The 144,179-nt window shown below is 42.6% G+C and overlaps 1 protein-coding gene across 1 annotated transcript; it reads left to right on the top strand.

Annotated features, from left to right (window-relative positions):
* Window positions 1-43,941: 43,941 nt before the first annotated feature.
* On the top strand, window positions 43,942-120,595 carry SERTM2 (serine rich and transmembrane domain containing 2). The gene is made up of 3 exons (XM_040323871.1): window positions 43,942-44,338; window positions 101,918-102,077; window positions 118,239-120,595. The coding sequence occupies exon 3, from the start codon at window positions 118,656-118,658 to the stop codon at window positions 118,935-118,937; it is 282 nt and encodes a 93-aa protein (XP_040179805.1). The 5' UTR covers window positions 43,942-44,338; window positions 101,918-102,077; window positions 118,239-118,655; the 3' UTR covers window positions 118,938-120,595.
* The last annotated feature ends 23,584 nt before the right edge of the window (window positions 120,596-144,179 follow it).

Genomic DNA, 144,179 nt, shown 5'->3' with positions numbered 1-144,179 from the left:
ATTGTTTACGTAGTACGTGAATAGGGCTGGGCGTAGGTTACGTTCACGTCGTAGGCAGTGATCCGTCGCATCTTAGGGAGTATTTCCGACGTGATTCTGCGCATGCGCACTGGGATGCGTCCACGGGATGGCGCATGCGCCGATCGTTTTAAGTACTTCTATGACGCTTGGCCCATCATTTGCATGGGGTCACGCCCACTTCCACCCACGCTGGCTTACGCCGAGTAAACCCAGCGTATCTTTAACAGTGAGTGGGAGCGAGTGCTTTGTGAATCCAGTGCTTGCCTCTGTGCGCTGCGCCGGCATAGTGTAAAAGAGATACGCTACGGCGGCATAAATATGCACCGATGTATGTGAATCCGGGCCTCTGTGTGTAGCTAAGCCTTGCCTGACAGAAGACAGCTGTGTGCTGACTGAAACTGACAGTCCATTATTGCTGCACAAATGATGTGTAGTAACTTGGATTTTAGTCTGTATACCCTTTCTATTATGGAAGTTTTACAACTGGCTCTACATACAGTATATAGAGTGCCTTGAAAAAGTATTCATACCCCTTTGCCATTTTCAAAAAAATTTCATGTTACAATCAAAAATGTAAATGTATTTTATTGGGGTTTCATGTGATAGACCAACACAAAGTGGCACATAATTGTGAAGTGGAAGGAAAATGATAAATGCTTTTTATTTATTTTTTACAAATAAATATGTGAAAAGTGTGGTGTGCATTTATATTCAGCCTCTCTTCCGCAATTTTTTGTAGAACCACCTTTCACTGCAATTACAGCTGCAAGTCTTTTTGGGTATATCTCTACCAGCTTTGCAAATCTAGAGAGTGACAGTTTTGCCCATTTTTTTCTTGTCAGATTGGAAGGAGAGCGTCTGTTAACAGCAATTTTCAAGTCTTGCCTCAGATTCTCAATTAGATTTAGGTCTGGACTTTGACTGGGCCATTCTAACACATGAATATGGTTAGATCTAAACCAGTGGTTTTCAACCTGGGGGTCAGATGACAATTTTCCAGGGGTCACTGAATCCTGGGCTGTTCCTGAAGCCCGCACCACCTTCCCAGCCTTTTTGCGGTCGCCCTGCTGGGCTGTTCCTGGAGCCCATGGGGGCAGAGACTAGAGGTCAGCTGACTCTTAAGGAATGTGAAGTGGGAGGGGCTGGAGGAGACCATATCTCCTGATTTTGGCATAGGTGTCACTGCTGACACAGTGAATAACACTACCTGTGATTACAGTTGCCATTAAAAGTCCCCACTACAGGTTTCAGATCAGCAGATGATCTTCATCAAGAGCACCTAAGCTGACTGATCAGAACTCCCCAAAGCATTGCTACTCACCCCACCAGCACTGCCACTCACCCCACCAGCACTGCCACTTATCCCAACTCCCCGCCAGCACTGCCACTCATCCCATTAACCCCCCACCAAGGAGTAAGAGAAGGAATAAAAATAAAGAATACATGGAAGGGAGAGAAAAACAGGGGGAGGAACAAAGAAAAAGGGCGAGAAAGAATAAAAGAGAGAACAAGAAAGACGGCTAGAGAGAGAAGGGGAAAATAAACAAAAAATTTGCATGGAGATAGATAAAAGGGGAAGAAAGGAGAAAAAGGAGAAAGAGGTACATCCTCAACTGTACCATAAGGGGTTTTAATACTGTACGAGTGGAAGGGACTCAGGGAGCGCTAAGTGTCCGTGGGTTAGGGGCGCAAATTACTTGCCTTGCCTTGGGTGCTGACAACCCACGCTACAAAAATAATCTTACTGTGAGGGGTCCCCACAACTTGGGAAATTTTATCAAGGGGTCACGGCACCAGAGAGGTTGAGAACCACTGATCTAAACCATTGCATTGCAGCTCTGGCTGTATGTTTAGGGTCGTTGTCCTGCGGGAAGGTGAACCTCTGCCCCAGTCTCAAGGCTTTTGCAAACTCTAATGCTCCGTATACATGATCGGAAATTCCGACAGCAAAAGTCCGGTGTGAGCTTTTGAACGGAAATTCCGACCGTGTGTATGCTTCATTGGACTTTTGCTGTGGGAATTTCTGCCAACAAAAGATTGAGAGCTGGTTCTCACATTTTCAGACGGAAAAAATTCCTATCGGAAAATCCGATCGTCTGTAGCAATTCCCGATACGCAAAATTCCAACACATGCTCGGAAACAATTTGACGCATGCTCAGAAGCATTGAACTTAATTTTCTCAGCTCGTCATGGTGTTGTATGTCACCGCGTTCTTGATGGACGAAAGTTCAGATAACTTTTGTGTGACCGTGTGTATGCAAGCCAAGCTTGAGCTGAATTCCATCGGAAAAAACATCCAAGGTTTTTCTGACGAAAAATATGATGTGTTCGGCATAACAATTTTTCCCTGTATTTGGCTCCATCCATCTTCCCATTAACTCTGACCAGCTTCCCTGTCCCTGATGAAGAAAAGCATCCCCACAAAATGATGCTGCCACCACCATGTTTCATGTTTGGTTTGGTGTGTGTAGTATTTGTTTTCTGCCACACATAGCGTTTTGCTTTTAGGCCATAAAGTAACATTTTGGCCTCAGCTAATCAGAGCACCTTCTTCCACATGTTTGCTGTGTCCCCCCACATGGCTTCTTGCAAACTTCAAATAGGACTTCTATGGCTTTCTTTCAAAAATGGCTTTCTTCTTGCCACTCTTCCATAAAGGACAGATTTGTGGAGTACAAAACTAATAGCTTTCCTGTGGACAGATGCTCCAATCTGAGATGTGGATCTCTGCAGCTCCTCCAGAGTTACCATGAGCCTCTTTGCCCGGCCAGTCAGTTTAGGTGGACAGTCATGTCTTGGTGGGTTTACAGTTGTGTCTTACTCTTTCCATTTTCGGATGATGGATTGAACAGTGCGCCGTGAGATTTTCAAAGCTTAGGATTTTTATTTGTAAACTGGCCCTGCTTTAAACTTTTCCACAACTTTATCCCTGACATGTCTGGTGTGTTCCTTGGCCTTCATGATACTGTTTGTTCACTAATGTTCTCGAACAAACCTCTGAGGGCTTCACAGAACAGCTGTATGTATACTAAGATTAAGGCCCCTTTCACACTGGGCAGTGGAGGTGCAATGGCGGTATAGCGCTGCTAAAAATAGCGGCGCTATTCCGTCGGAATTGCCACGGGATTCGGCCGATAGCAGTGCGATATTAACCCCCCCCGCTAAAAAGGGTTAATACCGCCTGCAATGCAGAGGCGCATTGCGGGCGGTATTAACACGATTTTCCATTGTTTTAAATGGGAAGGAGCGGTGAAGGAGCGGTATACACACTGCTCCTCTCACCGCTCCAAAGATGCTGCTTGCAAGAGATTTTTTTCTCTCCTGCCAGCACATCGCCTCAGTGTGAAAGCCCTCTGGCTTTCACATTGAGAATGCTGAGGAGGAGTTTTTCAGGCGGTATTTAGGCGCTATTGTTAGCGATATACCGCCTGAAAAACTCCTCATTGTTAAAGGGGCCTAAATTACACACAGGTGGACTCTTTTTTCTAATTAGTTGACTGCTGAACGCAATTGGTTCCACTAGATTTTTGATAGTGGTATCAGAGTACAGGGGACTGAATACAAACGCACATCACACTTTTCACATTACTATTTGTAAAGAAACTAGAAAAACATTTATAATTTTCCTTCCACTTCACAATTATGTGCCACTTTGTGTTGGTCTATCACATAAAATCCCAATAAAATACATTTACGTTTTTGGTTGTAACATGACAAAATGTGATATGAATACTTTTTTTAAGACACTGTATGTAAGAACCAGTAAATATCAAATTTGTCACAAAGTTTTTCCATATTTGTGTCATTCCTTGTGCCCATTGTACAATGTTGTCTATGTAATTACCTTCTGTTGTTCTGCTGAGTTCAGTACAAGAGATTCCCAAGGCCTGTCTTAGAAAACATGGTTACCCCGTAACCTGGATACAGAAGCGATGTGTTAAGTGCGAGGCTATCACACAATAGGGGAAAATAATCCTGTAGGGAATATAGGTTTGGCAATAACTTTTTTGCTACAATGGGAAACAGCGGGTGGGAAGTGAAAACCTGTATTTAGCATTTCTCTTAATGCATTTATTTCTAGAACAAGAGAGGTTTGAAAAGAGATGTTCAAATTGAATAACCCAAACTTGTAAGGGTAGGGTGGTGGTTGTTTGTCACAACATGTTTCGCAGTAACTCATTGGGCGCTAAGCGTGGGTCACATAGGAGGCTTACCCTGGGTTGGGTTTTTTCTGGGCTATGTTAGGCACTTTGTTGCAGGGTCACTTTACCACACACATGGGGTACCTTTGTGCTGTGTTGTCTTCATCAATACCCTAGGACAAGATTGAGGCTGCCATGAGGCATGTGCGAGTTGCGCTGCCCCTCCTGAATGGTCCAGCAGTCTTCTGGAACCTGCAACATGTCCCAGAAGACTGCAGGGAGGGAGAGGGAGAGGAGAAGAACTTCCACTCAGATCGCCTAGACTGGGAGTGGGTATTTGTTAGAACTAGGTACCCCCCCAAAAAAAATAACATGTCAAATGTGGCAGGGTAACCTCCACTGACAGGGATGATGGTATATCACAGGGTGTCCAAGGTCCTAGCAACTCATCTGCCAGCAGCACACCACCAGCTGTAGACTGTAGCTGGCAAATTTATCTGCCCCATTTTCTGCAGCGGAAAAAAAATACAGTCCCTGCCACCCACATGCCCAGCGCCTGAATGCAAGCTTGTCAAAGCTGTTAGCTCTCCAACTTCTGCCTTTCAGCCTGGTGGATTCTGCCCCCTTCCGTTAATTCTCACAATGTGCTGTACAACAATGGCAGGTTCCCAGTCGCTACTACTTTCCACATAAGGCCATTCCATCTCTCTACCATCACGTTAAAGGGAATGTTCTGGCATCATTGGCAAGGCAGCCAGCCGTAAAATCCACCTTACTGCCGACACGTGGTCCAGCAAGCATGGGCAGGGACAATATATTTAGTTCACAGCACACTGGATAATGCTGCTTCCAACTCCAAAGGATGCAGGACAGGGCTCAGTGCTGCAGCTTGTTGTGCCCCCACGTCTCCATACAGCTGGTGGTGCTCTACCCCTCATCCTCCTCCTCTGCCACTCCTCTGCAGAGTTGTCCTATGAACTGGCACTTTCATAGGCTTTAAAGAAGTGGAAGACGTGCGTCAATCTGTAAGTGATGGCTTTCCAACCCCAGGACCCTTGGGAGTAGTACGTGGTTGGGAGGAGGAGGAGGAAGTTCCAGATGCTGTCATCCTGAGTGACCCCGAAGAGTCTGCTTCTCAAGCCTCTGCAAATTTGAGGCGCATGGGCAACTTAATGCCTCAAAGCCTGTGAAAGGACCCAAGAATACGTGGCATAAAGGAAAAGGATGATTACCGGTTGGCAACCCTCCTTGACCACCGTTATAAGGGGAAGGTCTCTGAACTCATCCTGTCCCCACAGAGAGTGCAGAGGATAAAATCTCTTGAGGACACATTAAAGGGGATTTTATTGAATGTTTTTCCTGACTAGTGGGTTACAGTGTGGTGGAAAACATAATTTTGCGTCTTCCGTTGGTGAAGAAAGGAGCGTTGGAGAAGGCATCCACCTAAGTGAGGCATTTCGGAATTTTTTTAGTCCTCGCCGCCCAGGGCTGTCAGCTTCCACATCCTATCAGCAGTGTCTGCATTACATGGTGGACATTTCTAGCTGACGATCCACTGGCTTACTTGGTTATGAGAATAGACCACTGGCCAGAACTTGCCCAGTATGCTATTGGGCTGCCCTGCAACCAGGGTGCTTTCAGAACTGGCATTCAGTGCTGCAGGAGGTTTCGTTACTGTCATGTCTGTCCACAGACTCCGTGGACCGCTAGACTTTTATAAAAATGAATCAGTCTTGGATTACCAGCTATGAAGCGCCCGATGCCAATGTCACTGATTAAGTATTTTTGGGATGTGGAATCTCTGCAGGACTTCGAGGCTGCCTTGCTTTGAGGGTGTTCAATCGTTTCTTCTGGAAGAATGTTTTTGGTATAGGTTTCATGGGCACAATTAACCACTTCCATACCAGGTACTTACGCAGCTTCCCGCCCAAGCCAATTTTCAGCTTTCAGCACTGTCGCACTTTGAATGGCAATTGCGCGGTCATGCTACACTGTACCCAAACAAAATTGGCGTCCTTTTTTCCCCACAAATAGAGCTTTCTTTTGGTGGTATTCGATCACCTCTGCGATTTTTTTTTTTTGCGCAACAACTAAAAAAAGGCTGAAAATTTGGAAAAAAAATTACGTTTTTATTTTTTTCTGTTAATTTTTTTGTAAATAAGTTTTCTCTTTCAATTACGGGCACTGATATGGCGGCACTAATGGGCACCGATGAGATGGCACTGATGGACATCGATGAGGTAGTACTGACGGGCACAGATGAGGTGGCACTGATTGGCGGCGCTGGTATGCGACACTGATGGGCACACATAGGCGGCACTGATGGGCACACATAGGCGGCACTGATGGGCACACATAGGCGGCACTGATGGGCACACATAGGCGGCACTGATGGGCACACATAGGCGGCACTGATGGGCACTCATGGGCGGCACTGGGCACTCATAGGCGGCACAGATGGGCACTCATGGGCGGCACTGATGGATACTTATGGGTGGCACAGATGGGCACTGATAGGTGGGCACTGGGCATGGATGGGCACTGTGGGGTGGCACTGATGGACACTGGGGTGGCACTGATGGACACTGGGGTGGCGCTGATGGACACTGGGGTGGCAGCACTGATTTTTGCCAGGTTGCCAGTCAGTGCCCATTTGTGGGCACTGACTGGCATCTTTTTTTTTTTGTTTTTTTTTTTTTTTTTTTTTTTTTTTTTTTTTTTTTTTTTCTGGCTTTTTTTTTTTGCCCACCCTGGTGCTCCAGGGTGGGCATCCCTGGTGGTCCAGTGTGGCGATCCGAGGGGGGGCTGCGCTGATAAACAATCAGCGCTAACCCCCCCTGTCAGGAGAGCCGCCGATCGGCTATCCTCTACTCGCGTCTGTCAGACGCGAGTGAGGAAGAGCCATCGACGGCTCTTCCTGTTTACATCGTGATCAGCCGTGGTTGGACACGGCTGATTACGTGGTAAAGAGTCTCCGCCGGAGGCTCTTTACCGAGATCGGAGATGCAGGGTGTCAGACTGACACCCCGCATCACCGATCGCCGCGATGCGCGCCCCCACGGGCGCGCGCGGCATGAAATCCTGCAGGACGTTCTAGAACGTCCTGTCAGGATTTCATAACCACTTCCCGGACGTAAATCGGCCATAGGCCGGGCGGGAAGTGGTTAACACCCAAAGACCAATTTTTCAGCACCTGTTTGACAGCTGCATATCATTGCAATTTTTTAGAGCAAGGCAAATTCTTGCTTACATCAAGAGTACTTCTATAGGGTTACGGTGGGAAGACACCACCGACACCCAAAGACCAATTTTTCAGCACCTGTTTGACAGGTGCATATCATTGCAATTTTTTAGAGCAAGGCAAATTATTACTTTCATCAAGAGTACCTCTATAGGGTTACAGTGGGAAGCCACCACCCACACCCAAAGACCAATTGGGTGTCGGTCGGTTGGGAGGTATGTGCAATATAGGTTAGGTTGAAAAATCAGCATTAGACAGGTTGTGTTCCTTTAGGGCAGCTGATAATGCACCAGAACCCAAACATCAAGTGCCCTGACCACAAAACAGGATCATTTAAAAGAAAAACATTCACAAGAGTGCATGGCTCAACAACAACACAGTATACTACAAATAGGTAACGCTGTATTGATAGCTTATTTAGCCTTTAAGCGTATCTATGGTAAAACATTTAAATCATACATTCATTTGCACATTGCATTTCATTTATTTCTAGCCTACTTCTATTAATATAAGTGATCCTGAAGTTGGTAAACATTCTGTGACTTGTATTCACAATGCCCTGTGAGTAGGCAATGCTCACAGGGCATTGTGTCACAGGAATCACTGCTTGCAGGCAGCACAGTACCATGCAGGGCTGGACTGGGACAAAAATTTGGCCCTGGACTTTATCCAGACTGGCCCACTTTGACAGGTCTCTCCCATGGCGGCCGGACGACCCCCGCCCCCCGGCCACCCAAGCCCCCTCTTCCCCTTCACTAGCTGCTCTACTTTATTAGAGTAGAACGGCTGGTACTGGTACTCTTATAGGCAGTACCAGTGGGGAAGCTAGATATTATTTCACCCAGGGCAAAGAATCAGTTCGGTGCCCCCCCCCCCCCCATGGGACAAGATTAGGTAGAAGTGAGAAACTCCCAGGCCATAGTTGTTGAGTCAGCTGTCTGTTCCCTCCCCCATGCTCCTTCTGGTCCCCCCCCATGCCCCTCTGGTCCTCCCCCTGCTTCTCTGTCCTCCCCCCCAGGTGAGCGCTGCGGGGAGGGAGAGACAGAGGAGCGGAGGGGGGCGGTCCGCTGTCACTGAAGCCGGCCCACTGAGCCATCGGCCCACCGGGAAACTCCCTGTAGTCCCAATGGCCAGTCCATCCCTGGTACCATGAGGTATATAGTCCTTAGAAATTTAAAGTTAACAGGAGACCAGAAGCTCCAAAGCATTCAGGGAATCCGGAAAGTTGTGAAAGAGTTGGCCAGCAGACAGGCAACAATCACAGCATGAGAGAAGATTTTACAAGTAAGCTTACTGTATATTGAATTTCAGAACAAACTATTGTTTGTATTGTTTTACAACACTGATGTTATAAAATGAAAGTGTATCCCGTGACCATAGATTCATAGATGAATAAAACATTTGTCATTGTCAGCTGTTTACATCTTATGTGTTCACATTCAAAATGAAAAGTATCCAATGGAATTTATGTCATTATCCACTCAGCAAAATATAAAAATCAATATAAAATAATATACATAATAAAAGAAAAGGGTATAAAAACACATCATATATAATCACTTTAGGTTAATGCATAATAAAGACCCTAGTGAGCTAACTTTTTATGGAATGAATTAAGTATATAAACATACGAGGGAATTGAATATAAAAATAGATATTTTGAGGAATGAGACCTGATGGATATACAGTATGAACCGAACACTTTGAATCCATCTGGTCTCCACATAACTCCTCCTACTGCACAGTGGATATTGGGCTCTGTAGTATAGCTTTATAGTATAGCCATTATATGATGTGCCGTCTCAGAATTCTGCATAGAGGTCTCCACATAACTCCTCCCAGCATGTTCAGAATTCTGCATAGAGGTCTCCACATAACTCCTCCTACTGCACAGTGGATATTGGGCTCTGTAGTATAGCTTTATAGTATAGCCATTATATGATGTGCCGTCTCAGAATTCTGCATAGAGGTCTCCACATAACTCCTCCCAGCATGTTCAGAATTCTGCATAGAGGTCTCCACATAACTCCTCCTACTGCACAGTGGATATTGGGCTCTGTAGTATAGCTTTATAGTATAGCCATTATATGATGTGCCGTCTCAGAATTCTGCATAGAGGTCTCCACATAACTCCTCCTACTGCACAGTGGATATTGGGCTCTGTAGTATAGCTTTATAGTATAGCCATTATATGATGTGTCGTCTCAAACTACAACTCCCAGCATGTTCAGAATTCTGCATAGAAGTCTATGGGCTTGTTTGCATAGTTACATAGTTAGTCTGATTGAAAAAATAAATTGAAATAAATGGGCTGCCTACACACAGAATGCAGACGCACACTTAATAAACTTTTCTCAAAAATGATAATTGCCAGTAACATGTTACAAAGTAGTTGTGACCAATGTTCCTAGTTTAGTCATCACAGTATTTCATTTTAGAGTCATCATATTATTCTCATACTGACCAAATCATTGGCCCATTTATGACAACATAGTCAAGAATAGAAGATAAATATTATATTTTAGTCATACTGATACAACATATAAACAATTTTATTCTCAACTATCTTGATACATATTAAATTCAAATAAAAAGACAAGATAAAACAACATTGCAACTTTGGCATTTGGTGGAGTGTCAGATCTTCTCCTCTTTGCGGGGGAAGAATTCAGAAGAAACATAACAGAAGTGCTTGTCTTGAAGGGACAGAAAGGAACACAGCTTGAGTCTGTCACAAAGTGTAGAGATCCCAAGAGCTCCAGATTGTCAAACAACTGAGACAGGGAGGAGAAAGAGAAGATAAGGTGTTAGAAGTGTAACAGCGGACAAGTGGAAAGGGGAGCACATGCAGGCAAAAGTCAAGTAGGATTGCTCCTAAAGCTGTTATGCCGCATACACACCATCACTTTATGTGATGAAAAAAAACGACATTTTCTGTGAAGTAAAAAACAACGTTTTTGAAACTTCAATTTTCAAAGACGAAGTTGCCTACACACCATCATTTTTCTCACAATGTTCTAGCAAAGCGAGGTTACGTTCACCACGTTTTTCCATTGAAGCTCGCTTCATAACTAGCTTCTGGGCATGCGCGGGTGTAAAAACTTTGTTTTAAACGACGTTTTTTTGCTACACACGGTCAATTTCTGTGAAGTAAAAAACAACGTTTTGAAAAACGACACATAAAATTGAAGCATGCTTCAATTTTTTTTTTGTTGTTTTTCAGAAGACATAAAACAACGTTTTCCCCCACACACGGTCATTTAAAATCTTAGTTCCTTATCTATAAATTGCTCTCACGCCCACAAGATCTACTTGTCATACACAATTTATACATCAAAACGTAGGTATTTTTGTCTAGTTTCAGTTATGTGATATGCCTTTTACTTTTGGCTAGTTGAGCTTCCAAATGACAAGAGTTCTACACTTTCTACACATACGGAAATCAAAAAAACAAATAACAAAAACATTTGAAAAAAAAATCCTTAAAAGAAAAAATGATGATCGTTTAAAAAAAATAAAAAAAAATTGGAAAAATAATAATAATCATTTTTGAAAAAATATTCTTTTGGGGGAAAACATTCTATTTTTTTGGACAAAATAAATAAAATCATTTTTGAAAAAAAAAAAATTGAAAAAAAAAAATCTGTTTAGTGTCAGCTTTTCAGAGAATCTTTAAATTCATGTTTATTTTAAAACCATTCTTACTTTTCCAACTATTCCAACTCACTTCTTCAACCTTTTCTTACAGATTTAAGCGATTCATCCAGTTAGCTTTAGCAATTCAGCTATTCAGCACTCCCACACGTTTTCTGCAGGAAATGCATTTTCTAGTTTAATTTCTTTCTCCACTCAATCCCATTTTGATGTTCGTTACACAAAATAAAGGTTCTTTACTGAAGCAGTTTTTTTTAATTGTACGAACAGGATTTTTTTTCTGTTTTGAAAGGGCCATTTCCACTGCATGGAGGGCCATTTCTTTGTCAAGTTCATAAAGGAAGAACACTTATGAACCTTGGCACATAGATTTCAAGACCATACTCCCTTAGGCTGGGGGAACCCAAACCCACTCTACATAGCAACTTTTTATTTACAATAACTTTCAAGTGGTCATAGAGACAGCCTCTCCCTCCTCCAGTCAATTCTACCGTACTCAGAGTGCCATGCATAGGCGTGCACACGGAGTGTGCCTGGGCACACCCTAATCCTCCCCTGTGCCAGCCAGGGCTTTATTCTGTTTAAATTGCTAGGTTCACTAATTGCAGCTCACTGGCCATGACAGTGCTGCTGCTGCCAGTGAGACAAGTTTGATTGATCCTATACTCCTAGAGACTGACCTATGAGAACTGCAGCTGTTGCGGAGTAAGCTGACAGCTGGCCGCATTTCCAGTTAGGAACAGCGTCTGGCAGATCCGTTGGGCCTGCTACACTGATTCCCCTGTGTGATCCTGGAGATACCAGCCAGGTGAGTGAACAGTCCCCCATCTCCTTCCATCTGCCCCCCCCCCCCTCCAAGAGCTGCCAAGTTGATTTCTTGTCCAGCTAGGATTCTGATGTCAGGGGGCACTATGCCAGTCTCTGATGTCAGGGGGCACTGTGGCAGGATTCTGATGTCAGGGGGCACTGTGCCAGTCTCTGATGTCAGGGGGCACTGTGGCAGGATTCTGATGTAAAGGGGGCACTGTGCCATTCTTTGATGTCAGGGGGCACTGTGCCAGGCTCTGATGTCAGGGGGCACTGTCACAGTCTCTGATGTAAGGGGCGCTGTGGCAGGATTCTGATGTCAGTGGGCGCTGTGGCAGGATTCTGATGTCAGGGGGCGCTGTGGCAGGATTCTGATGTCAGGGGGCACTGTGGCAGGATTCTGATGTCAGGGGGCGCTGTGGCAGGATTCTGATGTCAGTGGGCGCTGTGGCAGGATTCTAATGTAAAGGGGCACTGTGGCAGGATTCTGATGTAAAGGGGCACTGTGGAAGGATTCTGATGTCAGGGGGCGCTGTGGCAGGATTCTGATGTCAGTGGGCGCTGTGGCAGGATTCTGATGTCAGGGGGCACTGTGGCAGGATTCTGATGTCAGGGGGCACTGTGGCAGGATTCTGATGTCAGGGGGCACTGTGGCAGGATTCTGATGTCAGGGGGCACTGTGGCAGGATTCTGATGTCAGGGGGCACTGTGGCAGGATTCTGATGTCAGTGGGCGCTGTAGCAGGATTCTGATGTCAGGGGGCGCTGTGGCAGGATTCTGATGTCAGTGGGCGCTGTGGCAGGATTCTGATGTCAAGGGGCACTGTGGCAGGATTCTGATGTAAAGAGGGCACTGTGGCAGGATTCTGATGTGCAGGATTCTGATGTAAAGGGGCACTGTGGCAGGATTTCGATGTAAAGGGGGCACTGTGGCAGGATTCCGATGTAAAGGTGGCACTGTGGCAGGATTCTGATGTAAAGGGGGCACTGTGGCAGGATTCTGATGTAAAGGGGGCACTGTGGCAGGATTCTGATGTAAAGGGGCACTCTGCTCCTCTGTGAGCAATCTTGTACTACCTGACACTGGCTGGCAGGGTCACAAACTGACATTGATGTCGCAGGGTCACTACTACTAATACAGTGATCAGTAATAATACTGTACACTGTACTAATGACACTGGCTGGGAAAGGGTTAACATCAAGGGGCAATCAAGGGGTTAACTGTGTGTCTAACAATGTGTAAAGTGTGCAGCTTTTACTAACTAATCTGGTTGTTTTTTCTCCATGCTTTTCAGGGAGAAGAAAGGGCCAGATCACTATTCCTATGTACAAAAGACAAATCCACTTTGCTACAAGTGCAAATTGCACTTAAAATTGCACTGAAAGTGCACTTGGACGTGCAGTCGCTGAGGGGTAGAGCTGAGGGGTAGATCTGAAATGAGGGGAAGTTCTGCTGATTTTATCATCCAATCATGTGCAAGCTAAAATGCTGTGTTTTTTCCCTTGCATGTCCCCCTCAGATCTCCAACGACTGCACTTCCAAGTGCACTTTGCACTTGTAGTTTGCACTTGTAGTGCAAAGTGGATTTGCCTTTCGTAAATAACCCCCAGAGTTCTGTGTGTTTGTGTGGAATTTATACAATATATAGGAATGCGTGTTTGAGCTTCTGTTTGGGGTGCACAACCTAATGCAATAGGCTGCGCACGCCTATGGTGCCATGCATGGTAGCTTGTTCTTGTTTGACTCGGAAAATCGATTTCTTAGAGACAATAATTACATCCTCCTAAAGACCACCACAGGAAGTTAGAAGTATTTCTATATCGTAAATCATCTTAGAAACATTGAAAGTGGAGGTTCACCCGAAAACTTAATTTTTAACATTAGATTGAGGCTCGTTTTGTCAAGGGGAATCGGTATTTTTTTTAAAATCGATGCAGTACTTACCGTTTTAGAGAGCGATCTTCTCCGCCGCTTCCGGGTATGGGCTGCGGGACTGGGCGTTCCTATTTGATTGACAGGCTTCCGACAGGCTTCCGACGGTCGCATACATCGCGTCACGATTTTCCGAAAGTAACCGAACGTCGGTGCGCAGGCGCCATATAGAGCCGCACCGACGTTCGGCTACTTTCGGCTACTCGTGACGCGATGTATGCGACCGTCGGAAGCCTGTCAATCAAATAGGAACGCCAAGTCCCGAAGACCATACCCGGAAGCGGCGGAGAAGATGGCTCTCTAAAACGGTAAGTACTGCTTCGATTTTAAAAAAACGAACCAATTCCCCTTGACAAAATGAGCATCAATCTAATGTTAAAAAAAAAAATTTCGGGTGAATTTGCAGATCCTACTCCTGCGACTGTCGTAATCATTTTGACTGACAATTGTGAATCCACCACCATATAAATTGCACACTTACCAGCTGCACAAGCTTTGATGCTCGTGGCTAATACCCAACCAGGTCCCTTTTCAAAGCTTATGTAGCTGGTAAGCAGGTACCCGATGCGCGTGGCCAACAGGCTTGATCGCCACCGGCCATTCGCGATCGCGGGCACGGGAGCCAGAATGGGGATTTATGTGTTTTATTTTCATACCAAAAGCGGTAACCCCGAGCCAGACTCGGGATCGCCTCGCTGCAGCAGCAGACAAAGTTACTTACCTTGTCCCTGGATCCAGCGATGCCACCGCGCTGTGTGAGCGAGCGGGTGCTCGCTCGATTCACACAGTGTCCTCCTGTGCCGCCGCTCTCCGTTCCCTGCGACGTTACTACGCACAGGAGTGGAGATTGGCGCCAAATTCAAAAACGTAAACAAACACAATACATACAGTATACTGTAATCTTATAGATTACAGTACTGTATGTAAAAAATACACCCCCCCCTTGTCCCTAGTGGTCTGCCCAGTGCCCTATATGTTCTTTTATATAATAAAAACGGTTCTTTCTCCCTGCAAACTGTATATTGTCCATAGCAACCAAAAGTGTCCCTTTATGTCAAAAATGGTTTTAGATCAGCTAGAAAACAGCGATAATAAATTATAATCACTTGCAGAATTGTGCGATAGCAATTTGTGGGGAAATTCGTCATAAAAAAAATAATAATAATGACAGCGACAATTCTGCAACTGAGCAAATTTCAGTGATTTTGAGTTGATTACATTATTGAATAATTGTTATTAGAATTATATTATTATTTGGTATAATTATTTATAATTATTTATTATATTATAATTTATAATTTTGTTTTTAAAAAAATGTCATACCCGGGATGCCTATTAGACTCTGGTTTGGTCAGATTTAAGTGAGTTATTCCTAAGAATTACAGGCCTACAGTATAAAACGCCAAATTTCCTTGCAAATAATGGTACCGCTTTTAGCATCTTTTTTCTGAAAGAATCATACCGCCAGGGAGGTTAAACACTAAAATCCATGCTTTGACAATTGAGAAGAGACACATCTGCTGTTTGTAGTAATTATGTCTCCTCCCCCAGTCAGTCCCATCCACACCCCTGAAGTAAGAAACACTCACGAGGGAACACATTTAACCCCTTGATCGCCCCCTAGTGTTAACCCCTTCCCTATCAGTGACATTTCCCTATCAGTGACATTTATACAGTAATCAGTGCATTTTTTATAGCTCTGATCGCTGTATAAATGTCAATGGTCCCAAAAATGTGTCAAAAGTGTCCGATCTGTCCGCCGCAATGTTGCAATACCGCTAAAAATCGCAGATCACCATCATTACTAGTACTTTTTACCAAAAATATGTAGAAGAATACATATTGGCCTAAACTGATGAAGAAATTTGTTTTTTAAAAACATTTTTTGGGGATATTTATTATCGCAAAAAGTAAAAAATATAGTTTTTTTTCAAAATTGGCACTTTTTTATAGCGCAAGAAATTAAAATCACAAAGGTAATCAAATAGCACCAAAAGACAGCTCTATTTGTGGGGGAAAAAGGACACAAATGTTGTTTAGGTACAGCATTGCATGACTGCGCAACTACCAGTTAAATCGACGCAGTTCCAAATTGTAAAAATTCATCTGGTCAGGAAGGGGGTAAAACCTTCCGGGGCTGAAGTGGTTATTGAATTCTGTGACTGCAGTCGTTTTAAATGGATTTTAGTAAAAAAAAAAAAAGAATTTACTAAGGTTGAATCTTGCAAGCTTAGTTTAAATTACTGAAACTTAGAAAATAATATCTGTATCACTATCTAGAACTCTGGGGCCAAACTTTACAGACACAATCAAACTTTGCCTGGTCTCATTACACCAGAGGAGTTAAACTTCGATCAGTGGCATCTGTCTGCAATAATTTAGTATGCTGGATTTATTACATACAGGCTCCAATGGGCATTGGGGCTTCTCTGGATTTATCGGCAGCCAGCTCAGCTTGTGTTCTCTTCTCGACCTTTATGGCCTTGAGGGATTCAGTTTACAGATGCATCCTGATTTTGCTATAGCCAATTTTAAAACAAAAATAAAAAAATAGGAACAAAAGAAAACTTTACACAAATATGGCTGACTAGCTGCAGCCATAAATAACATAAAGTTGCTGAAATACATATTTTTACCAAATTTTACTGACAAAAAAACATATTTTTTACAAAAAATAACAATTTCAAGACACTAGATTATTGGTGATAAACTTATTTGATACGGGGGCCTCATTTGCTGTCACTGACATCACCAAATGGCTGTACATAATGCTCTGTGTATGGAATGATACAGGAAACAGTCAGAGATTAGACATGGTGCAGTAGATGATCAGAGACCATGGGCATGCTACGGAAGATGGCCAAAGTCTGCACACATGCTACAGGAGCCTTGGAACATATTAGAGACTTATAGAGCTCACTGCCTTGGTCAATGGCATCACAGGGATTTCTTTCTTAATTTTTGTGTGGGGTGGTATGTAATGGTAATATGTACTGGGCCCCTTACAAAGCTGTGTGAGAGGACAAGGACGCCATGTTGTGCAAAATTCAGCCATGACAGTTTGTAACACAAGGAGACCCAATAGCAGCAGTGGTCCCCTTTTGCATGCCACCAAAAATTCTGGTACAATACACAAACTGTTAAAGTGGTTGTAAACTTAACCACACAACTTGCACCTACAGGTAAGCCTAGATTAAGGCTTACCTGTAGGTGCAAGAAATATCTCCGAAACCTGCACGGTTTAAGAGATATTTACATTAATTACAGGCGCCATAGACAACGGCGCAGGCACACTGAAAGTGCAGTGTTTCACAATGGCATAGCCTGGGTTAATGCCGTGTTTTCCCGCAAGCGCAGGGATCTGCCGGTCCCGTGTGCATGCGTGGGAGTGACGTCATCCCAGCTCCAGCCAATCACAGCGCCGGAGCGGCAAAACAAGGAAGTATCTGCAAGGAAACATGGCGGCAGCAGCGGCGAAGGAGGAGGACTACAGGTAAGTGGCACATAATGAGCTAGTATGCTATGCATACTAGCTCATTTTTCCTTTCTATTGCAGGATTAGGTTTTTCCCCGTTTTTCACAGGGCAGTTTACTTCCTCTTTATGGGTTTGAATACAAGAAAGGGCTGGGACAGCCGCACTCCAAAAAAACGTCTCCTTTTATTAAAAATGGATCACAAAATACATGCCACGGCCAAAAACAGAACAGAAAAGCTGACACGTTTCGCACTGTATCTCAGTGCTTATTCATAGCTAGTATGCAAACAGTAAAATGACAGAATAAATGCCTTACAGCACAATGGGTGGGAGGGGGCTCTGAGAACAATTAAGTTGATCAGAGTCTCCTGTGGGTTTGGGTGTGTCTCAACAGGCAATCAAAAAGTGTCTCATGCAAACCCATCATGGGTAGACAATTATAAAATGATGGTTTGTGTATGTTGACCCAAAAAGCAAAAGACAAGAAAAAGAAATAAATAAATGAAAAAAAAAAAAAAGGGTAAAAAGTGAAAAATGAGAGCATATGTGGGTGGGAAAGTGGAGGTGCAAAAAAGAAAATATGTTTTGTGTGAGGAAATGTAATGTGAAAAGCAAAAAAGGAGGAGAAAAAGGAAAAATAAAATAAAATAAGAAGGAAAAGAAGAAAGATAAATGTGTGGAAAAAAAGGGGATGAATAAAAAATGAAAAAATATGTAAGCAAAAAATAAATAAGAATGGAAATTAATAAAATAAAAATGAAAATGGAAATGGAAATAAGAATGAAAAATACATGAAAGAATATAAATGGATAAGTGCAGGAAAGATAGTAAATGATGAATGAGATGTGTGTGTGTAGGTGAAGGTGAAACCACTAAAATGAGAAAAGAAAAGAGGGAGAAAAAAGAAGAAATAAAAGAATAAAAATAAAAAAGGAAATCGTGAAGAGGGAGGGGAACGGGAAAGAAGGGGACGGGAGGTGAATGTACGCAGGGAAGGGGAGGGGGGGAAGGAAAGTGCTGGATGGTAGTTTCACGAAAATTTTCGCGGGGGGGGGGGGGGAGGGGAGGGAAAAGGTGAAAGAATGACTGAGTGCATATAAGTGATGCACTCAGTCATTCTTTCACCTTTTCCCTCTCCCCCCCCCCCCCCCCCCCGCGAAAATCAAAGGAAAAGGTTAGTGAACCAACAATGCACTAGCTTAAAGGAACATATTTAGAAAATAAAAAACAAACCTTTACAACCTCTTTAAGCCTTTAGAACTATATTGACAGCATTTGCTTGGCATGCCACCATCTCATTCACCCTGTTCATAATATGATGAATGTGCACCAGGCGAAAGTAACAGTCAGTGAACAGCTATCTAATGTCACAAATAGGGTGAGTTGTCAAAACATTGCTTATTGCTGTATGGAAAAATGAGGCAACAAAATAGCACCTTCTTCAATGCAGTTACTGGACAGTAACTATGACACCCCACAATAACAACTTTATTTTAAATGTATTTTCTTGATAACCTACAACTTTGTCATTTATCAATGAATACTTTTAAGGAAACCTGTCAACCTATCAAGACAAACACCAAAAAGTATTTTCAAAGTTTTGAATGGAATGGGAGTTAGGCCCCTTTCACACGGGGCGGATCAGTAATGATCCGCCCCGTGAACCTCCGCTTGCTCAGCGGGGATCGCTCCGTTGATCCCCGCTGAGCCGGCGGATGACAGGGCGCGCCCAGTCTTTTCTCCACTCTCCCCTATGGGGGGATCGGATGAACACGGACCGTCTGTAGGTTTTTCCTCCGTCACACTTTGGCGGATTGGAGCGGGTCGGATGCCAGCAGGCATGTCACCGCTGACATCCGCAGCTCCATAGAGGAACACGGAGTGCCCGTTCAGGTCCGCCTAAAAAACTGGCAAGAGGACCTGAACGTGCCGTCCGTGTGAAAGAGCCCTTAGGGTAAGGTGACCAGATTTTTAAAATTAAATCCAGGGACAATTTTTTTTTTTACTAGTAATGGCGGCAATCAGCGACTCTCTGCCCATCGCCGCAGCCGCCTGCCTCACATCCCGTCAAGTCTTATGCCGCGTACACACGATCGGTCCATCCGATGAGAACGGTCTGATGGACCGTTTTCATCGGTTAACCGATGAAGCTGACTAATGATCAGTCGCGCCTACACACCATCAGTTAAAAAAACGATCGTGTCAGAACGCGGTGACGTAAAACACAACGACGTGCTGAAAAAAACAAAGTTCAATGCTTCCAAGCATGCGTCGACTTGATTCGGAGCATGCGTGGATTTTTAACCGATGGTCGTGCCTACTAACGATCGTTTTTTTTTTCTATCGGTTAGGTATCCATCGGTTAAATTTAAAACAAGATTGCTTTTTTTTAACCTATGGATAAATAACCGATGGGGCCTACACACGATCGGTTTTGACCAATGAAAACGGTCCATCAGACCGGTCTCAACGGTTTGACCGATCGTGTGTACGCGGCATTACTCTCCAGGCCCCCGCCTGCTACTGGGTGGGGAGCGGAAGAAGATCACCCTGACAGGGAAGACAAGGAGATAAGCAGGCAGCAGGCTGGGACTTGAGCCAAGGCAGAAGAACATGCGAGCGGAGTTGAATGGGCATGCACCCGAAGCTGAAGAAATATTCCCTCCGCTCCGACCAGCACATGATCATCAGAAAGGGGCACATGTAATGGAAAAAATACACCCCCCTCCCAAGCTAGTTGGAGTGGCAGAGCGGGGGGGTGTAATTCTGATTTTTTTTTTTTTAATTCCGCACTGACTGTCTTTGAAATCGCCCCTGTTCAAATACAATCTGGGGACAAAACTGGGGACAGACTTGGTATGGGGACAGTGTCCTCAATCCGGGGACTGTCCCCTGAAACCGGGGATGTCTGGTCACCCTACCTTAGGGTGGAGTTTGGCTTTAACATGTCATACATCCCAAATCTATTTTGATGTTATATTGACACTGATGTCAGTTTTCTTAATTGTTGGTGAATTTGTTGTAAAGGTTTCTGCCTCTAAATTAACACCAAAGTTGCCAGTCTGCCAAGCATGCTGCTTCAGTGGAAATTTGGCTTCCTATGGGGTCAGCAGAGGACATGCACAGATCTGATGGACAGGTAGAGACGCCAGGTAGAGATGTGCATACTGCAACACTGCTAAATGAGAGACACTGACTTAGTGTTGTCAGCATGAAACAGGAAGTGCTGTTACTGGCAGGATCTCATGGTAAGAAACTCTGCTACAGATTGAACAAAATATTTGTTTAAGAAAACTGTATACAATAGATAATGGCACGAAACATAATGGAAAATAGATTTGGAGTTTACATGCACATTAAACAAATGTATTAAATAAATGTTTCATCCAAGTCATTGACCTAGAATACATATGCAGCTGTGAAGTTAGAATTGCTGACTTGAATATGTGTTCACTGATGTAAAGTGGTGAAGCCAGAGAATCAAGATGACAGCCAGGAAGATATCAGAATATTTTTAGAATCTCTTTTCCATTAGTCAGCTTTAATTTTATATTTAGTGGCCTTTGAAAGAAAGAAAATTACATTCCCAGTAGGCAGTAAAAGCTCAGAAAATAATATCTGTGCAAAACTGCCAGTTAAAAAAAACAAAACAACAAACAGGGCAAATGGAATGCACCAATGCATAACAAGAGACCAGGCCATTTTTTGCGATACCGCACTGCACCCCTTTAACTGAAAATTGCGTGGTCGTGCGACGCTGTACCCAAACAAAATTTAAGTCCCTTTCTTCCCACAAATAGAGCTTTCTTTTGGTGGTATTTGATCACCTCTGCAGTTTTAATTTTGTTGTTCTATAAACAAAAAATTACCGATATTTAACCACTTCCTTACCGGGCCATAGTAATATGACGCCGGCAGGAACCCTCCCTCCCTCCGGGAGGACATCATATGATGTCCTTTCCTTCCGGCCGTCTAGAAGCCGCAATATCGCTCGTGACCCGGTGCGCATTCCCGGCGGCCGCGATGTCCGCCGGTCACCCGTGATCACAGCAGGAGTGTGGATCTGTGTGTGTGTAAACACACAGATCCACCTCCTGTCAGAGGTGAGGAGACCGATGTGTGTTCCCAGTACAGAGGAACACCGATAGGTCTCCTCCCCTTGTGAGTCCCTGCCCCTACAGTTATAATCACTCAATAGCGAACATATTAACCCCTTCAGCGCCCCGTAGCGCCTTCCCTGCCAGTGACATTTACACAGTAATCAGTGCAGTTTTATAGCACAAATCGCTGTATAAATGTGAATGGTCCCAAAAACATGACAAAAGTGTCCGATGTGTCCGTCGCAATGTCACGGTCACAATAAAAATCGCAGATCGCCGCCATTACTAGTAAAAAAAATAACAAAATAAAAATGCCATAAATCTATCCCCTATTTTGTAGACGCTATGGCCCAGATTCACGTAGGAGATACAAAGGTGTATCTCCAGATACGCCGTCGTATCTCTGAGTGTGAGGCGTAGTACCTTGGCGCCTGATTCAAAGAATCAGATCCGCCAGAATTTGTATAAGATACGACCAGCGTAAGTCTCCTACGCCGTCGTATCTTGACTGCATATTTACGCTGGCCGCTAGGGGTGTGTACGCTGATTTACGCCTAGAATATGTAAATCAGCTAGATACGCCTATTCACGAGCGTACGCCCGGCCGTCGCAGTACAGATACGCCGTTTACGTAAGGCTTTTTCCGGCATAAAGTTACCCCTGCTCTATGAGGCGTAGATGAGGCGTACCAATGTTAAGTATGGACGTCGGCGTATCTCCAGATACGCTGTCGTATCTCTGAGTGTGAGGCGTCGTATCTTGGCGCCTGATTCAAAGAATCAGATACGCCAGAATTTGTATAAGATACGACCAGCGTAAGTCTCCTACGCCGTCGTATCTTGACTGCATATTTACGCTGGCCGCTAGGGGTGTGTACGCTGATTTACGCCTAGAATATGTAAATCAGCTAGATACGCCTATTCACGAACGTACGCCCGGCCGTCGCAGTACAGATACGCCATTTACATAAGGCTTTTTCCGGCATAAAGTTACCCCTGCTCTATGAGGCGTAGATGAGGCGTACCAATGTAAAGTATGGACGTCGGGTTGGTTGTTTTACTGGATGTTGCGATTGCTTGTTGGTAAACAAAAAAAAAAATATTATTATTTTTCACCATTCTTTCATCCAAGATTGCCCGGGCCCCCCTGCTGACCGGGCCCGGTACAACAGGGCCAGTTGTACTGGCTTATCAGCGGCCCTGGATGCAGGTACATGGGGAGCAGTGGAAATGCCATCACCACTGGATGATCTCTCTGCAAGTGAGAGAGGTGGAGCCAACTACAGTATGCAGGGAGGTATTAGAGCTGGCTGGGTGCTTCAGCTTAATACAGCAACAAAAATTAGACATGTGGAAGATGGTGGAGCTTTTAAGGAGATCGGGAGGAGATGGGGGCAGTAGAGGGGGGTTGCATGCAGAGGTCAGAGCTGAAGAGGGGTAAACGTGAGATGTAGATGGGGGATGCAGAGGTAAGCAGCTGTGGAAGAAGGCTGACTTCTGCCCACTGTGTGTAGCGCACCTCTAAACTCTGCACTCTGTATGCAGCACACCTCTGAACGCTGCACTATTTACATAGCACACCCTAAACTCTGCAGTCTGTGTGTAACCCCCTCCCTGAACTCTGCACTCTGTGCATAATGCACTTCTGGTAATTAATAACTCTGTTAAGACCCTCCCACTGTTAGTGAAATTTGACCACACCCACTATTTGATACGGTTTTGGAGGGTGTTTGTAAGAGACGGGAGGGGTAGTGATTGAGTTCCTGTATCTATTTTCCGATAAAAAAAAGCCCTGTGTAGAAGTAAACACAGAAAAACCTAACGTATGCCTCTGATATTTGTGAGTCTTCTTTGAAATGTCACTTAGAGTATCTGTAAAAGAGAAATGCAAATGAGGTTATTCTGACTGACATCTCCTTATTCTTGAAATAATAATAAAATACTGTACTTAGCAGACACTCATCCAATTATCATCTGCTCTGAAGAACCCAAGACTCAAAATCATTTGATAAGAGCACATGGTGGCAGCTTAACAGTGCCTTTGTTCTCTGTATCATAAGCGATAGAAATCAGTTTTTCCAATTTCTGAGGAAAAATAGACAATACCTTGATATGTTACTCACCATTAAGTATTCATTTAATAAGAAAACATACTTGAAAGGATAATGATGATTACTGTATATTTCTGAAATGTACACAGAATCATTTATACATAGGAAGTTACATTGAAACACGTGGAATAAAGTCAACAAGGCTAATTTACTAAAAGGTGTTGAGAATGTTCACTCAATAAATAAGTGAATACTTTCTTCAATTATCCAATCATATGAAAATAAATTACTGATCACTTTGAATATCCAATCATGTGTAAAAATACGTAAACCATATTTTTTTCTCTCTAGATAAATATTCACACAATTTATTGTTCTTCTTTAATAAATCAGTCACATGGTGTTTAGTACATATGTTAGACATTCTGCATATCTTATACTGCTTACACTGACAATTGTTTGCATCAGGTTACAAGCACGTATGTGCATTTATATCAGTATAGCCAATCTTGTTATATCCAGACATTTTTTCTTTATTTGAAACCACTCTGTGGCACAATTAAACACACAAGCACACCTGTAAATAAAGTGTATATGATTACCTTTCTAGAGGCCTGTGAGTTGAAATGCCATTGCTTTGCTGCTACCTGACCATTTTATACTAGTGTAGAATATCTTTTAACCCACTGCATGTTGTGGGTATTCCCACTTGCTCATAATGTACTATACCTTGCAGTGTGGGAAGCAGGTATTCAAACCACCCAAAGCTTTGAAAGCTTGAAGCAGTTGAAAAGCAGCAAAGAGGCACCGTTTCAATACACGAGCCAATGGGAGGGTAAGTATTTACTTACCTTTCTTTTACAGACATTGGTGGTGCGTCTATAGAGGGCGCCCTCTCGTTCTCGCACCGCCACTGATTACAATACATAGATTCATGCATTGCATGAATCTATGTATTGTTGCCTCTGCCGACGACTATTCAGATGGCCGGATGGTGAGCGCCGGCCATCTGAATAACGGCAGCTGGTTGGCTGTGTGGAAGTGCGTATCAGAGCCTTTCCAAGTACAGCCCTCAGGCTGTAGTCGGCTTCTGAATACTTATCTAAGGGACGTACGGGGGGTGCGTTCCTTAGATAAGACTGACAGGTGTCTCAGCCAATCAGGTTCACCGGTTCTGGTTACCGGTAACCTGATTGGCTGAAGCGTCATCGAGGGCGGGAGAAGACATCGAGGGACGTGGAAGGAGGATGGCTGACCCCCAGAAAGGTAAGTGCCGGGCAGGGGAAGGGGCATTTTACAGAGCACAGCGGCAACAATTGGCACAGTGGCAGTGGCAACAATGGGCACAGTGGCGACAATGGGCATAGTGGCAGTGGTATCAATGGAAAAAGTGACGACAATAGGCACAGTGGCAACAATTAAAGGGCACAGTGGCATCAATTGGCACAGTGGCGGCAATTAAAGGGCACAGTGGCGACAATTAAAGGGCACAGTGGCGACAATTGGCACAGTGGCGACAATTGATGGCACAGTGGCTGGGTTTGATGGCATGGCACAGTGACTGCGTTTGATGGCATGGCACAGTGGAAACAATTGATGGCACAGTGGCTGCGTTTGATGGCATGGCACAGTGGTGACAATTAATGGCACAGTGGCTGCATTTAATGGCATGGCACAGTGACTGTGTTTGATGGCATGGCACAGTGGTGACAATTGATGGCACAGTGGCTGCATTTGATGGGCCCAGTGGCTGCATTTGATGGGCACAGTGAGGCTGCAATTGTTTTTTGTTTTTTTCGTTTGCGCCCCCCCCCCCAAAAAATTATGAGCACCAGCCGCCACTGTTTACAGATGTGTTTTTGGATACAAGTGACTCAATGGGCACAGTGGCGACAATTGGCACAGTGGAAACAATTGAAGGGCACAGTGGCATCAATTGGCACAGTGGTGACAATTAAAGGGAACAGTGGCGACAATTAAAGGGCACAGTGGCGACAATTGGCACAGTGGCGACAATTGATGGGCACAGTGGCTGCGTTTGATGGCATGGCACAGTGGTGACAATTGATGGCACAGTGGCTGCATTTGATGGCATGGCACAGTGGTGACAATTGATGGCACAGTGGCTGCATTTGATGGCATGGCACAGTGGTGACAATTGATGGCACAGTGGCTGGGTTTGATGGCATGGCACAGTGACTGTGTTTGATGGCATGGCACAGTGGAGACAATTGATGGCATAGTGGCTGCGTTTGATGGCATGGCACAGTAGTGACAATTGATGGCACAGTGGCTGCATTTAATGGCATGGCACAGTGACTGCGTTTGATGGCATGGCACAGTGGTGACAATTGATGGCACATTGGATGCGTTTGATGGCATGGCACAGTGGCTGCATTTGATGGGCCCAGTGGCTGCATTTGATGGGCACAGTGAGGCTGCAATTGTTTTTTTTTTCCGTTTGCGCCCCCCCCCCCCCAAAAAAAAAAATTATGAGCACCAGCCGCCACTGTTTACAGATGTGTTTTTGGATACAAGTGACTCAATGGTAGCATGGTCACATTAAACTTTGTGTAAGAACCTTGGACAGTGAATGAGCACAATTAGTCCATAGAGCAGGGAAATGATGTAGAAAGCAGTAAGGGTTAATACAAGTGGTATATATGCATTTTCTGCACACAACAGTTCTTGCTGGCAGAGCTAGAAGAAGATGCTGTGTAAAATACTCACATATGCATACTCCTGTAAAACTGCAGAGATGTGTGGCCCCAGACACATTTGTGTCCTGCTTTTTTGTACGTTGCTTAACGCATTGCACATATTTGCAGCTGTGGGTATTGCCCAATTGATTCCTATAATTCTGCACTTAGATGCCTACAAAACTACAAACTGTGTGCATCTAAATGCAACATTTTAGATACCCATGTGAGTGAGCCCCAAAGCAGTAGAATGATCATACTAACTAGCAAAACTAATAATGCAAGTTAATGCTTTGAATGTAGAAGCACAAAAGGAGCACTGAAGTCACATCTATTTCATTAAGAAATATTAACAAACCCATTAATCACTGACACAAAACAATGTATTAGTATTGTTGAAATATTTTTTCTTTCTTCGAAAATGTGTGCATATCCTTTGTCCATTCCTGTAGCTGCAGTTGCTGTTTTTTTGGTTTATCATAGCAGCCAGCAAAGGAAGTGATACATCTGCTACCTACTGATTACAAAAGAACACATTCATGGGCTTCAGTTATGTATGTTACCCAGTGGGAGCTGCATGGTGTAGAGAGAGTTTAACTACTTAGTCTGCCCATCAGTTGCTTGACTACATTCCCAGACCTGCTTCTGAAAGAGTAATCAAGCAGCTTATCAACACAGTCAGGGATGAAAATAGGGGAGGGGGGGCAGGGGGAGCGCATGCCCCGGGTGATGCATCTAGGGAGAGTGATGCCAGGGGTTCTGTCACTCCCACCCGCCCTGTGAAGCGCTGCTCTAAGGGTGTTACTGCTGTCTGATCAAGTGTAATGGACAGGCAATGCCCTCTGTATAGTTTGCCAAATACCAGAGAACCAAATAGGAGGAAGACAGTGCACTAGCACTGATTCACTCTCCTCCCCCTGCCCACCAGCACTATAGAAAGGCATTCCAGAGTGACGCTTCAGCATGGGAGAGCCTTCGTGGAACTGGAAGGCATTTATTAGGTCAAGGAGAGGGATTGGTGTGCAGAAGGCCCTGGACTAGGCAGTTGGTGTTGTTATGGCAAAGAATTGGGGGGCCTGGGGGTTGCAGAGAAGGCCCTAGACTGGGGGAGTGAGCAGAGGAGACCCCGGACTGAGGTGGGGTGCAAAGGAGTCCCTGGGCTGGGGGAGTCCAGTGGAAGCCGTAGGCTGGGGGCGCAGTGGAGGCCCTGAGCGGAGGTGCGGAGGAGGTCCTGGACTAGGGAGGCTCAGAGGAGGCCCTGGACTATGGGGGTGCAGAGGGGCATTGGGCTGATGGGGGTGTGGAGGAGACACTGGGCTGGGGGGGTGCAGAAGAGGCGATGGACTGGGGGGGGTACAGCGGAGGCCCTGGACTGGGGGGTGCAGAGAAGGCGCTGGAGTGGAGGGGTGCAGAGGAGGCCCTGGACTAAAAAAGAGTTGGTGTATAAAAGACCCTGGATTATGAGAAGATGCCCTGGACTAGGAGGGGAATACACAGGAGGCCCTGGACTGGGAGGTGCAATGGAGGCCCTGGACTAGCAGGGGAGTGCAGAGGAGGCTATGAACTAGGGGTTGCAGAGGAGGCCCTGCACTAGAAGGGGAGTACACAGAAGGCCCTGGACTTGGGTTGGGGAAGGGGAGTACACCGGAGGCCCTGGACTGGTGGTGTAGAGGAGGCCCTGGATTACTACCAACACCAAGTGGTGGTGTGGCAAAGGACCTGGATTCGGAGAGCAGGGTGCAAAGGAGGCTCTGAACTTGGCTGTAGAGGAGGCCTTGGATTATGAGGGGAATGCAGAGGAAGCCCTAGTCTGGAGGGGGGGGGGGGGGGGTGCAAAAGAGGCCCTTGTATAGGAAATGGTGGTAGGTGTGGCAAATGCCCCTGGGTGGGGGATTCACAACATAAATAGGATCATTTATCAATTGTTGCAAATAGGGAAATTTATCAATTAATGTAAGTAATGTCAAACAGGAGCAGAGAGTCATGTCCTGTGATAGGTTTATTGCTTGTTTGGCTGTACTTATCCTGTGGATCACAGCAGTGCAGATTTTGACCCCCTGTGATCCTATTTTCATCTGACAGCGGGCTGTCGGCTGACGTCACAGAGCTGGTTCAGGCATGTGAGCGATTCCTGACCATATGATTGCGATCTTTCTCCAGCCTGTACTGTCCCTGTGAGGTCAACCGACAGCCCGCTGAGCTGGCTGCTCCCATCCCCTTCACAGCCCAATGTTTCGGTGATCATGGGGGGCAGAGAGCCAGAGTATGACAGCTACCAGCTCTCTGTTCAGGGAGCACTGAGAACTGAGTGATCAGTTTTATTGTTTGGTTCTCAGCCTGAGAGCAGGCAGGGTGACAGATGCAGCATCCACCTACGCAAGTATGATTACAATTTTTTTTTTACATACCCGACATCACCTCTTTCCTGCTATCACACATGACAATTAGGCCTCATTCACATGGAGCATATGTGTCTATTCCCAGTGTGATAGTTGTGTACTGCGCAGGTGAGCAGATGGGGGAAGGGGGATGTCCAGAAGTAACAGAAATGATGACAGTTTGGAGTGTTAGTTCTCTATTTTCAGTGTACATACAATCATAAGTAATGGCAGTCTTTCATTTCAATTTTTTTTTTTGCTGAGGTTTGTATATGTCCCTGAGACTCTGGCTTTCAGGACAGACATTTCAATATATTTTATGAGTACAGGAAGGCTTTTGTTTTGTTTAACTATGCCTCTTTAAGCCCCTCCCACTCGTAACCCTTTGTGGACCCACCCACAGTTTGCCATGACATGCAACAAGAGCCACATTACTACTCTATTTGTAGGTTGTAAACCTCCCTTTACACTTTGTACCTATAGGTAAGCCTAGAATAAGGATTACCTATAGGTACTGTAAATATCTCCTAAACGTGTCGTAAACTGTGCCAAGGATGTCATCGGAGCATGCGCTCTGAAGAAACGGGCACCGTGCCGTTTCTTCAGTAGCGAGTGACGTGACTGGCGGCTCCCGGGCACATGAGCTGGAGAGACGTCACAAGGCTCCGACCAGTCATAGAGCCGGAGTCCGTGACTCCGGAAAAGGAAGAGGAGCAAAGATGGATGCGGCATGCAGCGGGGACTGTGCAGGCTTCGTTTGCAGGTGTCACATAATGTACTGGGGAGGGGAGGGAGAAGAAAATGTCTTGATCAAGGGTTTACTTCTTCTTTAAGCTACCCAGAGGCACCCTCTCTCTCCCCCATCTTTTATCCTCCTCTCTCTCACCCCCTCTCTTTCAGCCCCCCTCTCTCCTACACGCCCTTACCCCATCTCTATTTAATTTAATTTCTTTTCATAATTTATTTATTTTAACAACAAAAAAATTGTGTTTTCATTTCATGTATTCTTAAAAAATGCCCACCAAAATCCTCAGCACCAGGCCCATTATGCTCTTAATCTGGCTCTGCCCATTGGAAGATTTTCCCTCTATTACTTTTCTGGGGATTTTCTTTTACTTTCACTTTCAATAATAATGAAAACAGCACAAATAGAGAGGATGAACCTCTTTAACAGGGGCACAGACAGCAATAAATACTGACAAGCACTTCAGGAACGAGTCTGCATGAGTACTTCACAGAAAGTAGCCTGCTGGGGGGGGGGGGTACTTGGAAAGGCAGGAGGAACCAGGAGTGCCAGAAGGGGGATCTCAGAAGAGGAGGATTTGGCTGCTCTGTGAAAGACAATTGCAGGTAAAGCTTATTACATACAGGCTGAATGTCAGGCGACATTAGTCGATTCAATAAAAAACAGCCGACATTCAGACTGTGTGTATGGCAGCCAGTCTGACAGAAGATGGATGAGCTTGCTGGAAAACAAACAGCCAACTGACTCCCGATCTGTGCTCTTAGCCAATGGCTGAGCACGCTGACCGGAGTGTTCTGGCGGAGGACCGCCGCCCTGTCAGAACACAATAGCTTAGCGGGGGGGATCGCTGCACTAATGTTAGTTAGTACAGTGGCTCTGACAAGAACTATGAGTTTTTTCGTTCAACTCAGCGAGTGGTGTGTACCAAGCTTAAAGAGTTTTTTTTTTTCCACATCAGAGAACTCTATCAGGAGGCTTAATCAATTTTGCGTTCATTCGCAGTCTCCGTCGTAGTTCACATCATAGTAGGAAATTGCTAATATAGCTTTGATTATTACGTGCATGTGTAGAAATATAAAAAGCCTATTCCGGCCCCGGAATAGGAATACAAAAATACAAAAAGTGCTTAAAGGGGTCTTCCACCCATTTTTTAAGTTTATTAAAAGTCAGCAGCTACAAAAAGTGTAGCTGCTGGCTTTTAATAAACTGACACTTACCTGCTCCAGCGTTCCAGTGACGCGCCGGCCGGGGGTCCGCTCCTCTCCCCCCCTCCCCGGCCGACGTCTTCATTGTCACTGTGGGCACCCGGCCGTGACAGCTTTCGGCTTCACGGCCGGGCACCCACTGCGCATGCGCGAGCGGCACTGAGCATGTGCGCACGGCCCGGCGCTGCGCTGTTTGATTGGACAGGCGATCGCCTAGGACCTGACGTGTCCTAGGCGATCGCCTACAGGGAGGGGCTGCCAAAAGGCGATTAAGCTTAATCGCCTTTGCAGCCCCTCGGCGGAAGGAGGAAGTGGGACAGGAAGTCCCCTTCTCCTGAAGCCCCCACTCCCCCCCAAAAAAAATTACATGCCAAATGTGGCATGTAAGGGGGAGAGGAGTGGGTTAAGAGGAAGTTCCATTTTTGGGTGGAACTCCTCTTTAAGTTGCCAGCTTATTAAAAGAGTTTCTCCGCCCGAACCCGCCCCCGAAACCTCACCCCCCCCAACCCCCCCTCCTCTCTCCGAACAACCATCTCATGTCGTGTCTCCATTCTTATTGCCCTTCCTGATCTATACCATCCTATCTACATATCTCTGTGACAGCTTGAATTTAACCCAATCCTTCCATTTCAGTATAAATCCCTCTTCTCCTTCCTCCCCCATAAACCTAAGCTGTTCAGTATAATAGATATCATTTATTTTACAAAGCCAATTCCTCACTGTTGGGCTCTCAGGATCCCTCCACTGTCTGGGGATCAAACACTTCGCTGCATTTAGGAGATGAGGAAGCAAGGTTCTCATGTACTGTTTAATAGGCATTTTTGCCCAATGAAACAAGCACACCCACGGATCGGCAGGTATTTTAATTCCTGTGATTTCCTCGATTACTGATATAACATTGTGCCAGTATATTTAAATTTTTGGACACGTCCACCAAAGGTGTGACATAGTTTCGGATTCCACACAGCCCCTCCAGCAAAATATGGAGGTCTCCCTTTGATAGTGGTGTGCAATATCCGGGGGTTATGTACCATCGTGATAGACATTTAAAATTCATTTCCATCAGCCCGCAATTGGTAGATGTAATATGCGCCATCTTTAATATTTTCCCAATGTCTTTCTCAGTTTCACCTGTTAACAGCTCCTCATCCCATTTTTTAATATACGGGGGTGGCCCTCAATTTTTTAGTCCCAACAATATTTTATAGATCGAGGAGATCCCACCCCTTCCGTTCCGCGCTGAACAAAGCTGCTCTAGTGGGAGCAAATTTCCCTCTGACCTGATCGGATGAGGGAGGGATTCCACAAAATCTTTCAGCTGTGAATATCGCCACCTATTCAGCTCAAGCATTTCCTTTTTTTTCTAGTTCCTGATAAGTAAGTGGTGTGTACTGCCCGTGTCCTCTTCAGTTTGCACCTAAAGCTACGTGGTGTGTACTGCCTGTGTCCTCTGCAGTTTGCACCTAAAGCTACGTGGTGTGTACTGCCCATGTCCTCTGCAGTTTGCACCTAAAGCTACGTGGTATGTACTGCCCGTGTCCTCTTCAGTTTGCACCTAAAGCTACGTGGTGTGTACTGCCTTTGTCCTCTGCAGTTTGCACCTAAAGCTACGTGGTGTGTACTGCCTGTGTCCTCTGCAGTTTTCACCTAAAGCTATGTGGTGTGTACTGCCCTTATCCTCTGCAGTTGGCACCTAAAGCTACGTGGTGTGTACTGCCCGTGTCCTCTGCAGTTTGCACCTAAAGCTACGTGGTGTGCACTGCCCGTGTCCTCTGCAGTTTGCACCTAAAGCTACGTGGTGTATACTGCCCGTGTCCTCTGCAGTTTGCACCTAAAGCTACGTGGTGTGTACTGCCCGTGTCCTCTGCAGTTTGCACCTAAAGCTACGTGGTGTGTACTGCCCATATCCTCTGCAGTGTGCACCTAAAGCTAGGTGGTGTGTGTACTGCCTGTGTCTGTGCTATTTTTCTCAATGATTTTCATCCATATTGCAGGGACCAGACATTATATTAAAGCTGCAAGCAGTTTTAAATTACTTTTTTTCTTATAGTAATCTCATTTTGTGCAGGGACAGTTCTAAACACGTGCCACTACTATAGACACCCAGCAGGTACGATATTTAAAGGAATTTTTCATTTTTTTTCACTTTAAGCATCATTAAAATCACTGCTTCAGAAAAAACGACTTTTTTTAAAACTTTTTTTTCCATTGATACATGTTCCCTGGGGCAAGACCCGGGTTCTCAAACCCGTTTTACGACAATAACTTGCATATTAGGCTTTAAAATTAGCAGTTTTGAATTCGAACGTTCGAGTCCCATTGACATCATTGGGGTTCTAAATGTTCGCACGAACGGTCGGTCCGTTTGAAAGTTCTGGTGCGAACCGAACGGGGGGGGGGGGGGTGTTCGGCTCATCCCTAGTTACTATGTGTGAACCACACAGAGAATCAACCTGTAGGCGGAATCAGCAAATAAACATTACTACTTATGTTGCTACTACAGGATCTTGGTAGTTATTTGCTAGTTCCCAAGACAGCTTTGCTATTTTATATATATATATATATATATATATATATATATATATATATATATATAAATAAATAAATAGACACAAATGGATACATTACATCTGCTGATAAATAAAGGACATCTGTTTTCTAAATATTCCTCACACTCATATTATCATGACTGTGCCTACAATGAAAAGTGGTGAAGACTTTCTCTCAGATGACTTCCTCTTATGCCGTTTTTCATGACCATAAAAATGCAATTTTTTTAATTGATCGTGAAAAACGGTCGTGTGTAGGCTCCAGAGCATTTTTCTCGACGAGAAAAATGGCCGATTTTTTTTAAAACCTGCTATATTTTTTCTCGTCGGTTTTCACGTCGTGAAAAACGGTTGTGTGTACACTTTAAAAAGGGGGGGGGGGGGACCCGCATGCTCAGAAGCAAGTTATGAGACAGGGAAATTAGCAAAAGCGGCGCAAAGGGTGGCGCCATTCGAATGGAACTTCCCCTTTATAGTGCCGTCATACGTGTTGTACGTCACCGCGCTTTGCTCAAGCATTTTTTTTTCACAAACGTGTGTATGCAAGGCAGGCTTAAGAGAAAGCCACAACTGCATCATGGTCGGCAAAAGTGCCTTCATGATATAGTAAGTACCTGCAAATATTAATCCCACAGAAACCACATCATGTCCATTCCAGGACACCTCTCCATGACCGTGTAAGGAGAGGCTCCCTCCCAGTTCCCGAGCTCCTCGGCCAGATCCACACCCACCGCCAGATGGGGATGTTTCTCCTGCACACAGTCTAGCACTCCATCCTTCAGTTCACCCAGCTGACTCCTCCCCCAACAGGCTGACTGTGAGTATATGTAGGAGGCCTGCCCTCTGCCTATTCTAGTTAGGGATTGGTCATTGCTCCTCACATGTACTCCATGCCACTCCAACTCTCAGCTTTGCCCCTCTTCCAGAACATTCTCACTTAAAGCAGGGGAGGCACCCAAAAGCTGAAGTACATTCCAGTCACACCCACTGCTACACTAACCACTCCCTGCCCCCATAAAAAAAACAGGCCTAGCTCGCAGCATAGGCCTGCTTAAATTTACCTGCACTGACAGAACCTACAAAATAAACATCTAGTACCTATAGTAGAGGGTGCTACACAAGCATTTTAAACTCTTTAATATACTGTATGTATTTAAATTTAAAAGAATGTTATGAAGTATGTTTTTATTGAATTGCACTTGTGTCCATTTTAATGGTTAAGGAATCCAAATGCCCCTCTATCTGCTCACCATGACAGTGTTTAGTAATTTATAAGCTACACATTAAGTGCCACTGTCTTGGGGTACATGTAGTATGGAAATGCAAAGAGCATTCGTTTTCTGCCTCCTGTAAACACTCTTAGGCCCCTTTCACACGGGCGGACCTAAATGGTCCGCCTGTCAGTTTATGCGGCGGACCTGAACGGGCGCTCCATGCTTGTCTATGGAGCATCGGATGTCAGCGGTGACCATGTCCGCTGACATCCGATCCGCTAAAATCAGACGGATGGCCATACGTCGCCATCCGTCCTGGTGGATCAGATCGGGTGAGATCTAACGAAAATGGACACGCTGTCCGTTTTCGTCCAATCTCTCCATAGACAAGCAGCGGCGCTCGACAAGCCCCTCCCAGCTCAGTGAGCAGAGAGGGACCTGTCATATCCGCCGGCTCATAGGAGATCAACGGAGCTGGTGGACCGCTGCAACGGATCCGTCCCCGTGTGGAAGGGGCCTTATATGATATCGAGGGATGTTTTTATTAACATAACAGAGGATCAGCATACTTGTGCCCCTCTAGTATGGAGATATCAGCTCATCTACCTGGTGTACTATTGCTGACATAACTGTTAACAGTGGCAAGGTTTTTATCTTTTATTTATAAAAAAATAAAAAAGTATGGTGGGTAACAAGAAAAAGATTAGTTGATATTCATGAATAGCCTCCAATTGCAAAATATCCTAAACAAAATTAGAATACAAACCTGGTGAATCAGTTAGCTTATCTCTATGAAAACACAAATGAACAGTGAAATACTCAGAAATAACTGAAGCACTGTGCTCACCACATGCTGTCACAGCGCTTTTTATTTTTATTTTGAGGTTGCAGGGAACCTGTTTCATTTTTCCCTGGAATACTGTGATCTCCATTAAGTATTCAGAAGGAGTAATCCCAAGTAAGATTGTCAGCTACTGGCAGCCAAACACCTGCAGCACTGTACAGACTACGATAATATCTATCGCTTTATAGGCTGGATGAAGTGGAAATTGCAAGGTATTGTGCTGCAGTATGTCAGTTTTATCACTGAAATGGTTAAAGTCATAATCAACTATTTGGAAACAGATGGCTGAGAAATGATAAATAAGTTGCCAACGTCAACAGACAACATAAAAAACAAGACTGAATTACCCAATTATTTGTATTCATACATTGCGCCGCTATCTGCAGGAAATCATTTCTATGGGCTTGGGATTGCAGGTGGAATGCACAAAGATCTGAGACCGAGGGATAAGCAGGTAGTCGAGGGACGACTCACAATATATTATCACTGGCCTGGGATGGCATTTAGAAAGCTCAGATTTCTCATCTGTATTGTTGCTGCTGCAGATGTGATTGATCCACTTAAACTGCACCTGCTACAAGCCATAGAGGAGAGGAGACACAATGCCCGAGAAAGGCTCGCAGACATCCAGACACACCATAGGAGGGAGGGCTATTGTTTGACTGCCACCAAACAACTGCTTTGATAGAGAACTGCGGTCTATTGTTGGGATCTCTTCATTTTTTTCACAGCTGTCCCTGCAAATATCAACACATTTTACTTATAATTCAGAAATCTACAAGCTGTAGGTTTGTCAAGACAAGACATTTTTTTTTCAGATATACAGGGTTGTTAAAGCAGTATTAAATCCAAAAGCAAACATTTATTATACTACAGCTTACCAATATTTAATGTAGATGTGGCTGCATTTTGGCTGTTTTTTTAGGCTTTCTTTATTTAAAGTGGATGTAAACCCCAATTTTTTTTTTATGTCACAATGTAGAGTATAAGATTTCCTATCATCTGTGCCCAGTCTTGCCACACAGAGTTAATCCAGCTCTGAGCAATCCTCTTTTATTGTTCAGTGAAAATTAACAGACTTCCAGATAAAACCCTGTCTAAATACACTGGCCCAGATTCAAGAAGCACTTGCGCCCGCGCAACCATAGTTGCGCGGCGCAAGTGCTTACTTGCTCCGGTGTAACGAGTGCTCCTGATTCAGGAACCTCGTTACACCGAATGCAGCCTAGGATGTGACAAACATAAGCCTCCTTATGCCTTCACATCCCAGGCTGCATTCTTGCGTTGGCCGCTAGGGGGCGCGGCCTTTGTGATCGGCGTATAGTATGCAAATTGCATACTACCACCGATTCACAAAAGTTGCGCGGGCCCTGCCTACGCAAGGTACGGAGTTTCCGTACGGCGCCTTTAGCATAAGGTTGCTTCTGCTAATAGCAGGCGCAGCCAATGCTAAAGTATAGCTGCGCCTCCCGCTCGCGACATTCAAATTTAACGTCGTTTACGTAAGTGAACCGTGAATGGCGCTGGACGCCATTCACGTTCACTTACAAGCAAATGACGTCCTTGCGACGTCACTTGCCGCAATGCACGTCGGGAAAGTTTCCCGACGGAGCATGCGCTGTTCGCTCGGCGCGGGAGCGCGCCTAATTTAAATGATTCCCGCCCCCCGGCGGGATCATTTACATTAGGCAGCCTTGCGCCCGGCTATTTAGCATATTGCCCGCGCAATTTACGGAGCAACTGCTCCGTGAATCGCCGGCAAAGCGCAATATTTGCGTGGGCGCAGAGAAAAAAATTTGCTCTTTGCCCACGCAAATATTGCGCGATTCTACTTGAATCTGGGCCACAGTCTTTTCCTCTCTCCTTGCTTTGAGTGACAGGTTATTTACATATCTAGCTTGGACATGTTTATCATATGTTATGTTATGTTTATCATATGAGGTGATCCACAGTATAAAAAGTGAGAAATCCACCCCTCCCCCACATAACACATCCTGGTAATATACAATGACCTGTGGATATTTATATATATTTTTACACAAAGTTAAATGATATATTGCTCAAACATGCCATGGGTATATGTGCACATGCACCATAAAATACATTCTGCCTTTTTGGAAAGTAGACACTCCAAAGAATTTTCTAAGAGGCACAGTGAGTATTTTTTCATATTTCATTTCTTGGCACAATTTTTAGGAAAAAGAAGAAAGGAAAATGTTACTTTTTATTTTCTTTTTTCAATTTTCAAAACTTTGTGACGAGCAGCAAGATCTGCAAAATATTCAACATGCCTCTCAGCAAATAGCTTGGGGTTGCTTGAAACTGTGATAGAAAGCCCTTAGAAAGCTTGAAGGCGGTGATTGGTTTTCAGGGTCCTGTACGTGGTTAGCCTGACAAAAAATCCTCTCACATGTGCTATGTCCATACTCAGGAGAAGCAGCAGATTGTATTTTGGGGTGTAATTCCGCATATACCCATGGCATGTGTGAGCAATATATAATTTAGGTGACAAAAAGTGTAAAACAAAAATATTACATTTTCCAGTTACTTGTGGCAAAACATAAAATATTTCTTGGACTCAACATGTCTCTCAGCAAATAGCTTGGGATGTCTACTTTCCAAAAAGGGGTCATGGGGGGGGGGTTGCGCTATCTTGGCATTTAAGGGCCTCCGAAACTGTGATAGGTATTGAGGAAGTGAAATGAGCAATTTATGCCCTTTGAAATCCTGAAGGTGGCGATTGGTTTTCGACACCCGTACATGACTAGGCTCCCAAAAAGTCTCTCACATGTTTTATCCCCGTACTCAGGAGAAGCAGCAGAATGTATTTTGGGCTGTAATTCCATATATACCCATGGCATGTGTGAGCAATATATAATTTAACAATATATGATTGATATAGGATACTAACGCCCTGGGTAACCTCTATCACCACTGCGCCAAAAAAAATAAGTGAAATGAACTACAGCTGCTACTTAGTGAATGAATAATTAAAATGAAAAAAAAAAATAACATAAATAGGTGTAAGAAAATTGCAGCGATAATTAATATAATAATAAATAAACAATAACATATAAACTCAATAACACCACATGACAAGTGATATAAAGTACATAAAAAATTGATGAACAAATTTGATGAGAAAATTCCTTATTCTGTGAACCTTCCACCTTACTACCGTGCTGTGATAACTCACCTCTGAAAAACGGGATTGAATCCCATGACTAAGCATTTACTGCGAAACATGTCGGGAACGTGGCTACAGTTTTACTAGCTTCACTGACTAGAGACGCCGCTGCTGTTTAGACAACTTGCCGTTACTGGGAGCCGGGAATCTGGAGTGTGGTGAGCCTATACCAACTGAGCACACACCTCAGGTCCGTCGTGACCGCCTAGCACTACAGAGCCAACTAAAAACTGAAGCTGACTTTTAATTTTTTACATGTGAGTTTAATGAATGAAGTGTTGCTGTGATTTTGAATTAAACTGGTGGTACAATTTTACACTATTGGAGCACTTCTTTTGTTTTCATGTACATTATTGAGGGATTATCACGGTGGTCCAGCTGAGATTCGTTTATCCATTTGTGGGATCATACACAAGTGATTTAGCCTAACACGAAAGTGAAAGGCAAATCCGTCTGGTGAGTGCGTTTTTCAGAGGGGAGTTATCAAAGCACGGTGGTAAGGTGGAAGGTTCACAGAATAAGGAATTTTCTCATCGAATTTGTTCATCAATATATAATTTAGGTGACAAAAGTGTAAAAAAAAATTGTGGCAAAACATAAAATATTTTATGAAATTAAGGTGCCCCTCAGCAAACAGTTTGGGGTGTCTACTTTCCAAAAATAGGTCATGGGGGGGTTGTGCTATCTTGGCATTCAAGGGCCTTTGAGGGGGTTTCTTTAGCCCCTTGGCCTGCTGGGAGAGCTTATTTATTTGGGTGAAGTCAGGTGATCAGGGTTCTGTGCAACCTGGATGCTGTCTAGGTGGATGTGTGTTATGCTGCCCCGTGCTGCTAGAATAGAAGCCTGAGGCCTATCCCAGGGACATTTGGCTGCTAGGCTCTCTGAGGGCCTATGCAGAAGCAGGAGAAGCAGCGCAGGGTTGGGACTGCAGGATTGGAGTACAATCGAGAATAGCGGTTCAGCTGGAAGGGAAACCAGTTGTGGTCAGAGGTAGAGGGGAAGCTGTCACCACTAAGGGACTATCCATCTTGTTACCAGAGACCACTGTGAGTAAGCTGGACCCAGTACCAGAGCAGTCTTTTCACCAGCCAGGGATGGCGAAAAAGTGGGAAAACTTCAGCAAGTGCCAAGCCAGGGACCCAGCGGGATAGCAGAGGTGACACTTGAGGAGCATCAGTGAGTGCCAAGCCAGGGACCTAGCGGGTCAGCAGGGGTGTTCCTTTAGGAGTATCTGTGTCTGCCAAGCCATGGACCCAGCAGGGAGGTGGAGGTGACACTTGAGGAAGATACCGAGTTATGGAAGTGGAAGAGTTCAATGGATCCGGTGGCAATTGGGTCTGAGAGCCTAGTGAGAGACTGGGAGCTCGGAGAGTGAAGATCTACAGTGAGAGACTGTAGAGTGCGAGGAGAACTATTTGCGTTACCAATAGTTAAATCCAACTACTGTTAGTCACTGTTACAATATTTGTTTCCATAGAAGACAGCGGTCCTACCTATACAGAAGTGGTGTCCGGCTGGAGGCCTTCCACTGTATAGCTGTCTACCTATAGAAGTCTTGGAGTCTGCCAATTATCATTGCATCTACATAAGGGTGTCCTTACCCTAACCCTCTCTCCCACAGTTCTTGTTCAAAAGACAATAAGGCCCAGATTCTCAAAGGAGATACGACGGCGTATCTCCAGATACGCCGTCGTATCTCTGAGTCTGAGCCGGCGTAGCTATGCGCCTGATTCTTAGAATCAGTTACGCATAGATTTCTATTAGATCTGACCGGCGTAAGAGACGGATCTTAACTGCATATTTACGCTGGCCTCTAGGGGCGTGTACGCTTATTTACGCCTAGAAATATGTAAATAAGCTAGATGCACAAATTCACGAACGTACGCCCGGCCGACGCAGTGCAGATACGCCGTTTACGTTAGGCTTTTCCCGGCGTAAAGTTACCCCTGCTATATGGTGGCGTACATGCGGCGTACCAATGTTAAGTATGGATGTCGTTCCCGCGTTGAATTTTGAATATTTTACGTAGTTTGGGTAAGTCGTCCGTGAATGGGGCTGGACGTCATTTACATTCACGTCGAAACCAATACGTCCTTGCGGCGTACTTTGGAGCAATGCACACTGGGATATTCCCCGGACGGCGCATGCGCCGTTCGTGAAAAACGTCAATCACGTCGGGTCACAAGTTATTTACATAAAACACGCCCCCCTGTTCCAAATTTGAATTAGGCGGGCTTACGCCGGCCTATTTACGCTACGCCGCCGCAACTTACGGAGCAAGTGATTTGAGAATACAGCACCTGCCCGTCTAAGTTGCGGAGGCGTAACGTAAATAGGATACGTTACGCCCGCACAAAAATACGCCGATCTACGAGAATCTGGCCCTAAAACTCTTTGCATTCAAAACGTGTCTGGCGCCCATCACTTCAGCTTATATTACACCCACCATGCCTTGTAACCCACTCTACAAAGAAGGATGTCAGCTTTCCATGACTCTAGGAGTTTACAATTAGGCCTCTAGAGGTCTGGGACAAGGGGAGGGAAAGAAGTGGTCTAATGTTTCACATCACAACACTGCTTTACCCCAAGAGGGGGTGCCTCCGGAGAACCTACATCAGGGTCTCCAGAGGCACACCCTTTACATTGGGGTCCCCTTAGCCCTCATCCTTACATCAGGATACCCAGAGACACCCCCTTCACATCAGGATCCCCAGAGCCCCCCTCCTTACATCAGGGTGCCCAGAGGCACCACCTTTATATCGGTGTCCTCAGAGCCCTCTTCCTTACATCGGGGTCCTCAGAGCCCTCTTCCTTACATCAGGATTCCCAGAGTCACCCCCAATTTACATCTGGGTCCCCTAGAGCCCCCTTCCTTACATCAGGGTCCCCAGAGCCCCCTCCTTTCATTAGGGGCCCCAGAGCCCCCTTCCTAAATAAGGGTCCCCAGAGTTACTTCCCCAATATTAAATCAAGGTCTCCATAAACTCCCTACCCCCTTGCAATAGAGTCCATTCTGTTTGGTTCTCAGTGCAGCCCACAGTTGAAAGAGACAGCTGGGAGGTGGGGCACCGGGAGCAGGTCTTTAGGAGAAAGTTCATTATTTTCTCCTCTGTAGCTAGAGGTGGAGCAAGCACTTGGTTGTTTGCTAGGACACTGTGCGGTCCTATCAATCAACTACAAGATATAATAACGGTGGGTGGGAGGTGGCATTGCAGCAGCGGCCGTGAGTTTGATGAAATGTAATGTATCCTATGAGATGGAACTGCTATAAAACTTTAAGAGAGAGCTATAAAATACCCATGCACCTCTCTGGTGCTGTCCCTGTGGGCTGTTGACAAGCGGTGCAGTGGCACTTGACTCTTGGACTGGATTTTCTAGGGAGTTTGAACCCCCTTGACCCCCCCTGTGAAGGTGTCACCTATGTGACCAAAAGAAACCAAACATACTTAAGCCCAAACAATAATTCTAAAACTTGCTCCACCCATGACCATTAGAGAAGTGCCCAAAGACATGCACATGATAGGTGAGGAGAGCTTGAAAACGATATGCTTGCCATCAAGTCCAATTACTGCAGACTTCCACAAGCAAAGGTGGGGAGGCGGGCTTCCATTTTGAAAATGGGTACAGTGATCATAGACAAAAGAGTGATTACTGGAGTATCTGGGACATCCCAAATACACATAGATTTATATACAGTAAAGACCTTCCACCTAAACTGCATAAGGAAACAGCAATATGTGAACATCCTCTGAACATTGTCAACAAATGTTTGAGAAAGTAGAGAGAAAGATGTGATGTAACACTTCTAAGGTCCCGCACCCCAGAGACAGTGGCTTAAAATGTATAAGGAAGGCAGAAAGTTTATGATTGAAAAGGAAACACTTCTTCCAATTGTCCTCTGAAAATGAATGTGTTAAATAGGTCTCCCATTTGGAGACAAATGGAGAATCTATAGTGGAAGTCCCCTCTCTCAACATGTCATAAAGTGTGGAGACTGTGTGACATGTGACAGTATCCTAAGAGAGAAGTGCCTCAAGAGGTGTACTTGTAGAGGAGGCATGAGGGTCGGACCGGCATTTGTTTAAAAAGGTTGTCAATTGTGCTCTTATAGGAGGTTAACTGGAGATGCAATGAATCTTGGTGTGTAATGTAATAGGGAGGAATGCTACATACTTGGTGCCAGTCTACTTGGGATAAGCCTTTGACCATGGATGTCTGGAGTCCCGTAGCGAAAAGGGGGTTATCAAAGATGGGAGTTAATCATCCCAGTCTATGAGACTGGCCTCGGGGGACTATCATTCTGTCCCATAGGGTGAGGGGAGGTAATGCTCAAAAGGGGAGGGAGGAAGAAGGACAATGAGAGGGCCCCTATGTCCAGTGGGGACCAGTCTTGTTCAAGTTGTACCACTCGTTTTTCTGTTCTATGGTGGAACCAGTCACCCCGTTCTATTAAGTAGAGATGCTTTGTTCAAAATTGGGGACGCCCCCTGCTGATTTCAGTTTGGAAAAAAACGCTAACTTTAAACTACGGCAGTGAGAGCTCCATATGAAATGTAGTATCCGTGACCGCAGCTGTTGATAAAAAAAATTGTGGAAGAGTGATCGGAATTGTGTTGAATGTATACAATACGCATGGAAGTATGTCCATTTATAATGTATTAACCTCCCCAAACTAGTATATCTTTTGGGCTTTCCATTGTGGCAGGTCTTTTGATATGTCATCTAGGATTCTGAGGTAATTTAATTGATACAAATCCAAGAGTTTAGAGGGAATACGGGTCCCTAGGTAGGTGATAAAGTCTGATTTTAGTGTAAATGGGAAGACTCGTTGAAGTTGAGCTTGTAACATCGAAGAAAGAGTAATGTTTAGGACTTCAGACATGGATGTATTTATTTTAAAGTGATTAAGATTACCAAAATGTTCAATGATGTCCTTTTTTGATCAGGAAACAAAAGTTTAACTAGATTGACTGTGCATTTATCCACAAACATTTTATGGTCTTTACACACAACATACACAAGCGTGAGAACCCATGAAGTTAGACAGTATAATTCATTTGTGCTCATGTATGAAAACTTTAAATTCCAACTCCAGACAAGTAAAAGAGTATATCTTGCAGTAGGGCGGCACCTGCAGTTTAAGTGTTAATTGCTAATTAAGGTCTAGTTGAACAAAAATATAAGTTTTTCTTTTTTTTCCCATCCGATTGTATATCTCACTGCTGCTGATCTCCTCTAGCCTCAGTCAGCCCGTTCCTATCTACAAGCACTTGCTCCAGCACATCATTGATCAGTACCAGATTCCTATTACTGATAACAGTGGGGCATATCAATATTTCCATTAGGGGTGCATGTAACAGGGTGACAATGCAGAAACACAACTGGGGGACAGTTGACACCCAATAACCGTAAGTGTCTTCACGGCAGGATCACCAGAGGCTATTTTCTGAAAGCTGCACATTTAAAAGGATTGAAAACAACTCTTGAAATTGCATTGACATGTTAAAGCTTACAAGAGATTCTTGTAATTCAGTTTACATCTTCTTTAAGAATATTGTTCAAACTGAAAAAAATAAAAAGTGACAGAGATATTTGATGGAAGAAGATCTAACTATCTGCATCTGTTCTGTGCAAGATCATTTTTATCCTACTCCTCCCCCATTGCCGCCTCCTCCTCCTTGTCAGTGTTCTCTCAATACTCTCAGCATCCCTTTCTCCTGACGAGGTGGAGCCTGGGCTGGCAGTTTTCATAGCTATGAGCACAGAACAAGTGAACTTATTCAAAGCATTTCCCACTTCAGCGATCAGTGGTGCAGACAGGAGTCTGGGGCTTCACTGCTCTCCTCCAGCACATCTGGAAAACTACAGGCAATCTGTGAACAAGGAGGGAACCAGGACGTGTTGGTAGCTGGCTTATCTAAGGGAAGACAAAAGGACCCCTTTATCATCTTACCATATAAAAACAGCTTTGTGCTCACATAAAAAAAAGGAAAAGTTCTCAACAGTCATGACATTGGACATAATTACTGGCCAGCTGGGAGCCTGCAGTCATGTAATCCAGCTCCTTCAAGACACAGGATGCTATCGTAAAAGGTAAATGCACAGAGAACCACCTTCACTAATCACTACCCATACACCCTTGGCTTTGTAGTAGTTACAATGCTCACATTTAACTAGACTTAACAATTGATTGAATATGCAATTGTAAAGACGTGAAAAAGGGATAATCTTGTTAAGAAATAGAATAGCATGTCTTTACCAAAGATAGAATAGATAGATAGATAGATAGATAGATAGATAGATAGATAGATAGATAGATAGATAGATAGATAGATAGATAGATAGATAGATAGATAATGTATAGATTTAAGGAGCAGTGATGATGTACATTTACTTATACTCTAGTAAAAAGGTGAATTCACCTTGATTTCTGTAGGTCGTTTAGTGCTCATTGCCCTTCACCTTTTTAAACAAGTTGCAATTTTTTTAAATACAGTAAAAACCTATTCTGGTTAAGTTACATATCTAGAATTATGTTGTGCAATGTTTTGATTAAATTGATAAAAATGTAATGAGCTAATTGCAAAAGATAGTATGGAAATGAATTTGCACATATATTACTATTAACAGTGGCATTATTATTAGTATTATTAGTATTATTATATTATTAATAATATTCACTTTTAGAAAGAAATGCAGTATGAAAAATGTATTATTAATTGCATTGTTTACATGTAATACTGGCAAATGTAGGGGTTAAATATAACGAATAACATGACAGCATATGGTAAGGGAGAGATACCCTCCAAAGGCAATTATGCTTTATGATCCAATCTCGCTGTTAGGAGTCAGAAGCAATGCTCCAACATGTACAGCAGTGTTGTGATGTGAAACATTTCTAATGTCGAGTACACACGATCGGTTTGTCTGATGAAAACAGTCTGATGGACCGTTTTCATCAGACTAAACCGATCGTGAGTGGGCCCCATAGGTTATTTATCCATCGGTTAAAAAATAATGAACTTGTTTTAAAATTATCTGATGGATAAAAAACCTATAGAAAAAAACGATCGTCTGTAGGCACGTCCATCGGTTAAAAATCCACACATGCTCAGAATCAAGTCGACGCATGCTTGGAAGCATTGAACGTCGTTGTGTTTTACGTCACCGCGTTCTGACACGATCGTTTTTTTTAACTGATGGTATGTAGGCACGACTGATCATCAGTCAGCTTCATCGGATAACTGATGGAAAAATCCATCAGACCGTTTTCATCGGATGGACAGATCGTGTGTACAGGGCATAAGTTGCAGCTTGTGTCACCTATAGTAAATCACTGAGGGTTATACACACTATAGAAACAACAGAGCTTAATGTATGGCAAATTGCCATTGAAGCCATTCATATGGTCAACAATAGTGGCAAAATCAATACAAATCTGAACATGTTTGGTGTAGTCCATATTCCTGATGAATACAATCATGAGCATAAGGTAACCATAAAAAGATGCTGTTCAAATGTTTACTAAAACCACACTGTGGAGAAACGTCTAAAATGCTACATACAAATATTCAGCAAAAGATACATCATTTTTTTTTTCTGAGATTGTTATTCAAAGCTCCCACACAGTCCACGGATTAGTGTCTGTTCATTGTAATGCCTTGGAAACAGCCAATCTAATTCACCCTCTGGTTTCAAGCAAACCATTCAGGAGCAAATGGCATGTGAGGATACCTTTAATTACTCCTTATTAAGAATACATGCAAATTTGTGAATTCTTTTATTTCCTCTGCATTGTAACCATGATGACTGTTGAATGTCATTGGCACAAGTGAAATTATCCAATGTGGCTCCCTCACATGTAAACTCAATTAACTGTGCATGACTAGGGGAGAATCAAGTGCATCATTTTATTTATAACAAAATCAAACCATAACACTTACTAGAACTTACTTAGTTAATTGAAGATGAACATTAATAATGTCAACCATATGCAATTAAAATAAACAATGCATTGTAATGCAATGGTGTCAGAATAAACGTTGTCAAATCCTATAACTCCATAAACAGTTCAAGCTGTTCCATTTTCGGTGCTTCTTGAGCCTAATGCCCTGTACACACGATCGGAATTTCCGATGGGATAAAATCTGATGGAATTTTTAATCGGAATTCCGTTCAAGCTGTCTTGCATACACACTGTCAGACCAAATTCCGACCGTCCAAAATGCGGTGACGTAAAAGACTACGACGAGCCGAGAAAAATGAATTTCAATGCTCCCGAGCATGCGTCGACTTGATTCTGAGCATGCATAGTTTTTTCTCTGTCGGAGTTCCACACAGACGATCGGAATTTCCGACAGGATTTTTTTCCATGGGAAAAAAATAAAACATGTTCTATTTCTAAACTCCGCTGAAAAAAGTCTGATGGGGCCCACACACGGTCGGAATATCCGATGAAAAAATTCCGACTTTTTTCATCGGAAATTACGATCGTGTGTACAAGGCATTACTCTACTACTGAGGCAACTGATGCATGTTTTTGGATCATAGCATCAACCTGAATAAACTACATGGAGATCAAAGTAGTTAACACCCAGACTGTTACTGTCAAAACCGATGAAAACGGACTGAAGGACCTTTTCATCGGTCCAAACCGATCTTGTGTGGACCCCATCGGTCAGTTGACCTTCGGTCAAAAAATTTAGAACTTGCTTTAAAATTCCACGCATTCTCAGAATCAAGTCGACGCATGCTTGGAAGCATTGAACTTCGTTTTTTCAGCACGTCATTGTGTTTTACGTCACCGCATTCTGACACAATCGGTTTTTAACCTTCGGACCATTCTCATCAGGTCAAGCCTAATAGTAGGCTAATACATTGAATAGTATAATTCATTCACATTATTTTTGTATTAAATATTGCGCTGATTATATATTTTTTCACATAAAAATGTAAGGGCTCTTTCACACGGAGCGGATCCGTATTGATCTGCTCCGTTAGCCTGTTTGGCTCAGCGGGGATTCCTCCGTTAATCCCCGCTGAGCTGTCGGCGGACAGGGCGGTCCCCGCACACAGTGCAGAGACCACCCTGTCTCTCCTCCGCTCTCCCCTATGGGGAATCGGATGAATACGGACCCCCCGATCCGTCAGACGGAAGAAAAATAGGGTTTTCTTCCGTCTGAAAAACCGGATCCTGACGGAGGCGGGTGATTACGGACGTTAGCGGATGCTCCATCCGCTAACGGCCGTGATCCCATAGGGAACCATTGTAAGTCCGTAAATGGACTTATGAAAAGCGGACCGTTCGTCCGCTGGTGTGAAAGGGCCCTTATGCATATTTTCATTTAATATTTTATAAATATTTTATTATAGCTAAAACAGATTACAGAAATTAAATTGCCTAATCAATATTGCTGCCACCCCCCCCCCCCCCCCGCAAAAAAACAAGCAAATAACAGGGTAGAGTCTGTATCTAGCAGGGTGAAGACTTTCCAACATGGCGAACAGATGCATGCAAATATGCACAAGAAAATTTATAATATTTCAGGATAGTTTGTGACCTGTTTTTTTTTTTTTTTTAGCATAGACTAGATTTACTGTAGGTGGCCCTCCACCGTGCCACATTCAATATATATACACACACAGAAAGAATAGGAACCCTATTTATCAAACAAGGCAGACTTTATCAGTACAACTTGAGGCAGCTTATGTTATAAATTGTAATATTTTACTTCTGCAGCAATTAAAAACGTAAAGGGGAATTCCAAGCAAAAAAGGAACGCCTATGAAAACAGAAGCACTCACCACCCACCTCATTTTTTGATTTTAGTTTTTTCCTACCTTTTTTGTATATTTCTTTGGGACTTCCGTCTCACGGCACTGTGCCCTCCTTCTTCCCCCCGTTGCCTTCTGGGACCTCTGTGTGTCCCAGAAGACGACGGGACCATTCAAAAAGCGCCAAACAACCTGCTCATGCGCAGTAGGAAACAGGCAGTGAGCAGTGAAGCTGCAAAGCTTTACTGCCGGTTTCCCTTTGTAAGGATGCTGGCACCTGCACCCCCAGCCGATGGTAAGTGTCCCAATATTATGTCAGTAGCTACAGTATTTGTAGCTGTTGACTTCATTTTTTATACCCAGGCTGGAACTCCGCTTTAAATATAAAACAATTGCAACATCCTCTGTACACATAGCAACCAATACCAAACAGATACCCAACCCAGAAATAGAGATACTCAGTGAACATGAAATTTCATGTCGACTGTGTACCTCCATTTCTGGGTTGAGTATCTGTTTGGTATTGGTTACTATGTGTACAGAAGCTATTGCAATTGTTTTATATTTAGGTTTTTAATTGTTGGAGACATAAAATATACATTTAACACAAGCTGTCTCATGTTTGCCATTAAAGTCTGCCTTGTTTGATAAATAGGGTTCCTATTTTTTCTGTATTTAGCATAGACTACTCAGGTGATTAATTTGTGATTATCCCCTGCTTTGACTGGGTCCTTCCAAGAGGTCATCCTTTGGGTCTCTGGTCCCCCCTTCCTGCCATTTTATCTTCCAGCCTGTGCTAGGCTTGGCCTTGTAACAGATTTTTTAAATGACAATTATACTTGTGCTAGTAGTAAATGTGTTCTTAAAAAATGTAATTCAGCAAAAAAGTTATGATTTATGTAGGTTAACCTCCAGGTGTGAAATCCTCAGTACAAGTTGCCCTAATATCCTATATGGCAGCTGCAGGTTTAACTTTGTATTATTTAATAGCGTTGTAATACAGTATGCACTAGAGAGATCCAGGGTACTCAATCATCAGCAAAATCTGACAGTAAAAAAATCTTCAGGGCATGGAGAACAGAGGCATTTATAGCACAGAAGTAGATTGAACAAGCTAACTTAATTTCCAGATGATGACATAATAGGGCACACAGATACTTCCTCTGAGTGTGTTCTCTTCTTAGAATGCTAAACAGACATGTTTGCATGAAGCGATGTCAGGGTAATATAAACTGAACCCTGGGTATATGCAATACTTTTTTCACAGGTAATGCAATAAAAAAATGTAATCATCTGTTAAAATGAATCTGCCATGACAATTTTTGGGCTTTTAAAATGTCTGTTTTCCTGGCTGCCAGACCAATCCTTTGGCTTTACCAATTAGCAAGTCACTGCATCTGACATATGTATCTTGGAAATTCACTGATTACATAACACCTAAAGCAACTGTTAAACGATGTTACCAATAGACCAGACATTCCCAGTTTCCGGGGACAGTCCCCGGATTGAGGACACTGTCCCCGAAGCCAGTCTGTCCCCGGATTTGTCCCTGGATTGCAGTGGCTTGGGGAGGGCATCTGGTGCACTCGCCCCGGGTGCAATATTTAGGGGGGGGGGCGCAAAATCATTTCTGTGCCCCCCCCAAGTGTGCTGCGTTGCCCCCTCGCCCAGGAAGTCCTGTAGTCCAGCCTGTCCCCCATGATCCCTCTGGTGCGGGTGGCCTGTGTGTGTGAGAATGGCGGAGGGGAGGGGTGGTGCAGAGCGTACAGAGGCTATTGGAGAAGCTCTTGGCAGGGGATAATGAGGAGCAGCGCTGGGTGTCGGGAACAATACCTGGTGCTGGGGAGAGCCCTGCTCTGATGGATTATCATGGAGGCAATGGAGAGGTGAGCAAAATCAACCGATCTACACTGTTCGTGTGTGTGGGGGGGGGGGGGTATGAGTAGTGCATGAATCAGGTAGGTCAGTGTAGTGGTCAGTATAGGAATCAGGTAGGTCAGTGTAGGAATCAGGTAGTTTAGTGTAGTGGTCAGTGTAGGTGTCAGTATATAAATCAGGTAGGTCAGCATAGGAATCAGGTAGGTCAGTGTGGTGGTCAGTATAGGAATCAGGTAGGTCAGTGTAGTGGTCAGTATAGGAATCAGGTAGGCTAGTGTAGTGATCAGTATAGGAATCAGGTAGATCAGTGTAGTGATCAGGATAGGAATCAGGTAGGTCAGTGTAGTGGTCAGTGTAGGAATCAGGTAGGTTAGTGCAGTGGTCAGGTAGGTCAGTGTAGGAATCAAGTTGGTCAGTACTACTGTACTAGTGGAAGGGACTCAGTGAGTGCTAAATGTCTGGTGGGGGTGCAAATTTCTTGCCTTGTCCCGGGCGCTGACAGCCTACGCTACACCACTGACTGCATGTGTACACCACTAACTGCATACAGGCTGAAGGTCCATATTTTGTGCTTCCTACACTGCTGTCTGTATGCATTAAGTATAAATCATTATGTAGCCACCCACTTATGAGGTCTTAATATTATCTTCTGAGGTCAGAATAGATACAGTTGCAATCCTACACAGCTCCAAAGATCTGCGGCTTCCAGGGACAGTCCTAGACTCTCATGACTTGTCCTTGGAATGATCTGTCTGTTTTCAAAAATGGCAATCTGTACAATTGCTGACCATCCTGGTTTGTTTTCTATTTTTATTTTTATTCTGAAAACCAGCTTTTAATATGCCAGAAAGAGCAGGATTATTTTTTCTTGTTTTGTAGACACTCAGATCTTAGGTGTTTCTGCATTTACAAACCTGCATGCTGATTGGGTTATTTAATTGGCTTGGCAGCAATAGCTCCAATTTATAATCATAATTATAATCATATGCTAGAACACTTCTTAACCTTTTCAGGATATGTGCATTGCTCAGAAAAAAACATTATAGATTTTTTCCAATATATTCTAAAACGACCATAAAATGCAGCTCTTATTTTACTGACTGAAAAATGATTAAGTCTCTGTCCAGAATAGCTTTAGCTCACATCTTCCTACCCAGAGCTAGTAAGTAAAATTGAAGTAATGAAAGTGGGCTTTCAAATCAATTGCTTAGAAGGTGTTGTGAGGGAGTACCGATTTAATAATTTTGTGCTCTGCAAAACAAATGAAGAGGAATTGAAATACTTCATATAAAAGGTCTCTAGGTGAGAAGTTATTAAAACCTTCTAGAAGAAAGGTAACAATACTTGCAAACAAAAGCAGTCATCTTCATCATTTGTACCACAAGAACAATGGATTATTTAAAGAGTTACAAGCCTCATCTATCAGAAAAAAAACATTGGGGCTGATTTCCGGAAAACAGCTGTTGACTTGCGCCGGATTTCCGGAATTAGATTGCACAGTGTATGGGGAAATGAATTGCTCAGACAGATGAGTGGAATTAAACGTTATCCAATCAGATTGCACAGTGTATGGGGAAATGAATTGCTCAGATAGACAAGTGGATTTGAATGTTATCCAATCCGATTGCATAGTGTATGTTGAAATGAATTGTCCAGAATGCACAATACACAGACATGTATTGAGTAGATGTTTTCATGGAAGTTTCGGCTTCACCAATGATTATAGACTATCACCATAAAATGCACACAATTACATTTGGATAATTATGACATTTCACATCCAAGTCCGGGAAACATCCGCACAGTTGTTGACAGGAGGAAGATCTCTAGAATGAATATTGACTTGTTTAAAAAGAAGTGAATGAATGGAATGAAACTGGAAGCAATATTCTCCATGTGCTAAGGAAAAGCTCATTAAGATGATCAGCATTACAATGAGCAGGTGCCCGATGTATAAGCAGTCGTGCACGCTGGAGGACGCAAATGCGCCTGTGCACAACACACATATTTAACAAGATAAATCGCCTTCACCCTGTCAGGCGAGGATAAAGTGTTGTGGTTTGTCAATGTGCACGTGCAGTTGAGTAAGCTGGAAGAAGGTGTAAAAAGGCTTGATAAGTTGTAACAGATCTACATGTTCTGGAAATAATTTCTGCATTTAAACAATATTATATACATACATTCTAGCCTGGTAATAGAATATGGTAAACTGTAGTAAAGTTATCCCCAGTATTTAGACAAACGTGTAGAAGATTACATTGGCTGCGCTTGCTAATGGTAGGCGCAACAGTGTGTGCAAGAGCGCAATAGCTCTTCCTTTGTAAATATGGTTTGGTGCATACATCATTTTTGCTAAATGTCTTGAGTCCAGTTTGTTCTGTCTTAAGGACATTCAGCTAAACCTCCTTATCCCATAAACTTCAGATACCATATTTTTTTGATCTCAGTTTATTAGAACAAGCTAGGTGAAACTACAAAATAACAGAAATAGACCTCAATAAGTACACTATTGCATACAATACAACATACATAGCAGAAACAACGATATACAATACAAGATGTGATAGTAAAAACGTACTTTTTAAGTTCTCTAAGGGGTGATGGCAATAGATTGAGCAAGACATGTCCTGCTCCCTTCAGTGTCTTCTCAGAGCATGGTGACTGTACAGTTCCTGTGAAGATTCTACCCAGAATTCCCTGCTTACTAACAACTTCCTTAAAGGGTCACTAAAGGAAAACATTTTTTTAGCTGAAATGAATGTTTACAGGGTATAGAGACATAATAGTTAACTGATTCATTTTAAAAATGATTAAAAATAGATAAAAAACAATCATATAATGTGCCTGCAGTGTAGTTTTGTTTTTGCTGTTGTTTGCTGGTTCTCTGATGTACAGAGAGCCACTAGAGGGCAGTCAGCCAATAGAGGGCAGTGATACTTTGTCTAAAACTCCTCAGCACCAATCCAGTTTCGTTTTACACACAGTAATCACACCTCCTTGATTAGTGACCACCGTGAGAAATCTCCCAGTACTGTGGTTATCAGGAAACAGGCAACCAGGAAGTGTCCAAAACAGAGAGGATTTACAGCAACATCAAAGCAAAAACAAACAATGAGGACATGAAACCAGGACTGCAGTAAGGTAAAGGAAGCTATTTAGCTAAAAAAAACAATCCTTTAGTGACCCTTTAACTACACACACAGTAATTAAGTAAACAAAACTGAAGCAATACCAAAAAAGAACACTAGATGGAGACTGCACTCCACATATGATTGTCTTATGTAAATTACAAACTTTACATGTTCTTTTCACAACACAGATACCGATAATCAGAATATAAGTCTGGTGGACAGAACACTGTTTTTTGTGCAATTACTCCAATTTCTCCACTGCACCACAGGAGCAGGTCTTTAGTAAATCACCCCCATTATGTTTGTGACCCAGATGTTTGAAATGCCTTGTCAGCATCTTAAATTCTTGTGATCATAATTTTTCCAATTACAAAAAGGGGGTCTATAATCCAGATTACTAATAGCAGTTTTTAGATTAGAGATGTTTCCATGATTTCTGACAGTATGGGGCTTATTTAGTAATATGATCCAAAGAGTAACCATGATATGCAATGTGCAGTAACCCACAGGAACCACACAGATTTAATTAAAGATATAATGGCCAGGACAGACATATTGTGAATAGGCTATAGGACTATAATACAAGTACCTTGTGGTGTCTATACATACCTCTGAACTTTATCTTAGATTCCCAAAACCCCAGGAATTATGAATTTTGGGCATCCTAATATACAAATAGCAACACTTCTAGGTACTGTTGGTAGAAGGTCCACCCTTTACATTTATTACACCTCCCTGTTTTCCAGCAAGCTGTCCGTTATAAGCAAAAAGAAAAGTGCAGGCCTGCTATGGACACATTGATAAAGTACTGCCATTTCCAATTCCACATTAGGTTCCCACAGAGATTATTGGCTCCCAGAACTCTTGACAATTTTTTTTAAATGTATGTGCAGACAGTGTCTGCATTTTAGTCTTTACAACATTTCTAAATGTGTATTCTAAAGCCCAACTCGGGCCTTGCAGTGCCCCCACTGTAATGGTTATATGCTCCTTATGTCTAGCAAATTGTAGAACAGCCTCTATCACTGACCCAATTCCTCGCTCTATCTAGTTGCAGCGCTCTCCTCCAACCAACACTCTGGTCTGTGGGTGGAGCTTCAGCATAATCACATACAATACAGGGACATTAAGCCTGTATGGTGCATTAAGGAGGCTGAAGTGCAACCTGACTCGGGTTTATAGCTTACAGAGCAGCTGCAGAGGAACAGTCATGGTGCTGGTGGGAGTCTGCTGGAACTAGGAAAGCTTGTCGTTTGTGGGGGCCCCACTGCAAGGGAATTTTTTTTATTTTTTTGGAACTGGGTATTAGGTGAAGTTAATCAGAGAGAAATTTGCACATTTCTTGGGAAATTTCAAGGCCCTTTTTTTGCTGCACTGAATGACTAAGACTGTCTAAACTTTATCAAGTTACATTTAGAAATTCTTCTTATTTACACATGATCGTAAATTCCATCAAGAAAAGTCCGATGTGAGCTTTTGGACAGAAATTCCGACCATGTGTATGCTCCATCGGACTTTTGCTGTCGGAATTTCCTCCAACAAAAGATTAAGTGCAGGTTCTCTATTTTTCCGACAGAAAATCCGCTAGTCTGTATGCAATTCCAAAGCGCAAGAAAAAACCTGCATGCTCAGAATCAAGCAGAAAAGCCGAACTGCCTATTGAACTTCATTGATCTTGTACGTCTTGTACGTCACCGTGTTCTTGGCAGTCAGAATTTCCGACAGCATTTGTGTGACCGTGTGTATGCAACACACGTTTGAGCCAATATTCTATTGAAAAAGAAAACACGGTTTTCTTGTCGGAATTTCCGATCGCGTGTACGCGGCATTACACATTTTAACCTTATATTAATAAAAATTCAGGCTATATATAACTCTTTATTTCATAAAAGTAAATGCACTGGTTTGCAGTAAAAAAAATACAATAATTGGTTGTATTATCATCTTAACTTTTTGAATAACATGCATCTCTAAGAGATCCCACAGTACAGCCTTCATGTTACTTTAGTTATTTCAATTTCCAAAAGAGTTTTCTCTCTTTGTGCAGATGTCCAGTAAAGGTTAAGACTTGCACAGAACTGTGAACCCAAGGACACTTATGGCCCTTTCACACCAGCGGACTGTATGTCTGTTTTTTCATCCATGCTTTTACGGATGAAAAAGGGACATACATGTATCCCTATAGGATAGCGGGTGTCAGCGGATGAACATGTACTGACACCCAATTTCATCGGTCACCGCTATGCTCCGTTTCTGCAGACGGAGGAAAATCCTATTTTTCTATCCGTCTGCAGAGCGGAGCGGATGAACACGGGCAGACGGTCCGTGTTCATCCGATCCCCCCATAGAGGAGAGCGGAGATCTGACAGGGCGGTCCCTAAACAGTGTGCAGGGACCGCCCTGTCATCTGCTGTCTCAGCAGGGATCAATGAAGCGATTCCCACTAAGCAAGCAGATATATAAGGTGTTAAGACCTGCAGTGGTTATGGTACTGCGGCCTTCTTTCCATCCCTCAATCGCCAAGCTTAAGTGATTATCGCTACCATAGGAGGTAGAGGGATAGAGGAGATGAATGCAGTTTCCAGGATGATTCTTCTCAATGGTTAGAATATTCCCCCAAACATGAGCCAAGACTTCATGAAGGGTGTACCAGGCATAGAACCTCTTTATTGAGAAGGAAGGCTCTTATATACACCAAAAAGAATACTTGCAGTAATCAGATGGACAATGACACACTCCACCCACAACAGCATACAATGGGTACTCACGAGCCTCCAATACACATTTATCATCAATAGAAATTCACACAATACAGTGTCTTGAGAGCCAGACTAAGGTTATTTACATGACAGTAGCAGACGACATTAAACCACAGCAAGCTTTGATAGTACACCCGCCCTCTCTCTGCCTGGGAGATATTGAGATCAGCTAAGGAATAAACCAATTATCTCCAGGCAGAGAGCACACAATTTTCCCAAAAGTTTGAACACCCCTTTCCACACAAGGTTTCCCTACAATTACATATCCCTTGATAGCGTCGATCTGGGGGACCAACATATCCAAATTTTACCCAGATCGGTCCAGGGGTTCTTAAAAGAAAGCCGAACATATGAGAAAATACAGAATAAAGTCTATTTTCTTCACATAAGGAATGGGTCATCACGGGATCCGCCTGTGTGAAAGGGCCCTAAGGGGTAGATTTACTAAAACTGGTGCACCCAGAATATGGTGCAGCTATGCATAGTAACCACACAACTTCCATTTTTTTTTTGTCAAAACAAGCTGAAGTTAGAAGCTAATTGGTTACTATACACAGCTTGCACCAGATTCTGTGTGCACCAGTTTAGTAATTCTCCCACTAAGGCACTGTTGATATTTACTACCATAGTCTGGGACTTTGTTAGCTCTCAGTTTTCCCATGATAATTTTTCCTGCTTTTTCCATTTAAGGTAATAACATTACAATCAGCATTGTAATTTCTTAGAATGCAGAGACTAATGGACAAGTGTAAAGCATTAGAGGTAGCTTTGTATCACTTGTATCAAAAATGAGAGTAGCAATATAAATAGACTTTTAAAGGACAGCCTCAGGCAAAAACCGAATGGTTATTTATCTACTTTATGTTGCTGGATTCACAGTTTGGAAGGAAAAAAATAATGTCCTAAAACGATTTTAGCAGGGAATGAAATCTGTCTCAAATAAAGTCCTGCTTCTGACAACTTAGTAGTCATTAGTCAAAATGCACTTTGGTCCAGCACTGAATAAACACTTCTATTACTTTTCTTTGGTAACTGGAAGTTCCTCTCAACTACTGTTAAATTATTTGCAGATATTGCTTTCTCAATATTAAATACACATAAACTGATATTATATAAAGTCACTAAGAATGTTTATCCCAATTGAAGTTAAAATTTTGGGAACTTAAGTTAAATTATTAAAATTAGTATTTATAGTATATTTGTACCTTAAAAAATCTTAAAGCACAACTTTAGAATTTTTTTTTTCATTTTCAATAGAGTGGGGAAGAGTTAAATGGTGTGCAAGGTATTTCTTTGCTGAGACTTCACGATGGAGATTTTTCCTAACTACGTGTCACTGTGACACAAGAAATGCTGTGTACAGGCATCACTTACTGTACTTCAAGAGTGTTTTTCATCTTTTTCCGTGTTCCTGCTTTGAGAGCATGATTTTCTGTCCAATAAGGAACAAATGGCAATAACAAAAATCCTGCTGTAGCCAGAAATAATTAAAATGTTTTAACTGGAGTTGGGCTATAGGGTCATGTCCACGTGTGGTACAGAAATTATTTCACAAACTCTGGATGATTTTTGTCATTCTTTTGAGTGATGAGGCAATAAGTAGAACCATTAAAAGTTATTGTTTTTGCAGAATTAGATCTATTCATGCACTACAACCACCATTCATCTGGGGACATTTGTGTGGCAAGCTTTGCATACCTGTATAGTAACATGTTGAAGCTAGGAGTGATGCCATAATTTTTGCATTTCCTAACTCCAGTTTGAGATTAGCACAGCTATGTTATGGATACAATCTCCCCACTGAGGTTCCATTATCTGTATAAGCAGCATAGGATCAAACTTCATCTTAGGTCAGGGGTGCCCAACCTTTTGAAGAGCGAGGGCCACGTAAGCGACTTGGAAACCAGTCGCTGGCAACAATGAGTGGAGGGGACACAAGTCTGTTTACATCTACTGCTCCATAGAGGTGAATGGAGGGTCCCATTAAGTCAGAAAAATTGTGTGAAAGGGGCCTAAGGCTGCTTTCGCACTGATGCACTGCAGTTTACCCACACCGCGGATGCAGCGCTATGCGCCTGTGGCTTTTCTGGGTTTGCTGCACTTTGCCATAGACTTCTATTATATCCTGCAGGTGTGGTGCACTTTCTGAAAGTGCACCAAAACTGCAGGTAATAACAGAAGTCTATGGCCTCGTACACACGACAGAGGAACTCGACGGGCAAAACACATCGTTTTCCTCGTCGAGTTCCTTGTTAGGCTGTCGAGGAACTGGACAAGGCAAGTTTCTCCATTCCCGTCGAGGAAATAGAGAACATGCTCTCTTTTTGGCTCGTCGAGTTTCTCGACAGTTTCCTCAACGAAAATGTACACACGACCGGTTTCCTCGGCAAAAAAATATCTCCCAGCAAGTTTCTTGCTGGTTTTTGCCGAGAAACTCGGTCGTGTGTACGAGGCCTATGGCTCAGTCCAGGTAACCCGCAGGTAAACTCAGTAAACATCAGTTTGAAAGCAGCCCAATAACCACTGCAGAACAGATGTGCCCAAATATACATTGTGATTTTAGTAATAAACTTACCTTTAACTGCTTGCCGACCAAGCAGCGGCTGTTTAGCAGGGACTGGCTGAATTTTGATCCTTGTATGAGCAATCGACTATTAATAATTATATTGTAGCTCTAAGGACTACACATTCATGCTCCTCTGTTTTATGGACATTAGGATTAAAACCAGGGTTCCATGGTTCTATCTTGTTTCTGTTGTCCTGATACATAACAATAAAGGAGCGTTGTCATTATCATCCTGTGATTGAAAATGTGTTACTGGAAGGTGAAAATAAAGGACAATCTCCCTAATTGGGCACTGATAGCAAAAAACAAACCCAAAAAAACAACAACAATAAAATATAAAGAAGAATTTCAGGTATAGATATTTTATACATAATTACATTGGCTTAGCTAATAACAGGAGGTCAGCCACTCGGCACAAGCATTATTTAGAAAATGCTTTCCAAATGATCTCTGTGTGTTCTCTGACTGGATGAGGTGGAGAGGCAGAGCAGTGGCATCACGCTCTCTACCTTTAATAGCGGTGTCCAAGATGGACCAACATAGCTATGTATATGATATCCATACATGAAATTCCTCTTTAATAAGCTTCAAGCATTCCACTCTTTCCAAATCTTCAAAAAATTACTTTAGATATACAGTTAATTGGCCTTGCTGTGCTGTCTCTTTATAATAAAGATGGCAAGTAATAATGCTGTTATAGATGCATTCTATTTTAAAGTGTAAAACTTTTTTTTTTTCATTTTGAATAGAGTAATGCCACGTACACACGGTCGTTTTTTGTCTTGTAAAAAAACGTCGTTTTTTCTCATGGAAAAAAAAACGACGTTTTTCAAACTTCATTTTAAATAACGACGTTGCCTACACCCCATCGTTTTTTCAAAATGCTCTAGCAAAGCGCGGTTACGTTCAGCACGTACGGCGGCACTCTTTTCCATTTAAGCTTGCGTCATAACTTGCTTCTGAGCATGCGCAGGTTTAAAAATGTTGTTTTAAACATCGTTTTAGCCCACACACGATCATTTTTTATGACACAAAAAATGCCGTTTTGAAAAACGACATAAAAATTTGAAGCATGTTCGAAATTTTTTTTTGTCGTATTTCAGAAGACATAAAACAACCTTTTCCCCACACACAGTCATTTTAAATGATGTTTTTAAAAATGTCGTTTTTTTTCATCACAAAAAATTATGGTGTGTACACGGCATAAGGGAGGGTTATTTCCCTTCACTTCTTGTCCCATGTAGCCAAAACAAGCAGTGAGAGGAAATTCCCCCAACGTGAACAAATCCCAGTGTGTCACCAGGGTCACCACAATTGGTGTCCCTATTGGAAGATTTCCCCTCCATTGCTGTTCTGGTGTCAGCCCAAAAATTTTAATTTCCTTATATTTTCACTGTAAATGATACTGGAAACAGGACAAAAAGAGAAGGTGCATCTCCCTAATGGGGCATAGACAGCTATAAAAACTGACAGATGTTCTAATCCCTCTCCACCCTATCCAAAATGAAAAAAGTTTTGCCTTTAGTTACATTTGTAAAATACAGAAGGTATATAACTAGTACAAAAATCAGTTTAAAATGGTATAACATATATATATATATATATATATATATATATATATATATATATATATATATATATATATATATATATATATGTGTGTGTGTGTGAGTGTGTGTATATATGTATATATATATATATATATATATATAATATATATATATATTGTACAGGACGCCATGGCTGGGTCCTGGAAGGACGTTATATTTCCCCTCTGTTTGGACTGTGGTGCCTTTAAGGGAATGGAAAGGGTTAACGCACCTGTGTAAGGAAGTAGTTTAAAGCAGACAGGAAGTGCAGGTGAGAGTGAAGGAGTGTAGGAGAGTCCAATGCATGGTGAATGGTGGACAAGGAAAGCTGTGGAAGCTATGAAAAGCTATGAAAAGCTGTGAAAGGACTTGGCAGTGTCCTGCCTAAAAACCTGCTACTGAAGGACTTACCTGGAAGGACTGTTTAACTGCGATAGCAGTTCTGAGCTGTACAAGTCGGTGAGACTGTTATTTCTTTTGTTTTTGCTGCTGCTAAGCCATTTAAGTTTAATAAACCTCAGTTTTGATTTAAGAAGCCTGTGTCCTGCGATCAAGCTGGTCCCCCAAACATTACACTGGTGCTCGAATGCGGGCAGGACTGAATAACAGGCATAAGAAGAGAAAAAAAAAAAAAAAAAAAGTTTTTTCCTTTTTGCATTGGACTTTATGTTGAACTGACGTTTAAAGGGACAGTACATTGGATTTATGTCCTGGGTTAAAGCTGCACAAACGTTGAAAGCTGAAGCAATGGAGGAGCTAATTAAACAGCTGACCTTGGCTAACATGCAAGCGCAGACTCGCCATGAGGAAGCTAATCAACACCACAAAGAGGCGCTGGCTCTGCAGCAAGAAAGTACTCGCCTGTTGGTGGCCCAGTTAGCAGCCCAGCAAGCAGCCCAGCAAGGGGTTATGCAGGCTCAGGTTACTGCCTTAAAGGAAGCGGTGCAGCGGCTGTCTCAGGTTCAGGAGCCAGCGGCTGTTGTCCCTGGCAACCAGGTGACTGTGAGGGCAAGCCATTTTCTACAGAAGTTGTCCCTGAGCGATGATGTAGAGGCATTTCTTGCTACGTTTGAGAGGACAGCGGAGAGAGAAGGATGGTCTCAGGACCAATGGGCCGGCCTCATTGCTCCTTTTCTCACTGGAGATCCTCAAAAAGCCTACTTTGACCTGCCACCAGATGATGCTAAAGACTATCAAAAGCTAAAGGCAGAAATTCTGGCTCGTCTGGGGGTGACTACGGCCGTTCGGGCCCAACGTGTACACCAATGGAAATATCGTCCAGATCGGCCACCCCGGTCTCAAATGCATGACCTGGTGCAACTAGTAAAAAAATGGCTGCAGCCTGAGGTGTTGTCTGGCCCCCAAATTGTGGAGCGGGTCATGCTGGACCGATACCTGAGGTCCCTGCCAGATGACCTCCAACGGTGGGTCAGCCATGGAGACCCCAAAACAGCAAACCTCCTTGTTGAGATGGTGGAACGATATACAGTGGTGGAGGACCTGCTCGGACCTACCAAGCGCATAGGGCCTAGTCTGCCACGGCCTGTTCGGCCAACTGCTGCCCTTCGAAAGGATGTTCCAAGGAGCCCTGGGACAAACACCCCGGAAGGCCAAGAGACACTCCCGGTACCTTCGCAGCGTTCTGTTCCTGTTCGGAGAGGAGGGGATGTACAATGTTGGCGATGTCATTCCTGGGGTCATACCCGGGCACACTGCCCACTGCAAGAGGAGCTCATGGAATGCGGGGTTCTTCGGAGGGGGTCTTTTTGTGCCCATAAAGTGTGCACCACACACCTCGACCTGGATGAGGAAAAGTTTGAGTGTGAAGTCCAAGTGAACCACCTCCCTGCCCGGGCTTTGTTGGACTGGAAGCATGGTAACCCTGGTTCATCCTAGAGTGATTGGGAAGATCGGTCCGGTAAGAAAAACTTTACGGGTGGTATGCATTCACGGGGACACTAGAGAGTACCCGCTCATCACGTTGTCTATCTCCTCAGCATGTGGCACTGTTACTCAAGAGGTGGGGGTGATAAAGAACTTGGTGCATGATGTTATAATAGGACGAGACTGTCCATTGTTTACAAAACTGTGGGAACAAGGAGAACAGTTCAGAGACTGGGGAGAAACTAGCCCCCCTGTTCCTGCTGCTGAGAGGGATAACCCTGAACTGCCAAACGTTAATGTGGACCCAGATGGGGAAAATGCTAATGATTGGGTTAATGGTGATGAAAGTAGTGTTGATACTATTGAGGATGTCAAGATATGTGGTCCACAGACCTACCAAAACACTAAGGGGGAGGAGCCTTTCCCACTTCAGGTAATGCTGGGGGAAGAGGATGAGGAAGTGGCCTCTACCCCTGCGCTGCCGGATTTGGGTGTTCCCCATGGGGCATTTGGGACTGCTCAGATGCAGGACCCCACTTTGGCCCATGCACGGGAACAAGTGGTAGTAGTAAATGGGGTTCCCCAAGAGCCAGGTGCGAATGAGAGGTGGCCACACTTTGCAATATATAATGAGTTGCTGTATCGGGTTACCAAGGAGAGAGAAAATGTGGTAGAGCAATTGTTGGTACCCCAACAATATAGACGAAAGGTTCTGGACCTGGCCCATAACGATGTGTTAGGGGGACACCTGGGAGTTGAAAAAACGGAGGCACGGATCACCGACCGGTTTTACTGGCCAGGTCTGAAAGCAGAGGTAAAGAGATACTGTACCTCTTGTCCGACCTGTCAGTTGACCGCTCCGGTGACTCATTTTCAGAGCCCTTTGGTCCCTCTGCCCATAATTGAGGTCCCATTCGAGAGGATAGCCATGGATATAGTGGGTCCCTTGGTAAAGTCAGCTCGAGGTCACTCCTACATATTGGTGATTCTTGACTATGCCACCCGATATCCTGAGGCGCTACCCCTGCGGAATACCTCCTCAAAGGCCATTGCCCGGGAACTATTCCAGATGTTTACACGGACTGGTTTCCCCAAGGAAATACTCACAGACCAGGGTACCCCGTTTATGTCAAGGGTTATGGCCGATGTGTGTAAGCTGTTCCGGATTAAACAGCTACGCACATCGGTCTACCATCCCCAAACGGACGGGTTGGTGGAACGCTTTAATAAGACCCTTAAATCTATGCTCAAGAAAGTGGTACAAAGGGATGGGAAAGATTGGGACTGCCTGTTACCAGCTCTCCTGTTTGCTATCCGGGAAGTGCCCCAGGCCTCCACGGGTTTTTCGCCCTTTGAGTTGGTATATGGGCGGAGACCTCGCGGACTTCTTGACGTGGTTAAAGAGGAGTGGGAAAGTGAACCTGTTCAGCATAAGAGTGTCCTGGAATATGTCTCCCAAATGCAGGAAAGGATCCAAACCGTGATGCCGCTAGTCAAAGAGCATTTGCAAAAAGCCCAGGAGGCTCAACGACGGGTCTATAACAGGGCTGCTAAAATAAGGCACTTCCAAGTGGGGGATCGAGTAGCGGTGCTAATTCCCACTGTGGAAAGTAAGTTCTTAGCCAGGTGGCAAGGACCCTTTGAAGTTGTGGAAAAAGTGGGAGAGGTCAATTATAGAGTCCACCAGCCAGGCAAGAGGAAACCGTATCAAATATATCATGTCAACTTGTTAAAGCCCTGGACAGACAGGGAACCGGTGACCTCCCTGGCTAGTGCAAGGCTTGAGCCACAGGTTGGGGTGGAGAGTGTCCAAGTAGCAAATACCCTATCTAAATACCAAAGTCAGCAGGCAAAGGAGTTCTTGCAGAGAAATAAAGAGAAGTTTTCAGACTTGCCGGGGCTAACTAGTATCATAGAGCATGATATTATCACGGAACCTGGAGTCAAAGTTTTTGTCAGGCCCTACCGCATCCCAGAGGCTCAAAGGAAGGCCGTTTCAGAGGAAGTAAAGAAGATGCTGGACCTGGAGATCATTGAGGAATCGCAGAGTGAGTGGTCGAGCCCGATTGTGTTGGTACCAAAGCCCAACGGGACTCTGCGATTCTGCAATGATTTCCGGAAGCTTAATGAAGTTTCACGGTTTGATGCCTACCCCATGCCCCGGGTAGATGAACTTATTGAGAGACTAGGTCCAGCTAGGTATATCACAACATTAGACCTTACCAAGGGGTATTGGCAAATCCCATTAACTAAGGCTGCTAAAAAGAAAACTGCTTTTTCTACTCCAGAAGGGAGTTTTCAGTACAAAAGAATGCCTTTTGGACTGCAAACTGCTCCAGCCACGTTCCAGCGAGCAATGGATAGGATTTTACGACCTCATCGGGAGTATGCCTCAGTGTACTTGGACGACATAGTCATTTTTAGCAGAGACTGGGAGTCACACTTGCCCAAGGTCCAGGCAGTACTGGACTCTCTCTGGAAAGAGGGGTTTACAATAAACCCTGAAAAATGTGCTTTGGGAATGGAGGAGGTGAAATACCTGGGCTATATTGTGGGTAGAGGGGTGGTGAAACCTCAGGTCAGCAAGGTAGAGGCTATAAAGAGTTGGCCCCGCCCCCTCACAAAAAAGCAGGTACGTGCATTCCTGGGCATGGTGGGATACTACAGGAGGTTCGTACCCAACTTTGCCACATTGGCGGCTCCATTGACCGATCTGACTAAGGGTCGGAAATCGGTCATGGTGGAGTGGAATGCAGACGCTGAGAAGGCTTTTTTGGTGCTCAAGTCAGCACTGTGCCAACACCCTGTCTTGATAGCGCCCAATTTTTCGGAAGAGTTTGTTGTCCAAACTGATGCTTCCGATGTAGGATTGGGAGCTGTGTTGTCACAGGTTGTTTGTGGTGAGGAACACCCAGTAGTCTTCCTCAGTAGAAAGTTGACACCAGCGGAGAAAAACTACGCTATTATTGAAAGAGAGTGTCTGGCCATTAAGTGGGCTCTGGATTCCCTCAGGTATTACCTCTTGGGGAGGAAGTTTAGGCTCATTTCTGATCATGCCCCTTTAACATGGATGAGGCAGGGTAAAGGGACTAATGCCAGGATTACACGTTGGTTCCTGGCGCTCCAAGAATTTAAGTTTGTAGTGGAGCATAGGCCCGGGAGACTGCATCAAAATGCAGATGCCCTCTCCCGAGTCCATTGTTTGAGCTCCACTGTTGCCTCCACCTCCTTGGCGTTGGGGCACAGGGGGGGGATATGTACAGGACGCCATGGCTGGGTCCTGGAAGGACGTTATATTTCCCCTCTGTTTGGACTGTGGTGCCTTTAAGGGAATGGAAAGGGTTAACGCACCTGTGTAAGGAAGTAGTTTAAAGCAGACAGGAAGTGCAGGTGAGAGTGAAGGAGTGTAGGAGAGTCCAATGCATGGTGAATGGTGGACAAGGAAAGCTGTGGAAGCTATGAAAAGCTGTGAAAAAAAACCTGCTACTGAAGGACTTACCTGGAAGGACTGTTTAACTGCGATAGCAGTTCTGAGCTGTACAAGTCGGTGAGACTGTTATTTCTTTTGTTTTTGCTGCTGCTAAGCCATTTAAGTTTAATAAACCTCAGTTTTGATTTAAGAAGCCTGTGTCCTGCGATCAAGCTGGTCCCCCAAACATTACAATATATATATATATATATATATATATATATATATATATATATATATAATGTGTGTGTATACGACACTCAATATGAAGTTTCTTTATTTTGGGTGGGATATATAAAATGTTTATCTAGGATCCTTGAAAGAAGTTTGTCCTCTACCCTGTACCCTTATGAAGGCTAAATCCCTGTACACATGACCGGGAATCCCGCCGGAAAAAAAAAAACGACGGTTTTCCCGATGGGATTCCTGGCAGGCTTGCCCTGAAAAGCCGTGTTTACACACGGGCACACAAAAACCCACCGTTTTTTTGAATTGCAAGAACGCGGTGATGTCATTGACTACGACGAGCCGGTGTCTCGTCACATTCGGTGCCGTCGCCACCATCTTGCTACACCTCACACTAACCTTGTATGCTACCGCGCATGCGTGGAGTTGTTATCGAGCATGCGCGTTTTTTCACCACATACAGACAACTGGTTTTCTCGGCAGGAAACACTTTGCCGGGAAACCCAACAAGAAAATAGAGAGCAGGGTTCTCTATTTTCCCGTCGGGATTCCCGGCTCTGTTTTCCTGATGGGAAAACTGCTAGGGAGCATACACACGGCCGGGATCCCTGCCAAATGCTCTCCTGGCAGTTTTCCTGCCGGGAAAACCGGTCATGTGTACGAGGCTTGAGAACTTGATTTAAAGGCTTCTGTTGCTGCTGGTGTCAATTATCCACAGTAAAGTTTCGAGAATACCCTCTAGTGGATTTTCAGTACAGATATGATTCACTACCAGTTTCTCAAGCAGATATGACTTTCAGCCTTCCTTTCAGCCTGGAATAGATACCAAAACTTGCGAAGGTGTTAAATTTAATAGACTACAATATCACAAAGAAATGTATTTGCTGCAAAAGAACTGCTATGTTATTTTATGATCATGAGATTATCTAAATGTAAATCATCCATTAGAAAAAAAAAAAAACTCTAACTACCCGAGGTAAAATAAAGCTAGTACTGGAGTTCACAAATGTTTTCCTATGTGATAAAACATAAGTGTATTCTAACTCATGCAAGCAACAGTGCTTTACCAGATAATGCCAGATCATTGTTTGTTACATTCCATTTTCTAGAACACAAAGGCTAACACACGAGGAGATTATGCGTTCTGGGGATAATTATACTGTTGTAGCAACAAGGGACTATATATTGCACGGGTAACCATTTTATATTACAGAGAAGCAACATATTTGCTGCAGAACAATGGTAATTTCCCCCTATGATCACTGGCTCACACTGATAAGCTTAAGGGTACAATTTCATATTATTTGTGCAAGGAGACCGTACTGACAAAAGGAATCAAAGGACAGATATTAGATATATAAAAAAAGAAAGATTCTTTTAAAATAAAACAATATTCATTGCTTATTGGGCTAGAAGCCGAAATAGGCTCAATGTAAATTTCTTAAATATCGAATGTTGTGGGCCCGGAAATTTACCATTTGAATATGATAAGCATGCTTGGGAATTAGAAAGTGACAAAGCTGTAAATGAGGAAAAAACATTGACCTTGCGGCAGAGGCGTAACTAAAACCTTCAGGGCCCTGGTGAAACAAACCATAAATGGCCCCCCTGACCCCCCCTTCCTTTTTCATCAGTCCCAGAGCACTTCCCACTGAGCCTGTGGGCCTTTCCTCCAGACACGACGCACTTACTACTAATCCAACTACTTACTACTAATGAATTATACCCCCTGCTGAACTGGACCTATTCAAGTGAACTTCGCCACTCTGCAAGCGCCCCACAACTGCTTGCAATGCACATGATTGCGGCATGCTAGTGCAGGATTGAAGTGGTTAAAGCAGAGTTCCACCCACTTTTGAAAGGTAGTCTTAAATTAAAGACCACCCCTCCAACCCTCGTTTTTGGATGTATTTTTTATTTTGTACCTTTTTTGAAGTACTAAGTCGGCCGCGGGCCAGGACATTATGTCCTCTTCTGCGACGAGCCCTCCTCCTTGTCCTCCACTGTTATCTGGGACCTGTGTGTGTCTCAGAAGACACGCTGGCCATTCAAAGAGCGCTGTGTAACTCATGCATGCGCAGTAGGAAACTGGCTGTGAAGCCGCAAGGCTCCACTGCCAGTTTCCCTTAGTTACAATGGCGGCGCTTGCACCCGATCCGATGGATGGATCGACTTTGGGGGGGGTCGACATCACGGGCTCCCTGGACAGGTAAGTGTAATTATTAAAGTCGGCAGCTACAGTGTTTGTAGCTGCTAACTTTAAAAAAAAATGTTGTGGCTGGAACTCTGCTTTAAAGCAGGCGGTGCAGAGGTAATACAATGTCTCCTTACTGCCTGTCAAATGATCTATGAAGAGAAATATGAATGCTGATTGCTCTTCAGAGACCAAAGCAAACCCTTAGTTATTATTTATTTATTTTTAAAACAGTTTTTAGAATTTATTTATTTACTTTTTTTTTTCTTACATGTTTAACAGCCCTGTTAAGGGGCTTTGGTGAAACATTGGGGCTCTAAACAGACCCCTGATAGCTCACTTTTGAAATAGAGACACCATGTGGCACGGTGTGTGTGAAAAGGCATGTGTTAGCAGATTTGCATGTGTTAGCAGACGGAACATCAAATATGTAACATGCAGGAATTTGATGTACTTTCATGAAAATGCATGTCCTAAAATTATTCCTTTTGGAGCATACCCTAAACTGCGTGTAAACTGCTCATACAATCGCACTGCGGCCAAACTGCAGCACACTAATTTGAGTCCACTATTTGGCCCCTTTCACATGAGCAGACCATTTGGGTCAGCCTGTCAGTTTTTCAAGCAGACCCAATTGGACCCTTCATTCTCCTCTATGGAGCGACAGGTGTTAAAAGACATGTGACTGTTTACACTCGCCTACATATAATCTGATCTAATAAAAAAGATGAATGGGGATCCTTCCATAAATACTCTATTTTTTATGTATTTATTTTTATTTATTGTATATAACCCTTATCCAAGTTTGTTCCCTTTTCCCTTCCAATGTAGCACAGTGTACAGTTTAGAGTCAGGACATTTTATTTGGACTCTGGTGAATCTGGTTAATTGGTTGGGGTTACTGTATATCCGGGCTGGAGGGCTCTACAGGTCAGGCCTCTGGCACCTTCCCCTGGTTCTAGAAGCTGCTGGAAATTTCTATAAGCTAGTGGGTGGAGGCAAAGAGGCCATAATCTGCATATTTATGGGAATCTGTCCAATACCCAGGCAGGAGGCCTGTTATGGTGGCTGGGTCAGCCCATTCTTTTTGTGGAGCCTGGCCAGGAGGGGAGTTGTTGTCAGGTGGAATATTGAGTGCTTGTGGAGCCTGGGAGGGGACCCCGGTGCTGATGGGGTTTTGCTTCTAGGCTGGAGCTGAGGAAGGAGGGAAGAAGGACAGGGGGATCTCCACTGCCCTGCAGTCTATTCTAGGGGACACCCTGGCTAGCATTGGAGGCCATTGACAGCAAGAGGCCTGAACAGCAGTCTTCTCAAATGCAATAGGATTTCAGGGACAGTATGAGTACCTCTACACACACTTTATATAAAGAGGCTAGCCTTTAGGGGAAATGAGGCCCAAAGCCCCAATGTAAAAGCATATACTAGAGGTAAGGCCAATAAACTGAGTTAATGCTTCTGTGTATCAAGAGAAAGGAGGTAGGTGGGAATGCCACGTGTATGTGCCGAGTGGAATAGGAAAGAAGCTCTATGAATTTTATCCCTGGCTTGATGTAGGGGTATAAATCTCACTTGTTCTTTATGTACCAAGGAACTGATTAGGGGGTTTAGGTGGAATGCTAGAACCTTAGTTAGGAGTTTATTGTCTAAGTTGAGAAGGGATATGGGTCTAAAATTGGACAATGAGGTAGCATCAGAGTTCCGTTTAGGAATCATTTTAATACATGGGGTTAAGGTCTCCAAGAGGAAGTGTTGCAGCGGAAGTAAGGTATTAAAGGCGGACATGAGTTTAGGGGCTAAGAGATCAGCAAATTTCTTGCAGTAGGTTGCTAAAAGTAATTTGGGGCCTGGGTGCTTTTTTATTTTGAGTGATTTATTAGCTAATAGTACTCCTGTGAAGACAATAGGGCTCTTGAGGGTATCTTGATGTGCTTTGAAACATGTTGGCATTGTAAGGCATGAAAATAAGCAGTCTGCATGGGGCTAGTTGAATGACCCCTAAGCATGATATAGATGCATGAGCCAGGAGTGGAACTCTTGTAGCACTTTAACTGGGTTACTTGTGTGGGTAACAGGAGTTTCAGTCGGATCAGTTAAATGGTATGTTGTAGTTTTCTAAGGGTCTGAGCCAAATTATGTCAGGTTTATTGGCCTTCATGTAGTATAAATGTTTCAATCTGTGGACCGATTTCTCAGCAGACTCTGTTAATAACAAATCAAAGCAAAAAAGTAAGGTTGAAGGATCTAAAAGATGGTGAGAAAGGGGATTTGTCCAATTATGGATATAATTCCTGGTTAGTGCTGCGCTACCAGTGTGATACTGTAATTATCTATACCAGAGGTCTCCAAACTGCGGCCCGAGGGCCAGATGTTGCCCTTTGCTAGCCTTTATCCGGCCCTTGGGTACTATCCCTCTCACTGATATGAGGTACCATTCCTTCCACTGACACCAACAAGGGGGCACTATTTCTTCCACTGATACCAATGATGAGATACCATTCCTCCTACTAATAGGGGCACTACTCCTCCTACTGACCACCAACCCTGAGGCCATATTTATTCTCACTGATGCCAAGCCCAGGACATTTTCTGCCCCCGCTGGCCACAGTCTGGCCCTTCTAAAGTCTGAAAGACAATAAACTGGCCCTTTGTTTGAAAAGTTTGGAGACCCCTGATCTATACTACATCGTATTATTCCAATGTGTATACAAATGCCAATAATAAATACTAAAGAACGTGACCAGAAAAAGTTAACCAAAGTTTGTGCGAAAAACTATACCATTATACATAAAAATCGGTCAAATAAACATCCTTATCAATCATATATATATATTAGTGCTGTCAGTTAAACGCGCTATTAACAGTGTTAACGCCGTCAATTTTTTTATCGCGCGATTAACGAGGCGGCGTTCGGGGTTATACCGGGATGATGCCTGCAGCCGCAGGCATCATCCCGGTACCGTTGTTTAGAGCGGGCGATCGGCTATCCAAACATAACAACCGATGCGGCTAAAAGCCGCTCGGTTGTTATGCCGGAGGAGCGGGAGGGGACATCACCCCCCTCCCGCCGCCTTTCGCCGCTCTGACCGGGCCTCCCGTCCCACCGGGAGACCCGATCCTAGATCCGCCGCCTTCTTTGTCCAGGTTGGAGACTGACACTAAGCCGTAAGCGGCTTTGATTCAGTCTCCGCATTGAAACCACGGAAGCGCCGTCATGACGTCACTTCCGGGTTTCTCGGCTGCCAATGGCGCCGAATTTAAAAAAGTACACAGTATTCAGAATCGCCGTTTTCGGCGATCTGAATACTTTGAAGTGCAAAGGAGGGCTCGGAGGTCTTTTAGACCCCCGATCCCTCCATAAAGAGTACCTGTCACCACCTATTGCTGTCACAAGGGATGTTTACATTCCTTGTGACAGCAATAAAAGTGATCAAAATGTAAAAAAATAAAAAAACACAATTTAATATTATAAAAAATAAAAAAATAAATAAGAAAACAAAAAAAAAATGTTTTAAAGGGTGAACCTCCTTAATCACGCGATTAATCGTGAGTTAACTATGACATTAATGCGATTAATCGCGATTAAAAATTTTAATCGCTTGACAGCACTAATATATATATATTATAGTCCACGTGTTTTCATACTACATAGTAAAAATCTGTATCAAACATGCCCTATAAGTTCATATCCAGTGCACACATAAATGGTGAGTGCATTGTGACTTGTGAGCACTGAGGTGGCACAAAACAAAGTGTTACGTTCACAGAATTGATTCACACTGGTGTTTGAGCTAACAGCACTGAAAGGTTCAAAAGAATTTATGTGTGCACTGGATTTAAACTTATGTTTGATATTGATTTTTACTATGTAGTATGAAAGCACACAGACTATATATATATGATTGATAAAGACGTTTTGTTTAGCAGATTATAATGGTATAGTTTTTTGCAAAGGTTTGGGTTAACTTTTTCTGGTTTATTATTGGTACTTGTATATACAGGGAGTGCAGAATTATTAGGCAAATGAGTATTTTGACCACATCATCCTCTTTATGCATGTTGTCTTACTCCAAGCTGTATAGGCTCGAAAGCCTACTACCAATTAAGCATATTAGGTGATGTGCATCTCTGTAATGAGAAGGGGTGTGGTCTAATGACATCAACACCCTATATCAGATGTGCATAATTATTAGGCAACTTCCTTTCCTTTGGCAAAATGGGTCAAAAGAAGGACTTGACAGGCTCAGAAAAGTCAAAAATAGTGAGATATCTTGCAGAGGGATGCAGCACTCTTAAAATTGCAAAGCTTCTGAAGCGTGATCATCGAACAATCAAGCGTTTCATTCAAAATAGTCAACAGGGTCGCAAGAAGCGTGTGGAAAAACCAAGGCGCAAAATAACTGCCCATGAACTGAGAAAAGTCAAGCGTGCAGCTGCCAAGATGCCACTTGCCACCAGTTTGGCCATATTTCAGAGCTGCAACATCACTGGAGTGCCCAAAAGCACAAGGTGTGCAATACTCAGAGACATGGCCAAGGTAAGAAAGGCTGAAAGACGACCACCACTGAACAAGACACACAAGCTGAAACGTCAAGACTGGGCCAAGAAATATCTCAAGACTGATTTTTCTAAGGTTTTATGGACTGCTGAAATGAGAGTGAGTCTTGATGGGCCAGATGGATGGGCCCGTGGCTGGATTGGTAAAGGGCAGAGAGCTCCAGTCCGACTCAGACGCCAGCAAGGTGGAGGTGGAGTACTGGTTTGGGCTGGTATCATCAAAGATGAGCTTGTGGGGCCTTTTCGGGTTGAGGATGGAGTCAAGCTCAACTCCCAGTCCTACTGCCAGTTTCTGGAAGACACCTTCTTCAAGCAGTGGTACAGGAAGAAGTCTGCATCCTTCAAGAAAAACATGATTTTCATGCAGGACAATGCTCCATCACACGCGTCCAAGTACTCCACAGCGTGGCTGGCAAGAAAGGGTATAAAAGAAGAAAAACTAATGACATGGCCTCCTTGTTCACCTGATCTGAACCCCATTGAGAACCTGTGGTCCATCATCAAATGTGAGATTTACAAGGAGGGAAAACAGTACACCTCTCTGAACAGTGTCTGGGAGGCTGCGGTTGCTGCTGCACGCAATGTTGATGGTGAACAGATCAAAACACTGACAGAATCCATGGATGCAAGGCTTTTGAGTGTCCTTGCAAAGAAAGGTGGCTATATTGGTCACTGATTTGTTTTTGTTTTGTTTTTGAATGTCAGAAATGTATATTTGTGAATGTTGAGATGTTATATTGGTTTCACTGGTAAAAATAAATAATTGAAATGGGTATATATTTGTTTTTTGTTAAGTTGCCTAATAATTATGCACAGTAATAGTCACCTGCACACACAGATATCCCCCTAAAATAGCTAAAACTAAAAACAAACTAAAAACTACTTCCAAAAATATTCAGCTTTGATATTAATGAGTTTTTTGGGTTCATTGAGAACATGGTTGTTGTTCAATAATAAAATCAATCCTCAAAAATACAACTTGCCTAATAATTCTGCACTCCCTGTACGTTGGAACAATACTATATAGTATAGATATTTACAGCATCACGCTGGTGGCACAGCACTATTTATTAGTCTATTCAGGTAATCATTGTGGGAACACAATGGGTGTTAGCAGCTACCGCACTTATTTTTTTTTTATGTATTATTTATTTCTTTTTTTGGTGATTTTTTTTTCTGTGCTTTGTTGGTAGTGCAGTTAGGAGTTAGGTTTTATTGTATTTCCTGGTTGGAATCCCTGCAAACTATCAAGGTACCTGATGTTGTTCCCCTGATGAAATCATGTGGGCGTGATTTAAAATGTAAGGCCCCGTACACACGGCCGAGGAACTCGACGTGCCAAACACATCGAGTTCCTCGGCGTGTTCAGTCCTGGAGCCGCCGAGGAGCTCGGCGGGTCGAGTTCTCCCATAGAACAACGAGGAAATAGAGAACATGTTCTCTATTTCCTCGCCGAGGTCCTCGTCGGCTTCCTCGGCCGAAAGTGTACACACGGCCGGGTTTCTCGGCAGAATTCAGCTCTGAACCGAGTTTCTGGCTGAATTCTGCCGAGAAACTCGGTCGTGTGTACGGGGCCTAACATGTAGGGTAGTGATGTGCTGGAGATCTTTTTATGCTGAGTTTTTGATACCAAAGGTGTTTTTACTGCTTTTCTGATGATTACTCCTTTAAGAAAATTATTTTTACTGACAATATTACACTATGGGAGGCCACTTTGTTTTTAACATATGGATGAGCGCATGTGAGGGGACCAACACCAGAGGATATCCAAATGAACTGAAAAGGACTACAAGTGGGTGAACATCGATGAAGGAGGATTTCTATATGTAATCAAATGTGTATTTGATTACTCATTGAGGTGAGAATACTGGGAGCACTGAGGTGTCACATTCGGGTATCATTTGTATATATGTTGTCACACTGAATCTGCCTGCACTGAAGAAATAAAACTAGACACCTTATTTATCATTTGAAATGGACTATTATGCACTTTTTAGCACACATGCACTTTACTTTTATTGAACTATTCATTTGATGATTTAATATATAAAGTGAAATAACTCAAGGGCTTATATGAAAAAATACAAACTGGATAATATTAAAAGACTAATAAATGGAATCAGCTGCAACTATTCAAAAGTGTTCTGACACCACATAAGGTTGATAAAATAATAATGAATAGTGTGCTAAAAAAAAATATTTTAGCACACTATTAATATTGATTTTATATATTTTCATCACGGATCATTTGAGGTTATTTGTTTTACAGTATCAGTTATTTTTTTCTGGTATGCACAGTACTTATTTGTATTTATTATTTCATTACTGGTGGGATCACAGTACAGTGTTTGCAGCAACCACACTTGGCAAATATATATAGTTAGAGTTTCTTATCATACACATTAGTTCATACACTGTGGATTTGTTTTACACAGAGGCAGCGAAGAGGTATTATTTATTATTTACTATCAAGGTGCCTTGTTTGTGGGAGGCTATTACCTTCAAGAGGTGGAAAAAGCAAGGTACTGGATTTTTATTGGGTGCCTAATAAGAGACTCCTGTGGCCTCTGAGTCTTACAAATGACATACTAGGATTAGGTAGTGACTTTCTGGTCCTTTAAGTTATAATGTAGGCATGAAATAAGCTCTACGGTTCAATGCAATGAGGATTCCTCTTTGTTTAATTTTGCGCAGAGGCTAAATAGACCTGGGATGGCATTGGCCAAAAGATTTAGGGGTTGAATGAGATGCAAAGTGCATTTCCTGGAGCACCTTCTTCTACATGGCTTCTCGCAAACTGCAAATAGGGCTTCTTATGGCTATCTTTCAACAAATGCTTTGTTCTTGCCACTCTTCCATAAAGGCCAGTTTTATGGCATGCACAACTAATATTTGTCCTGTGGACAGATTCTCCCACCTGAGCTGTGGATCTCTGTAGCTCCTCCAGAGTTACCATGAGCCTCTTGGCTGCTTCCCTGATTAATGCTCTCCTTGCCCCCTTGCCTGGCCTGTCAGTTTAGGTGGGCGGCCATGTCTTGGTAGATTTACAGTTGTGCTCTTTACATTTTTGGATGATGGATTAAACAGTTCTCTGTGAGATGTTCAAAGCTTGGGATACTTTTGTATAACCTAGTCTTGCTTTAAACTTCTCCACAACTTTATCCCTGACATGTCTGGTGTGTTCCTTGGCCTTCATGAGACTGTTTGTTCACTTAGGTTCTCTTACAAACCTCTGGGGGCTTATCAGAACAGCTGTATTTATACTGTGATTCTATTTATTAATTGGGTGACTTCTGAAGGCCATTGGTTCCACTAGATTTTAGTTTGGGGTATCAGAGTAAAGAGGGTTGAATACAAATGCACGCCACACGTTTTCGGTATTTATTTGTAAAACATTTTAAAAAACATTTATCATTTTGCTTCCACTTCACAATTATGTGCCACTTTGTGTTGACCTATCACATAAAATCCCAACAAAATACATTTATATTTTTGGTTGTTACATGACAAAATGTGGAAAAATGTCAAGGGATATGAATACTATTTCGAGGCTCTGTATAGCTATCAAAATAGAGTTATGACTCAATTAGGAGATGATAGGCCATGTTCATATAGAAATCAGCTAAATATTGTAAGAGTCTTAGCATAAGCTAAGTTGTATTGATCCAGAGCCGTACATGATCCCAAGCAACAATCTTTAGCCTTTGGGTACAGAGGTTGGTAGGATAGAGACGAACAACATCCACATTTTTGGTGACCTTGTAGCCCGCAATCTGAAAAGGAAGCCACAGATTTGCAGGGAGAACAGGAGATCTAGTTTCTTCAGGAACCGGAAAGACAGGTGAAGATCTTCCAAGACAGATTGCAATTCCGCATACAACAAGCGTGATGTTTCCCTTCATAAGGAAAGTGGAGCGCAAAGGGAAAGCCCCATTTTAACTTGATTTGGTGTTGTGTGGGAATTTGTACTTGGGGATTTATAGCTCTGCATTTCACTATAGTTAGGGGGGCCAGGTCCATAAAGCGCTGATAGGGGTAGTCCTGGAAGACAATAGCCTCTTTTTCAGATGGTGCAGACATTAGTTGTTCTTTTGTGTGATAATGATGTAGTTTGGCTATGATGCCCCTGGGTGGGCTGGGTCATTCGATTGGAATGGAGGCAGGGGCGTCGTTAGGGGTGGGCTAAGGAGGCTGGAGCACCGAATGGGCCACCGAAAAGCCACGAGTCTCGGGCATGTATTGTTCAATTATTAGCCCCGAGTGCCGCCGAGCAGGGACCATTCTTTAGCCGAGCTCTGCTGAGTGACACAGCAGGTCCCGCCTTCTGGAGCCTGCAGTGCCTATGATGGACGTTCCACTCGTCCAATCCAAGACCTCGGGACATGTGACGTCCATCATAGGCGCCGCAAGCTCAGAAGGCGGTAATTACAAATCCTGCCCGGCGCACCATGCGACATCCCCCCTTAATGCTTGATTCGGCGGCTCTCCACGGCACAACTCGGCTCCTGTCCTGAGCCGCCTCTGGCTAGCTGGCTGGCTGGCTGACTGACTGGCTGGCTGCATATGTATGCGGGGACACAGAGTTTGAACAATAGGTGTCAAGACATACCGGGCTTCAATCCTGCAATATTTTATATATTTTTTGTACTACCTGATGTATGAGCAACTTATGACTATTGTATTAATCATATTTATATTTTATCATATGTATATATTGATTTGTAATATTTGTTTTGCTTGTATCCTACATGTCAATCATGTTCACTGACTGTGTACTCCATGCTGTAAGCATTATTTTATACACAAGTCTTGTTGACTACAAATATATTAATATGGATCGCTATAGATGTTTTTTCATGATTTGGCATGCTCAAATAGGATCTTGAAAATAAAATATATTATTTTTCAAAAAAAGTCTTCATTTAAAGTCCCAACCTTTCCTCTTTTTCTCTGCTTGTGACATGACTAACTACTAACTTCCTGTACTCTCCTCTGGACTGTTATCAGTTAGCCTTCCCTGCTATCCCTGGGGACTACACCTCCCCAGTTATGAAGATGAGGGGGAGGTATTATGTAATCCTACCACCACCCCTGTCCTAGGATCATAATGCTACTCAGTATAGTCACCCTGGGACAGGAAGAGTGTTAATGGCAGGATTACCATGTAAAAATAAGAGAAAATGTGTGAAAACTAATGCTACTATATCAAAGGACCAGTAAGCTGCAGTTCTATCAATTTCTGTTCTTGGGTTTACACACACTTTAGGCAATCTCTTGCATATAATGTTTTGCAGCTTAACCTAGTAAATTATACGGTATTATGCGCAGAACTCTGAAACGTAATAGTTGTGGGGATAAAAGGGACATACTCAGCCATTAGTACTGTGAACAAAGAGACATACAAGATATAATTTAAGTTTTTATTGGAAATGTCTATTTATCTAGGATATATCTGACAGAACAATTACTTTGGAGTTTTTTCATTCTATACATCATTTCATATTGTATTATACAGGTTTATGTTCTGAGTTATCCCAGAATAAATCCTGACAATTATTTTTGTTTTAATTACTTGGGATAAGTCATTGAGATAAGTATTTAGATTTTTCTATTTAAAGAAGAAATCCGGTTTTATTAAAAAGCAGGATATTTCTTTAAAATAAGGACCCACTAAAGTAACTAAATGGTATCAGTAGAAATGTATAAATTGATCTCCCAACCTTGAGATTCAACTCTAATCAGGCCGGTTTGTTTAGAACTGGGATTTGCAAAAATGTATCCTGCACACATGTATGTGATCTTTTGACATTAGTAATATCTAGCTGGCATGGTCTCTTGATGTCCAGAAAGCACTCCTATGCCTTTCCTGCTATGATCCACAGAAAACGATAATGCAATGGCACATGTGTAGCAATGCTTGCCTGAACACTGAGTTAGATAGATCCCTAGGCTAGTCAAAGGTTTCTTATAAGCAAAGATTGTTTATTTCAAATACAACATCTGCACTGCTGCCAAAAATCTTCCTTATGATTATCGATTGCCCTCTTTGTTAGGAATTATCATACATGTTTATTCAGTAGGCAAATCAGCAGTTTGCAAAAGTTCATCTAAATACTGGCATGCAGATTTGTCCAGTCTGCAGAGAAATGTACAATTCTTGAATTGTAACTGACTGTATTACTGAATTATGTAATTCTTATTCAAGTACATGGAACATTTGAGAATCACTAATTCTCCTGATTTAATCACCACTAATCGTCATCATTCTCAGTCAGTCAATGGAAGCAGCTCTGGCTAAAGCTTACAGAGTTATAGAGATTGCTAATTTTGGAGGCCAATTTGACAGCCATGTGAGAGCATTACCCCAAATGCAGACAGTGTGCATTCATGGCCATCCACTTGCACCCACACAGCTGTCAAGTTAGGAGAAGTGGCCCTGTTTGTGCAGATGCTGCATCCCAATTGAAATGAACAGGACTACCTGCACAGAGATGCATTGAACATCTGTGCATACCCATGCAGGCAAACACAGCTCTTGCGCGGGTGTGCACTATAGTACACCTGTGGGAAAGAGGCAAAAAAGCATACATCCCAAATGTCCCTCATTTTTAGGGGCTGTCCCTCTTCTGGAACCAAATCTTTCTGTCCCTCTTTCATACTAAGTTGTCCTCTTTTTGGACAGATTTGTATGTTTCTATAATAAATGCAATACTTAACTACCAACATTTTTACACTACATTAAACCTTTCAAACAAACTTTATAATTAAATTATTGTTTAAGAAAGCCAGTGTAAAGGAAACACTGTTAAAAAAAATGCACTTGTGGGTTTGGCCAATCCATTTTTTCCTATATATTCTTCATGGGCCATGTAACTGGGGGCATAGCAGAATTGCGTAATTTTCCTACACACTTGCTAAAAGTTGTCCCCCTTGCCCATCTTAAAAAGTTGGAAGGTATGGACACGGCCAGGTGGGAGTACTAGTTGTCACTTTTCTTGAGAGACACTTTAAGCTACTGTATCACTCATTTCTCTGCTTCATCTCAATTTCTTTCAAGCAGACTTCCTCAGATCCAATGAAGTTCAGGAGGACAGAGAGATGTATAAATCATCTGGAATTTGAGGATGAGTTACATTTACAATATGGATGTAATGTTGAGTAAGAGAACATTGAAGTTGAGTCAGTTTTATGTTATTATTATTATTATTATTATTATACAGGATTTATATAGCACCAACAGTTTATGCAGCACTTTACAATATAAAAGGGTGACAGTACAGTTACAATACAATAAAATGCAAGAGGATTAAGAGGGCTGTGCTCAGAAGAGCTTAATATCTAATAGATGCAGGTGGTACAAAAGGTTGTAACTGTGGGGAATGAGCTGATGAAAGTGGTAAAAGATGCGTTGGAGGCGTGATAGGCTTCCCTAAAGGGATGAGTTTTCAGGGATTGCCCGAAGGCAGCTAGAGTTGGAGATAGCCAGACAGGTTGAGGTAGAGAGTTCCAGAGGATGGAAGAGGCCCAGGAGAAATCCGGGAAAGGAGCATGGGAGGAGGAGACAGGGGGGCTTGAGAGTAGGAGGTCTTGAAAGGAGTGGAGAAGATAATTTGGATGATATTTGGATACAAGATTGGTGGTGAAGCTCGAGTTGTGAATGGCTTTAAAATATGCTTCTTGCTTTGCTCATGTCTTAATAATTCAATGGTTCATACATTTTAAAAAATATTCAGGGTTGGAAAAGCTATTGGACAGCAATGTTAAGAAATATAAATAAATGGTGATTCTGCGCAACATATCACACTAATGGAATAGTGATATCACATAAGCAAGATAAATGTAAGAGCTGACAAATAATCAGCATATAGTATTAAATGCAAGGAGAATAGTGAGTCCAAATATAAATATATATATACTCAAATAGTGAATAGTGAGTCCAAAATATATAATACTCATAAGGCGAATGTGCAAAAATATATAAAGAATATTGTGCAAAAAAAAAACAACCGGAATGGAAGTTCAATCCCAATAGTAAACACAAATCAGCTGTCAGGGCAGATATTCTGAATGCACTGGATGAAGGTGAGCACCAGCTCTATGGTGTGAGTGCACGGCCGTGCGATAGAAGATAAACCAGATCCCTGGCTGAGCTCCCGGGACTCTTACCTCTCAGCCCTCCTAAATGGGCATTGATGTACAGGTCACTCGCAGCCTTCTATGGGTGGTCCCTGATGTTTCCTCTCTTGATCTGATGGATCCTTCCTTAATTGGGACAGATGCTCCTCAAAACCAGATGGATGATGTGGGTTATAAGAGAGAGAGAGAGGGGACTCCCATAGTGAGGTAACGTTTGGTGCAGGTAAAATATGTTTATTGAGGAAAAACCTGCACTTACATTAAAAGAAAAATAAAACGAGGAAACAAACAAGCGGCGTTTGAATCGCCAGCTTACGTCACTCCGGGTGTACGTCCTCCAATTCCTACGCGTTACGACACCACGTGTCTTCGTCTGGGGAATCTGATTGGTAGTGTGGCTGTTGTTTATATAACCGAAAAACAGGAAGTCTCATCGCGGCCATTTTCTTGTAGACCGTTATCTAATGGACATCAGACATACTAGAGGGGGCATAAACCACTCTAGAGCTCGGCAATAGAAAACGTGTGTAGAGGATACCGAGCACTATATTTAAAACGGGCAAACGTACGGTTCCTGGTATAAAGGCCAGCTAAATTATACATAGTAAAGACTATTAATGGAGACGTTTATAAAATAATAATAGTGAACCGTAAAGTCATATGACCAGCATAATGTAATTGAGACTAGCACCAGAGCATGGACATCATCAATGACAATCCACTAGGTGTCGCTCATGAGCTAAAGTCTATGGCTTTTATTGTAACCTTTACATGGTAATAACTGGGTTTTACAATGATAAAATTAATATATGTAAAATGATATATATTAAAAATTCTTTAAAGCATAATAAAACTTAACATGTGTAAAAAACCTAGTAGTATCTATATCTATAGCCACAAGGGGCTCCCATATAAATTAATAATATGGAATAAATATAATACTGATATTTAAATATGTTAAAAAATTTTAAATTAAAAGTAGAGGGTGTATATAAATAATACATATACATACATATATGGTGGTCGCACACTCGGTTTGTCGCATTACAACCACAGAATATATATACATACACACAGATAATAGGCAATTTAATAAAAAATATGGTCAATGGGTGTTGATGGACCTATATATAACTAGTCTAGAAATGTGGAGACCTAAAAAGGATCCATCAGATCAAGAGAGGAAACATCAGGGACCACCCATAGAAGGCTGCGAGTGACCTGTACATCAATGCCCATTTAGGAGGGCTGAGAGGTAAGAGTCCCGGGAGCTCAGCCAGGGATCTGGTTTATCTTCTATCGCACGGCCGTGCACTCACACCATAGAGCTGGTGCTCACCTTCATCCAGTGCATTCAGAATATCTGCCCTGACAGCTGATTTGTGTTTACTATTGGGATTGAACTTCCATTCCGGTTGTTTTTTTTTTGCACAATATTCTTTATATATTTTTGCACATTCGCCTTATGAGTATTATATATTTTGGACTCACTATTCACTATTTGAGTATATATATATTTATATTTGGACTCACTATTCTCCTTGCATTTAATACTATATGCTGATTATTTGTCAGCTCTTACATTTATCTTGCTTATGTGATATCACTATTCCATTAGTGTGATATGTTGCGCAGAATCACCATTTATTTATATTCCTGTTTTATGTCATGTAAACATAATTAGGTTTTGCTGCACTATATATTTTTGGTGGATTCACTCATTTAGGATCCATTTTAGCGCAAAAACACTTGTCACTTTATCCAATGTTAAGAAATGCTCATATAGTGGCAGACCTTTTTGTTTTAAATGTTTACAAAAAATGTGCAGTAGAAATGAACAGTATTTACTTGGACATTGATCCATGATCCAGATAAATGTTGTTCATCTCAGAAAGTAGAAATCTAAGAAATACAAAAGAAAAACAAAACACAACAGGCTATTATTAGAGATTAGGAATGAGCCGAACCCCATTGACGTCTATGGGACTCGAACGTTCGGATTCAAAAGTGCTCATTTTAAAGCCTAAAGCTACGTGGTGTGTGTACTGCCTGTGTCCTCTGCAGTGTGCACCTAAAGCTACGTGGTGTGTGTACTGCCTGTGTCCTCTGCAGTTTGCACCTAAAGCTACGTGGTGTGTACTGCCCGTGTATTTGGATTGCACTGAAAAACCGAGTGTTCTGACACACATGATTTACATCTCTATACCCTGTAAACAGTAATTTCAGTATACATTTTTTATTTTATTTACAACTCCTTCAAGTTCCCGTTCTGCTGTCCTTCCTGTCTGCTGGCAATGGTTTAATCAGATAGGAAGTGAGGGTAATCTGCAACAGGAACACAAATCTGACAGATGTTCTTGCCTTTCCCTACCATACTAAAGAAAAACCTTTCTTCTTTTTTTTCTTTCTGTTTTGCTGTTGGAGACTTTTCTTCGCTAAAAAGAGAACCCGTGCCCACACTATGGACATTTAAGTATTTACTGTACATGTTCCTAAGCTGTAAAAGAGCTTTAACAAATGAGCCATTCCTAACCTCTCTAGTTGCTTTCACTGTGAATTAATTAATTCTAAAAGACAAAGCCATGTTTCAGTTGGGTTTTAAACAGATTAGAAACACCCACTGTTTGTTTACATTTATAGGTTGGATTGAAAAGATTCTGCAGCAATAGAAGGTAGAGGAGTTAGAGCAGCAATTTCAGGGCTTCCGTTGTGAACTTTGTAGCTACAGTTATAGGCATTGTTGAGAAATTCATTCTCAGAGGTGATTAATGCTTTTACTGCTTGTTTAGAATATGTATAAAAACACTTTATTGTGCATAGTCTGGGCAATTTTTCTCTTTATTGATTTTAACCAAGAGGGGAATAAGGTGTGTTAATGTGCTCCCACATGAGTTTGTGTACAGTTTTGAAAATAGAACCTGCTTTGTGTTTTTTTGCACAATGTTGCTTACACTAGTAATGGAAACCACACTAGTTAAATACTATGGCCAGGTCCAAGTACATGCGCCTATCTTTAGGCGGGCGTAGCGTATCTCAGAAACACTACGCCGCCGTAACTTAGAAAGGCGAGTACTGTATTCACAAGGAAGTTACGCCTTTAGTTACGGCGGCATAGCGTATATCGGGCGGCGTAAGCCCGCCTAATTCAAAAGAGGCTGGTTGGGGGCGTGTTCTATGCTAATTAATCAGGGCCCCTACGTATTTGACGTTTTTTTACAAACAGCGCATGCGCCGTCTGTGAAAGAATCCTAGTGCACATGCTCCAAATTACGCCGCAAATTGTCATTGCTTTAGAAGTGAGCGTAACTTACGCACAGCCCTATTCGCGAACGACTTACGCAAACGACGTAAAACGTAAAAAATTTGACGTGGCCCGACGTCCATACTTAACTTTGCGTACGCCTCATATAGCAGGGGTAACTTTACGCCGGAAAAAGCCTTACGTAAACGACGTAAAAAATGCGCCGGGCGTACGTACGTTTGTGAATCGGCGTATCTACCCAATTTGCATATTCCTTGCGTAAATCTACGGAAGCGCCACCTAGCGCCCAGCGTAAATATGCAACTAAGATACGACGGCGTAAGAGGCTTACGCCAGTCGGATCTTAGCTAAATTCCGGCTTATCTTGTTTTCTGAATACAGAAAAAAGATACGCCGGAGCATCCTAGAAGTTACGCGGCGTATCAATAGATACACCAGCGTAACTTCTTTGTGGATCTGGCCCTATAAATTCAATGTTAGTAGCATCATGCAAAGCATTTATCGGACATTGGATTGCGCTCCCCTAGTGGTTCATCTGTCGCCACCTACTTCTGGGCAATAGTTTTAGTTATTAGCCCCCAATACATATCACCTCCATTTGATAATACACCGAATATAAATGTGTCTATATATGTGCCAAGTGCCAAGTGCTTATATACAGATGTTCTTCTCAGAAAAATTGTAAAAACACAAGAAAACACAAAACCACAAAAAAACTTACATATATCTGCTTATACACTTATAAAATAGTGCTCATATAAAGCATAAATGCCCTTATGCCAAATACAAAGGATCACTGCCTCAAAAACAAACAAGTATTATAATAAAAATCTATATATGAAAAAAATGAAAAAATATAGTGGAAAAAATATATATGTGACAGTTAGGCCTCGTACACACGGGCAAACATGTCAGATTAAAACGGTCCGCGGACCGTTTTCATCTGACATGTCCGCTCGGAGATTTTGGTCTGATGGTTGTAGACACCATCAGACCAAAATCCCCGCGGACAGAGAAAGCGGTGACGTATAAGACACCGACGTTCTCTGACGCGGAAGTTCAATGCTTCCACGCATGCGTCGAATCACTTTGACGCATGCGTGGGATTTCGGGCGAGCGGACATGTCCGATGAGTCATACTGACCATCAGAGATGTCCGACGGACAGGCTCCCAGCGGACAAGTTTCTTAGCATGCTAAGAAACTTTTGGCCGCTGGAAACCTGTCCGCTAGGCCGGAAAACTGTCCGGTCGGCCCTACACACGACCGAACATGTCCGCAGAAACTGGTCCGCGGACATGTTCGGTCGTGTGTACAAGGCCTGAGAGGATTTCTAAGTTGGTCCTCTGCTCATTAAAGTCCCAATATACTAATCAGATGCTTATATAAATGCTTCTCCCGTGAAGTGTTATAACACAACAAAATGTCACCACTCACCAGATCCTATTCAATAAATGCCTTTGGTTCATTCACAAGATAACCACTCCTCTTACACGTCTTTTCACCAATTGCCAGATGCCTTGGATGTACTAGTGGGGTCTCTTTCCCTCCTACAATAGCTCATAAAAAAGGGGAGTGCCCCTCATGGTGTAGTACGTAAAAAATGTATTGGTTGCTTAAAAACAAATAAGTATTGCACTCACATTTGGTTGCTGGCAGCTGCAGGCCAGTACAAGGAAGGGAGAGGGACAAGTAAAATGGCGGCAACGCAGCTTCCGGCCGAGCGGAGTGCTGACATCCGGCCGGATGGAGGCAGCAGCTTCCGCCCATTGTAAACAAAGGCCTGGGGAGTACAAAGATAGCGGAATCGCTGTATCCGGTCTGGTGGGACAATAACATCCAGCCAGACGTGGACGGCGGTTTTCAGACCACAGAACAGGGTAAATAAACTACAAATGGCGCATATGGCGCCAGATCATATTTAGACAGTTAACATATATTAAATAATTAATGGGAACAACAGGGAAAGAAAGATGTGAACATCAGAGCGGTGGTTCCAGGGAGTAAAATGGCGGCGGAATTACTTCCGGTCCGCGCATTTCCGGGAGGAGGCAGGGGCGGGAATTTCAAACCACAACCAATTTAGAGGGCTATAAATACAGAAGCATAACAGAAGTACAGCAGATTCCTGAGGACACAATATACTTTGCGAAATGCGTAGAGGCTGTTGATACCTACGGAACCACGTGCTGATCGCGAGACAGGTGCAGGGGGAACTCGAGAGGAACGGCTCTTACCTTTCAATTGTTTTGCATACACGGCTGGAGAAGCTTGGTGCCGGCATATGGGCACAACCAAATGTGAGTGCAATACTTATTTGTTTTTAAGCAACCAATACATTTTTTACGTACTACACCATGAGGGGCACTCCTCTTTTTTATGAGCTATTGTAGGAGGGAAAGAGACCCCACTAGTACACCCAAGGCATCTGGCAATTGGTGAAAAGACGTGTAAGAGGAGTGGTTATCCTGGGAATGAACCAAAGGCATTTATTGAATAAGATCTGGTGAGTGGCCATTTCTAGCGGTGACGGGAATATCACTGAAGTGGTGACATTTCGTTGTGTTATAACACCTCACGGGAGAAGCATTTATATAAGCACCTGATTAGTATATTGGGACTTTAATGAGCAGAGGACCAACTTAGAAATCCTCTTACTGTCATATATATATTTTTTCCACTATATATTTTTTTTTTTTTCATATATAGATTTTTATTATAATACTTGTTTGTTTTTGAGGCAGTGATCCTTTGTATTTGGCAAAGGGGCACTTATGCTTTATATGAGCACTATTGTATTAGTGTATAAGCAGATATATGTAATTTTTTTTGTGGTTTTGTTTTTCTTGTGCTTTTACAATTTTTCTGAGAAGAACATCTGTATATAAGCACTTGGCACTTGGCACATATATAGACACATTTATATTTATTCGGTGTATTATCAAATGGAGGTGATATGTATTGGGGGCTAATAACTAAAACCATTGCCCAGAAGTAGGTGGCGATAGATGAACCACTAGGGGAGCGCAATTCACATACCACATCCATTTTTTAAGGACCAGGCACCACTGGATGCCTTGCCCTTTTTTTTCTAATTGCAGCATACCCACTATTATAGTATATTTTCACTTGCGCCAGCAACACTTTTATTGTATATTTATCGGACATTGCCTAAGCAATGCCTGCCAAATATTAATTATGCTTTATAAATGTTATCCCAAGTGGTGCAAATTTATGACATGTTAATTTTCCTGACCTTACTGGGACTATATTAGCTCAGCTCCTATTCACATGATGCATGATCTAGGGCTTGAGCGTGACAGAGACTCCCTATGAGGGTCACATGACATAGTGAGATCTACTAGTCCATAGTGCTTTTCATTCTATAGTTGCCAACATTATTTCTCCTGGGATTCTTATCTAGGGCAGGTACAACAAGTAGACATGTGGCTCCAATAGACAATGTTACAATAATCTTTTGAAGTTCAAGCTGCTTAGAATTCCATTCAGTTCATGTGGCATAAGTCCTAAAATAGCATAAGATTGTAGACACTCCTGCTACGTGCTATGTGCAGTAACATATATATAAGCCTTACTGAATATTTTGTGAAGTGGTAAGAAGAACTTCATTATTTATTAAACTCTGCCTTCCCTGTACATGTTATATATTTGCTTTGTGCAGAAGATGTTTTTGTTATCTTATTCCATTCAAATACCGAATATAGATAAGGGTGAAATATCCAAAGTTTGCTTCCTGCTGGGGAGGTCAATGAATGTTACGCTGGAAGCCTAAGTCACGAGACTTTAAGATGCAATGCCTCCCTAAATTCAGTTATGTGTTCCCTTCCCCTAGACAGAAAACAAGGCTGGTGGAGCAGAAGTATCTTCTTGCAAAATTTTGGGTACTCAGTAATGCCCAGGATCTTGCTAGAAAGGATAGTGATGCCACCCATAACTAGATACAGTAAGTGGAAGACAGGGTAAGGCATTATATTAAAGAGGAACTTCACTCTGGTATAAAAAATACATGAAAAAGTCTGCAGCTACAAATATTGTAGCTCTAAACTTTTAGGAATCAAATATTTTCCAGCCTGTCCGAGTACAGCAGTGTTTTCACATCAGTCGGTTCTTCACCAGGTTTCTGCTTTTCAGCATCACCATCTTGGATTTGGGAACTGGCTATGACTTCCTAGTGTCTCACAGCCAAACCCCCACTGCACAGCAAGGCATGGCAGAATTGTGGGAAGAGTCCTGCAGCCTCCTGGGATGTAATTTTCACCAAGGTGAGATTTGAAAATGTTAGATCGGGTACCTGTCAAAAAAGTCACCTGCTCCCTGAAAAAAAAAATGTGTTAGGGATGAGGAAGAGGTCAGTGGCGGTACGTCCATAAGGACGCAAGGGCACCGCCCCCTCTCTCCAGCCACCCCCTCTATGACCAATGGATAGATTCATGCATTGCGGCACTTGATGACACAGTGGCAGCATTTGATGGGGACAGTGGTAGCATTTGATGGCACAGTGGCAGTGTTTAATAGACACAGTGGCTGTGTTTGATGGCACAGTGCCAGCATTTGATGGGCACAGTGGCTGCAATTGATGGGCACAGTGGCGGCATTTGATGGGCACAGTTGCAGCATTTGATGGGCACAGTGGCGGCATTTGATGGGCACAGTGACAGCAATTGATGGGCACAGTGGCTGCAATTGATGGGGGTTTTTTTCAGTATTTTTCAGTTGTTCAGTTTGTTTGCGCCCCCCAAAAAGTTTGAGCACCATCACTGGAAGAGGATGAGCAGGACTTTTACGTTTGTTTTTTTTCTCCACAGGCCTTTTTTATAGTTTGATATGGGGAGCATGAAAAGAAACATGTTTGGTGCAAGTTTGCTATAAAGTGCCATGAAAACATCAAAATGATACGGGCTCTGCAATTATTGTACATTCTGCATCAACAATTTTTTACAGTGCCAACTTAGATCCTTCCATGACCTGCAAGAATCTCTTCTCACAGATTTTTGTCAATACCTTCAGTCACTAAAATAACCAACTCCCCTCATTGATTCCTTAGTCAATTCAGTGAACAAGAAGGGTCTTATTTCTTCCATCTACAGCAGTGGTTCTCAACTCCTGTCTTCAGGGCTCGAAGATTCCTGTCTCCCGTGCTCGAGTGGCCTGAGTGCCCCCTGCAGGGCGCGCAGCATGCTCTGTGATCAGCGAGTCTATGCTGATCACAGATCGGAGTAAGGGGTCAATCCCAACCCCTTACTACGTAATCAGCTGTCAGCCAATGACAGCTGATCATGTGATGTAAACAGAGTCAGTAATCTGCTATTTGATGTAACGAGGAAAAAAAAAGCCGACCACTGGCGGCTGTCAGAGGGACATCAAGGAGAGGAGCCGTGGAGTCATCTGTGCCCACCAGTGTCACCTGCCAGTGCCACCTACCAGTGCACAACAGTGTCACCAACCAGTGCCACCCACCAGTGCCCACAGTGCCACCAATCAGTGCCCACAGTGTTACCTATCAATGTCAACAATCAGTGCCTCATCACTAGTGCTGCCCATCAGTGCCACCTACCAGTGCCCATCAGTGCCACCTGTTAGTGCCCATCAGTGCTACCTATCGGTTACACCTATCAGTGCCCTTCGGTGCCCATCAGTGACAACCATCAGTGCTGCCTATCAGTGCCCATCAGTGCCGCCCCATCAGTGCCATCTTATCTGTACCCATCAGTGAAGCCTTATCTGTGCCTATAAGTGCCATGAAAAACAAAATATTGAGGCAAACATAGAGGACCTTTAAAAAAACTCTAGTTGCCTGACTAGTGCTGACTTTAATAGGCAGTCATTGATCTGAACCAGGTTTGAAGATATGCAGTGCTGACTTTTCTGCAATTATTCTGACCTGCAACGTTTTTCACATAGCAGCCAGGTAACTAGTATTTTAAGAACAAGGTTAGCTATGAAAGTTATTATATTTTTCTTTGCACAGCTTTCCTTTAACATTTCGCTCCTGGCATGTACACATGGATTTCATTTTAAGCCTGATTAGCATTTATCTCTTTATTTTTTATCAGGTTATTCAAAGTGTATACAGAGTCAAAATATTTTATTTTATTTTTAGATGGTAGAGAAAGGTTAAAACCTCCATCAATTTATTGTTTGTCGTGTGTATCCCACTGGAGAGATTTATTTTTACTTGCCATTTTTAAGATGCAACAAGAAATGAGAGGAAATCTCTCCGAAATGAACAAAAGAGAGTTGTAATAGCAATAGATGTCCCCAGATTTAGTTTTATTTGCTCTAACTCAGAACTTGAATTTCGCCTCACTTTTTATTTTTTTTGCTTTTACATGCATCTTAACATGCACAACAGTATAGCTCCCTTATGGTTCCTTTACATTCGTTTGTATGAGCAACATACTAGATTTGACTGTACTACTCATTTAATTAAGTGCCATTTGTGTATAGAGAAGTGTGACTTTTCATTTGCTGACCCTAGTTTAGCATAATACAATAATCCCTACTATAGAGTTATTTGAGGATAATTGCAAGCTGCTGCTTCAGATGGATTTTTTTTTCTTTTTTTTTTTTAATCACAGTTCATATAGGGAGAAAACAGCGAGATGAGAAAGTAGTATCCTGCTTTTACTCAATAAATAGAAAAAGCGTGATCAAAGGAATGTGAAATATTCATATCAATAGCTGCCTTGTAGTGCAATTTGATTGGTTTCTAACATTCATTTTAAATACTGTACTTGCTCTACCACATGTTTGTTGCAAGATACAAAATAATATGTTCAATATGAAAAAGTTGTCTACCTCTACCTATGTTTTGTTTTTTTGACTACTTTTTGGAAGGAGAAAAAGAGATTTTTAATACAGCTTACCTGTAAAATCTTTTTCTTGGAGTACATCACGGGACACAGAGCGGCATTCATTACTATATGGGTTATATGGAGTACCTTCAGGTGTAGACACTGGCAATCTCAAACAGGAAATGCCCCTCCCTATATAACCCCCTCCCATAGGAGGAGTACCTCAGTTTTGTAGCAAGCAGTATGCCTCCCAAAATGGTCCTCAAAAAAGAGGGGTGGGAGCTCTGTGTCCCGTGATGTACTCCAAGAAAAAGATTTTACAGGTAAGCTGTATTAAAAATCTCTTTTTCTTTATCGTACATCACGGGACACAGAGCGGCATTCATTACTATATGGGATGTCCCAAAGCAATGCTTACAATGAGGGGAGGGAGAACATCTCCAAGACAAAAGGATTTAATTTAGAGATATACTCAAATCATAATAAATCCAACTTAGTTGAGAAAAATAATTTTAAATTTTAAATTTAACTCAAAAAAGAGGAGCCCCCGGAATCCGAGGGTCTCAAACTGCAGCCTGCAGCACTGCCTGCCCGAAGGCAGTATCAGTATTCCTTCTTACGTCCAACTTGTAGAATTTTGTAAACGTGTGGACAGAAGACCAGGTTGCCGCCTTGCAAACTTGAGCCATAGAGATCTGGTGGTGTGCTGCCCAGGAGGCGCCCATGGCTCTAGTAGAATGAGCCTTTAATGATACTGGAGGAGGCAACCCTTTCAAGCCGTAGGCCTGAGTGATTAATTGCTTAATCCACCTAGAAATGGTGGACTTTGCAGCTGCCTGCCCCTTCTTGGGCCCATCCGGTAGAATGAACAGCACATCTGTTTTCCGGATCTTCTTTGTAGCTTTAAGATAGGCCTTCATGGCCCTGACAATATCCAAGGTATGCAGCAACCCTTCCTTTCTGGAAGTAGGTTTAGGGAAGAAGGATGGTAATACCAAATCCTGGTTCAAATGAAAACTGGATATGACCTTCGGTAGGAAGGAAGGATGAGGGCGGAGAACGACCCTGTCCTTATGAAAAACAAGATATGGTTCCTTACAGGATAAGGCCGCTAGCTCCGAAACTCTTCTTGCGGAAACTATGGCAACCAAAAATACTAACTTCCTTGTCAGTAGAACCAAAGGAATTTCAGCCAACGGCTCAAACGGTTGTTTCTGTAAACTTGACAGAACAAGATTTAAATCCCACGGACAAAGCGGGGATTTAACTGGAGGTCTAATACGTAAGACCCCTTGAAGGAAGGTCTTAACCAGCGAGTGGGTGGCCAGCGGCCGCTGAAACCACACTGACAGAGCAGAAATCTGTCCTTTGATTGTGCTTAATGCCAATCCTTTATCCACTCCTAGCTGGAGAAAACTTAATACTCTATCGATGGTAAATTTGCGAGAAAAGCCATCGCTTGGACTCACACCAGCCTACATAGGCCTTCCAGACCCTGTAATAAATCACCCTAGAGACCGGTTTCCTGGCTCTGATTAGGGTAGAGACTACTTTCTGAGACAGACCTCTACCCCTGAGAATCAGGGATTCAGCTTCCAGGCCGTCAAATTTAGATGCCGTAAGGCAGGGTGGAGGATCGGACCTTGCGATAGCAGGTCTGGCCGTAGAGGAAGAGTCCAAGGGTCTCCCACTACCATCTTTAGGATGAGTGAGTACCATGCCCTTCTGGGCCATGCTGGAGCTACCAGGATGACTGGTATGTGTTCCACCCGGATCCTGCGCAGCAGGCGGGGTAGTAACTGGAGCGGGGGAAACGCATAAAGAAGTTTGAACTGATGCCAAGGGCAAACCAACGCATCGGTTCCGCAGGCCATCGGATCCCTTGAGCGGGATATGAACCTGTCTAGTTTCTTGTTGAGTCTCGATGCCATGATATCCACGTCCGGCACTCCCCATCTTTGGCAGAGTGCTTGAAAGACTTGTGGATGCAGAGACCATTCCCCCGGCCATAGAGTCTGGCGGCTTAAGAAGTCCGCCTGAAAGTTGTCCACTCCTGGAATGAATATTGCCGATATGCAGGGCACATGCGCCTCTGCCCATAGGAGAATCAAGCTCACCTCTCTCTGAGCGGCTTGACTCCTGGTTCCCCCTTGGTGATTTATGTATGCCACGGCCGTGGCATTGTCTGATTGAATTCTCACCGGGAACCCCTGCAATTTTGACGTCCAAGCCCTGAGGGCTAGTCGAGCAGCTCTGAGCTCCAAGATGTTGATGGGCAACTGCTTTTCTGGCTTTGCCCAAGTACCTTGGCGAGTGCAACCATCCAAAATTGCTCCCCAGCCCGTCAGGCTGGCGTCTGTGGTCACTATCTTCCAAGCCACTGGGCTGAAAGACTTCCCCTTCAGTAGATTCTGAGGGTCTAACCACCAACACAGACTTTGTCGGACTCTTGATAAGAGCGGCAACGGGATATCCAAGGCCTGTGGCCTTCTGCTCCATGCTGACAGGATGGCTGCCTGTAGGATGCGAGTGTGGCTCTGGGCGTATGGTACCGCCTCGAACGTGGCCACCATCTTGCCTAGTAACCTCATACATAGGCGAATAGTCGGTTCTTTCTTGCTTAGAACCAGTAGGATTAATTCCTTGATGGCTTTTACCTTCCTCAGAGGTAGGAACACTCCTTGTTGTTCTGTGTCTAATCTCATGCCGAGATATTCCAACTGCCTTGTGGGCTGGAAAGCTGACTTTTCTCGATTTAGGACCCAGCCGAACCTCTCGAGGTATTGGACCGTGAGGGCCACTGCTCGCTCCAAGCCGGGAGACGAGTGGTCTATGACTAGGAGGTCGTCCAGGTATGCTAGGATCGTGACCCCTTGGATCCTTAGCTTGGCTAGGATCGGAGCTAGGACCTTCGTGAACACCCGGGGGGCCGTAGCCAACCCGAAGGGAAGCGCCACGAATTGGAAGTGACGCGAAGCCACCATGAAGCGTAGATATCTTTGATGTGGCTGATAAATTGGAACATGAAGGTAGGCATCCTTTATGTCTATGGACGCCATGAAGTCGTCCTTCTGGAGTGTGGCAGCTGCTGACCGCACGGATTCCATCCGAAATGAGCGGATCTTTAGATATGCATTTACCATCTTTAGGTCCAAAATTGGCCTGACATCTCCATTGGGGATGATGAATAGGTTGGAGTAGAAACCCAGCCCCTGTTCCAGGACTGGCCGGAATCCGAGGCGGATCGTTTGGAATCCTCGACTCCTGGAAATGAGGAGGAGGAAACCTTAGGAAATCTAATTTGTAGCCTGTGGCCACGGAAGACCGTACCCACTCGTCGGGAATGCTGGCTTCCCAAATCTCTGAAAAGAGTCGCAGCCTTCCCCCCACCTTCGTGGGTGGGGGCGCCCCTTCATAAGGTTGGCTTGGGGGCTGGTTTTGCTGGTTTGCGAAACCACTGCCTTTTGCCTCTAACAGCCTGTCCTTGTGATTTGCTGTTGAAGCCGAAGTTTGCTTTTGCAGGAGGCCGTCGATACTGCTTGGCATTAGAGGGCCCCTGCCCAGGGGAATACTGTCGTTTAAACGCAGGCCCCTGAACCTTCTTCTTAGTTGGCAAGAGAGTACTCTTGCCGTTTGAAATGGTCTGAATGTATTTATCTAGGTCTTCTCCGAAGAGTCGTCCTCCATGGAAGGGGAACCCTACCAGGAGCTTCTTGCATGGGGGCTCAGCCTCCCAGCTTTTTAACCATAAGAGTCTTCTCATATGGATAAGGGATAACGATAAACGTGACGCTTGCTGGATAGAATCCTTGATTGCGTCTACCGTAAAACATATGGCCTTAGGGACATCCGAAAATTCTTCTGCCTGCTGGGCAGGAATAAGTTTAAGCATCTGCTTAAATTGATCCGATAATGCTTGAGCGACCCCAATCGCAGCCACAGCTGGCTGTACTACTGCCCCTGCAGTAGTGAAGGAGTTCTTAAGTAGTGCTTCCAAGCGCTTATCAACTGGATCCTTGAACACCTGTATGTTTTCTACAGGGCATGTTAACGATTTGTTAACACATGAGATGGCTGCGTCCACTGCAGGAGTAGCCCATCTTTTGGAAAAAAATTTCTTCCATAGGATATAGGACAGAGAACTTCTTAGGTGGTAAGAAGATCTTATCTGGCTTGTTCCAATCTTGGAACAAAACTCCCTCTAATAGAGGATGGATCGGAAACACAGCATTGCTTTGAGGCGCCCTCAGTGAGCCCAAAGCTGAAACCGTCGATACCTGGAGATCTGGTACTGGCAAGTTGAATGCCCTATGGACCAAGTCCGACAATCCTTGAATCCACCAGCTCTCCCTCAGGGAGACTGCCCCAGACTCCTCTGTATCCGGATCTTCGATCCCTGAACCTACTTGGTCCTTGTCCAAGAGGTCGTCCAATTCCCCTGAGGAAAGGACCTCCTCTTCTGAGGGTCCGCGCTCGGGCGACGGAGATCTATTCCGCTTACTGCCCCGCATAGCTGCGGCTATCATTTTACCCATGCTTTTCTGCATCTCTTTTAAAGAGGTGAGTAATACCTCCTCCGTGACCATCTTAGGGTTGGACTGACCCGCGTCAGCTCCAGCCCCAGATCCCGATGGCCCCAAGGCTCCCTGTGGGGAAAGCAGCGGCATAGCATTGTCCGAGACCTCAGACTCTCTGGGGGAATCCCCACCTCTTGTACCCTTGTTTTTTGATGCCATGGTACAATACCGAGGTACACCTGCTACTTATTGGTACCTGGGACTTATAAATAGTTAAATGCCCAAACACCTGTTTGGGGGATAAAAAATGCTTCCTCTCCCCTAGATGACACTTTTTTTTCAAAAAAAAATCTTTTTTTCAAATCTAGGAAAGAAAAAACATTCTGTCCCCCTGAGTAGTATTGCAAGAAAAACTATGAGATGGAAAAGAAACAGCCTATTCCTAGGCTTGAAAACAGTCTTTCTGAAGACTGCAATATTCTTTCTGGCCACTGTGTGTCCTCGGCGCCCCGTGCTTGCCGTTCTGGTCTTTCCTCCTCAGTTCCAAAGTATTGAATGAGCTATATGGAACAAACAAGGAAGGGCCGCCCCTTCCTTAAGCCACTGACCCGCCCTTCCCCCCCAGCAATCTCAAACAGGAAATGCCCCTCCCGACAGGGGGGGGGGTGGGGTTGGGAGGAAGGGACCTCTCTGCTCCAGCAAACTGCTGCAACCATGAGGAGGTCGGCGTTTTGCCTGCTTTGCAGGCCGTGAGGAGGAAGACTGAATGGAGCATCGCCTGGAGGCTTGCAGGTAAGCACAGCTCTCTGACACACACATATACTTTTATATCACAGGCCCCACTCAATGCTTTTCCAACACTACAAGGGAGGTCACATCTTATGGGGAATAATACATATAGAGCCATCCTATCTTTATGATATGTGACTAGTTTGCCAGATGCAGTGCATAACTTTAGGCATGTCCCCTGTGACCCCCCAGAAAAAACCTGCTAAGAACCAAGTTCCGCAAGTTTTTCCCCTCACTTACCTGCTCCATGCCGCAGGACTTTGCCAAGCAAGAGGCCCAATCTTCCCCCATCTCGGTGGGGATGTCTAGACCTTCAGGCCCTGGGTTCCTATGAAGGATCCACTGTCCTGGGCCCATATAGCACTCTGGCAACAGAAACATTAGGCACCCAAAGGTTTCTAAGTTCTGGGCCCAGGGTCCAGCTCTCTAAAAAGAAAAGCATTATGGGCTATACCCCAAGGGTTTGGGGTCCGGTTACTGACCACTTTAGCGCTGAGGCTTTTTTGGACAGAACCGGTTAGCTCACCTAATCCCAAGGATGTGGAGGCAAGCTAAACCATGACTAACACCTAAGACACTGGCGGAAAAACTGAGGTACTCCTCCTATGGGAGGGGGTTATATAGGGAGGGGCATTTCCTGTTTGAGATTGCCAGTGTCTACACCTGAAGGTACTCCATATAACCCATATAGTAATGAATGCCGCTCTGTGTCCCGTGATGTACGATAAAGAAATAGTGTTTCATGTAGCAGTAAATGAGACCTGACAGTGATGTGATGCTGTTTCCAGGGAGCTGGGAACGCAATTACCCACAATTCAACTTAATCTGCAGTGAACCTTCTCCCATCCCCCAAATTTTAAAGAAGGACATTTGAAAGAAACAACTTATCTGTAACCCTCGTAGGAGGTGCTGCTATAGTTCACAAAAAAAAGAAGAGAAACACACTTTAATGTGGCTAATCTGATTTTTTTTCACAAATTGATAAGCGGGGAGGTGCCGCCACTGCAAATTGAGGTCGGGGGGCTTTGGGTGCTGACGAACAAAAAAAAAAGGGTGGGATTTGCCCTGGGGGCCTCTGGGCCCCTTACACAAAAAAAGAAATACAAAAAATATATATAAAAAAAATTACAAAAAAAGGGGGGTAGCCATCCGGGGGCCCCTGAGGACCTCTGGTTCTTTTTAATAAAAAGAAAAAATAAAAAAAAAAAATAAAAAAATATATAAAAGAAAAATTAAAACAAAAATATATAAAAAAAAATATATAAAAAATTTAAATACAATTTATAAAAAACAAAATAAAAAAAAAGGGGGTTTGCCATCCGGGCCCCTTACAAAAAAATTATTAAAAAAACAAAAAGGGCGGTTGCCATCCGGGCCCCTTACAGGTATACTGCCTGTACCCCTCTGATATCGGCCCTGCCTGCACCTATTATCTGAGAGGACTAAGGAATAAATTGCTCTATACTTCCTGTCTGATGATAAGTGATCACCAGGGGAGGGAGTATAGATAGAGGGGAATTGGGTACCTGAGGACCCTGGGACTATTATACGGTGCAGATAAATTGTGCGAGACACAATGGTTTTAGAAAAATAGAAAAGATTTTTTATAAATTTTATAGTACAGAAATATATATATAAATAATTACAAGAACAGCTGAAGTGTATAACATAGAAACTTCAGTTCCATATAACAACTTGTTGCAGTTCTCTCAACATGTTTCGCTCATGAGAGCTTCTTCAGGAGTGATTTTAGAACTGAACTGTAATCAAAAGAAGGAATCAATATACAGCAAATGGTCACTACAAAAGCAATAATGAATACAATCATATAGATTTTCTATGAATTAACAAAAATAATTTTTTGATAAAAAAATTACAATGGAGATATCCAAGAAAAATATATATATAAATAATAAAGAGGACAGTCAATATTAACAATATAACAGTTCCTGATTTTAAGATATTTCAGCAGAGGGGGAGCGCAACACCACTTACCTCAACTTGTCAGATTAAAAGTAAAAACACATCAAATGAGTCAATCAAGTGGATGGAAATCCTTATTCGGATCATCCTGTGGGGAGGGAGTAAGGGAAAATCTGACCAATGAGATCACAAACAACAAACCTATTACTAATCTTTACAAAATAAAACAGATAAAAAGTGTTTTAACCACTTCCGACGGCCGTACGACTATATACGGCCGCAGGGTGGTTCTACTTCTCTGGGGCGCTGTCATTTGACGTCCGCCCCTTTCCGCGTTCCCCGCGCGCGCTCCCGAGCGCGCAGCGGGGAACTTCTGTGCTGGCCGTGTCCCTTGGACACAGCCAATCACAGTAATTAGTAATTAGTGCATATTTATAGCACTGATTGCAGTATAAATGTGAATGGTGCCAAAAATGTGTCAAAAGAGTCCGATGTGTCCGCCATAATGTCGCAGTCGCAATAAAAATTGCAGATCGCCGCCATTACTAGTAAAAAAAAAAATAATAAAAAATAATAATTCTGTCCCTTATTTTGTAGGCGCTATAACTTTTGCGCAAACCAGTCGCTTATTGCGATTTTTTTTTTTTTTTTTTTTTTACTAAAAATATGTAGAATACGTATCGGCCTAGACTGAGGATAAAAAAAAAATGAAAAAAAAAATTGAGCTATTTATTATAGCAACAAGTAAAACATTTATTTATTTTTTGTTCAAAATTGTCGCTCTATTTTTGTTTATAGCGCAAAAAATAAAAACCGCAGAGGTGATCAAATACCACCAAAAGAAAGCTCTATTTGTGGGGAAAAAAGGACGTCAATTTTGTTTGGGAGCCACGTTGCACGACCGCACAATTGTCAGTTAAAGCGACGCAGTGCCGAATAGTAAAAAGTCCTCTGGGCAGGAAGGGGGTTTAAGTGCCCAGTAAGGAAGTGGTTAAAAAAAGGTTACACTGAAACAATCTATACAGCAGCAATGGCTAGTTTGTTGACTTTAGACAAGCTTTGCCATAGAATGTTATTAGCATCTTGAATCATGATGACAGAATTAACATTTCCACTTTAGAATGAGAAATCTATATAAAAATTGCCTGTAGAGAGCAGACCTCATGTGATAAATATAAAAAAATCTTGTTTAATTCCTACACATGAAACTCTTTTGACGCGGCTGACACCTACACACATAGACAGCTTGTGCCTATGGTTATATTGTATTCTTAATTTTAAAATAAAAAATGTTGCTTTGTTGCTCATCTTTGGAGTTCCAGCTTCATAAGCAGTCAATAGCTTAGACAAAAAGCTTCAAAGAGCTCTTAGCTTTTGATGAGATTCTCTCTGTATTGCCTGTAAACTCTGCCCTCTAATCACACACATCCAGTCCCTGAATCCAAGCTGCAACGTGCTCAGAGTCATTGATTTACTCACAATACCCCAGTGACTCCTGAAGTTATTCTGTGAAGAATATTAAATGAGAGCATGGAACAAACACAGCCTCTCAGATCACCGAGAAAACCAGCAACAAAACATACACCAGGAGCATGATATACACTTAGAGGAAAGGATTGCCTACTGTAAAATGGAATAATGCATTTTCATTTTCCAAATCTTTTTTATGAGGACAGGGGGATCTAGAACAGGATACAAAATAATCTGAATTTAACAGTAAGCAAACTATATACCAAGCCATAATATCACAGATCAATGCGTGTATCTTTGACTTAGTCACTGTTAAGCCTCATACACAAGATCTGATTTTCTGCGGACAAAGTGTAGGACTTTTGTCCGAAGGCCGTTGGCCAGGAACTTGTTTTGCATACAAACGACACATAATTGTCGGCCAACAAACACGAAACAACATGTTTTTTCAGCTCTTTAGAGCCACCCTTTGGGTAACTTCTGCTGATGTTGTGTTATGGTGAGCATTGCTTCTGAGCATGCGTGTTTGTACTTTGGACTTTTACCAAAGGCCTTGTGTACTCACGATCGGATAATCCGACAACACACATTTGTTGGCGGACAATTTTAAAGCATGCTATCCCACATTTGTCTGTGGAAAATCCGACAACAATTGTTTCGATGGAGCATACAAATGTTTGAATTTTCCGTCAATGGCCTGGCATCACACAATTCCTGTTGGATAATTTGATTGTGTGTACAAGGCTTTAGTCTTTGGAGCAGAGCCTCCTGATGCACGTAAGGAACGTTTGAAGTCAAATGGTTAAATACTATTAGGGAAGGTTAAGGTTGGAGATTAAGAGTGAGGATTAAGGTTATGTCTAGGGTAAACTGGAAGGATAGAGTGAGAAACCCCATGGGAAATGAACTTTATTCTTATTTTACAGCCCAGTGTTTTTGTCTGTAATATACTGTTAGGATCCATTAGCTTCCCAGCCTCCACTGTATTATTTAAGATGTTGTCAATTCTCAATGCCAAAACATGATCTAAATAAAAGTTCAACATTGACCCTAACTTCAAACCTATCCCTAACTGTAACTCCATCCTAACATTAAAGACAAAACATTTTTTTTGGATAGAGTGTTGAAGGGTTTTAAGGGATTCTAATCAATGGGGCACAGATGGCAACAAAAACAAAACAACAGGGGTTGGCTTTAAAGGGTAATTCCACTTTCATAGAAAAAAAATAGCAGATAAAAAAATGAGATATATATATATATATATATATATATATATATATATATATATATATATATATATATATATATACACAGTATATATATATATATATATATATATATACAGTATATATATATATATATATATATATATATATATATATATCATATACAATTGTGTCACAAGTCATATTGAAATTGAATGTTATTAAAAATGACCTTTCCTTTTCAATCTGCAGCTCTATAATTTTCTGTAAAGTGTAATGCAATATGGCTACCTGGAGGTGTTTCTGTGCAGAATGCGTACAGAACGCTCCCCACAGAAACATCACCTCCTTCTTGTGTGATTGGCTCTCTGATTTCCCCAGAAGTCTGCACCAGAACACAAGTCAGATTTCAGGCATCATCTGCAACAAAAATTACATTTTAGTCAAGATACTCCCAATAGGAACATGTCTAAAGGGATGCAGACCCTGTAACTTTGCTCATTAGAACCCTGATTCTGCTGCAGCTGGTTGATTATTATGAAACTACTCCCATTAGACTCACTTAGCTTGGGGCACAGAGGAACAAACAGTGATTTCTTCAGAATAACAAAAGTTAGGAATCTTTAAAAGGTTAAAATCCTTGCATTGTACATAGATCATCCAGAGGGGGAATGTTTTTTTCTGAACAAAAGTAGAGTAACCATTCCCTACTATATCCAAAATTAAAAAAACTTTGGATTTTAAATTAACTTTAATAGTACCCTAATATTAAACCTGAGAGAGTAATGTCACCAGCACACTAAGATCTCCAAAATGGGTCCAAAACTTTAATCAGCGATCACATGGTTACAGCAGAAAGCAACATTTCGGAGCGACGCAAGACCCCTTCATCAGGCATGTGACCTCCAAAACCTTAACCATCTAGCACTTGACCCTAACCCAAAGTTAATGCCGCATACACACGACCGTTTTTCATGTCATGGAAAAAACTAAGTTTTTCTCAACGTGATTCCTCTCAAGCCTGCCTTGCATACACACGATCGTGATAAAAAATGCTTGAGCAAAGCACGGTGATGTACAACACATACGATGGCACTATAAGGTGTAAGTTTCAATCGAATGGTGCCACCCTTTGGGATGATTATGCAAATTTCCCTTCTCACAACTTGCTTCTGAGCATGCAAGTTTTTTTCCCCATCATTAAAGCCTACACACAACCGTTTTTCACGACGAGAAAAATGACAACATGAAAAACGATGAGAAAAAATAGAGCAGGTTCTAAATTTTTAATGCCCATTTTTCTCGTCAAGAAAAATGCTCTGGAGCCTACACACGATCTTTTTTAATGACCAATTTAAAAAATTGCACTTTTCTCGTCATGAAAAATGGTCGTTTGTACCTCACCCTTAAAAGTATTAACTTATTGAGCACCAGAAATATAAGTGCCAATACCACCAAAGCATGACATCAAGGATAATATGTCTGCCTTTTTTTACAACACCTTATTTTTCAAGCAATTGTGTACCTGCACCACTTTAAAGAAGCCTGCTTATTTATTTATTTTCCCAACAGCATACTGCCATCTTCAAACAACCACCCCAGCAAGCTTGGTACAGCTTAAGCTTGGAAAGACAGAGAATTCAGCAGTGCTGCCTACACCACGCAACACCATCAACTTCATGTTCAGCCGTTCTAATGTAGGAAGTGATGTCTGACAATCAAGCTAACCTTGGTAATTTACATACAATTCTAAAATAACCAACTCTCCTTGGCTTCAGAATTATTTGTTATACTTAAGTTCTAAAACAAAGGGACAAAAAGTTAATAGAGGCTATAATGTTTTTTTTGGTGAATTTAATTATAATTTTATAATTTTCTCATTTATAAATAGTTATTATCCTTTTTTTTGTTTATATAAAACATTTTACAAATGAACATTTTATGTGACCCATACCTTTCTTTGTGCTATCCTATCTAACAGTACCTGTACTCAGAGGCTGTTTTAAACTCTTCATGCTACCTCTCTCGTATCATATTTATTGAGCAAACTAGATCACATCTGTGAAACTTTGCCTTTTAAAATCTGATCTCAAATGGTTTTGTATGGAAAAGGAAATCACATCATCCATCCTTTCCATTTGTCTGAAATTATTATTTTTTGCTATTGACCCTACATTTGTTCAGTGACTAATTTGTACAATTATAAAAGATTCCTCTTTTATCATTAATGGTAGTTTGGGAGCATTGACATTATACTATATTGAAACCTGGTCAAACACTTCGAAAAAATTGAGTGATGTATGCAAGCCCTATGAGGTGCATTTTTAGCTTTACCTAGGAGAAATTATAATCTGCCCCCTTGTTGCACTTGCTATATTTGTGCAGAATCTTTAAGAAAACCATACAGATAGACGGATGGGAGCTGCTGTTGCTGTTTTCCATCTGAAATCCTCTTAACACTTTTTAAATCACTGATACTAAACAAGTATGTAGATCAGCAGTAGTGGCTTCAAAGTCCATAAGTGTTGTGGGACAGAGCTGTTGAAAGTACTAAAGCCAGAGAGAGCCAGATAGCTTGCACTTTTGGAAGAAAGTCCCAAAGGCAACCACATTGTTTTTCTAATGAAGATGGTCTTTTAATGCCAACCTAGAGTCCTTTTATTGATCAACTTCAGATAATAAATTAATTGACCATTGGTCTAATCAATAGATGAGAACACTATAATGACAATGATATGTATTACAGAATTCAAGAACCCAGAGGTGTAGTTTAATCTAATATTAATCATTTGGTGTCCTGTTAAAATTATATTGAATGCACTTTCAAATTCTTCATGATCTAGTTTCGAAGCATTGATATGAGGAAACCTTATAATTAGAGTTGTGCTGGACACCCATGGCTCCATTTGCATCAGAACTCCCGAACATGTAAAAAGTTCATACCCGAGCTACAAACTCTATGAAAGTCTATGGGACCCGAAATTGAAAAATCAAAAGCCCCAATTTTGAAGGCTTATATGCAAGTTATCGGCCATCAAAAGGGTATGGGGACCCAGGTATTGCCCTTGGGCACATGTATCAATGTAAACATTTTTCTTTTATATATACCGTATTTATTCGAGTATAACGCGCACCCGTGTATAACGCGCACCCCTAATTTTCAATTAAAAATCGGTATGAAATCATTGTAATTGCCAAAAATCATTTATGTCCAGCCATGCCCCCTGTATGTCCAGCCATGCCCCCTGTATGTCCAGCCATGCCCCCTGTATGTCCAGCCATGCCCCCTGTATGTCCAGCCATGCCCCTTGTATGTCCAGCCATGCCCCTTGTATGTCCAGCCATGCCCCTTGTATGTCCAGCCATGCCCCTTGTATGTCCAGCCATGCCCCTTGTATGTCCAGCCATGCCCCCTGTATGTCCAGCCATGCCCCCTGTATGTCCAGCCATGCCCCCTGTATGTCCAGCCATGCCCCCTGTATGTCCAGCCATGCCCCTTGTATGTCCAGCCATGTGCCCTTACCTTTAAAAAGGAGTTCTCTAAGCTAAAACGTTTAACCCCCGCTGTGCCCGGGCTGTAAAACTATACAAAATAAACTTTCACTTACCTGCCTACGATCCCTCGTTGTTCCGATATCGCCGTCCCGTTCTCCGGTCCCGGTCTCTTCCACTTCCTGGGGGTCGGTGACTCACAGTGCGCTCAGCCTATCAGCGGCCGCGACGGGACATTGCTGCGGCCGCTGATAGGCTGAGCGTGCGACGCGCGGGAACATTACAGACAGCGTTCGTTTGAACAGCTGTTTTCCCTGCCACGCATAGACACTCCCCCTTGCTCGCGATTGGACAGATCCGTCCAAGGGGGAGTGTCTACGCACGGCAGGGAAAACAGCTATTCAAACGAAAGCTGTCTAATGTTCCCCCGCGCCGCGTGATTAACGTTGTAGCGGCGTTGGTGGCTTCGGTGGCGGCGGCGGTAGCAGCGGCGTGTGCGGCGGCGGTAGCAGCGGCGGTAGCGGCGGGGGGGACAAAGTCCTCGAGTATAACGCGCACCCAAACTTTGATCTTTTTTTTGGGTATAAAATTTTGCGCGTTATACTCGAATAAATACGGTAATTTTTACAGGAGTAGTGATTTTAATGTTGCTGTGAAAGTGAAAAAATAAAAAGGAAAAATTCCTTTAAATATAATGCCAGGGGAAGTCCCATTAGTCTGCCTGTAAAGCCATGCATCTGTACAGTGTATAGAACCTGCTGCAGCAAAACTAAAATATATAAAGAAAACAAAAATTACATTTAAATTGCCAAAAATACAATGGCATTGCCAGCAATAGAACAATGTTAAAATAATGTTGTGGGGGCCCCTCCAATCCATAACAGGCCCTTTGGGTCTGGTATGTATTTTAAGGGGAACCCCATGCCAAAATGTAAAAAGTATATGCCCCCCCCCCCAAATCCATACCAGACCCTTATCCTAGCATGCAGCCCAGCAGGACAGGAAAGGGAGGGCGAGTAAGTGCCCCCCTCCTGAACCATACCAGGCCTCATGCCCTCAATATGGGGGGGTTGCTTTTGGGTGGGGGGCTCTGCCCCAAAGCACCTTGTCCCCATGTTGATGGGGAAAAGGGCCTTTTCCCGACAACCCTGGGCTGTGGTTGTGGGGTTCTGCGCACAGGGGGCTGATCGGAATCTGGAAGCACCTTTAACAAGGGGGCCTCCAGATCCCAGTCCTCTCCATTATGTGAATGAGTATGGGGTACATTGTACCCCTACCTATTCAACAAAATTCACCTATTCACAGTTTATGACAATTCCTTAATTTAAAAAAAAAACAATGTCCCCAGATCCATCGCCAATCATGAAGCCCGCTGCTGCCGCCAGGCTTGAAAAAAAAAAAAAAGATCCGCCCGCAACACAGGCTATCTGACGAACACCCGAATTATCAGGTCGTTTAACCGTTTCTTCGGCCCACCGGATGACCACAATGCACTGCGCCGCCACACAGTGCATTAGAATCCCTGATTGGCTGAAGCAATAAAATATTTGCCCAATCAGGGCACAGAGCACTGTCAGGGCCATGATTGGACACTGTCATGATGTCTCTATCCAATCATGTCTCATTCTGTTCTTTCAATAGCTGACAATTTTAGTGTTAATTTGGTGTGGAGAGAGAGAGAACAGTGCTCTGTTCAGTGCTACTAGACAGTGTAGTGTGCTATTCTGATTCTATTGTCAGTGTAGCATATCAGTTTAGTGTGAATCTAGGAATCGTTCAGTCAGTGTGAGTGTAGTGACGACCATTCAACTTTACATTAGTGTTAATCTAGTGATAGTTCAGTCAGTGTGAATGTAGTGAGTGACCATTCCTTTTTACTTTGGTGTCACTTTAGTGTGAATCTAGTGGTAGTTCAGTCAGTGTAAGTGTAGTGACCGTTTAACACAGTATATTTCAGTGCTTTTCTGTAAGTTAAACGCTGCGTTACGTGCCATTTAACGCAGCATATTTCTGTGTGTTAGTGCACGTTTAACACAGTATATTTCAGTGCGCTATTGCAAGTTTAACACTGTATATTTCAGTGCGTTACCTTCCGTTTAACGGAGTATATGTCAGTGCATTACTGCAAGTTTAACGTTGTATAATTCAGTGTGTTACATGCCATTTAATGTGGTATATTTATGTGTTTTAGTGCACGTTTAAAGCAGAATATTGCAGTGCATCAGTGCAGTTTTACTGCAGTATATTATAGTGTATCAGTGGAGTGTCTGTGTAATGAGTACTCAAGTTAAAGTGCACCAAACACAACTTTCCATTGATTACAGTGCATCCACATACAAATTTCCACATCTTTATTACATTTTCTAAATAAGCACCCCTATCATGTCTGAGAGGACAACAAGAAGAGGCAGATGTTCCCATAGCACTTTTAGGGGGCCAGCTAAGGTGGGCGTGGTCAGTCCTCAGGCAGGGCATAATTTCCTTTGCTTAGTGATGTTGCCCGTTCCACAGCATGCAGAGGAGGTGGGGGACTGGGTTACTAAACCATCCTCATTCTCTGGCACTCAAGCAGACTAGTGTGCAGTCCACTGCAGCTCCCAGAGTGGCTAAACCTGCCTCCTTGTCCACAGCTATTTAATCGATGCACAGCCATTACATGATTCAAATGTTGGTTTTAAGGCTGGGGAAGGCAGGAACATGAGCCTACAGAGAGGGGAGAACACTGCTACACAAATTGGCAGTCATGTTCCCCCCGCCACAGCATATTGCCAAGTTGTCTCCAGTGGTAATGAGGATGGAGGAGATGGTGATAATGATGTCACTGACGTGACTTGGGTGCCGGATATAGCAGATGAGGAAAGTGGCCCCAATGAGACAGCCATCATGGAGGAATAGAGAGCAGCCATCCTATTCCATCACATTGTGGAGCTGTTATCTCCCGGCCCACTTCCCACAGCTCAGCTGTCTGGGCCTTTTTTTAGCACATGTGCAGCCGATTGCACTGTTGCAATTTGCAATTTGCAAACTTTGTCTCAAGCACATCAAGCGTGGCAAAAACACCAGACATTTGGGTACCACATGCTTGACAAGGCATTTAACCTCCCACCACTCAGTCCGTTGGCAAGAGCACCAGAAAGCACACAAAAAATTCTGTTACTCCTTACTCACGTCAGTCTTCCCCCTCTATACCTCATGACCTCTCAGCAGCCTCCACTGACAGGGATGATGATATAGCACAGGATGTCCCAGGTCCCAGATCTGCCAGTAGCACACCTCCAGCTGTAGACTAGCCGTCTCTGCCCCATCTGCTGCAGCAAAAACAAAAAACAGTCACCACCACCCTCATACCCAGTGTCTAAATGCAAGCTTTTTAAAGCTGCTGGATCTACAAATTCTGTCTTTTCATCTGGTGGATTCTGCCTCCTTCCGTGAATTTACAGAATGTGATGTACCACAATGGCAGGTTCCCAGTCACTATTTCTTTTCATATAAGTCCATTACAGCTCTGTACCATCACATTAAAGGCAATGTTGTGGCATCGTTGGGCAAGGCAATTAGCCGCAAAGTCCACATTTCTTTCGACACGTGGTCCGGCAATCATGGTCAGGGATGATATATTTTGTTCACAGCACACTGGTTGCAACTCGGAAGGATGGAGGACAGGGCTAAGTGCTGCAGCTTGTTGTGCCCCCACGTCTCCATACAGCTAGTGGTGATGGTGCAAGATTTGCTCTACCCCCTCCTCCTCCTCCATGCCCTCCTCTGCTGAATTGTCCTATGAACCACAAGTACCCCCTGTCCTTGTGGCCACCAGGTGGAACTCGAGATTGGCAATGCTGAAGTGGCTACACATGCAGCAGAGGGCTGTCAACAAATACCTGTGTGAGTATGACACAAGGACAGATTCAGGCTTTCTCAGCTTTTTTCCCCACGCCAATGGCTGCTCATAGGATGCAAGAACTGTACTGTCAACATTTGAGACGGACACAAGGATGGTGAGCCATGACAATGCATGAATCAGTGACACAATCCCTGTTGTGTTCCTGCTGGAGCAGACTCTACATGACATTATGAACAGGGCACTCGAGGCAGAGCAGCAGGAGGAAGAGGACTCCTTTCCTCTCAAGTCCCACTTTATGCAGACAGCATTGTTCCTACGCCACAGAACACAAAGGAGGAGAGGGAGGAGGAGGAGGATTTTGGCAGTTTCAGAGGCATTGAAGCACAAAAAGACATATGTCAAACAGTAAGAGATGGTTTTTCATCCCCAGAACCCTTGGAAGTAATATGTGGCTGGGAGTAGGCAGTTCCAGATACTATAATCCTCAGTGACACAGAGGAGTCTGCTTCTCAGGCCTCCGCATATTTGCGGTGCACAGCCTCCCTCATGCTTCAAAGCTGCGAAAGGACCCAGAAAAACTATTGGTTGGCAAACCTCCTTGACCACCGTTACAAGGGGAAAGTCTCAGAACTCATCCCGTCCCCACAGAGTGCAGAAGATGAAAGCTTTTGAAGACACCTTAAAGAGGGGCTTATCTAATGCTTTTCCCGACTCTGGTAGGTTACAGTGTCGTAGAAAACAATGTTTTGAGGCTTTTGTTGGTCAAGAGAGGAGCGGTGGAGAAGGCGACCGCCTAAGTAATGCATTTTGCAATTTTTTTAGTCCTTTCCGTCCAGGGCTGTCAGCTTCCACATCCAGCGTGGATGATTATCTAGGGGCGAAAACAGAGATGGAGAGCTTTCCAGTCGACGATTTACTGTGTTACTGGGTCATGGAGAATAGAACTTGCCCAGTATGCAATTATGCTGCTGGGCTGCTTTCCGAATTGGCATTCAGTGCTGCTGAAGGTTTTGTTACTTATAATAGAACATGTCTGTCCACAGACTCCGTAGTCCGTCTGACATTTATCAAAGTGAATCAGAAAGTGAATCAGTCCTAGATTACCAGCAGCTGAAGCCCCTGATGCCAAAGTCACTGATTAATGGGCACAATTAACACCCAAAGGCCATTTTTCCACACTTGTTTGATGGGTGCATATCATTACATTTTTGACAGCAAGGCCAATGCTTGCTTTTATCAAGAGTAACTCTGTAGCACCCTCTACCTTAGATAGTTTTTGTGTAAGCTGCCAGCACAAGTAAATTTAAGCAGGTATATGCTGTGAGCTAGGCCTGTTAGTTTTGATCTGGGGGCAGGGGAGTGGTTTAGTAAAGCAGTAGATGACTGACATGTACTTCAGCTCTTGGGCGCCTCCTCTGTTTCCAGAGAGAATGTTCTGGAAAAGGGGCAGGGCAGAGAGCTGGAGTAACACGGGGTGCATGTGAGGAGTTCTGACCAATCCCTAACTGGGATTGGCAGGGGGCAGGCCTCCTACATATACCCATGGTCAGCCTGCTGGGGGAGCAGTTGTCGGCTGAGTGAACTGGATGATGGAGTGTTGGACTGTTGTGCCTGAGGGAACCTCTTTTCTGGGGGGGGGGTGTACCTCAGACAGGGAGCTCAGGAGCTGGGAGGGAGCCTCTCCTTAAACGGTCATGGAGAGGTGTGCTGGAACAGGAGCTGGAGGAGACAGTTGGTCCGCACAACCGGAGTAAGTCATTCAGGAAGGATCCAGGGCAGATGTCAGTGAATGGAAAGTACAATGGAGAGATCTGGAAGAGACATGCCAGGGGAGCTGGATGTAGTGCCAGAGGGAGAGACTGTGGGAGTTTTGTGTCAAATCGAAGCAGCCATGAGGGCAGACAGGATTTGCTATTCGGACTTGCTGGGATCAGTAGTCCATCATCTTTTATTCTTATCAAGTAAATCGGTTGCTACCATAAATGGGTACTGCAGGCACCGGCCCACAAAAGGTCATCAAGAAATTACACTGGGACTTATTCAGAGTGAGGCCTAGTCATGTTCTTATGGTGTAACAGGATTGTTAAGACTTCAACAGTAAAGTAGTGTGCTGGAGGAAGAAGTGAATAAGTGTTCTGAGGTAACATTCTGTCGAAGTGTTTCTGAGGTAAAAGACTGTCAAGTTTAGGATCAGCCATTTTATTGTACTAAGAAGTGTGACGCAGTTACTTTATTCTACAAAGTACTAATTTATCCTATGGTCATCCCATGTCGCTTTCCCCAACCAAGTTCAATCCCCTTATAAAAACAACAAAAACAAGCAAAAGACCGTTCATTGACTGAAAAGTATGTCTAATGAAGGTCTGGGAGCAGGGTGAAATGAGTGGATGTTGTAACACGTAGTAACCCATCGCTACACTTCTATAGGGTTACAGTGTGAAGGCGCCACCGACACTCAAAGACCAATTTTTCCACACCTGTTTGACAATTGCATATCATTTCAAATTTGAACAGCAAGGCTAATTCTTGCTTTTATCAAGAGTACCTCAATAGGTTTTTGGTGGGAAAGCACCACTGACACCCAAAGACCAATTTTTCTACACCTGTTTGACAATTACATATCATTTAAACTTTTGACAGCAAGGCCAAATCTTGCTTTCATGAAGAGTACCTCTATAGGTTTACGTTGTGAAGGTGCCACTGACACCCAAAGAACAATTTTTCCACACTTGTTACTTCTATCCAAAGTCTGTGGAAGAGACACCAGAATTTATTCAAAAAATCTCTAATCTTGTTCCCAGTGTACATTATGGTCTCGACAAGCTTACAAAATAAAGAAAGCTTGCATTTTTTTTGGGCTTTATAAATGCAATTATTGCTGCAGCTTCTATACACAGTACAGATGTGCCACTTTACAGGTAGACCCCCGTGCACTATATTGAAAGGAATTTTTGAGTTTTATGATTTCACTTTAAGCATCAATAAATCACTGCTTATTTAAAAATTACATTTTTTACAAAAAAAAATCATTGATACATGTCCCCCAGGACAGCACCCGGACCCCCCATAACCATTGTATGCCCAGTTACTTGCATATAAGCCTTCACAATGGGAACTTTTGATTTTTCAAGTTGGGGTCCCATAGACTTCAATGGGGTTTGTTGCTCAGTTTCAAACTTCCATGATGTTAGAAGGTTCTGGTGCGAACCGAACAGGGGGTCATTCCGTCCATCCCTATCCAGGAAATCAGTCAGTCATTCTAATCCGCACCTCCTCAGGAGGTCTTATCTGATGCTCCTCTACATCACATTAGGAGGCCTATGAAAGAACATCCTGTTAGGATATGAATTCCAATGTATGACTCCTTATTTTGAACACCCTGCTGGGTAAACTTGCTGTACTGGCATTCCAAGATGACAATTTCCAACATAGGCCAAATGGCTGTACCAACCAGGCAGTAAAACTCCAGACATATTATATTAAACCATGTTGCCTTCCAACACATGCCATTTTCTTGATTACTACAGTTCAGATTTTAAAAACAAAACCTCAGTTCAACATATCTGCAATTAACTTAAGACTCATTCGCACGCCCACAGAGGGCCATACAATGTCATATTTCTGCACCCAGGTGTAAGAGGTGTTTGCATACAGCTGCAGCCAGCAGCCTGCACAAATCAATGATGATTTGTGACAGATGCCATGGCTTTATGCATATAACTGTACATCCAAGCATTTACATGTGTCCAGGCAAAGATGAGCAGCCCTCGACACAGTTTGCATCCAGGGCCACTCCTCCATTGCTTACATGCATAAAGCTTCAACGAATGTCAGCCTATTATTGATTTGTACAGACTGCTGGCCACGGCTATATGCAAACACCTGGGACTCCCAGAAAGAAATTAACTCCTTCTCCTTCTGTGTTTTTGAAAATGAGATCTTAGATAGTTTTACAGCCCTTCCTGGAAAAAGGGAAAATGTATTTTTTAATCAAACTACAAGGAGGTGACCTTGTGTGATACAAGAGACTCAATACTGATCAAGATGCCAAAAAGGGTTTCACTTTGGCGCCATGAATGTTTTTATGCACAGTAATTACATCCTCCTTTGCACATCTTTTCTCTTAACAACAACTGAGCAGTTTCTACTTTGTCTATGAATTCATTTAGTTGACCTTCTCTTTATGTTCTCCAGTTTCAGATGATTGCATCATGTTTGTTGAATAATGTACAAAACATTACTGCAGTAATACAATGTGTTATACAGACCCATTTTATTCCTTCTTAGGTGTATGCCCTTTTAAAGACAATGTCCAGCTCAAACATCTTATTGTGGCATATTACTGCATTGTTTTATATTTTATCTCCAAGGCTACACTTATCAGCATTACATTCAGGATGTGCTTGTCATCACTATAGGATATAAAGCTGGCCATACACAGAAAAAATTTGATTGGCCTGCTGTTTTTCACATAAAGTGTGAAAATCCACATGTGCGACTGTCCAGGCGTGCTCCCTGTATAGGAGGGATATGGCAGATAGAAGAGGGGTAGGGATGTGCCTGTGTGTCAAGAGTGATTTGATGTTGAATATGAGGGATGACATTGCTAATGGGGCTAGTGATGAGGTGGAGTCTTTGTGGCTTGAGCTTCAAAGGGTCGAAAAAAAACAGTAAATTAATTGTGGGTGTATGCTATAGGCCCCATAACAATAAGACGGAGGAAGAGTTGGGATAGTGGGAAGGCAGGGCAATGCTATATTCATGGGGGACTTCAACTATCCTGATATTGATTTGGCAGATGGAACTGCTCATTCTTACTAAGGGTTGTCATTTCTTGAATGTAATTCAGAACAAGTTCATGAGTCAAAAATAGTGGAAAGCCCAACTATAATAATGCTCTGCTGGACCTGGACTAGCTGATTGCAGATGTGGAAGTAAGGGGTAACTTAGATAACAGGGATCGCAGAGTAATTCAGTTTGCCATAAACTATAGGAAAAGGAGACACGACAGTATGACAAGAAGGTTACATTTCAAGAGCCAACTTTACTAAGCAAATCTAATCGAATCTAATCAAATTCTTGAAACAAAGGACACTTTAAGGATATATTAAATGGTCACATTAGTCAATGCATTAAAATAGGCAACAAATATAAAAAAGCAAAAGTTTAACCTGGGTTGCTAAATACCAATGTAAAAGGCATATTAATGAGAAAAACTGTTCTTAGAAAATCTAAGGCTGAAGGGTGACCATCGGCATTCCAAAACTACAAATAATGCAATAAAAAAAATGCAAGAGCAAGATCAGGGCAGCTAAACTTATTTATGAGAGACACATTGTTGAGGAGAGTAAAAAAAAATCCCCCAAACTTTTCCAAATATAATAGCAAAAAGGCTAGGTCAGAACATATTAACCCCGTAAATGATGAGCAGCGGAAGTGGGTCAAGAGTTAATAACATTATATTGAATGTACCCCTGTGGCTGAAAGAGGCAAAAAAAGACTAGAAAACAAATCACCAGAACCAGATGGCTTATACCAGAGAATTCTCAAAGAATGGCCAGACCATTTTCCCTTATTTTTAAAAACAGGTTACTGACTGGAATGGTACCAGCTGATTGGTGAAAAGCAAATGTAGTACCAAAACTCACAAAAGGACCGAAGTATATACCTGGGAACTACAGACCAGTCAGCCTAGCATCAGTAGTATGTAAACTATTGAAAGGAATGAAAAGGGACCAAATCCAAAAATTTCCTTGTGACAATAGTATCATTAGTAGTGCGAATGGAGGATGGAAAAGGATTTGGGGGCCCTAGTAGATCACAGACTAAGCAATAGCATGCAATGCCAAGCAGTAGCAAGCAAGGTTTGCAGACTACTAGCATGCATCAAAAAGGGTATTTACTCAAGAGATACAGTTATAATTCTACCACTTTACAAAAGATTAGACTCATGCAGATTATATTATCTACTTCATGCACCGTACACACGATTGGTTTTCCCGTTGGAAAAAGGCAGATGAGAGCTTTTGGCTGGGAATCCCGACTGTGTTTATGCTCCATCTGACTTTTTCCAACAGGAAAACTGCCGGAAAAAAAAAAAGAAGAGCGCAGGATCTCTTCTTTCCCATCAGGAAAATCCTAGTGGGAAAACCGTTCGTCTGTATGCAGTTTCAACGCGCAAAAAAAGTGAATGCTCATAATCAAGTCGACGCATGCTCGAAAGCATTGAACTTCAATTTTCTCGGCTCGACAAGCTTGAGCAGAATTCCGTCTGGAAAACCATTGTTTTTTTTTCCGATGGGAAAACCGTTCGTGTGTAAGTGGCATAAGATTTGTTGTTTTGTTAGTTCTTTTTTTATGATCAGCTGGATGCACTTTAAGGTTCATTAAGAATATGGTTTTCTTTTTAGAGATTTTGATAATGCATAAACTGATGTATATTGAGCAACTATACTTCTATCTAAACTGATGTTCTATTATTGTTATTTAACCATGTATTTTATGAGATATGGATTTGTTGCCATTATTGTTTTATTTTGTGAAACATCAATAAATTTACCCTTTAAAAAACAAAACAAAACTTGTATCGGCGCAACCCTACTTATTCTCCCTGGAGTAGAGATCCTCTGGATCAACTGTGGGTATAGGATTGTGTATATGGGATTTGCTCTCACATGTAGTCCGTTTTCAGCTGATCTACCCATAGAGGACAGGGGGACTGACAGGTCCATCTCTGCACAGTGTCCAGAGATGGACCTGTCATCTGCCTGCTCAGCGGGGATCAATGGAGATATTTCCTGCTAAGCTAGTCCATCCAACGGATCCACCCCATGTGAAAGGGGCCTAACAAATAAACAAGTGAGATGGGAATATTTTCCTTTTTCATTTAGTTGCATAATAATTCTGCACACTAATAGTTGCTCAATAATATTCTCCTAAGAAATCCAAAACCTCACTTTTACTCTTTTAACCACTTAACCCCCGGACCATATTGCTGGAAAAAGACCAGAGTACTTTTTGCGATTCGGCACTACGTCGCTTTAACTGACAATTGCACGGTCGTGCGACGTGGCTCTCAAACAAACTTGGTGTCCTTTTTTTCCCACAAATAGAGCATTCTTTTGGTGGTATTTGATCACCTCTGCGGTTTTTAGTTTTTGCGCTATAAACAAAAATAGAGCGACAATTTTGAAAAAAATGAATATTTTTTACTTTTTGCTGTAACAAATATCCCCCAAAAATATATAAAAAAAACATTTTTTTTCCTCAGTTTAGGCCGATACATATTCTTCTACATATTTTTCGTAAAAAAAAATCGCATATAAGCGTTTATTGATTGGTTTGCGCAAAAGTTATAGCGTTTACAAAATAGGGGGTATTTTTATGGCATTTTTATTAATATTTTTTTTTTACTAGTAATGGCGGCGATCAGCGTTTTTTTTCGGTACTGCGACATTATGGCGGACACTTCGGACACTTTTGACACATTTTTGGGACCATTGGCATTTTTATAGCGATCACTGCTATAAAAATGCATTGGATTACTGCCACTGGCAGTGAAGGGGTTAACACTAGGGGGTGGGGAAGGTGTTAAGTATGTCCCTGGGTGTGTTCTTACTGTGGGGGGTGGCCTCACTAGGGGAAATCACTGATCTTCTGTTCATACGTTGTATGAACAGAGGATCAGCATTTCCCCCCTTGACAGGACCGGGAGCTGTGTGTTTACACACACAGCTCCCGGTCCCCGCTCTGTAACGAGCGATCGCGTGTGCCCCTAGTTTCCTGCGAGAGAGCCGACGTAGAGCTATGGGCTCTTGCGCAGGAGAGCCAACCTGCCGCCGTAGAATGACGGCGGCAGGTCGGCAAGTAGTTAAATATTCAGGTTTAAGGTTTATTAACATTTTGGATTGAGCGAGAGCACTGTAGTTGTTCAATAATTAAATGAATCCTCAAAAATACAACTTGCCTAATAATTGTGCAATTGTGCACACAGTGTATATGTCATAGTTTTCAGACACTTTGGGGTTGATTTACTAAAAGCAAATAGGCTGTGCACTTTGCAAAGTGCAGTTGCACCAGAGCTTAGTAAATGAGCAGAAGCTCTGCTGACTTCCATCATCCAATCATGTGCAAGGAAAAATGCTGTTTTCTTTTTATTTTCCATGCACGTAATTTTGTACTCTTTGAAACATGAAGCCTTACCCCATTTACTAAGCTCTGAAGAAACTGCACTTGCAGAGGACAGCTACACTTTGCAAAGTGCACAGTCTTGGATATTGGATATGCTTTATAAGAGAAATAAAAAAATATTGTTTGTTTTATTTAAGTAAGAAACTCAGTTGTGATCAAATACCACCAAAAGAGAGCTGGATTTGTGTGGACAAAATGATAAAAATTGCATTTGCGTACAGTGTTGCATGACTGTGCAATTACCAGTTAAAGTAGCGCAGTGCTGAATAGCAAAAAGTGGTCTGGTCCCAAAGGGGGTAAAACCTTCCGGAGGTCAAGTGGTTAAATAAACTCTTTGGTGTGTTTCTCAGCGAACACAATGTACAGGGATATTAAAAATGGAAGTGACAAACACACACAGATACACTCACGTTGAACTGGATGAACTGGTGTCTTTATTCAACTTCATCAACTATGTAACTATGTATGGAACAAGAATGCCACATGGTGAGTGGTCTCCCCTAACCATTACAATGCTGGATATTGGGGGGGAGCAGTGCTGTACAAGGATTGATAAGTTTTGCTTTATTTTCAATTTATTGTTACTGATAAAACTGAATGTAATGGAGGTGCTCAAATACATTTAGGCTATATTGGCTTGTTATCATACATAAAAAATATGTAAAAAAAACATTAGTCAGGACTGGAGCTCTTCTTTTTTTCTTCATAAAGAGATTGCATTTTTGAGAGGGGGTATATTTAGGGCAGTTTAATTAATTTAATTAAGTGTTCTTTACATGTGTGTGTATTCCTTGTTTTGCATTTGAGTGTGATTTGTGTACTGTTACTTATTTTTTTTTATTTTACATCTTCTTGCTGTCTGTTTTTATTTTTAACTCCAATACAATTGAACAAAATAGTGAAATGTCACAGAAGGATTTTTGTCCAATTTCTAAGGAATCTATTTAATTTGCTCTTCCCTAATGAGTTCTGTGTGATGGCACAATAGGTTTGTGCTTTACTAGCGTCAACGCTTGCAGTTGTGTGTATTAATAACATTTGAAACTTGCCACAGACTTTAGAGTACTGTTTGCTTAATCCTTTGGCAGAGTGACAATTATTTTTACGTTGGTGGTTACCTTAAGACTTTAAAATGTAAATCATTCACTTAAATTTGTATATGTAATAAACCAATGTTGCCTCCAAAGATAACATCAGCAAAATTGTTGTCTACAGGTCAGTAAGAAAAAACAGCTAGCATAAAATGGTTGCGTAGGGATGGATGTAGGGAGTATGGGATGAATGAGCAAAATGCAAATGTTGTTGCGTCACTGAAATGTTTGCAAAAGTTGGGAAATTTTAGCAGAATTTGCCATTCAGTAAATTGCATAGGGGTCAAAAGGGAAAGTGAAATTAAAGCTTTTGTGTGTCAAAGCACTGGAGATAGAATGTTCCAATCCAATTTGCATGACCTCTCTAATGCGGGTTAGAAGTGAATTTGAACAGGGGTCCTGTGCGTCTTTTGGTCCGTGTCAGGTCCTAATTCAGTCAAAAATTTGGGCTGAAATGGTGAACGGGGACACACCAGACCCCTGCTGTGAGCCGCATGTGCAGATATTGTGAACCCAGCCTAAAGAGGGGGAAAAAAATCTGAATATATTACTCTTATAAAGTCAGACTTTATTTAGCAACACAAAATAGAAGCTTCATTTGGGCTTTAGGTTGGATTTTGCCTCAAATGGTGATCAAAGGTTTTATAATAAAAAAACAAAAAGATGATTTATGCAGTGACAAGTCTGACATGGCTTTGATTGTAAACAAAGCCATGCAATGTCACAAAGTCTCACAGCTGGGAGCATTCTTCTAGCAGCACTTCATGACAAAATGAGTAAAATCTTTTCAAAATTTCAGCAAAGACAGAATCATATTTTTTGCATCTTAATCAAGTTTGGTAAAATTACCCTCTAAATTTAAAGTTAGGGACTAAAGTTTTGGAACTTTTGAGGGATATTTTAACAGAACAATACATACAGCATACATGTACCTATGTACAATAGAACCAAGAGAATAGACATCATTCAGCGGCTTGTTTTTTTTAGCATCCAGATTAATCTTATGGATGATTGTGGAAAGCCTTGTCGCCTAAGATGCATTATGTTTGTTTTTCAAACAGTAACATTTGCTAGAAAAAGAAATAAAAACAAGCACAAAAAGGATAAAATAGAACTAAACAATTTTGCACTGGCGCAACACGTAATACGGTACATTATTTCCTTTCATGCATGCATAGCTGAAAAACTCTTTCAGCCACATATGGGAAAGATTGAAGCAATATTTACAAAATAAATCTTTGCTGATCTTTTATTATAATATATCTTTTTCTCGTTACAGAGGTATAACAGCTGATGAAGAAAAAAGGCCCATTAGGAATGAGCTCTTCAAATGATCAAATGGCCATTTTACATTTACCAAATCAACTTTGTGATGTTTTCATCAGTGAACTTTTTTTTTTTATAATTGGTAATTAAGAAACTCAACTTTACCAACACAATGATACACAGTGCTTGCTCTAAATCACAGACAATGTTGATCTTACATTAAATTAATAATTATGGTTCATGCTGTTCTACATTTCAAAAACAAAAAACATTTGGCATACAAAAAATGTATTTGACCGACTGGAATTTGTTGACCAATTAGTTGACCGGCAGATCTAGGTCTTCTGGTTTGGTCATACACTGTTATTGCCTTGCTTATCATTATTCAAAATAAAACTTCAGGTGTAAGCACACAGTAGTGTCTCAAGCAATGACTGAAGCCTACTTCAAGTTCCGTGGAAACCGAACTATCTATGTACAGCAGTTTCCAACAGTGGCCACTGAAGCAACAGCCACAACCACAGATAAATATTCTAACCTTTACATGTATGTTGGCTTGTTCTTAGGTCTGCTTGCTGTGCTTCTGGTTCTGTTATTTACTATGCTATTGCGTATCAAGCATGTTATCTCTCCTATTACCACCACTACAGAAAGCTCAGAGATGCCACAGTTCACAGATGTAGAGATGCAAGGAAGGTCTCCAAGTGTCTGATGGATTTTACCAACCTGGATACCTTGCAGACTTTCACAGATTAACATGTGCAATTGCAAACTCTTAAAGCATGCTGATGAATCTTTAAGTAACTTACACGTTAAAAGGATCAATGAAGTCTTCTCAAGCATTTCCTTGTTGAGTAGAAGTAAAACATTCTGTTCAACTTCTAAATTCTTTTTTTCTAAAATGCTTACTTTAAGATGACATTGTATATGTTGGTTACTTTTGTATGTATTATAACTTTGGATACAGCACAAACATACAGTCAATTGATGCAACAAACTATTACTTGTCACTACTATCTATGTCGTTGGGTAATGAAAGTTGTGACTGGATTTTGAGCCTATAATTTAAAGGAATTCACTGTTTATCTAAGCTATGATTTTTAATTTGGTTTAAGTATGTTTAGGACACCAGTCGGCTTCTTTAAAAATGATGCAAAGAGCAGGGGTGTTATCCTATGGTTACATGCAAAATATGTGGTGATGCCAACTAAAGAACAATAAACGGGTATGTGACTATTTGCTGTGGTTTCTGCACTTTGCACATTGCTCTTTGCTCTAATTAATAAGTCCAAGGGTATATTAAAGTGTAAAGTTTTATGTAAAGTTTCTACAGCTGACCTTTCAGCAAATATATTATGTGCCGGTATTATATTTTTTTATGTTACATCCATGAAGACAACTTACATTGTGACTGAATGAGGGGGCCGGTATAGCCAAACATAATGGTGGACATATCTTTTGATATTTTAGACATTTTTTTTAAATTGCAGTTCAATACCACATACAGGCATCCTTTTGGCAACTGGATTAGTATTTTATAGGATACAGTTCCTCTGTTCATATGTACTTATTATTTGGCAAGAGGATGAATTTTGGTTCCTTGCACAAAATTATCCTTTTAGTATGGAGAACCGACCCTGTTGAAAAATATTGCCATTTATCGCAGAATAACTAATAATATTGCTCCTTGACAAACCATGCCTGTCATGGTTAAATATTTTTACAATGGGTGCAAGAGACATCAAGAAAAGAATATATGACGACTTAAATAAACATAAAAATAATGTTACACATTTTAGCTTCTGTATGGAAGCCAGCATGTGTCTGGACCTGAAATGTCTCAGTTTATAATGCATTACACTGGTCCTATCTACTCTACTTTATTGAGTCAGAATGCTGTTTTATTATAAGCAGCCTATTATAGCTTATTTTCTATTGAATTATTTTTTTATCTAAAGTAATGTTTACATAATGTACAAATATGGAGCAGGCCTTCCGTTTTACTGGTATATACATCTGTGATAAAAGAGTGTCAGGAGAAATGCAAAGATAGTTTTGTTTATATAATACTCTGAGTATAATACTATGAGGTTCTGTAACTACAGAAGAATTTTGAAGTGAAAGATTCATATGGATAAAACCTGTGGTTGCTTTGTTAAATTTGGCACAATTGAGAGCCCTAGGTTGCAGGTATAGCATCAGTAGCAATAAGTGACTGAAAAGTACATTTTTTTTGCCTTCTCCTCGTACACATGGTGTTGAGTCTTTTGAAGGGAACCTCAAATGAAGATTTTTGTCAATGTACATTTTATTGTATAGCATTGTTGTGCAATTCCACATTATAACAAATAAACATATGTTTATTCTGTATGACGTGTGCCAATTGATATGTCTTTTTTATGCTAATATAATATTAATTTATAGTAAGAAGGCATCTCTGTTTGGTTTTGCCTTCTCTGTGTAAGAATTCAAATTTTTGTATTGAGTATTATATGATCAGTTGACTGACGCCAAGCTCAGTCAACATTCATTTCACAAAATGAGCATTCACTTTACTAAATGAGCAGTCTCTCTTTTGATAGCAAATCAACCCATTTGTCTTTAAAGTGGATGTAAACACATTCGCACCTTTTCTAAACTACTGCCATAGTGCTGATCTATTAAGGATATAAATGCCTCCTGCATGTATTCTTACCTGTCAAATGTCTCCCCTTTGTCTGTTATAAGAACTGAAAAACTGCAGATTCTGTGGGTGGGTCTGTTGTCTGGAGCTCGGTGGGTGGAGTCGTGATGTCAGTAGACTACCTGCCCACCTCTACACTCCCCTTGTCAATATGCATTTTTTCCTGTGTATTTCTTACACTAAATTCTGCTATGATCACTAACATCCAGTCAAAATCCAGAAAAGTAACCACATGACTTCAGAAAAGGAGCGGGGTGGGAATTAAAAAATAATGCCTGTCTCAAGCTAGTGCATGAGATATGTAAATAACCTGTCATTCACAGCAAGGGGGAAGAACGGACAAAAGTTTTCTCCTGTTTGTCTGTTTATCTCTCTGGAAAAAGAAAAGAGGATTGCTCAGAGCTGGATTAACTCTTTGTGGCAAGACTGGGCACAGATGATAGGAAATCTTATACTATATATTGTGACAGCAAAAAGAAAAAAATTTGGTTTTACATCCGCTTTAAGCCTACATTTTAGTTCACATGGTTTTAGAATTTGCTTGTGTTTTGCTCTGTGCCTGTTGCATGTGACCATGCTAGTGAGACATTCCGTCAATTCCTGTGAGGATAAAACAAAGGTTTTTGTTGTTATTTATCTATCTATCTTGTAACCATTCCTGTACCCTCATACATTACTATGGATCATCCACCTGGGAGCCATGACATTGTAACTCACAGCCCTAACTAATTTGATGCTGATTTGCACAGAAAGTAATATGACCATTTAAGGCATACTTCTACTTTAAATATTTTTTCTTTTTTTAAGTTTAGTAACAATAAAATACACACAAAAAATAAGCGAATAAGGTAAAGGCCAACTAATGTATTTGTTCTTTGTTTACTTTGTGATTTGATTTAATTAAGATTTTCACAGAAAATGATTGCAAAAAAAGGAACATAAAAAGTTAAAAAAATTGTTTTGTCTTTTTTTTCTTTCCATGAAAAAACTTGAAAGAACTCTAAATGATACAAAAACATTTATAGAATACTATACCTCAACAACTAAAACTGACCCCATGAAAATCAAGTATTCCCTGAGGGCTGAGACTGCATTATTTAAAAAAAACTACTGAACAGTAGAGATTCAGATAGCTATATAAATGCCAAGTGGTTGCTTGTTCTCTTTAAACAACTCTATATGCAGCTTCAGTATGCCTGATGTTACAAAGATGAAATGATTTTCAAATATCCCTAATTTTTAACAAATTTGGTCCCCGACCATTTATCCACTAAGATAACAGTTTGAAATGGGTGTATGTATCTTTTAAAAATATAGAAACAATCTCAAGGCAAGTGGAGATATTTAAACTGAGATTTGGCCCCTAAAAGTAGGACCCATATGTGTCACCTTTTTTTACTGATAAAAATAAGATTTTAGATTACACAACAAAAAAGCACATCTGACAGCAATATCTCCAAAAAGACTTCCTGCTGTCTGCAGAGGGACATGTCACATAGATCGCTATTGCCAATTGAGCCTTTCGGGATAATAGAATCAGACAGGCCCTCAATAAAATATTTAAATATAGCCCAGCCAGAGGGCTCTGGGGAAATTCTTATAGTTATTGTCCAGAGTTTGTTGCTGTGTCTTCACAAAAATAAGGATTTTGTAACCAACCAAATGCATATTTGTTAGAGTAACACACAAACAAGGATTTTTTTCCATTTCACATTTAAAATGGAACTTCACTTTCTCAATCAACAGTGACCATCTTTAATCCCTATGCTGCTGGTAAATCGATAATAAGTTATATTATATTTACATGTTTCTTTTTTTAGAATTCTTCAGTTACTTTCTGGTTTCCATGCCTAGGAAAATGATGTCACACATCCCAGAAGTCTTCAGGAGGGGAGGTGGGGCTTTCTCAGCTAAGCACACCCTCCTGCCTGCATGCTTAAGCTATGGATAGATGGATTACAGAAAGTAATGCTACATGAATCATCTGCCCTTATACAAGATGGCCATGGACAGAAATGCTAGTGGGGTGTTTTCAAAGTAATTTCTCAGCAAAATAAAACATGGCAAATGGAATAGAGGGGGGTGTTGTCTTTGTATATTAAACATTTATTAAATAGCATTTTTGGTTTGTGGTGCTCAGATGCAGTGTAGTTCCACTTTTAGAAATGACATAGTCTAGTATGGTATTCAGATATGGTATTTTGTTCAATAAAGTAACAATCAATCTACTGTGTGAAAAACATGCATATTATGTCTATAGTCTATAGTTATCCTATATATTCTGATTAGTACTTTCCTGAGATGGGGGTGCACATACCTTGCCATTATTGATAGATATTGGGGTGCCCATACCTTGCCACTAGTGATAGATATTGGGGTGCCCATACCTTGCATAGTGACAGATATGACAGCATTGAGCAGTTGTTCTGTGCTTGCTGCAGACTGTCCACTGTCACTTCTGCTCCAACATTGGGAGGAAAGGGTATACATGACTTTGGGGTTGATTTACTAAAGGCAAATTCACTCTGCACTACAAGTGCACTTGGAAGTGCAGTTGCTGTAGATCTGAGGGGAAGATCTGAAATGAGGGGAAGCTCTGTTGATGTTATCATCCAATCATGTGCAAGCTAAAATGCTGTGTTTTATTCTCCTTGCATGTCCCTCTCGGATCTACAGCGATTGCATTTCCAAGTGCACTTGCAGTGCATTTGTAGTGCAACGTGCATTTGCCTTTAGTAAATAACCCCCAGATTCTGCAGAAGTACTCTAGTGACTTGAAATGCACATAGACTGCCTCTTCCTCCCTTTGCACCACATTACAGGTACCTTATAAAGGCTGAGTGGAATGGGACACAATTTGGTTTCCTACCAAGTCGATGCTAGGAGAAACATGTACTAGTGGAAAATATTGATCTGTCAGTAATATGTCTGCTAATATTTTAATGCTGGCCACCCCTCTATTGCTGTAAGCTTACAGTGTTAAAGGCTGACAGAGGTACTGTGATCTTGCCCCTGATCTTTCATTAGCTATAAGCCATTACAGTAAAGAGTAGGAAGTGGGCTTTCATACGATGTACATTGCCCAATAATAATGAGGCATCATGATCTGGAGACTAACAGAAAATTGCAGGCTGGCACTGCATGGTACATTGGCTTCTGCCATATTAGCAGAATATTAGCAAAATCAAAGCTGGAGTTTACCAATTGTCCACAAAAAACACAAAAAATGTTGATACACTGGTTGATTTACTAAAACTGGAGTCCAAAATATGGTGCATGGTAGTCAATCAGCTTCCAGGTTTTAGCCCAGGTTCACACTGAGCTGCGGTAATGAAGCCGATTTCACTCTCGCATGTCAGTCCAAATTTTGGCCGCATTTTCACAGACATCTGTGCAGGTTTCTGCACAGATGTCGATGGCAATTGCACCCCGAAATTGCAAAAAGTAGTTACAGAAACTACTTTTTGAAATCGGTGCGGCGCCGCAAATGCAGCGTCACACCGATTAGGATGGTGCCCATGCCAGCAATTGCTGACTATTTGACATGTCAAATTGCATGTCAAAATGCACCAATGTGAACCAGGGCTTATTGTCAAAGTTTATTTGAACATGCTAAAGTTAGAAGCGGATTGGCTACCATGCACAGCTGCACCAGATTTTTGCACTCTCTAGTTTCAATAAATCTCCCCCACAGCCTATAGGAAGTATGTACTAAATGTAATAATGGTGATTTTGTATAGAATACATGCCCCAGGGTAAAATTACCACCAGCCAAGTTACGGCATGCCTAAAATCTCTATGGTTATTCTCTAAGCACTTTTAGCTCATCCCAGCACTGCCTACCACCATGATATTTTTTTTTCTTTTATAAATTCTTTATATACACCAAAATGAGACGGTTAAACATTCAGTAGTACAGATCACATTTAAAGGGGTTGTAAAGGTATTTTTTTTTCCTAAATAGCTTCCTTTACCTCAGTGCAGTCCTCCTTCACTTACCTCATCCTTCGATTTTGCTTTTAAATGTCCTTATTTCTACTGAGAAATCCTCACTTCCTGTTCTTCTGTCTGTAACTCCACAAAGTAATGCAAGGCTTTTTCCCTGATGTGGAGTGTCGTGCTCGCCCCCTCCCCTGGAATACAGGAGAGCCCACTAACACACAGCTCCTTTCTCTATCTGCAACGTAGAGAGCGTCCTGACTCCCCTGTATTCCAGGGGAGTGGCTGAGCAGGACACTCCACACCAGGGAGAAAGCCTTGAATTACTGCCATGGAGGAGTGGAAGAGGACTCCAGTGGCAACCTGTGAAGCTCTGATGAACTCAATGACCAAGAGGGTTAAGGCAGTGCTGGAAAATAATGGTGGCCACACAAAATATTGGCACTTTGGACCCAATTTGGACATTTTTTACTTAGGGGTGTACTTTCTTTTTTTGACAGCGGTTTAGACATTAATGGCTGTGTTTTAAGTTATTTTGAGGGGGCAGCAAATTTACACTGCTATACAAGATGTACACTCACTACTTTACATTCTAAGCAAAGGGTAATTTCTTCCATGTTGTCACATGAAAAGATATAATCAAATATTTACAATTTTTTTTTTAATGTATATTATATTACAACCTTGTGTTGTATAAATGTTTTAATGTATGTTATATTACAACCCTTTTTGTATAATTCTAATTTTCTAGTTATATATAGAAGTATATAGTTTTATAGTACTGTATATTTTTTTATTAGCCAGAGACCATTTTGCCCTAAAATGTGTAGGTGGAGGGGGCTTTGAAGCAGCAGATTATTTTCATGGCAGAGGTACTGCTTTACTCAAAATAGAAATATGAATGGTTAATGCTGACTTTTGCCCTGCTGATGTGAAGTACAGGTATGAATTTAATTGGGATTCTTTAACTGATGGATTTCTACACTAGGCAGGACACAGGGACAAGAGTCACTTTAAAATATTTGTTTGAAGTCACCCCTACCATCTAAACCACCGAGTGAAATGTGAGCTGCATTCTGAAAACCCTGTTAGCTACACTGTTAGCGAGTTTAAAGAACTACAAGGATGACTTTATGCAACCAGTATACTATTCTACTCTAGGTACACCAGAACAATGATGCTCTTTTGTACCATGCTTATTTTAGTAAAAACCGCTACTAGAATGCGCTGTTGTATGCAGCTCTTTAGGGGGTCATTGGAAGAGGATTGCAGTTCAGAAGTCTACATGTAGATAGTGTTTTGTGTCCCTCATTCTAGGGAAGCATGGTATTACTGGCCCAGGGCTTTCATGTCATTTTGGGTAAATAGTTAAAGATTGGTGCCCAGAGAAAAAGGAAAAGAAATGGTGCCAAATCACTGGTGTCAGTGTAAGGAATAGTGCCCCATCTTTGGTGTCAGTGGGAAGAATAGTGTCCCATTGTTGGTGTCAATGAAAGTAATAATGCCCCATCGTTAATGCCCGTAGAAGGAGAAATGCCCCATCATTGATGTCAGTGGGAGGTATACTGTAGTATATCAATGTTGGTGTCAGTGAGAGAAATAGCGCCCAATAACTGGTGTCAGTGGGAGGATATGTGCCTCATCGTTGGTGTCAGTGGGACAAATAGTGCCCCATCACTGATGTCAGTAGAAAGAATAGTGGTCCAACATTTATATCAGTGGAAGGAAACATGCCCCATCATGAGGTCAGTGAAGGAAAAGGGCCCCACCATCGGTGTTAGTGGGAGGAAATATGCCTCACTGTGAGGCCCCATACACACGAGAGAATTTATCCGCGGATACGGTCCAGCGGACCGTTTCCGCGGATAAATCCTCTCGAGGATTTCAGCAGATTTCTATGCGATGGCGTGTACACACCATCGCATTGAAATCCGCGCGGAAATCCTCTGGCGATGACGTGTCGCGCCGTCGCCGCGATTATGACGCGGCGACGGGCGCGACGCTGTTATATAAGGAATTCCACGCATGCGTCAAATCATTACGACGCGTGCGGGGAATCCCTTTGGACGGATGGATCCGGTGAGTCTGTACAGACGAGCGGATCCATCCTTTGGGATGGATTCCAGCAGATGGATTTGTTATGCATGTCAGCAAATATCCGATCTGCTGGAATCCATCCCAGGGGAGATTTATCCGCGGAAAAAGATCCGCTGGCGTGTACACACCATAGGATCTATCCGCAGAAACCCATTTGCTGGGATTTATCTGCGGATGGATTCTATCGTGTGTACGGGGCCTTAGTGTCAATGGAAAGAATGGTGCCTCATTTCTGGTTTGAATAGAAGGAATAATATCTTGTATCAAAGACAAGAATAATGCATAAAGGACCAAATAAAAGCAGGCAAAGGGTCACATCTGGTCCACCACAGGCCACAGTTTGAAGACCACTGCCCTAGATTGACAATGCTGCTGTCTGTCCAAAGGTATCTCTGTTTCTCCTTCATCCAGAGTATAGGCACTCTAATACATAAGGTGTGATAGTGGCCAGTTCACCAGATGAAAACAGAGGGGGAAAAAATAAAAAATAAAACAAAACAAATGCAGCCACCACATCCATTGATTGGTAAGCCGCAATATATAAAATCTTTAGTTTTGGGTTTAATACTGCATTAACTTGGTTGTTCAAAGAGTTACAACCATACTGAGCACTATTGTCATATTAGGACAAGGAGTTTGGTAGGACTAAATAACACTCTTCTCCTTCACAGGTGGAGGTGTTATGTAATGAACTGAGATAGCTGGCAACAGGAGACGTTTTCAGCTTGCAAGATTTCTGATGGGATACAACAGGGAAGTGCAGTCAGGGGAGGCAGGCAAACAAGGGCTTCACCTTCCATGAACTATAAAAAAAAAAAAAAACGAGCTTCGAGTGTCATAGCTAGACGACCTGGAGTCACAGAAGGGGGTATGTAGTCTAAGTCCTACCCCACCACTGGTAAACATTTGGGGCTACTATGACCTATGGTTTCAGAGATATAGGGCTCCTTGCGCAGCCTGTCATAGTGCCTCTCCTCACTTCTTGTCAGAGGCACCGAGCTTAATGGACAGCTTGGGGTCTTGGACCAATGGTAAAGTACCATTGGTCCCAGCTGTCTAATAAAAATGCGACAGTAGAGGCACGCCTCTCACTGCAGTGTCAGAGAAGGGTCATGTGTCTAAAAAACACATGCTCCCTTCCAGCCCAGTCTTCTTAACTACAAGGAAAAAACATGGGTTTAGCAGTATAAGATTTACCCACAATCCCATTTTTTTCTCACACAGTTAAAAGGGAGAAACTGATTCTGTTGAAAAGGTACTGGTATATTCAAGCTAAATCATATATTTACTGTATATGCTATATGTTATAACACAATCCTTTATAATTTTTCTATTTACTGTGAAATTACTGGTTGTAAGTTATGACTTTAAAGGGTTGTAAAGGAAAAAAATGTTTTCCCTAAATAGCTTCCTTTACCTTAGTGCAGTCCTCCTTCACTTACCGCATCCTTCGATTTTGCTTTTAAATGTCCTCATTTCTTCTGAGAAATCCTCACTTCCTGTTCTTCTGTCTGTAACTACACACCGTAATGCGAGGCTTTCTTCCTAGTGTGGAGAAAGCCTCTTGAGGGGGGGGGGGGGCGAGCAAGAGTGTCAGGACGCCCATTAACACACAGCTCCTTTCGCTATCTGCAAAGTAGAGAGTCTCCTAACACTCCTGCTCGCCCCCTCCACACCAGGGAGAAAGCCTCGCATTACGGTGTGTAGTTACAGACAGAAGAACAGGAAGTGAGCATTTCTCAGAAGAAATAAGGACATTTAAAATCGAAGGATGAGGTAAGTGAAGGAGGACTGCACTAAGGTAAAGGAAGCTATTTAGGGAAAAATAAAATTCCTTTACAACTCCTTTAAACTTCAGTAATTTGTCCATTAAGCCACCTGCTTCAGTACAGATTTAGAAAATATAGTAAATTACCTTAAAAACAATATATAATAATTATTTGTATATTACTTATGGTAATTAACCCCTTGCCCCCCAGGCCAATTCTGACACTTCTCTACTACATGTAAAAATCATAATGTTTTTGCTAGATTACTCAGAGCCACCAAACATTATATATATTGTTTAGCAACTTTCTATGTCACACGGTATTTGCGCAGCAATTTTTTTAAATGCATTTTTGGGGGGGGAAACGTTAGCTTGATTTTTTTTGTATAATGTGAAAGTTAAGGTTACGCAAAGTAAACAGATACCTAACATGTCATACTTAAAAATTGCGCACACTTGTGGAATAGCGCCAAACTTCAGTACTTATAAATCTCCATAGGTGACGCTTTAATTTTTTTTACAGATTACATGTTTAGAGTTATAGAGGAGGTCTAGTGCTAGAATTATTACTCTCGCTCTAACGATCACGGCGTATATAACCTGTGTGTATCTGGCTCTGATACTAGCCAGTGCTTCACCAGCCACTGACATCACCGCACGTCCCTGGGATGAACAGTTCTCTTTTTTTGTCAAACAGATATAATAAAATGCTTTCAGTGGTACTTAATATGTAACAGAACAAAAGTAAGTAAACAAAAGAAATGTACTGTTATATTTGAAACATATCTTTAAAATCATGAGACTTTAAAAAATAGCAAAAAGACACAAGTACACCAACATAGACACAGTAATCCCTTACAAATCTATAATGTTTTATTTCCATTCATATTACATTTCACGGGGCTGCATGCCATTACTGTGTACTAGGGTTGTCCCGATACCACTTTTTTAGGACTGAGTACGAGTACCGATACTTTTTTTCAAGTAGTCGCCGATACCGAATACCGATACTTTTTTTAAAATGTGTCCCCAAATGCAGCCATGTCCCCCCACAGATGCAGCCATTGTCTCCCCCCATGCAGCCATTGTCACCCCCCATGCAGCCATTGTCACCCCCCATGCAGCCATTGTCTCCCCCCATGCAGCCATGTATCCCCCCATCCAGCCATTGTCACCCGCCATCCAGCAATGTATTCCCCCAGCCATTGTCACCCCCCATCCAGCCAGCGTCACCCCCCATCCAGCCAGCGTCACCCCCCATCCAGCCAGCGTCACCCCCCATCCAGCCATTGTCTCCCCCCATGCAGCAATGTATCCCCCCATCCAGCCATTGTCACCCCCCATCCAGCAATGTATTCCCCCAGCCATTGTCACCCCCCATGCAGCCATTGTCTCCCCCCATGCAGCCATGTATCCCCCCCATCCAGCCATTGTCTCCCCCCATCCAGCAATGTATTCCCCCAGCCATTGTCACCCCCCATGCAGCCATTGTCACCCCCCATGCAGCCATTGTCACCCCCCATCCAGCCAGCGTCACCCCCAATCCAGCCAGCGTCACCCCCCATCCAGCCAGCGTCACCCCCAACCAGCCAGCGTCACCCCCCATGCAGCCATTGTCACCCCCCATGCAGCCATTGTCACCCCCCATGCAGCCATTGTCACCCCCCATGCAGCCATTGTCACCCCCCATCCAGCAATGTATTCCCCCAGCCATTGTCACCCCCCATGCAGCCATTGTCACCCTCCATGCAGCCAGCGTCACCCTCCATGCAGCCAGCGTCACCCTCCATGCAGCCAGCATCACCCTCCATGCAGCCAGCGTCACCCCCCATGCAGCCAGCGTCACCCTCCATGCAGCCAGCGTCACCCCCCATCCAGCCAGCGTCACCCCCCATCCAGCCAGCGTCACCCCCCCATCCAGCCAGCGTCACCCCCCCATCCAGCCAGCGTCACCCCCCATCCAGCCAGCGTCACCCCCCATGCAGCCAGCGTCCCCCCATGCAGCCAGCGTCACCCCCCATCCAGCCAGCGTCCCCCCATCCAGCCAGCGTCCCCCCATCCAGCCAGCGTCTCCCCCCATCCAGCGTCTCCCCCCATCCAGCCATGTCACGCTTACCTGCATCCCCGCTGCTGCCGACTGTGTAATACGGGCGGGAACATTACAACTTTGAATCTCTGTTATGATTGGCGCCGCGCTGCGTATAGACACTCCCCCTCGCTCGGGATTGGACAGTTCACCCGAGCGAGGGGAAGTGTCTATGCGTGGTGCGAATCATTACAGCTATTCAAAGCTGTAATGTTCCCGCCCGTATTACACAGTCGGCGGCAGCGGGGAAGTGGCGAATGGCGGCGGATTACGGCGTTTCGTGGCGGCGGGCGGCGTTCGGCGCCGGGCGGCGTTCGGCGGCGGTCGGCGGCAAGTATTCTATTTATGTATCGGGGCGGGGTATCGGCGTCTGAGTACCGCCGAAAAAACTCGGAATCGGTCCCGATACCGATACTAGTATCGGTATCGGGACAACCCTACTGTGTACGATTATCTCTTGAAAATGCTTATCTCCCACTATCTCCCTTAACCACCTATTGATATTAAATACCCAATTATCTTTCAATTCTCCAGCTGATACTTGCTGAGAGACAAGACCACTTCTCATCACATATCCCAAATATTAAATCTGCTTCTTCTGGGAAAAAAGGAAGTAATAGATCTACAAATCCACATCAACATAATTATATGCAGCAAAACAGAAAACACTGACACACATATAATTTATATCAATGTTGTAATGTTGATTTTGCATTCAGCCAGTCAATCATCTCAATCAAACTCACCCCATAAGTGTGTGGGTGTGTGTGGGGGGGGGATGGGGGGTTGCAGAAATGAAGGTGCAGAAAAAAGTTCTAGCTCAGATAAGGACAGGCTGATATATAGCCACTACAATGGTTCACAGAGAGGGGACCCTTGCACCACAAAAGGTATTATAAATGTGAAGCTGGTAACCAATGCTCTTGGATAGATGAGAGCAGGGCCAATGCATACTCTAGGAATGTGGGGGTTTATTTACTAAAGGCAAATCCACTTTGCACTGCAAGTGCACCTGGAAGTGCAGTCATTTCTTTTTTGGGTGGTTTTTCCCCTCTGTTTTCACCTAGTGATCTGGCCAGAAACACACCTCCTGCATTAGAGTGCCCACACCCTGAATAATTGAGCACAGGGGACACCTTTGGACAGCAGCATTGTCAATCTGCGGGAGGGGGATGTTAGAGGTATTAGCAGATTTAGATATACTAACAAATTAAACTCAAACTAATACTGCAGCTACACAAGCAGTTACAGCAACCTTTTTATTTCTTTTGGGATAAAGGTTTTACGTGAATAAATAAAAGCTGATCATTGTAAATATCCTTGTCAGTGTTAAATGGTTTGTCTCAACATACTAAATGGATACATCTGCAGAAAAAAAAAAAAACATACTTACCGATCAGATCACTAGAAGAAAAAAAAAAAGCTTAAAGCGGATGTCCGCTGAACAAAAAAAATATTAAAAAGCCAGCAGCTACAAATACTGCAGCTGCTGACTTTTAATATTAGGACACTTACCTGTCCTAAAATCCCAACTCCAATGAGTTAGACTATAATGCCGACACCTTTTTTTATTATTTGTATGGTTAGATTGAATTTTTGAAGAGCAAAGGGGATTGTGGTAAATTGATCCTAATGCCGCGTACACACGACAGTTTTTCATGACGTGAAAAATGCAATTTTTTTAATTGGTCATTAAAAACTATTGTGTGTAGGTTCCAGAGCATTTTTCTCTACGTGAAAAATGGGCATTAAAAATTTAGCTTGCGGGCTCTGGGAAATGCAAGGTATATCTTGCTTTAAGGGGCCCCTCGGAGCTCACCTCAAGCCTGAAGTTAGGGACAAGATTTGGAAGGGGGAGTACGTGGAAATGTTTTCCCTACTCCCTCTTGAAAAGTTAAACCTTGATCGCGTGAAACCAGAGGAGAGCAAGAAGGAAGACGAGGAGAAGCATAGGTATCGCTTTATTCCTTGCACGTTTGCCAACTGGTTGCAAGCCTGTGTGATATTGGCAAGTGTGATTGGCGAAAAGGAACAGGAAGAGCTGTTCGGCCCTATTTAGTAGACATGTGCACACTGAAATATTTTGTTTTGGATTTTCGTGTTCGTCCGAAGAATAAATGTATTTAGTTACTACAGAAATTCGTTTTTATTTATTTCGTTTTTCGTTGGAAATTGCATTCGTCTGAAAATCCAAACAAATCTGTCATTGAAGGCTTATGGTGTCTGACTGTCTGTCGAATGTTCGAAGAATATTCGACGGAGCAGCGAAACTGTACGACACTGCAATCATACTTTTCCGGTCGAATGTTCCGCCTACAAGCTATAGAAGAAGTCTAATGTTGTATGACTAGTAATAATTATATTTATTAATTATTATTACTAGTCAACCAACAATAGAATTTTTATATAGCCTATGGGCCGAGCATTTGACCGCAAATGTATGATTGCAGCGTCGTACAGTTTAGCTGCTCCGTCAAATCTTCTTAGAACTATCAACAGACACCATAAGGCCTTGTATACACGATAGGTTAACCAGAGGACAACGGTCTGATGGACTGTTTTCATCGGTCAAAACCGATCGTGTGTGGGCCCCATAGGTTATTTAACCATAGGTTAAAAAAAAGCCAACTTGCTTTAAATTTAACCTATGGATTCCTAGCCGATAGGTCAAAACCGATCGTTAGTAGGCACGATCATCGGTTAAAAATCCATGCATGCTCAGGATCAAGTCGACGCATGTTTGGAAGCATTGAACTTTTTTTCAGCACGTCATTGTGTTTTGCGTCACCGTATTCTGACACGATCGGTAATTTAATCTATGGTGTGTAGGTGTGACGACCATCAGTCAGCGTCATCGGTTAACCTATGATAACGGTCCTTCATCGGATGGACTGATCGTGTGTACAGGGCTTAAAGGGTCACTAAAGGAAAACATTTTTTTAGCTAAATAGCTTCCTTTACCTTACTGCAGTACTGGTTTCATGTCCTCATTGTTCGTTTTTGCTTTGAAGTAGCTGTAATTCTGCTGTGATCTCCACACTTCCTGGTTGCCTGTTTCCTTATAACCATCGTACTGGGAGATTTTCACGGTGGTCTAAGCTGTCATTACTGTGTCTAAAACTCCTCAGAACCAATCAGATTCATTTTAAAAACAAAACACTGCCCTGGATTTGTTGTTTTTGTTCTGTGAGTCTTCCCGACTCACCTCTCACCCGGAACTTCATGTATGTACCTTTAAAACCGAACGTGAAACTAGAGGCACATTATATGATAGATTAAATTCAATTTTTAATCATTTTTAAAAGGAATCAGTTAGTTTTTTTGTCTCTATACCCTGTAAACAGTCATTTCAGCAAAAAAATAAAATTTCCTTTAGTGACCCTTTAAGCCTTCAATGACAGATTCAAAAGTTTTTTGATGCTTTGTCGAATCTTCGTCGTTCATATTGAAATGTCAAGTTAGTTCTAGCTAATTTTACTGCTCCTCCTCTTTGGTTACAATCAGCCAATAACATTCATTATCATCATTATTTTTATTTTACTTCCCCCACCCAATTCCAGCAGCAATCTTTTCTCTCTATGTCGAATCTATTCTTTCTATAATGTCAAATCTTTCCTCTCTATAATATCAAATATTTTCTCTCTATAATGTTGAATCCTTTTCCTGAATGTCTGGTATGGATTTTGGGGGGACCCCCACGCAATTTTTTTTACATTTTTTGTTTGGGGTTCCCCTTAATATTCATACCAGACCTAAATTGCCTGGTAATGGACTGGGGGGGGGGACCCATGCCACTTTTTCCGATGAGTTTTATGTATATTTCCAAGACCCAACAATTCATTACAGCCGAGATCAGTTTTAAATTACTTTTTTTTGTCATTTTGCTGCAGGACTGTTTTAAACATGGGGGAAATGCACCACTTTACAGGCATACTATAGACACTCCCCAGGCACAAAATTTAAAGGAATGTTTCATTTTTATTGTTTCACTTTAAGCATTATTAAAATCACTGCTCCCGAAAAAAACCTGCAGTTTTTAAAACTTTTTTTGCATTGATACTTGTCCCCTGGGGCAGGACCCGGGTCCCCAAACATTTTTTATGGCAATAACTTGCATAAAAGATTTTAAAATTAGCACTTTTGGTTTTTCATGTGTCCAACTTTAACGGGGTTCAGCGTCTTTTGAATTTGCCCCGAATTTGCCCCGAAATCCACGTATTGTTTATTGTTCGCCGAACATCTGAACAACCAATGTTCGGCCCGAGTCATTCGCCCATCCCTAGTTATAAACATTTTTTTATAGCATAGCTACATAAAAACATAGAAAAGTGATGGCAGAAAAAAGACAGAGCGGTCCATTGAGTCTGCCCGTTTTTTCTTTTTCTTCCCTCTGTAGTGCTGGCCAACACTGTAGTCCCAATTTTGTACTCTCTCAGGGAATTATTGCTCCCTAGGTGCATTATTTTATGTTTAAAAACATTGAACTGCAGTCTCCACTGCTTTGACCAATCTTCCAGCAGTGACAAATCCATGTCATAGACACTTCCAGGGATATTAACCCTTTTACACACTTTTGTGTCATCAGCAAACATACATACCTTGCCCAACAAACCAATGGGTTATATCATTTACATATAGACTACATAGAACAGGACCCAGTACAGAGACTTGTGGTAAACTACTAGTGACTGCTTTCTGTTCTCAGTGAACCCCATTTACAACCACACTGTGGTATCTATCCTTTAGCCTTCTGTATATTCACTAAACCACACAAGTGTTAAAGCGGAGTTCCTACGAAAATAAAAATATTAAAAGCCATCAGCTACAAATACTGCAGCTTCTGACTTTTAATAATCGGACACTCACCTGTCCCAGGGTCCAGCGATGCAGGGGAACGAAGGCCCGCTCCTCTCCCCCTCCTCTCCGCAGTGCCGGCATCACTACTGTGGGCACCCGGCTGTGGATTCACAGCTGGGCACGCACTGCACACGCGTGAGCCACGCTGCTCACTGTGACTGGCCGGGCAATCATTTGGGGCCTGTGACGTGTCCCAGATGATTGCCGAGAGGGAGGGGGGAGAGGTGACCTTCCTTCCGGCACTGTGGTGCCCAGGTAGGACGTGGGAGCTGAAACCCTGTAAAAAGAGGGTTTGCGCCCCCCCCCCCCCACCAAAAAAAAATTGCATGCCAAATGCTTTCCCTTAAAAGTTACATGCAAAATTCCTTCCCTTAAAGTTGAGTTCCATTTTTGGGTGGAACTCCGCTTTAAGTCCTAGCTTGTTCAACTTTTGTATTACATTATTATGTGAAACTTTATCAAATGCCTTGCTGAAAACAAGATATGCTATGTCCACAGCACCACTCTAGTCCAAAAAGATTGGTAATATAAGTAGAAAAATCTGTCAGATTAGTCTGACATGATATACCCTCAGAATCTTGTTTGTATGTACAGAAGGGATAGAATAAGATATATTTTGACCTCCCTGTCATAATGTCATTAAAATATTAAATGAAAAAACAAACATGTCTATACTTGCCTGCTCTGTGCAATGGACTTACACAGCTGCCGCGAACCTCATCTATCTCTCCTGGCCCCTCCCCTCTGTCCAGTGCCACTCTCTTGCAGTTACAGGGATAAGACACTAGCCTGGGTGATTAGAATGATCCCAAAAGACAAAAAAAAAAACTGTTGCTGTAACAGATTATATAAAGTGTAGCGCCTATGTACATTATAGTACCGGTGCTACTTAAATTTAAGGGCAGATCAGAGTGTAGTTAAACTCTGATCTAGTTTGTTAGTTGCAAAATAAGGTCTCTGTCTCAGCTTGGCTGTGCTGTGGGCCCATTCTGCTGTACTGGGGTGTTCTTCCAGCCCCGGTGCTGCAGGTGGCAGCAGTGGAGTCGAGGTTTGGGTGCTCTTCCCAGCAGCCAATCAGGAGGGTTTGACCTCGCTGTGCATGCTGGGGAGGGGTATTTATGAGACAGACTCCATTGGTTCTGGGTCTTCTTCGTCCAGTGTGGCACACACCTTTAGGGTGGCCACACCACGGCGCCCCGGCGTTATGGCCTACCTGGACGGGGCGTGCGTGCCAACGTGGTGTTCCTGGTTCCAGAGCCATGCTGGCCCAGAGCATCTGAAAGGCGACGGGGACCCAGTGAGTAACTGGGTTCCCACCTTTAAAGATCCCAAGCTGTACTGCTGTGGTGGGGAGTCAGTCTGAGGAGTGCCATTGAGAGGCTGACGGTCCAAAACGGTCTGGACAAACCACCGGGGATCAAGGTAACCGCACATAAGGGATTGATCAACTGTCAGTCAGTACCTGGGCGAAAAGTTGAAGGAGATCCAGACGTAACTCATCCAAGGAGGCATACCTCCCAGAATTCAATCCGGAAAAGGGGCTTGTGGCAGAAGTAACTTTCTGAGGCTCACCGAGGAGGGTCTGTGGCAGAGACTTTCTCCTCAAGTTCAAGTTCCCCAAGGAGGGTCTGTTTTTACCCAGCTGGGTAATGAAGAGCACAGCAAAGAACACCTGTCGTGGACATTCCTTTACTTCCACTATATGCAATACGCATCATTCACCCCTAGGAATTCGGAGGAGCCATGAGGTAATACGCCACCCAAACATCCAGCAGCTCCACTGGGGGTAATACTACAAAAGTATTAGCCGGAGTTCAGCCTCAGATTGTTAGTGCATCTAAATCTGCTAGTACATTTAACACTCCACTACCCCCAGACTGACAATGCTGCTGTCCAAATCTGCCCTTGTGCTCATTAATCCAGAATGGGGGCCACAAATAAATTTTGAGTTAATATATGATTTTTGCAATACATATTGAATTATTTTTTGTAATGGTCCTGCTATTTTGCCAGTTAATTGCAATGTCCCGTCTCTCCATTTTTGTTGGTTTTTTGAGGGCTTGAACAAACAGTGAATTGAACCACGACACAAAACCCTGTAAAATGTGCTTCTTATAATGTTTTATTATGAATGAGCATAAATCATAATAGTTTTTAAAGGCTTAATTTTGTTGGTGTACTTTGGTACCTTTAGGCTGGGTTAACACTATTGCCAAACGTGGCTCACAGCAGGGGTCCGGTGCATCCTCGTTCACGGTTTAAGGTGAGTTTTCAGCCCAAATTTTTTGCTGAATTCGGACCTGAAACAGACCAAAAGACGTACAGGATCCCTGCGCAAATTTGCACCAGAGCCGCAGCGGAGATATGTGAACCGACTCCATTGATAGTCAGTCACAATCTCCTACGATGTGAATTAGATGCAGGGAAACCCATAGCTGCCAACTGTCCCTGATTTCGAGGGACTGTCCCTGATTTGGAGCAATTTCCCTCTGTCCCTCATTCCTCCTCATTTGTGTTTTTCAATGCTAAACCTTTTATATGATTTCTAAATTGCTGCATTTGTTAATTCCAAAAGCCAATATAAAGGAATAGTAGTGGTAAAAAAAGGACTTGTGGGTTTAACCCATCTTGTTTTTTTTTGTACAATTCTCCTTTATGGGGGCATGGCAAGGAGTGTGTCATATGCCTGCATACTTTTGCTGTTAGGTGTCCCTCATTCCCATCTCAAAAAGTTGTGAGGTATGGAAACCCACATCCAATTTGCATAGGTGTGAACCCAGCCTGAAAGTCCTATACTTTGAAAGATATGTTTGCTCATTGGAGATGTAATACCATAGACCATAAATCAGTCCAAAGTTTATTATTTAATTGAAGCATGAAACTGTTAAATGAAAGGCATGTGGATATTTTCCCCAGGGTTCCACATAGTAGTGTATAGAAAAAATTATTTGGGTCACACTCTGTATCCATTTCAGTTATGTCTTGGGCAATGGTAAAATGCTCCTGGCTGAAACTGCGTGTATCTTGTATATGAATGTAATCAATCAAGCATAATCAGTCTTCATTTGGATATAATCAGCTCTTTTACGTCCACTTTGCAGGCTGAGGAAAATTATATTTGAGCAGAGTGATCACTGTGTAGATTTCATTGCACAAGCCATTTATCAGCATAAAACTGAACGAAGGAGATCTGGGAATTAGAAGATAGAGGATCTGTCAGTAAAACTAAACCTTGCCTTTACTGTATCTCATAAAGAAACAAATTCTGTTAATCAGACCCACCCCACAAGGTTCAATTATTAAAAGTTTAAAAATGTGTCCTTTGAATGGCTGAATTATTGACCTCTTGTAACCAAGTTTGAACTGGCAATCTGGAAACTGTAACATTTGCCTGATGAGCTACTGTATTTGCTGCGCACGTGATCAGGGGAGTGATGTCACCTTTTTCCTTAGCATTTGACATCAGCTAACACCCTTGATTTCAGTGACTGATGCAGCAGATGCAAGAGTTGTGAGTACAACTGGGACAGGGAGGGTCACTGACAATGACACTGTCACCTGACCTGCATGGGCAAGCCGAGAGTTTATCTTTTTTACCCGTGAAATAGAGATTGGCCGAATGACCCCCTGTTCTGTTCGCACCATAACTTTCGAAATTTTCAACAATCGCAAAAGTTCCTAACCGAATAACGAATCCCATTGAAGTCTATGGGACCCGAACTTGAAAAATCTGCCTTAGCACATCTTCCAACCCTGGAACTGAGGACATGTGCCAGGCACAGCATGTGTCAACCTTCCCTGTTTAAGAGCAGCACTGAGCCCTGTCCTGCATCCTTCAGAGTTGCAATCAGAATTACCCAGTGTGCTGTGAACAAAATATATCGTCCCTGACCATGCTTGCTGGGCCACGTGTCAGCAGTAATGACAGCCTTGCCCAATGATGCCACAACGCATATACATGATAGATTGATATTCACCCCAGCGGCAGAAATTCACCACTATGCCCCTTCATTCACCTTCCTTTTCCACCCTTCCTCCCCCCTTTCGCCCCCCTTTCTCCTCTCCTTCCCCTCTTTCCCTTCCCCTTCTTTCCCAGCCCCCCATTTTTGCTTTTGCCCATGTACCCCTGCATGCCTAATTCATACATGTGACCTCTTGTAGGCAGATTGGGGCCACCTGCTTGTCGCTTGTTTTGGTGATCCTTGTGGAGAATCCAGCTGTGATGATTTTAAAATATACTCTGGTTAAAAATATTTGGTTTTCCATTTAAGGTAGGATTTAATACAATACCTGAGTTTCCTGTATACATAGGTTGTTACAAATGCAAATAAAGCAAAGTAAATTATATTGAATGCTAATGGCATGTATTTGATACATTATAGATACTCAAATTTTTTCCCCTGAAGATCGTTTAAATCTAATAGGAGATTGAAACGCGTTGGCGACACCCCATATGGCAAACCACAGTGGTGAATTGTACATGGTTATTGTGGTATTCTGGACATCCATTAGAATATTGTACACCAGAGCATATGTTTTTATCCTCTTAAATGTACATGAACCTTCTTTGTTTTTTGACATTTGATAATACTATGTAAAGTTAGAATTTTCTCTTTTTAGACAGGTATCTGCATCCCCTCCCCCCTGAAATGTGCCAAATGTGACATAGGAGGGGGGGTTCCGAAAGGCGGAAGTTACATTTTTGGGTGGAACTCCGCTTTAATGACGTCCGTAAATGGCTCCAAGATAAAAGGTATCAAGTACGGCCTGCTTTATCCCAGCCGCCTTCGGGTCCAGCATGATGGAACGGTTTGTTTCTTTGATAACTTGGCGGATGCCGATAACTGGCTGACCTCTCTGAGATAAGGATCTCCCACTTACACTCACCTGATGGACAGATTTTCCTCATCCTTACCTATTTTATCATTCCAACAAGCACCGGAGTTGCCTTACGAATAACTCCAAGTGAACTTCGCTCCTCCCCTCAGGGTTTGCTCCCGAAGAGTGCACCTGAAGTTGTTGACCTGCTATTCTCCACTCAACTGGAGGGACTTTATAATAGCCAAGTTTAAGTTGAGTTTAGGGTATAAAACTGACTAGATATTTTGTTGGGGTTCTGGTCGGTAGGGGGTTCTAACAGGTTTACAGGTTAAACTGACCTAGTTTTTTGATGGGGCACTCTATGGTCAGTGGGGAGTTTTCAATTTTTTTTTCTTTTGGTTGTGTACGCTCTACATCCATCGACTGCCTGGTTCTTTCACAATGTTATAATGGTACTCATTATCTTCAGAACGACCCTATTTTGCTTTCTCTCTCAGGTATCCAATGGGTGTGAGCCCCTCATCTATGTGTCATCTGGCTACTTTACTATATGTCCAAGATGAAAATTGTAATTAATCTGAACTTTTGGCGGTACAGGTAATTAGTGTAAAAAAACTGTAAATATTTATTAGTAAAAAACACATGTAAAGAAGATTGTATACACAATTCCGTAAAACCGTATAATATCAACATATAATCTCAGTACATATGACACAAGGTAAAGAAGCTTATACTTATGCAAATACACTCATAACATGAGGACATATAGCATCAGAGAGTATGTATACGTTTTTTGGTTCTTGAAGCTGAGATCAATAAACATTGTCTTTGTCTGATGTTTTTTTATATTTTGTTCTTTGTCATCATATTAATAAATTCATGTATAGTTTTTGAGATTACAGCTCTTTCTGAGTTTACCTGCCCACTGTGTACCGCAATAGTCCTCCCTGCCCACTTTACTCTGCTGGCTCTCTAGGTTCTTTGGGGTTCCCTGAGTCCTTCTGCTTTCCCTGTGATTAATATGTGAAAAGGTAAGTCTTGCTTTTACTCTCAACATGTTTCTCGTACAGGACGCTTCATCAGGAGCATAGAAGTCTAATGATGGACATACATAACAGACAAAAAACATCAAAAGATGTTACAAAAGTAAATCGTAATGTATAGGTTGTTAATCTAGTAAGGAGGCAGCGTTGAGATATTTCAGGAATCAAACACGAAGTTAATACTTCCACTTATGGATCAAACAAGTTTCCAAAAAAACGTTGGTCCGACCGCTAGTGGTAGAATAAGATATATACAGCGGTGTTACCTAGCCAGCCTCCTGGGCATATAGTAGGTGTTCTGAAATGTACAAAAAAGGGGGTAGAATGTTTAAGGGGACACACACACAAGGGAGAAGTTCTATTTTACATATAAAAAAAGTCACAAAGGTGACCCATACTAGACATATAAGTAGTTGAAATTATAGTCCGAGAACAGAAAGGCACCTGCACCCGGAGCTTTACCAAATCGAGGAGAATTTGGGGATACAGTGGATGGGTTATTTCGCCGTTTACCTCTGACCACTGTTTACCAACAGATGGGGATATTCTTCAACTGTTTATCACTTTTTACAACAGTGAGCCTTTCTGTTCTCGGACTATAATTTCAACTATTTATATGTCTAGTATGGGTCATCTTTGTGACTTTTTCTTATATGTAAAATAGGTCTTCTCCCTTGTGTGTGTCCCCTTAAACATTCTACCCTCATTTTTGTACATTTCAGAACACCTACGGTATATGCCCAGGAGGCTGGCTAGGTAACATCGCTGTATATATCTTATTCTACCACTAGCGGTCGGACCAACGTTTTTTTGGAAACTTGTTTGATCTATAAGTGAAAGTATTAACTTTGTGTTTGATTCATGAAATAGCTCAACGCTGCCTCCTTACTAGATTACTTTTGTGATCAGGGTACTCCTATCTTTCTGTACAGCACTTAAGGGTTACCTATAAGCTTTATAAATAACACTATTGTTAATTTACCTGTATCAGATTGTTAGATTGTGGGGTTGTTCAGGTCTAGCTATGGGCGCATCTGATGGGTGGGTTGCTTGGCGCCTTGCGCAGGTAGTACTAAGCGGCAGCTTTTTAAACATTTTAACTGTGATTTGTGTATATGTTTTATGTATAAACTAGTTTGACTAACTGACATCTTTTGATGTTTTTGTCTGTTATGTATGTCCATCATTAGACTTCTATGCTCCTGATGAAGCGTCCTGTACGCGAAACATGTCGAGAGTAAAAGCAAGACTTACCTTTTCACATATTGATCTCAGCTTCAAAAACCAAAAAACGTATACATACTCTCTGATGCTATATGTCCTCATGTTATGAGTGTATTTGCATAAGTATAAGCTTCTTTACCTTGTGTCGTATGTACTGAGATTATATGTTGATATTATACGGAATTGTGTATACAATCTTCTTTACATGTGTTTTCACTAATAAATATTTATATTTTTTTACACTAATTACCTGTACCGCCAAAAGTCCACTTTATTAGTCCAGATTAATTTCCATTTTCATATTATTGGGACGTTGGTAGACTAAAAATGTTATATGCATATTCTGGCAAGTTCCATTTAAATATATGTCCAAGATGTCTATGGAACTAAAAAACTTATATCTTGGAATATCCAAGTTCTAAATGATAAGATCAAGAGGGCCTTGATGTTCAAATACCTAAATCATCACAGACCACATATTTTGTTCCTACAAGAGACACATCTCCTGGGCAACAACATTCTCGCCCTCCAAAGGTCCTGGGTGCAGCAGTCATTTCATGCAAATTACTCTAGTTATGCAAGGGGAGTGGCCATTTTACTGGCTAAATCCCTTGCATGTAAGGTTGCTCAGGTGGTGACAGATTTGGAGTGTGGGTATATAATTATTTTGCTTGAAATTAAGGCGATTGTGTATGGTCTGGTCAATGTATATGTTCCCTCTCCTTTCAACCAACGGGTCCTGTACAAGGTATTCAAAAAATTGGCCACACTAAAATTCTCCAGGGTCTATATAGCAGGAGACCCCTCTCTAGACTTGTCTAATCTTAATAGAATCTATACATCTGATTAGCTCCATTGGGCACAGGCTTTTGACTACACTGAAATTTGGAGATGGAAACATCACAATGATAGGGCATATTCCCTCCACTCCACTACTCGTAAATCGGGATCCAGGATCGACCTGGTCTTAAGCAACACCTGCGCCTTGGCGGCAGTGGGGGAGGTCTTGTACCCATCTGTGGGCCTCTCTGACCATGCCCCTCTGAAGATCAGGCTGGTGTTGTCGGAGAACAGGAGTGAGAAATGCTGGCGTCTGGCAGCTAAGTGGTTGCAGGACCCTAAGGTTGAGGAGATGGTTCCCCCAAAAATACAATACTGGACCTTAATGAGGGCTCTGCCTCCACACATGTGGTCTGGGAGGCTTTTAAAGCCAACACTAGTGGAGAGTACATCTCAGCTATCAAGGCAGTCAGATTTAAGCTGTCCTCTCAAATACAGCAGCTTGAATCCAGAGAAACTGAGGTTGCTAAGGCTTTTCCTGACACCCCGGCTCCTGATTGTTTCAGCCAATTGATCGAGACAAGAAGAGCCGTCTCTGCATCTCACTTCGGCCACACACCTAAATCTGGGTTCGTTGGCTGGAAGGATCTTTGAGT

Source organism: Rana temporaria, chromosome 9, assembly GCF_905171775.1.
Source record: "Rana temporaria chromosome 9, aRanTem1.1, whole genome shotgun sequence".
Classification (NCBI taxonomy): Eukaryota; Metazoa; Chordata; class Amphibia; order Anura; family Ranidae; genus Rana; species Rana temporaria.
This window is presented reverse-complemented; position numbering and strand designations above follow the sequence as displayed.

What these genes read in the sequence shown, in the direction of transcription:
- SERTM2 (XM_040323871.1), top strand. Translation starts at nt 118,656, where the DNA reads ATGACTGAAGCCTACTTCAAGTTCCGTGGAAACCGAACTATCTATGTA.